Source organism: Uloborus diversus, chromosome 9 (assembly GCF_026930045.1).
Source record: "Uloborus diversus isolate 005 chromosome 9, Udiv.v.3.1, whole genome shotgun sequence".
NCBI classification, from domain to species: Eukaryota; Metazoa; Arthropoda; class Arachnida; order Araneae; family Uloboridae; genus Uloborus; species Uloborus diversus.
Window position 1 is genome coordinate 133,808,369 of NC_072739.1, and position 144,179 is coordinate 133,952,547.

At 33.8% G+C, this 144,179-nt stretch overlaps 3 protein-coding genes across 5 annotated transcripts; 1 reads left to right on the forward strand and 2 right to left on the reverse strand.

The window, feature by feature from the left end:
* Positions 1 to 16,927: 16,927 nt before the first annotated feature.
* On the reverse strand, positions 16,928 to 42,878 carry LOC129229620 (transmembrane protein 18-like). The gene is made up of 5 exons (XM_054863966.1): positions 42,673 to 42,878; positions 35,783 to 35,900; positions 32,674 to 32,728; positions 28,992 to 29,085; positions 16,928 to 18,578 (listed from the first exon to the last, which is right to left on the reverse strand). The coding sequence occupies exons 1-5, from the start codon at positions 42,766 to 42,768 to the stop codon at positions 18,438 to 18,440; spliced, it is 504 nt and encodes a 167-aa protein (XP_054719941.1). The 5' UTR covers positions 42,769 to 42,878; the 3' UTR covers positions 16,928 to 18,437.
* A 299-nt stretch (positions 42,879 to 43,177) lies between these two features.
* Positions 43,178 to 72,696, forward strand: LOC129229568 (endonuclease III-like protein 1). 3 transcript variants are annotated; one of them, XM_054863897.1, is made up of 7 exons: positions 43,178 to 43,219; positions 45,940 to 46,043; positions 58,991 to 59,915; positions 61,482 to 61,652; positions 67,560 to 67,825; positions 71,035 to 71,195; positions 72,486 to 72,622. In XM_054863897.1, coding segments are annotated over exons 3-7 (1,473 nt in total). In that variant the 5' UTR covers positions 43,178 to 43,219; positions 45,940 to 46,043; positions 58,991 to 59,042; the 3' UTR covers positions 72,488 to 72,622. The 3 variants fall into 3 exon arrangements, with proteins under 3 accessions (XP_054719872.1, XP_054719874.1, XP_054719873.1); XM_054863898.1 differs by having other exon boundaries at positions 43,181 to 43,219; positions 58,967 to 59,915; XM_054863899.1 differs by lacking the exon at positions 71,035 to 71,195 and having other exon boundaries at positions 72,486 to 72,696.
* Positions 72,697 to 74,411: 1,715 nt separating this feature from the next.
* On the reverse strand, positions 74,412 to 93,226 carry LOC129230508 (platelet-activating factor acetylhydrolase-like). The gene is made up of 9 exons (XM_054864910.1): positions 93,095 to 93,226; positions 92,821 to 92,838; positions 90,125 to 90,233; positions 87,757 to 87,925; positions 86,710 to 86,860; positions 79,978 to 80,186; positions 78,658 to 78,834; positions 77,570 to 77,718; positions 74,412 to 74,488 (listed from the first exon to the last, which is right to left on the reverse strand). Exons 1-9 carry the CDS (start codon positions 93,224 to 93,226, stop codon positions 74,412 to 74,414), a joined length of 1,191 nt encoding a protein of 396 aa, XP_054720885.1.
* Between the last annotated feature and the right edge of the window lie 50,953 nt (positions 93,227 to 144,179).

Consider the following 144,179-nt stretch of genomic DNA (forward strand, 5'->3'; position numbering starts at 1 on the left):
AGAAGCAAAGCGATACAAGTGTATATTTTGAAATTTTGAGTAAAACGCGTTTAAAGTTCAAACTCTAAAAGTAGGCTTTCATTGATTTTTTTTTTTTTGAAATCATGCAGTATATCTGACTCCAGAATTCCCCGAGCGAGCCAATATTTGTGGTTTAACCGGTTGGATGAGGCCCTGAAGACAGCTCTGTTTTTTGTTCCAGACCAGACGTCGAGCAATCCCTGGTCCGCTGCGAATTCATATAATATAGGGTATGTTTGAACAGAATAGAATAGAACTGCGGTTCCCAACCAATGGGCCGCGGTCCACAACAGCGTGTGACTGGGCCATGGGCCGTGGTCGAGGATCAGAACCAAAATAAATCTTGGGGTCTCAACTTCCGTCCTTTGCGAAAATTCACTTTTTAAATGTATCGTTACTCAAAAGCTCTCCCTAGTAGCCAATAAGGAACTTGAAGATTAAGATTTTTCATATTTCTTAGGAACTTTCCCCTACAAGTGAAGATGAAATCTAATGAATCAGAAACTCCTTCAAAGAAAATTGCCAAAGAAACTAGTATTAGCTTCAAGCTTTCAAGTTCAAAATGCTCTTCCTTTGTTGAACTGGCACGACCATAACCAGTGAATTGACACACTTAAGAGGCTTTTCGACAACATACCTATTTGAATTAGACTTTTGATTGCAGTTTTTTAAAAAAGAAAATCATATAGAAATGCATTGAATGTTACGAGTTATTTGAAATTAAAACTATCTAGTTTCAATCCAGATATCAACTTTCTCGTGGAGGCAAAGCAGTGTCAAAAATTCCATGGAGCTTTAACTGTGATGACTTGTTTTTTGAGTTTTCTTACAGCTATGCCAGCTAAGTGAATGCAATAAAGTTATTTTCTTTCTTAAAAATATTTTGAAAAATTGTTCTTTACAGTATATCTATATCAGTGGTGCAGCATGAGGCGAGAAGAGAATTAATAGCTTCAGAACTCTTCTTTTAAACTCACTTTCAATCCTAATACGGTATATTATTTGAACACTTAAGCACAGTTATGAGCAGGTGTTCCCCCCTCATAAGGTAAATTATGGCTGTGTAAGTAAGTACTTAGTGGGCCTCAATGATGTTTTCTACGAAATTGGTGGGCCGCACAACTAAAAAGGTTGGGAACCGCTGGAATAGAGCAGCCGATTAAACCGGTCGATTGATTTGATCGTCATTGATTAGTGCGGCGAGTGTCCATAGAATGTTTTCTTATGCGATCGGCAAAACCGGTAACTCTATGGTTGCGTTCGACGAACCTCACCGGTCGACGGATAAGTTACCGGTTACAAACCGCAGCGTTCTATCATCTATCGGTTATCTCACCAGTTACCATTTTCAGCTGTTGATTGGTTGATTAGAGCACGTGATCATTAGCTGTCACGTGATGAACTAACCGGTCGCTCCCGGTCGAGCTCGTCGAACGCAACCTATGGTTGTGTTCGATGACCGACCGGTAGGTCACCGGTGGGTTGATCATATGTCAAGTGAGGTAGTGAGAAGCAAAGGGATGAAAGTGGCAAAATTTAAAATTTGGAGATAACCAGTACAAATGGTAGGTGAACCTCTCCTCTGTCTTGGGGCAAGAGATTGTACTAGCAGCCCTGGAAGGTGCTGCTGTACAACATGATTTAGAAACATATTTCAATGATAGCTTACCTAGGATCTGATTTTTAAACGCGTTTTACTCAAAACTTAAAATAGTCCACTTGCATCCCTTTGCTTCTCGATGCCTCAAATAATGTCGTCATCTCCAATGCTTTAGCATTGGCTGATGTCATTAGCACTCACGTGATCAATCTACCTGTCCCTACCGGTTGAGCTCGTCGAACGCAAGCTATGGTCGTCGCAACCGACTTAACGGGTTGCTCGATTCGAACATACCCATAATTTTGAAAGATTAAATTTTACTTTTTCATACAATCGCCTGACGTTTTTGTTTTAATATTGTTCATGATACTATAAAAACATATAAATGAAAAATGTATCATGAATGAATTGTCCAATCGCTTTCTGGAAAATTTTATTTGAAAGAGCTAAGTAATAGCACGTCTTTACATTCCCCTCTCCCCCCCCCAGTGAATAAGAAAAATAGCTCCATTAACATTTCACTGCTTTCAATCCACTAGAGAGAATGGAGAAATGAAATGATTTTGCGGCCCCGTATTCCAACGACTTCGCAAAATTCCCAAAGCGATGTATTTGTGATTTACTGTACACCATTTCTACGCAAATAAAGAGCACATAAAAGGAAAGAAAAAAAGTTACCTTTCGAAGTCAAGATATTCGAAAGTAAACAACCTTCCATCAAAATCCTTCCCGAGAGAGAATTCTATCGTTGCCATGACAACTATCTCCTGTTTGCATTTTGAAGTTTCAATCTGCATGTTGCCAGATTCAGTACTCGTAAACAGAAGACGTAAGTGTTTGCTTTTGAATTAGGAATATGCTTCCGGAAGCCGCCCTAGAATTTTTGGACCATGTTTATCTATCGTTGTATACATTCGAAGAGTATGTAAATAAATATGCTTGGAAGCTGTTACGACAACGAGCTCTGTAATGCAAATATTTTTTGACATTTTATTTTCGAACATATTAATAGGAATCAATACTTTTTCTATCGATGTAACCGCAGAATTATTCTGCACTGGTTCAAAAACACATGTCCCGCATCTCAAAACTCTACTTTCTAATTTTTAATTTTGCGATATTTATTTATTTTATTTTTTATTGAGCGATCATGAAGCGCTTATTGTTTTCACTTGACCGTTGTGTGACGTCCGCGTGTGCTGTCTACTTACATTTTTGCACGGACAAAAAATGGAAGAAATTCAAAACAACTTATAAGAAGCCCCCCACGCTTTTATAAGTGTACTTATCATTTAAAGATAATTTTTTTACCTTTTTTGTCATTTTGCTACAAAAGCATGTTTTTTTTTTAGTTTTTTAAACTATTGTTTTCTTTTTCTTACTTTTCTTCTTCTTTTGTTTAGTTTAACTTTTGTTTTACGAAAAACTCTTCATTTCAACACAATTCAAAATATTTTATATTTATGAAACTTGCACAGAAAAAAGAGACTAAATATGTCTCGGGCGGCATTCGAAACGCGGTCTCTCGGAGTCCAAAAAGAATAATTATATTCCTTAAAGTGTAATAGCCGAGCTCCAAAAACATTCAACTGCGCCGATAAATTGCCTGTCGAGTAATTGTCTAATCCAGCGTTTCCCAACCGGTGGTTCGCGAACCCCTGGGGGTTCGCGAGATGTTTTCAGGGGGTTCGCGAATAGAATATTGTAATGGCGGAGTTTTAACATGCCTGTTTCTGATAAAGTCTCGTGTTCAAGAGGTTTCAAGCAAGTTTTGCTCCTTTTTTATTCATTTGTCTCTCGCACATCCAATACCCTAATAATATTAAAATATTTGTGTACTTCTTGACATATTTTACCTTTAAATAATCTAGTCTGTCATTGCGAAGCGCCGGTTTTAGCGCTTCCACTGAGAATGATAGATCTGAAGCCATGTTGAAAAAACTCTACTAATGAATACAATGTCTTCAGATGTAATAATTAGAAAACGTTCGTTTCCTCAGAAGCTTTTGATCGAAGAGATTGATTAAACTTGATGAAAACATTACATAGAGCATATTCGAATTAAGTTGATTGAAGCTCAACGCAGAACAATCACTGTGTTTACTTTTTGGTGAATTTGTTTTGCATTCATTTTTTAGCGATCATTTTAGTTCGTAGCAATATTTGTAAGTCTATATTTTGCACTTATGTTTTCGCTCTTGTTATAAACTATGGAGCACCATCAAGCTAAAAAAAAAAAAAAAAAATCTCCCAATTTTTATTGTGTGTGTGTGTGTGTGTGTGTGTGTGCGCGCGCGCGCGCGCGCGTTTTTTTTTTTTTTTTTGCATGTTACTTACTACCTGAGTAGTGAGTACCCAAGGGGTTCGCCAACTTCTTTCGGAGTTTGGAAGGGGTTCGCAAAGTGGAAAAGGTTGGGAACCGCTGGTCTAATCCAACTAATCCATCTCAATCACCGATGAATGTGTGCAAAATCATTAGATTACTTTGAAAATTTGAGCTAAATTTTAATAAAAGTATTGTTCAACAATGGCCTGATCAACAATGAATTGCCAATTGAAGACTCATCTAAATTTTGGCATAAAATTAGTTAAAACCAATTATAACTCATCTTCTAATTACCTTGGAATATTGGAACAAATTTTGTCTGATGCAGAAAAATCAAAGGTTTTTATAGTTTTTTAAATAATTTTTGCGAGCATTTTTAAATATACATACTTTTTTAATTTCTTCTTCCCATTATTGGATTTATGCCAAAACATTTATTAAAACGGAAACAAACTAAAACTAATAAATAACATTTCATTATAGAATATTGCACTGTCATCGGGTTTGAGGTCACGTGCCAAATTGCAAAAGAATCCGATCGCAGGAAGTGGGCGAAATTTGAGTAGCAAAATTCCGTTAGAAGATACATACATACTTACTTACATACTACATACAAGTGAATCTAATAAAAGCGTGTTTAAAATTGAGTAATGGGGTTGTTTCCTTCAGTCAAAAGTAGTACTTTAATTAGTCACTGAAGTTGATAGAATAAACAAAAAAAAAAAAAAAAAAAAAAAAAACACTAACCCAGAAAATTCTTTTATTTTCCCAACAGTTATTTTTTAATTAATTTTTTAAAATGTTCGATTTTTTAAACAAAGCGTGGTCTAAATGACGTCACAAATGATGCTTTTTGGCGCATCTTTGTACCGCGTTTCCACGTTATGATAGTCAAGAAGTGAATTAAAATTGCGCTTTACGCTTGCTATCAACCATGTCGTTGCCAATACACGTGAGTAAAGATGCGAATTAAATATTTTGCTCCGATAAAATGGCAACACAGAATGGCATTTCATCATTTGTGATGTCATCGGCAAGAACTGTAAACAATGAAAGATCACCGATTTAAGTCATTTTTTTCAAATATTAAAACTTAAACAAATTATTCAAAAAATGGTTAGATCCTATGTTTTTAAGCATGTTCTTTCAGAAAAAAATACTTTTAAAATACTGGAAACGACCCGATTGTCACCAAATGGTTGGGCAAAAAAAAGTTATTTTTTTAATTAATTTATTTTTTTAAATATTTTGGTGCAATTTCCTTTTCTTGTTTTTTGTGCTTACAAACCTGTGCGACTTTCCTTCGCTTTTTTTTTATACTTGTAAACCTGTGTACCATCATTTTTTTTCTTTTCTTTTCTTCATTTTATTTATTATTTTTTTATTGCATTTTTAAATTTTCTTTTGGCACTTTTTTTTTGCACCTTTTTTCTTTTCCTTTCCCTTTCTTTCCTTCTTTTTTTTTTTTTTTTGCGCCCTTTGGAGGCCATGGTTGACGCCCTCTTGCGGGACCCAGGTCCGCCCCTGCAGACGTTTTAAGGAGATAGCCACCATGAGATTCTTTTCTAAAGGGTATTCATATATTTGGAATTTTTTTTTAACAGCAGCAACAAATCTGAAACGAAACTAAGAAAATTTTAAATAAATTTCTTTTAAATGTGATTAAAAAAGCAAAAAAATGTTACATGCAGCCATGTTTTAAGGACGTAATATTTTCCTGGGTGAATATTTTATTGGCGATTTATTATCAATGCGTCTAGTACTTTTCTTATTTATTGAACGTTATTTATCTGTGAGAATTTCCATCGAATGTGCAACCCATGAGGCATTAGAAACATTTCAGAAAAGAAAATTTTGTGTCGAATCCAGCAGCATGTTCAAAGTTTTGAGACGTACACTTCAATCTCTCAGTAAACATTGGAAACACATTTGGAGCACTTTAAATCCGAAAAAGTGTTCCAGTTAGCTGAATGTGCACTGAAATGTGTCACGAGTGTGCTCCGATAAAAAGAAAGTATGCATACTGCAATGTGCCTTGAATCAGTTCCGAATGTGCCCCGCTCAGAATATTTGTTAAATTTAAACTTCGGAACTTTTTCTGAACAGATTCTGAACATATCTGAGCGCACTCGTGAAATCATTGCTTTCATACAAATATGATTTCAACAGCTTTTGTGCAGTATGAGATGGATAACGAATTTAATTTGAAGTTTTTTCTGCATTTCTCTGTCCAGATCTGAAGGAGGTTGAGCATGCATGGAAAGGCTGACGCAATATTATTTCTGATTATTGTTACAGGTACGATAGTGATTATGAAACCACATGTCGTCACCCCCCCCCCCTGGGTGGTCGACTCGACAACTCCGGGGGAAGGGGAAAAGCATTGGGGGGGGGGAGCTGTTTGCTAAAACACTCATAACTCACAAACTATTTAAGATAAAACACTGAAAAAAGTGGCAATCGACGCAACAAAGCAAGGGCTTTATAAAAGCTGAGTATGATTATGGTCCTATCTTTGTTGGTTGATGAATAACTCTCCTTTTTTCACAAACTAGCAAAAATTTTGAATAAAATACGCAACCATTTTTTTTTTCAAAGATAAGTACTACTTCATTCTTCATCAAATGTTGTTATTTTTTTAGAGAATGAATAAATCTGAAACATTATTGTATCCAGTTTGTGTGTTTAAAATTACTCAATTATTATCAACGTGCTAAAAAGAAATAACAAGCTCAAATAGAATTGGGTTGTTTCCGCGAGATTTTAAAAGTATTTTTTTCTAAAAGAGTAGGGGAGAGTGGGGTAAAACCGGGAAGTCGGGAGCAAACCGGGTACCCCCTTCTAGCCTCTGTAATCTCTGTAATCGCGTGGACAAGAGAGGAACTACCTTCCACTTTGATGAAAAAGCAGCGCCCATTAAATTAGAACGGAATAGACTCGCTTCTTTCGTTCTTGTGAAGAAAATTCTGTTTGAGGGGTTTTTGCTTAAAATTTTTGAGCCAAACCAGACCGATTATTCTACGTTCCTGTTTCTGCGACAGTAAAGGTATGTAGCTCTCTTTGCACAACATTTAATTACCTTCATTATCATTCTGAGTAATTGTCTGTAGCGTTCTGTATAGTGATATGACGGCATTTTCTATGAAAGCTGTACGCGTGAAGAAAAACCGGATACTACCCCATACACTGACAGAAAGACGCAGCCGAAGGAGGACAAGAGAAAAGAAAAAACTGTCATTTTGACTGGCATCCCATACAAGCTTCATCTTCAGGCAGCATTAGAAGAAAAGAAAAAGCAAAATGATGGAAAGAAGACCAAAGATGGATGGGGGGGAAAAAAACCTGAAAGAAAGATAAACGAATCAAAGAAAAAGTAATATTATAAAGATGCCAAAAAGCAACAGACAGAAAATAAAAAGCGTCAAAAAAAAAAAAAAAAAAAAAAAACCACGAAGGAGCAAATGGCGGGTGAGTCCAGTGAAGAGGATGACAATACTGCTTGTATTTACTTATTATGTGAACTCCAAGGGTATTAAGGGATGGATCCAATGCTTTTATACTTAATCTAGTATGTTATGACAATAGTTAACATATGTCACTATAAATAAAACTAGAATTTTGTGGAAACTTTAAAAAAAAAAATTATTTTCCCATAGCAATAACATGTCTACCCGGTTTTACCCTACTAGTGAGGCAAAACCGAGTAAAATGACTTTTTTTTTACAAAAAGTTAATAAAAATTAAAAAACAAAAATACTTATGGTTTTGAAACTGTGGTTACATTAATAGATAAGTAGTGTGTACTTTTGCAAAATTTTGTTCCTTTATGCTAAAACCTGTGATTTCTGGAAGCCTGCAAACCTTAGGGTACCGGTTTTACTCCACTTTCCCCTATGTTTAAAAACATAGGATTTTACTATGTTTTAAATTCTATGTTTTAAATAGGATTATACTATGTTTTAATTTTAGTATGTTTAATTTAAAAATAAACACTTGACAAAGTTTAATATTTTTAAACTATTATTTTAATCGGTGCGCAGATTCAGTTTCATTTTTTTACGCTTCTGCACATGGCATCACAAGCGATGAAATGCCGTTCACTGATGCCATTAGCGCAGAGCGCATTATTTAATTCGCATCTTTACATAGTTGTACTAGCAACACATCCCTTCTGGAGAAAAGTTCTGAACCCCATGTCTTCTGCTACGACATCAAAGGTGGCCTTAAATTGCGTTTTCGGACTTCAATTCCGAAAATTTTTCAGGGGAAAAGCCTCCGAACTCCCTTGTCAAAAAATTTCGCATCAATTCTCTAAAAACTCTCATCATTAAAAATCTCTAAAGTAGCGCTTTTGGAGCTCTAATATCAAAAAACGACTGAGGAGAGTTCCTGAATCTCATCCTTTCCATTCAAGTCACCAAAGATGGCAAACAACTGTATTTTCAAAAATTATACCCTTAAACTTCAAAACATTTCTAGAGAGGGGCCTCCGAACCACTCTTCCTCCTATTATATACCATAGAGCGTTTAAAAATGCGTTCCTAACAAAAAATTTGGGGGGAGAGAGCCCGCAAACACTCCTACTTTTGTGCGAATAATTAAATAGCTCAATCAACAAACAAATCCAACTATCTTAAAATTTAGTTCCAAATGCAATTTTTGTATTTCAATATGTTCGGTACAAAAACTGGTAAAAAGGGATGCCATCTTGGTACTGTAACCTTTATTTTATAAGGAAAAAAGTACAATTTATTGAGAAAAATGGCTATGGAAAATACTTCACGAGTACTCAAACGAATGAAAAGTTGAAGGATTATGTTTGGAAATTGGATTGGCAATATGTACTAATGGGAATTCTTACTTATTTATTCTTTTTTTTTTTTTATCAATTTTTTATTCTCGGTACTCGAAACACTTTTAACTTTCATTCAAACTCTTTGAATCATGTAAATTCAACGGAAAAAATAATAATTCTTCAGTTCTTAAACTTAATCAATAGTCACCCCAACTCCCCGTAATTTATTAGTCATTCGCCCCTCCCTACAGGATCGTCTGGGTTCGCCACTGGGAACAAGTACCCTATTTGAAGAACGAAGTTCAAACTTTCGATGGAATGACTCTGGCTCATTCCCAGAAACTGTGTAATGTAACAAACACTCGCAAATGTAACAAAGATTTTGCAAATCTTCAAATAAAAAATAATATTTTCTCTCCAATAGTCAAACTACACGGTGGACCTTATACACGATCGGTACAGCAATATTCTTTAATAACTTTTTTTTTGTCTAATGGAGGCTGCGATTTAGGCTATTTAGCCTTTAGCAGACCTAGTGCGATCCCCGATACTTCATCCAATTTTTCATGTGCCACCATTAAGGCGCGGATGTCAATGGCACGGACAATTTGGACGCCCAGTTTCCACCAGATGAAGGAACTTGGGCTCTCTTTGATGCGAAATTTGTACTAGGATTTTCAATTTTGCCGAGGGAATTCTAAGCCAAACGAATACCCAAGGGATCTTTTACATGCCGCATAATCATACGACATGGGCGCTGGTGATTTTCTGGATCTCGAAAATCTACTGACTGGCCAACTCAGGTCAGAATCTGGGTCCACAGGCATAGAAGGCCAGCGCCTAACTATCACGTCACCAGCCGGTTCTTTTCATAACTTAAAAACGTAGAAAAGGATTCCAGAAGTTCAGGAAAGTCTCCTTTGCTCTAAAAATTCACAAGTATTATTGTTTTTCGTTGTGTATATTATGTAAAACAATACTCGCAATGTAAAACTATATTCTTTTGTGCAAGTTAAAAATATAAATTAATAGAAATAAATTAAAATCATATTTGAATGGAAACTACTGTGGGCCTGATTTACTAGTTCCTCTCAAAATTAAAGCAGTGTATGAAAAAAATATTAGAAAATAAAAGATATAAATGCATACTAGGGTGGCCCTTATTTTTCAACCTTGTAAAAAGTTAGCTCCCACCCCCCAATTTTGTTTGAATAGACAAAAAAATGATATTCACAAAATATTAGCTCAATCGGAAAAGTTTAAGGTTTTCTTAAAGTTTAAAATAGCATGAAATTATCGAATTTTTGTGCCGAAAAATAGATTTTTGTTATCACTTTTCAAATAAAAAAAAATATCAGATTTGCATTTTTGATGACCTGATTTCCTGCTACAAGTGATATTTTACTCAAACTGCCTTCTCCTGTGACCTCTTCTACCATTCCGATTCCTGACCAGGCTTCATTTTAGGTTTAGGCAACGAAGTTTTTTCGCCAACACGACGTTTCATGCTGCTGCAATCATTTTTGAAACAATGTCACAAAATTTTCTTGAACTGGTTGAACTTCAAGGCATTTGAGGCACCCCTAGAAACTGTTCGAATGAAGGAAAATTTTGTGCAGTCTGGTTTTTTATTCATTGAAACAATATAAGAGGGTGGGAGCAATAAAATTATAACTTTCGAAAAATGCCCTATAGCTAAGGGCCACCCTAATGCATAGTTTACAATTCGAATAAGTTCGTAAACTAAAGAATGGATGGTTCGTCATAAGGATAAGGCTATTTTTTTTCCCTCAGCATGCTACCGCTTTATTAACTCACTAACTTAGGTGGTGTTTGCTATTTCTATTATGCTTTCTCACACTTTGGTAGAAATTAAGTTGTTTTAAGCAAACTGAATAATGATGTTTCCGACTTTATTGATCCACTAAACGATTAAATAATTTTGATAAAGAACTTATCTTAGGGGGGAAAAACACTTTTTGGTATTTTATTAAAAATTTTTGCTTGCTTCCGAAAAAGGGAATTTTATTCATTAATCAAGGACTATAAACACATTTAGCTTTTATCAAGCGCTTATTCTGTTGCACCAATTGCCACTTTTTTCACGGCGTCCCCCAGTTTCCCCCTCCCCCGGAGATTTCGACTACCCAGGGGGGAGACAACATGTTTTCATAATCAATATAGTGCCTAAAAAATAATCAGAACTGATATTGCGTCGGGTTTTCCATGGGACACTTCCAAAAATTCCTTTTTACGGTTTTCTCGAGAAGTAAAAGACCAAATTGCTTTGTAATTTTTTTTTGCATAAAAAGTATATTCCAGCTGCCATTTTCCAACAGCAATTATGTCTACTATTCATTTAGGGACGAGCAACAAGTTGAGGAAACAAAAAAAGCTTTTTAATCAACTTTCATTGTAAATAGCTGGGAATAAGCTACGAATTTCAGAAATAAGTTAAAAACCTATCTAGAATTTATTTTATATTTTCGTGAAAGAATCTCTTATACGCACGGAGATATAATCATTTCTTTCAAAAATGCAAATTTGTTTGGAACGTTTTCGGCTCATATCACGAAGAGGTTTTCGTCAAACGGAACTAAACTTTCAGAACGTTTAACAGCATATTAGAGAAACATAATAATAAAATTTGAAGTTAAAATATTGAAAATTTAATGAAATATGAACGTTTAAAGCAATTAATGTTTCACTGCGTATGTGCGAAAGATAGCAGTTTATAACTTTCATAATCGGACGCCCAGATATATCCTACATCTTATAAAAATATTCCACCTTGATATCTTTTAAATCTAAAAAGTTATCAGCGATCTAATGAGCCGAATTTTAGTAATTCTTAGCTAGACGACGAATCGTGAGGGATCGTTCGCAAATAATCCGTTCTTATCATGAATCACTCTGCAACGATAGCAGGGAAAGTGTTGCCAGTTTGCGACCCCTTACCATTCGTCGCATATCCAAGAATTATAGAAATTCGGCTCATTAGATCGCGGATAACTTTTTAAATTATATAGATATTGAGATGAATTTTTTTTAAATGAGTTGTAGGATATATCTGAGCTTTGGATTATGAAAGTTATAAATTGCTATCTTTCGCGCATGCGCAGTGAAAAATTATTTGCTTTAAACGTTCATATTTCATTAAATTTTCAATCTTTTAACTTCAAATTTTGTTATTATGTTTCTCTAATATGATGTCAAATACTCTGAAAGTTTAGTAACGTTTGATGGAAAACTCTGCGTGATATGAGAGGAAATCCTTCAAAAGAAATTTGCATTTTTGAAAGAAATAGTTATACCTCCGTGAATATAAGAGATACTTTCACGAAAATATAAAATAAAATTCTTGATAGTATTTCTGAAATTTATAGTTTATTCTCAGCTAGTTACAATGAAAAATGATCAAAAACCTTTTTCGTTTCCTCAGTTTGTTGCTGGTCTCCTAAATGGATAATAGACTCAATTTTTATTGGAAAATGACAGCTGGAGTATACTTTTTATGTGCAAAAAATTACAGAGCAATTGGTTTTTTACTTCTCGAGAAATCCGTAAAAATGTGAATTTTTGAAAACATCCCAATACTTTTGGTCATATAGTGTACTTATCGAACTTTTTCCCAGACTCCAAACACTTCCAGAGCTGAAAGAAATAAACTGAAAATTTCAGCGAATTTGGTTGCTACTGGTAGTTCTCCAGTTATGTGCGCTCAAACCCGTAGACGCTTTTTGGAGGCTTGATTTTATACCTCGCAAATATAAACACTGATTAAATAATAAACAAAACTAGGTAGTCCACAAAAGGAATTTTTATTTTACCTTGTTTAAAAACAATACATACTTCACATACACTCATCTTTGGATTAAGCATAACTTTCTCTGATATCACTGAACAGTTTATTTAAAACACATAATCAACAATAAACGATACAGACAGATCCTAAACAAAACTAATTCGTGAAATGTCATTTAAAAAAGTATAACTATAATGTAAACTAGATAGGTTTGCTCAAAAAATTTGTTCATATTTTTAATTTTCAAGATCTCTTAACATGCTCTGTCAATTCACCAGTGTAAGAATCTTGCTTTGTGCGACTGCCAGATAAGGCTAGTTCATTCATTCAGGGCAGCAATTCCGTAATGTGAGAACTAATTTTAGTGAAATCGCATTGCAGCCAATGCCATACAATGAAATGTCCGTTTCAGCGAAATAAATTTTCAGTCCTGATTGAGTTTCCATTACATTGCTTGGAATTCTATTACAACAAAATTCCTGTTACAACAAACGAAATTTTCAGTCCCTTGAAGTTTGTTGAAACAAGATTTCACTGTAGTATACCAGGAATTAAAACATTAATTTTTCCATGTTGATTCACCCCCCCCCCCCTTTTTTTCTTGCCAATTACAATTTTAAAAAATGCAATTAATTTTGCAATCTTACTCGCCAACAAAATAACTGATCTATTAAAAAAAAACCTCTTAATAAAAGAACAGACATATGAATAAACAAAGTTGGAAATGAAGAGAAAATATTAGTTCAGAGAGTATACACACAGCCAACTACACGATTAACCTATTTAAGTCTAATATTCGAAGTGTGAAACTATTCACCATACAATTAAACGCAATGACAGAAATTGTGCCATTAATGCATTCTTTGGACCAGTGGTTCTCAACCTTTTCACTACTTGTACCTTTCAGAATCTTTGGCGAACCACATAGAATATATTTGAGTTAAAAAAAATTAGGCAGACGCATTAATTTACGTCTAAAGAGCCAAGATTTAAATTGATTGTTTTATGACTGTTCACTTCGCAAACCACATGAAAACAGTCCGCGGACCACAGGTTGAGAATCACTGCTTTAGACAAATGCTCTTACTAATGCACTTCACCTAACTCTACTTTAGCACATCATTTGTCGAAATTTTACGGGAAAGTATCCAAACTTACTTCAAGGTACTGTCTGTTCTCGAATTCCGTGACTAGCAGCTACGAACGGTTCCAATTGAAAAAGGGGTGATGGTTTAAGGAAGCTCATGTCGCCGATTATATTTTAATGGACTGTAATATTTGGTTGATGAACTTAATAAAATTATGCTGATGAGCTTTTAATAAACTTCACAACACAAAATTATATAAACTAATTTACATTTAAATGGTAATGGAATGTGGGCTTCAAAGGAAAACATATCAATGCCCACGTCAGAAATAAATGCCTTCTCTCTGAGGCGTCCGTTCATCAACTGACTGACTACGGCCAAGTGCCGAGCTCACCCACAAGCGCACTTCCCGATGCAGATGCATACAATTTTTGTCCGCTCGTTACTTCCTTCTTGCTATCACCCCTGTTCTGATTAAATCAGCAGAGACCTGACGCATGCACAAATTCGAGCAAAGTTCCACATTAAAATATCGGACAGTAAGATATTTTCCTTATAACAATATATGCTGATGTGTTTGCTGATGACTGTTCGGAATACTAAGAGTGACGTAGTGTAAAAATGTCAAATAATAAAATTTTAAATGTCTTTTGTATTGTGTGTGTTTTTATTATTAAAGATTTATAGCAATTTGTAATAGCTTTCCGAGAGACGATACTTTTCAAATATTAACATCATTTTCTCTTGAGCAGGAGAGGTTTATGTTTGATTTTTATTATTAACCCTTTGGTTTGAAATTTACCATATCTTTACTAAATTTGATCTCGTTAGTTTCTCTTTTTCGTTTTTGCTTTCTTTTCAAAATTCTTTACAATTATAATTAGTAAATATCTGGAAATATGTTTCAAATGATTATGCAAATTTTCAAGGCACTATATAATTTCTCAATATTATCTTGCCAAGTACAAGGCGAGACGCGACAACAAACCAATACTGGTGTCAGCAAATTATAATTTTTTTACTAATAAAAAAAGTTTTGAGTCGAAATTCAGTACAGTTGAGACAAATAATTATAGAAAATATCATAAAGTATTACTGCAATCGATGGTTAGAATAAATTATTCAGAGAACAAATACATTCGAAATAACTCAAACTTAACTTTCACAAAAAGGAAAGTGAGAGATCAGGGAAATAGAAAAAATAAAAATATGGTGCATAAAAATGCGATTTATCCCAGCATCTAGTAGTAAAAATATCATTTTGCAATCTTTCCACTGCTTTTGTTTAATGATATTCTACTAGTTCCTGCTTCTGAACCCAAATTTTTACATTAATATATTGATCATGCTTCTGTATCATGGAAAAAGAAATGTACAGTTAGAATTTAAGTAGATATTTAATAAGTTAAATTGAAACTTTTTATTATTTTCAGCTAATACCGAAAATACCGGTATTTTACCTCAGCAAATACTGGTATTACAAAATTGCTCGAAATACCAGTATTCGGTATACCAGTATTGTAATCACTAGTGTGTGTGCTTACACCATTGAGAGATAGATAAGCTATTCCTTTCAGTTTCTATCGTATGTGCTGAAGCAGGAGTAAAGGTGACAAATTTTATGGTTCTGGGGAAAGATCAAATAATTTCGCTGCCATGTACCACGGGGTTGGGTCACCCCGTGGGGAGGGATCCAAAGGGCTGGGTCACCAGCCGTTTGGATTTTGGCACTTTTTCTCTCTGTTGCTATTCTATGAGAGCGCAACTTTTAGTGTGGGTGACAGAAAAAAAATGTGCCAAAACATTTCAGGCAGAAGGTAAAAAATTAAAATTGATGACCATTCAAATCCCTATGAGATTTAGGGCAGCTCTGGTGAAACATCTTCTATGGAAGAACACAATCACGTGGTCTCCCTTCACTTCCCCCCGAAGATTCCTGCTTGAACAAGCACGTCAACAACATAACCAACAGTGTGTTAATGATCCAAGTGTGTGTGTGTGTTGGGAAGGGGGGGGGGATATGTCTAGCTTATGTATACGTTACTATGAAAGACGATGTCACCATTCATTGGCCATTAACCCAAAATATTTGGCCCTTTGCCATGTCTTGACTAAGCGAAAGTTGACATTCACCAGCAAAGTTTTGTATACACGATAAAGTTTTTAAATGACTACGTATATATATATATGTAACAATTACATGCAAACAGGAATGTGATTTCACCTTTCTCTAACAGAAAATGATTTTTTAGTCATATCATCAACATTCAAGCTTAAGAATAAAAAAGGCACAACTGTAATTTTGAGCCATAGTCCAAAAAAACCTCATTTTACAGAACATACAATTCCTGCAGTAAAGTTATTGACAGCGTTATAAATATGGTCATATCACAAAATAATTCATTAAAAAATGTTAATCACCTCGCGTCTTTTCTCACCACATATTGGAAAACACAGACCATTTATAACATCAACTATCTTTCAATCTTCAGGGGTACCCACCTAGGGAAGGGGTGTTTTGAGGGGTATTTTTCTTTTTCAGGGGGCTCTTGCTTTTTTTGGGGGGGGGGAGTCTTCTCGATATTGGGGGGGGGATACCCCTGCAATCTTCAAGTTCATTACTCTTTGCTGATAATCAGGCTGCCTGATTGTTTTTAGCTAATTGATGGTTTGAGGGTGAAACTTGTTAAATGAGTATAAAGTACACATTAATGACTATGCTGCTCATACATTAAAAATGTAACTAGTTTTCAATTCAAAAAAAAAAAAAAAAATCAGAAAATATTTTTTAAAAAAAGTTAATATTTAAGTTTATCTAAATAGTGTTCAACTACTCCTAAACCTACATGGACCAATATGGGACATTGTCGCCTATAAGTTTAAGTTAATTTCACAACTTATTATGAATTTTTTTCACGTGAGACATCAGAATCTTTATATTAGCAAGAGAAGTTTTGTTCAAAAAATATACTGTACTAAAAAACACTACAACTTAGAATATTTTACTTTATATTTTACGGTGAAAGTGTTGAAAATATCCGAAGAATCAAAAGAAAGGAGGAAAAAGAAAAGAACTATTAACTGACAATGAACTTCATAATGTAGCAAACAATCTAAGGTATTGGCAAATTAAAAACATTGCCTACAACAATAGCATTGTGTACAAAACATACCAAACATGTTCATTCTTCGTCTTCTTGCATTAAAAAAAAAGTCATATTTTGGCATGCGATCCAGTTTTCAAAAAAAAAAAAAAAAAAAAAATCAATTTAAAACATTTCGAGTTGAAGAATCAAACAATATACTTAATAACAAAAATTGACTTTTAAACATTGGTTGTTTAACATAAAACACATATATGATTAAAACTACAAAAAATAATAAGTAAAATAAGGTACGGTTTAAGAAAATTAAAATAAGAAGTTTAAACATATCTGAAATAGATCATATTAGTTGTTTCATATTTCTTTGTTACAAATGCAAATAATTTTAAATTCTGTTGCATTTGGCCATGTCTTGAGAAATGAATGACTTTATTTTGAACATTAGTAAATATAGTAATCTAATTCATCGAAATCATGAACTAAAAATAGCTTAGACATGTTCTTGATTACACATGATTCTCAGTACATTACATTTACAAGACTTAACAGAAATACAGAATGTCCTTATTGGCCAGGATTTTTAGAAAGCAAGAAATTTCTCAGGGAACTGTCCCGGTTAAAAATGTCAAACTCTGATGCTTTGGGATGCAAAAACAGAAGCAATTAAAATTTGATTTTAATTTATATAGTACATAAATACAACTGCTCAGATGAGAAAAAGCATTTTTTGAACATGATAACTTAATTTGAGTTTCAAGAGAGGGTCCAAACATAGGACTATCTCCTCAGCAGTGTTCGAAATAGGTGGTCGTAAGCCACATTATACAACCAGAAGTTTTGATTGGATGCCTAGATTTGTAAACTAGGTGTTGACAAACTAAAGTTTTGGATCACATCAAAGCTTTTCTTTCAAGACTCATTCTGCTTCAGTCCCTATGTTCATCCAAAAGATGAATTTCTAAAAGTATTTTATAATGTAATCAAGTTTGTCTTTAAAAAATACTTAAACATATTTTTTAATATGCTAATTCTATTTAACTTTTTAAAAAATATTCAGATACATATATATTTAGAACCAACCCTAGAAATTTATACCAGGCATCACTATGTTGTCTAAATTTAAATTCTTATTTCTAACGTTTCTCCTTGGTCTTGAGTTCTCAGTAAGTTGCATTTAAGTCGGTGTAGAACTTTAAGATAACTGGAAAGTAGAGAAAAGCAACATGAAGATATTAAGAATCTACTGTATATCACAAAAAGATAATTTAAATAGATACATGAAATGATCCATAGTCAAATTTTTACCACTATTTTAAAAATTTCGTCGCCTCAGAGCAACAGTAAGATATCTTAGTGTTATTTCTGGGATTAGATATCTTACTGTTGCTTTGAGGCGATGATTTATGAAGGACATCAGTCTATTGATAATTTTGAGTAACTCAGTTGAACACTTATTCATAGTATTGATATAAGAAGTTCCTTTCTTGCCAGCAATACTCATACAAAACATCATTCTTATAAAAATATATGCACTTCATTAAAATCGACTCATTCCAGATTTACACAAAAATGGCATGGGTATATGCACAAGTAGGGACAAACACACAAAACAATTGCTACAATCACAGCTCTTTATAATGACAAGACATATAATATTTGTACACAACAAAACTTTTTGCCGTCCATCTTAGGAAAGTGCTAATCGTCTTTTTTGTGACTTTGGGAAGAGGATGATTCTTTTCTTTGTTTCTTCAGGCGACTCTCTGCGCGCATTCTCTCTTTGAACTGTGCCTGCTTCACTTTAACCATCAGGCTGCCTGACATCCATAGCCAGTGACCCTGAAAAATATTTAAAAATTAGTTAAACACATCCTCCTACAAAGTATGAAAAATATTCTAAAGATGAAGCTGTGTCTTTTGTATGGGTGATTTTCTCAATAAATTAACTTTTGGCAATGATCAAGGACTGATACAGTGACCTTGCAATGGCAATTTTTCTGAATTGAGGTCCTAAAATGAATTTCTTATATGACGTTACGGATAAAAATCGGGTTTGAATCTTCCTCTTAAAAACTTTTTGGAATTAAAGTTTCAAAACAGCAATTTAGAACCCCCCTCTCCTTGAGCATTTCTCAAAATGTAAGTCTTAAAGACGTGATTGTAGACAAGACAGGTAGTGTCGGGAATGGGTTCACTGATTCCTCCAGTAATTTTTCGGAACTGAAGTACCAAAATGATAGATTTCCTTTGATAATGTTAGGGGGAAGGGGTTACAAAACATTTGCCCGGAATTATTGCAAACTCTAATTTCTAAAATGCAAATTTAGAATTAATCTATCAACCGAAAAGAAAAGGAATTGGTTTGGGTACTTGTTTGGCTAAATCTCTAAATTTTATCTTCGCTTTAAATAAAAATGTGTTACCCCCCCCCAAGCGGGTGTAAATCAGCCATAGTAAGAGATGGGGGGGGGGGATAATGACTACTAATGACAAGCATGAAAAATTCATCTCATTGTTAATAGACAGTTGTAGAAGACATTTTAGTACGCAAATCAATGATCAGCAATAAAAAAATTCAAAATTTAAATTTAATGAGTTTTAAATTTAAGTTGCATGGGAAAATGTCAATACTGTCCCCTAACTTAAATACTTCACTAACTCATGAAGATGTTTTACAATTGATGAATAAGAAATGAAGCACAGAATTCACAAAAATTCTATTTAATAGTGGACTGTAATGAATGAATTCAGGAGACTTTGCACAAAGAAACTCAAAACACAACTCAAGAATAGTTTCACACTCGGACAAGTACAAAGCACCACTGAACTGGCATAAAGAATACAATCCAATTAATTAGAATGTTGATCAAGGTCAAAGTATTTTTAAGCTGTTACATAAAGAAAAAAAATCAGGAAATTTACGGTTTTTATATTTAGATAAAACGATAAATCAGGCGTGGGGGGGGGGGGGGAGTAGAACAGCATAATTTTCTTTATTCTTCCTTTTTTTTGTTCTCTGTATCAAACAAAAATGTTTATTTAATTAACTAATAGTGAAAAAGAAAAGAAAATACATCATTTAAAATATTTCATAAACATTTTAACATAAAAAAGTTGTGCTTTTGGAGCCATATTTTTACATCAACACATTGATTTTGATACTGTCTCAAAGAAAAAGAAATGCACATTTAAAATAACATATAGATATTTAATTAGTTAAATTGAAAACTCTTTAACTACATTATAAACTTCTTATTAGTTTCAGCTAACACCAAAAATGCTGTCTAATTTACTTCAGGAAATATTGGTGTTAGTAAAGTGCAAAATACCATGAAGTATTGGTTATTCGATATACGGATATTGCACACTAATTGGAAGTTATACACCTATACTTTTTGAGTGACTCCAAGTCAAAACATGCATTTTCAAATTTGCACCAAGAAATAAAGTTCTAAGAAACCTTTTTTCAAATACAGTTGACTCTCTTTTCATCAAATAACTGCGATTACGAAACAGACAATATTTTATTAAGATCTAGTGGCACCCGCATGGCTTTGCCCGTAGTAGAAAATTAAAATGTCTTTTGGTTCCCCTGTATATTTACAAATAATGTATGATGAATTTCTCGCCAATTGGCTTACCCATGTTATGATAACTTGGTAATTTACTCATCCATCTTATTGGTAATTTTGCTCGGGAAAATGTTCTTAAAATAGGAATAGAAAAAGAACAAAATCGAATTTTCGAAAAATCGCTTCGAAGGTCACACTCCCATGCTACAAACTAATTTGGTGCCAAATTTAATGAAAATCGGCTGCACGGTCTAGGCGCTATGCGCGTCACAGAGATCCGGACAGAAAGACTTTCAGCTTTATTATTAGTAAAGAAGATAACCTTCACTCTTTTTATCTCTTTGAGAATCTTATTTTATAATTTCAAAGCAGACGATATTTTGAACTGTTGGTGATGTCAGGAGCATTACTCGATGGCTTTTGGCTATTATGTATGTTACATCTCAACTCTAGAGGTAATGCGCATGTGGCGCCATCGCAGTTGTTAAAAGGCTCGCACACTTTGCTTCGGCAGTCGTTACCTGAAGACTCTCGGTGCAGGTACACCGAGATTTGTTTATACAGTATGTTTTAGTTACTTAATAAAAAATGTTCTACCTACCTTTTATCAATTTACCTTTTTAAAAATACAGTCCACTATATTCAACCAGTGAACCTTACCAAAGTGGTCCGCCTAGCCGCATAGAAATACCGAAAATATGGTAACTGTCATAGAAAGAGTTCCAACTGTGATAAGCCGTCAAAGAGGAATTCTCAAAGGAAGAGTTACAAGAATTGAAAATTTCCTAAATACCGTTGAGTTGGAAGAAGAAACGGAAGTTCAACTGACAGTTAAATTAGAAGCCCTAAAAGAAATTCTAAGAGATTTGAAGACCCTTCAAACAGAGGTACTTGGGCTACCGGACAACGTTGACATAACGGAAAACCTTCAGGCATTTGAAGAAATTGAAATTTCGATTGAGAATGCAGAGGTAAGAATCCGAGCTCTCCTCTCTCAAATTCATAAAAACGCTAATTCTCAGATTAGTACTAGTGTATCGGCTACGCAAAATGTACCTATCGCTAAAACTAAATATAAACTGCCAGAAATTCCTTTACCCATTTTTACCGGCAAATATGAGGAATTTCAAAATTTCGCTACGCAATTCGAAGCCTTAATCCATGAAAACGAGCAATTAAATGACACGCAAAAGCTATTTTACCTTAAATCTGCGTTAAAAGGTCAAGCTCAATCTTTGCAAACCTCGGAAGACACTTACGATTCTTTAATGAATGCCTTAACTTCCCGTTTTGAAAATAAAAGACTGGTTGTTAATGCCCATATTCAAAATTTATTCAACCTAGAAAAAATAAACAATGAATCTCCAAAAGAATTGAGAAATTTAATAGATAATTTCAAAAAAAATCTACGTGCTTTAAAGGTGCTAGAATTCGATCAAAATAACCTATCAGAAATACTTTTGTCTCATTTATTTTTACAAAAGGTTGATAAAGAATCTTCTAAACAGTATCAAATGTCTCTTAAAGGTAAAGATGTTGAAAGCTTCGATCAATTGCTAGACTTTTTTGAAACTAGGGTGTCAATATTAGAAACCGTGAGTAAAAATGCTCAAACTAAACAACCTCTTAAAAACCTTGGCCCTTCGTCCCAAAAAAGCAAGGTGTTTGTAGTTCAAAATAAAAATAATAAACCGAGGGTATGTGTTTTGTGTAAAAACAACCACACATTGTTTTGGTGCGTTGGATTTCATGACATGAGTGCATCTGAAAAATTGAAATTTGTAGAGCAAAAAGGACTTTGTAAAAATTGCCTTAATGCTCATGTGGGGATCTGTAAATCAAAATATGTGTGCTCTGTTTGCAAAGGCAAACATAATACCTTGTTGCATGATTCTTTAGGTGAAGTTTCTCACATCAAATTTGTTTCTGACTCAGAAGGTAGCAATTTACGTAACTTTTCGGACTCCTCGCAAGGAAGTTCTACTGTTTCTGTAGGTCAGCAAAGTAAATTTGACAGCAAAACAAGTGCGACTTTAGTATCTCGCACACAACAAATAGGTAATTTAATGACAAAATTAAATGTGTTTGTTTTAGGAAAGGGCAACAATCGCGTGGAAGTGACTTCGTTAAGTGATTCATGCTCTGATATAAATCTCATGACGGAAAAGTTAGCAGATTTCTTGGGACTTAAGAAATTGCTAGTCAAGAATTTGTCTTTAAGTGGAATTGGTGACCATTCTGTACCAATAAAGTACAAGGTCATTTGCTGCATTAGCAATGCAGATAGAACTTTTGAAAAACAGATTGAGTGTTTTCTTGTTCCGCAAATCGCGGCAAAAATTCCGTCTAAGTCCTTTTCTATAAACGAATGTCAAATTCCTAGTCACATTGTGTTGGCTTGTCCAAATTTCTATAAGAGTACGGACATAAAATTGTTGTTAAATAGTAGCTTGTTTTTTGAAATTCTGCGACCGGAAAAACTGTATTCTGAGGATAAGAAATTAATATTTCAGGACAGTGTTTTCGGGTACCTGTGTACTAACAGCACATTACAGGAAACAGATTTAATTAACTGTTATCTTACGGAAAATTCTAAGTTAGATACTACTTTGGAGAATTTCTTTAAAATGGAGTCTTTTCCCGGAGATAATATTGAACCGACTAAAACGGAAGACGAAAAATTTTGTGAGGAACATTTTGTTAGAACTCACTCTAGAGATAGTACAGGTAGATATATCGTAAAATATCCAATGAGAGAGAACGCGGAATCGTTATTAGGTTTTTCAAAACTTACTGCAGAAAAACGATTGAATAGTATTTGGGCCAAATTGAATAAAAACAATACTATGGAAAACTTGTACCGTGATTTTTTGGCTGAATATTTATCGTTGGGTCATATGGAAGAAGTGGAGGATGTCGAAGCTGATGAAAAACCGGGTAGGGTATATTATATCCCACATCACCCAATATTTAAACCGGAAAATAAATCTACACCTCTGCGGGTAGTCTTTAATGCTTCCGAAAAAACCTCATCAGGATATTCTTTGAATTCCATTCTTCTATTCGGGGGAACTATTCAGCAAGATTTGTTTTTGATTGTGCTAAGATTTCGTAAGCATAAAATTGCCTTGTGTGGGGATATTCGTAAAATGTACCGTCAGATACTAGTGCATGAGTCGCAAAGAGATTTGCAAAGAATTCTCTGGAAGGATAGCTGTCAGGCCCCTGTAAAAACATACAGGCTTACTACTGTATCCTACGGTATTTGCTCGGCCCCTTTTCTCGCGACCCGTGTGTTGCAGGCTTTAGCGGATGATGAAAAATCGGATTTTCCTATCACTTCAGATATTTTGCGTAATGACACATACGTTGACGACATCTTAACAGGTGCAGCGTCTGTAGATGCCGCAAAACAGTCATTACTATCATTGCGTAATCTTTTAAAGAGAGGAGGGTTCGAATTACATAAAATTATATCCAACTCCACAAGAATTATGGATGATGAAGAAAATGCTAAATTATCGTTTGACTTTTCTCAACCTGTGAAAACTTTGGGAATGTTATGGAGACGTGATACCGATAATTTCACTTTTGACATCACGTATGAAATTAAGGACATGTTCACCAAACGAGAAGTTTTATCTACTATCTCTAAACTCTTTGATCCCCTTGGGCTAGTAGGTCCAGTTCTCACCAAGGCGAAGCTTATAATGCAAAGTCTATGGACACTGAAGTTGAACTGGGATGAGTCGTTGCCGAAGGATGTGATGCAAGAATGGACTTCGTTTCTCGCTCACCTACGGCAAGTTGATCAAATTAGTGTAAAACGACCAGTGATTGCCGATAACACCGATGCGTTTGAAATTCATGCATTTTCGGATGCATCTCAACGTGCATATGGAGCAGTAATTTACTTGCGTTGTGTTGATACATCTGGAAATTTCACAACCAGACTTTTGTGCAGCAAATCTAGAATATGCCCTTTAAAGATGTTAACCATTCCCAGACTTGAACTTTGTGGAGCTCTGCTGCTGGCGCGATTGGTGAATAAGATTTCTCTTATTCTGGAGCTGCCAATATCAAAAACTTTTTGCTGGACGGATTCTAGTATTGTGTTATGGTGGATCAACACTCCCGTGACAAATCTCAAGACTTACGTCGCCAATCGGGTGGCGGAGATTGTGAACTTAACCGGTAATTGCAGTTGGCGGTGGGCGAGTTCGGAAAATAACCCGGCTGATTTGATCTCGAGAGGTACCACAGTCAAGGACCTCGTTTCGAATGAACTTTGGTGGAATGGTCCGGAGTTTTTACAAGGTGAACTGCCATCAACTGAGAATTGTGATTTTTCTGGTGATCCTGCTTATGAACTAGAACTCAAGAACTTTAACATTAATACATTTCTTATTTCAGAAAATGATGAATTTTTTGAATATTTGTTAAATGTAACTAATGATTATTTTAAATTATTAAGAATTTTAAGATTTATTCTCGTATTTTCTCGGAAGTGTAGAAAGGAAGAAAGAAGTCAATCCTCCCTCTCTTTGGATGACTTGCAAAGAGCTAGAGCCATTCTTGTTAATAAGGTGCAAGTAAGGCATTTTGGGTCTGAACTTGCGGCCTTAAAGAATGGAAAAGGTATTTCGAGCTCAAGTAAAATTTCGTCCCTAAATCCCTTTGTGGATTCAAATGATAATTTAAGAGTAGGAGGACGCCTTACTAAAGCTCAAATAGAGTTTGATGCCAAGCATCAGTTAATCCTTCCTCAACATAGCAAATTAACTTATTTAATATTTGAAAGTTTTCATAAAAGATACTTTCATATTGGTGCCCAGGGATTGCTTCATTTTGTGAGGCTGCAATTTTGGCCTATTAATGGCAAAAGCATTGCAAGAAAGGTTGTGCATAACTGTAATGTTTGTTTCAAAAATAACCCAAGTTCGCCATTGCAGTTAATGGGAGAATTGCCTTCTGAACGAGTAAACCCAGTTGCCCCCTTTGTCAATAGTGGTGTCGATTTTTGTGGACCATTTCAAATTCGCGTAAGTAACCTTCGAAAGGCAAAAATTGTTAATGTATACGTTTCTATTTTCATATGTCTTTCTACAAAAGCCATTCACTTGGAGATTGTTTCCGATTTAACCTCGGAGGCATTTATTGCTTCCCTGAAGAGGTTCATCTCTAGGCGGGGAAAAATCTCAAGCATTATCAGTGATAACGCAACCAATTTTAAAGGCGCGAATTCTGAAATTAAGAAATTACTGGCACAAGCAGACACGCCTACCTCAACGTTAAATAACTATTTATTGTCTGAAGAACTTGTTTGGAAAAACATTCCCCCTCGTTCTCCTCACTTTGGAGGGCTATGGGAATCAGGTGTGAAATCCTTTAAGCATCATTTAAAACGGACCGTAGGTAATAATAAATTAAGTTTCGAGGAATTTACCACTGTAATGGTTCAGATAGAAGCAATTCTGAATTCCCGTCCACTTACTCCTTTATCAACCGATGTGAACGAGTATGAAGTTTTGACCCCTGGTCATTTTTTAATTGGCCGCCCACTACTTGCACTTCCAGAGCCAAATTTAAAGGACATTCCAGAAAGTAAATTGTCTAAGTGGCAAAAATTAACAAATTATGTGCAAGTAATTTGGAAACGATGGCAGACTGATTATTTGAATCACTTACAGCAGCGTAACAAGTGGCAATTTGCTAAGGATAATGTTGAAGTTGGTACTATGGTACTTTTGAAGGAACCCAACTTACCCCCGTTACAGTGGCCACTTGGTCGTATTGTGGAAACTATAAAGGGTTCAGATAACAAAATAAGAGTCGTAAAAATTAGAACTTCTAATGGTATTTTCACTCGATCTATTTCTAAAATTTGTATTTACCAACTCAGTAAAAGTTATTTTTGGGTATTGAAATTTGCCATTTACAATTTTTTAAACTTCTTTACATGTTTACCTCTTATATATAATTTTGAAGTAGCTTGTTATGTCACTATGTTCATATCCTGTGATAAATTTTGATTGTTTTTGAAATGTATGTTATGTATGATTGGTTTTTGAAAGTTGAACCTTTCAACGCGGGCGGCATGTTACATCTCAACTCTAGAGGTAATGCGCATGTGGCGCCATCGCAGTTGTTAAAAGGCTCGCACACTTTGCTTCGGCAGTCGTTACCTGAAGACTCTCGGTGCAGGTACACCGAGATTTGTTTATACAGTATGTTTTAGTTACTTAATAAAAAATGTTCTACCTACCTTTTATCAATTTACCTTTTTAAAAATACAGTCCACTATATTCAACCAGTGAACCTTACCAATGTATATGAAGATTTTTTTACTTTTGAAGGGTGTGCCCATGTTTCTAATGTGAGTTCACCTTCTCCTGCAAACTTGTGCTTATTTTCACAATTAAATAAGTCAATTCAAAAATGGTCAGTAGGCCTTAACCTCATGATTTGAATTTTTGGATGAATGGATTCAAACTTTTTTATTAGGTTCAAAAGAGGGTTGGGTTTTGGACGTCCAAAACTGTTCGAAACTGTCTTAAACTGATCAAAAATGTCCTACACTGTCCAAATGTCTGATCCAAAAAATTCTTATTTACTGTAATATTAGTAATGCATAAATATAAATAATGATTCAGTGACGTAATTTTTAAAAAAAATCTTTAAACAAAATATGTATTTGATCTTTTGATTTCTAAAATTGTGTAATGTACAGCAGATTTGTGATTCATTTGTAGATCCTGCAAAATACTGTCTATGCTTAAGAATATAAGATATAAATTTTAATTATTTATCGTAGAAAGTTATAATTATGAGAAAATTAATTTACAAAATTTTATTCTTAGTTATTTACAATTAATCATGTATTAATGCTTGCAGTAAATTACTTCTTCAATTTTTTAATTACATCAAGGTCCATTTATGTTAAGATTCTTTTTTAGTAGTAAAAGATTTTCAAAGAATATTTCCCAATAGAAAGCTCTATGTATGAGGAAATGAAATTACAAGATTTCTCTTAATTATTTAAAGAATCTTCAAGAAATTGGGTACATCTATAGTCTGAGTAAAAACTTTAAGGCCAGTATAATTTTCTTTGAAAAAAGGAAAAGGAAGTTAAAGGGATTTTAATAATGTTGTATTATTTATTATTAATGTTCATTGGTAAGAAATAACGCAACAGACGGGATTTGTAAAGCATGCAATAACAAGAAAAGCAGTGGTTTATTCAAAGTTAGCATTTCAGTTTGAGTAAAAACTATAAGGCCACTAGTATTTTTACAAAAACTGCAAGTACTCATACTGTAATAAATGTCACCTCAGTTAACAAGATTGTGGAATTCCTTCAACTTGCAGTTTTGCGATTAATTTCTTCAAAGTTTTTGTCTTACTTGTGACGATATCGTAAGGTAAAAAGTTAACTGTTCAAGAAAGAGGGCAGATTGAAGCTTTTTCTTCAACAAGGATAAGTAGGCGTACTATTGCGAAAAAATAGGAAGATCGAAGACTGATGTTAACATTTTTGTTTGATTTTAACACAATTAGGGAAAAAAGAAAACCAAGAAAACTCAAAGCTTTGCGCGTCATGGAAGATGAGTTTGGAAATTATTACATTACCTAAAAAGTACTCAACCAGGAAACTTATTCAGACGATTGGTTATTAAGTTTCTCCAAAATTTTGAGTTGCGTCACTTTCATTGCAGGAGTGTGATATATAGGGTGTTCTGTTTTAACCTGCAAAACCTCTATTTTCGCAATCGTTAGTCCTAGATGCATACTTTCAATTGCAAAAATGTTCAAAATCAGATGCAGAATTAAAATATTGAAAGTTTGAAGTAAAAATAAAAATGAATCAAAAATTACAATACTTAACTTTTTATAAGGGCCCTAGGTCCCCTAACTTATATTTAGGGACACAATCTCCATTGCAAAATAATTCCAGCACAAAAAGTTTCAAATTAGTGTGACCAATATTCCCCGAGATATGAAACACAGCGTTTTGTGACTTACAACACTTCACATTCGCCTTCAATAATACCTTTTGGGGGAAAATATAGCAGTATGTGTGCATAGAGGATGGTTTTCAAATTGTTCGAGGTTTTGCAGTGTGTTTTTGCGTATCATGGCATAACATTTGCATGAAATTTTGAATAGCAATGCAAAATATAAATACCTTTTTTTTTTTTTACTTCGACGACCTGTCATTTGTCAAAAAGGGCGATAAGTTCCAACCTCATCTTCTGTATGGTCCCTTGAAACTTTGAACTAGAATATCTCCTTGAGTTTTGGTCGCACAAATGTCAAGTCTTTTGCATCAGTAATAGTTTTCAATGGAGATTATTTCTCTGAATATAAGTTAGGGGACCTAAGGCCTGTATAAAAAGTTAAATTTTGTATTTTTTGACTCATTTTTATTTTTGCTTCAAACTTTCGATATCTTAACTCCATATCTGATTTTGAATATTTTTGCAATTGGAAGTATGCATTTAGGACTAACCGTTGCGAAAATAGAGTTCTTGTAGGTTTAAATGTAATGGTATACAGTAGCTAGTTATGATGCTTTTTGATTATATGAACTCGGATTCTCATGAATCTTCCCCATGCAAAAAAGGGTCAACTGTGTAATGGAGAATATTTTAACTGTAGCAAAAATTTGTGGAAAACTCACCACCATAACAAGGCAATTCAAAAGAATAGGGGACGAAAACACAATAGATATAAACATTCCTCCACTGTCAAAATACTGCTGACGAGAGAAGTACCTGCGGAAATACAAGGACATTTAAAGTTTTGAAAAGTTCCCAACATAGTATCAAAAAGAAAACTACATCAAAAGAAATAACATCAAGATGAAAATTTTTCATAACACATTCAAATTGATTAACAAATAAATTAGACAATGGGAATTTTGCATCAACTTTAATATATATAAAGCATGACAAATAAAGCAGGGCCAAAACCTGAATTTTACTTCGGGGAGGGTTTTACCAAGCACATTTCTCTGCTATGACTATGTTTTACCGACATTTAAATGTGAAAATACATAATTTATTAAAACCATGGGATAATTTAATCTAAATAAATAAAACATAGAATATAAATGTGTGTATGTTTATATGTTCCTTATACAAATCCAGTTTACATAGGATCTCGACAAAATGTAGCAGGGTGGTACTTGGATACCCGAGAAGGAACTTGTGTGTGTGTGAGAGATGGGGAGGTGTTCAAAAGCCAAAAAGTACCGAGCGGTTCAAATTTTAATTTTAGGGCCTAAAAATCTCTTTCTACAGGAAATAGGTATTCAACCAGTTTAATTTTACCACTACTCAATAGCCCGCGAAACATACCCGGGAGTACATTGACTTCCTTCAAATTTCAAAAAGAAAAAAAAAGAACTGCAAAATCACCAGAAGAACAGTTATAAGCACTTTTAGCCAATGGAACAGCGTTTCCATATCGGAAAATTATCATTTGCGCGATCTCATTTAAAAATTAGTGTGACCATTGAGAACTTTGCCATTTTTTTTATCGATTGTGACTAAATAAAACTTCGTGTTTGTTTTGAAGTAAAAATTTCCCTTTTTGATTATTATTAGGAGATTTATTTTCATTCTTTTTTTTTGTACTGCCAGCAGAAGATAATCAAGGATTTTAGTTGTATTTATGGAGGGTTGCGTTTAATTTATTCGAGAATTTTTGATTTGCCCTTTTCTTTCTTTAAGAATGACTAGTCGACCCGTGCGGAACTCCGCACTGAACTTTGAATCGTTTCATAAGACATTTCGCTCTTTAAAAATTTCAAAGAAAGAACATTATGAAGAAGAACGGAAAAAAGTAAGCGCAGAAGAGAAGGCATGTAATATGAAGACATCACTAACAAAACTTCGTTAAATACAACGTTGTGATAATTCTGTCATCGCTCACCTTTTGGTGGTATGTGTATTTTCAATGCAAACATAAATATCATTAAAAGTGTGGCTGAGTGACTCGTGAAAAAGCAGTAATTGTGCATGTGAAAAAACGGGTTGTGGCAAATACAGTCCTGCCCATGTGTGATTACAGAATGAGGAAGATCTCACGTTGCGATTGAAACAAACATCATAGAGAAGTAATAAATTAGATTGAAAATAAGTGTTTTTATTTTTGAATATTGGAGAATTTAAAACCAGTTGAACTGAGTCCATTTTTTAAGTGTAATTTTTCGAACGTAGACAAAATGTTTCTTTTTTTTTCAGCCGAAATCAGAGGTGTAGAAAATGATTTCGTACTAATGAAGTTGATAATAATTTTAATGTTTTATATCGTATTCGAATAAATAATTAAAGGTTCACTGGATGAAACTCGTAATTTCAATTTGACGTAGTATTTTTTCATTTGTACAAAAGGTCGAAAACTGATATTGGAAACATATACATTTCAGCATACAATGAAAATGTTTTTCTGCACAAAAAGGATTCCCTTGAGGTAAATCTAATACTTTTTTCATGCTTACATTATGCTTAGTGGTCTGGACGGAGTCAAAGCTGTTTTTTTTTTTAAAGGAAGAACACCTTTCGATTAACAGTCATCTTATCTGAATGATAACTGTAGCCTGCATAAAGGAGTCGAAACACCAGGTAGCCTTCCCATTGCATTTATTTTATTACGTGTGTTATCTGCTGTATGTTATGAATACATGTAATGCGTAATACTAATCTAAAATTGCTATTATGTCGGACAGACCGGGCTTGCCCGAAGTTCAGATAGTTTACAGCCGAACGCTCTACAGAAAAAACTTATCTATTTAAATGCACAACTCAGTCCAGTGCTTTTAAGCTTTATTAAAACACACACTCACACACACAAGTTTATTTTATTTTTTTTTCCTTTTTGAAAGCAACGCAAAAAATTGGAAAATTATATTAGAACTTTGCTTTAAAAAAATCTGCATAAGAACTACAGATTGCATCAAGGTTGTGCAACAGCAAGGGGGTTTCCGAAAATTTGATTTTTAGACCGTAAGTCTATTTTTGTCATTAGCCAGCCTGATAAGTTTTAAAATGGGGAGGGGGGGATTTCTTCAAGAGAGAAGAAAGACCTCGCATACTGGCAGAAAAATAATCCACAGAGATAATATATAAGATAAGATATTGAAGAGAAGTGTTTTTATTTTTGAAAATTTTTACAATTTGTTATCGCAGGCTGCTTGAAACGTTATGGCTTAGATGGCAGCACGTGTTCATCATTAAACAGAGCGGTTAAAATACAAAATAATTTGAATTAAGTGCTTTTTTAAGCGTAACTTTTCGAATGTAGTAAAAATGAGATAGGTTTTTTTTTGTTTTTTTTTTGCAAAAAGAAGAAATATATATATTACCCTTCAAATTGATGTAGTAGTTTTTTAATTGTACAAAGAGTCAAAAACTCATTGGAAGAATCAATATTTCAATATACGATTTATAATATTTTTCTGAACAAAAAACAATTCCATTGTAGTCTGAAATCTTAAAATTGATACTTATATTTTCGCTAACATTATGCTTTAATTTTCTTACCGAAGCCAAAGCTTTTTAAAAGAACAAAAAAAAAACCTTACCATTGAGAATCAATTTAGCTTCATGTTGAATCATGTTTTCATAACAGCAAGGAGCCTTCCCATCTCATTTATTCTAGTCCCTCAAATTTGTTATTCAAGTTTATTAAGTGTTCTTGTAATGTCCGATATTCTTCTAATTTTTTGATGCAGATTGTCCGGACGTGGGCCCGAACACGCATTCTTCTGGTTACCAGTCAAACGCTCTGCCGATCAAGCTATTCAGCTCTGTCGGGCACAGTGCAAGTTAAAGTTATAAATTTAACCGAAAACCTCATTTTGGTTCTTTAAAAGAGGTTTTTTTGCTCGAAAAAACAATTTTTAGACCGTGGGTCTATTTTTCGTCAGTAGCCTGTAGGATTAGCTTTAAAATAAGGTGTATACCAAAGAAATCGATCAAGAATTGAGGAAAATCTCGCGTAGAAACCAAAAACCGGCTACAGAAATAATATATAAGGATTATTTTGATGGGAAATTTGTTTTTTTTTTTTTCAATCGAAGCTTGATTGTTGAACATGCGTCACTTGATACAACTTTTATTTTCGAGGCAGACCGTGCAAAGCCATACAATGCAGCTAGTGCATTTATTCAGTCTGTAATTTAGCTAAAAATATACATATTCATGTTTTCTACAACTGGGACTATTTTTAGCTGTAGAAAAACCTATTTCTGTATTAATAATATAAATATAATCTGAAAACATAGAAAATTATATAAATTTTCTGTCGGAAAAATCAAAACTAAATATTTATGTATTTAAACAGAATGACATACGTACTTCCAATTGCTAGCAGCTAGTTCATTGATGGTGGAGGAGCAAAACACAAGCATCACTGAAAAAACAAAAAATTCAATTTTAAAATTAGTGCACAATGAACTAAATTGCATTACTTAAAATTGGTGATTAAAAAAATCATGATTTTGTGTGTGTGTGTGTGTTTATTAAATTTTAAAATCTTTAAAAAAAAAATCAAATTAGCTGTAGATTTTGGATTAATTCTATTAATTTGGGTTGGAACAAACCAATTTTTTGAAGAAAATAAATTTTAGGCCTCCTGTTGCACAGGACCCCTAAATATTTTTTAATTTGGATAAATATTTTTATGGTACATGTGCAGATATAGGGGCATACCTGCCAACCTCCGAGAAAAAAAAATCAGGAAGATATTTTTATCCAGAAGATTTCAACACAAAATAAAATCAGACGGGACACCTACTCCTTTTACATTTAACAATATATTAGTTATGAATTTCATATCAATTGAACTTACTTTCATTTAGTAAATATTACTTGTATTGCTTTCTTTAAAAGTTTGGAAATAACGCTTTTTACTTGTACTCGTCTTCAAAAAAGAACGAAGCAAAAACATCGTGAACGAGAAGATGAAAATCAGCGCCGAAATTTTGCCCCTAGTTGCTCGCGGCGGCGCTCCCTTCGATTGAATCCTGATGAAGTCATGCGCTCTCAGTGACGTCATAATCTTGCCTCACGTCTTCTCGTGCGATTCTCCTACGGCAACCTCTCCTTGGCCTAAAATGCGGTGCTGTGTTCCACAAAAGTATCATTAGTGCCAAAACAAGTGAGATACAATTTTTTCCTACAAAACATGAAAAATCCGGAAGATTTTGCTCATAACTGGAAAAACGGAAAAGGACATGAAAATCCGTAAAACTTCCGGGAAATCTGGAAGAGTTGGCAGGTATGTAGGGGCAACGTTTTTACTAACACAAAATTTTGAACTGCTAAAAAAAGTCTTATTGATTCAGCCTGGTACACAGTGCTGGTTAACACTTTCAGATGCAAGTTGTCACAAGTTTCCATTGTTCAAATTGTATGAAACTTTTTTTACACTTGTTTTGACACAAAAGGAAAAATATAGGAGGGTGTGCGACTTGAAACATCAACTTTTTTTGGGGACACTCTAATAGGCATATACTGATATACCAAAGAAAAAAGTTTATTCAGGAATGCATTCAGTGGAAATTTACATCGAAATTTCAATGAACATTTTCTTTGTGTTCAGAACACTTCCTTTACTCCCATATAAAAAAGTACCCAGGCAGATTTTGTGATATTTATGTTTTTCAAGAGACTTTCTAAGATTTAATGATTTAAATTGACACATAAAATGCAAGGAAAAAAAAGCCAGACTTATGCAGTAATTCTTTTATATTTTTGAGAGTTAAGTTCTGGGAAAAACTTGCAAATTTCCAATTTTCTTTCAGTAAAAAAAAGAAGGTACTTTTTAATAACTAAACTTCATTTTAAAATGAAAATTAAAATGCTAAAACTATGTTTAAAATGCAGAGCTAGCAATAAAAGTTGTAGTCCCATGTTTTGGTACAATAACGAACCTCTTTTACAATGCAGAGAAATGAGCTTATGGATGAAAACCAGGGTTGGCTTTCTGCCGGCAGAAACTGGTTTCTGCCCTGCCGGTGGCAGAAACTGGTTATAACCGGTTATAACCGGTAAAAACCGGCAAAAACTAAAAAGCATCTTTATTAATTCAAGTAATTACAAAATGATATTTGTTTAAATAAACTAAAAAATGTAATTCTATTTCATCATTATAAAAAATAAAACTCATTGCCCTTGATTTAGTTTGACAGAAAGAGAACTGTTTAACTGCAGATGCTCGTAACATTTGTATTAATCTAAAGGACGAAAATCTTAAGGGCACTTAAGAAAAAGAAGTGACATACAGATTTAAACAGGCAATTACTGGTTGTTATTTGCTAGCTTATACGTGTCATCTAAAATGCTTGGGATTAAAATTATCATTTGCTCAAGAAGAAAATGCCAGAATTTTACTTCCCGATAGTAGCCTCGATTTTATACCTAATATCACAGATTTACAAAACAAATTGACCCTATTTCCCAAAACTTATTTTTCCAGTCAAATTTTAAAACCACCCCAGTTACTACATAGTAGATCATTTTATTTAAAAAATATATACAATTGATGAAAGTTTCATGAATCTTTGCTGTATCCTTGATGGCATTGATATTTAGTTCTTTTGTGAGAGTATTCTGTTATTTCTCCTCTATTCATATTAAATTAAGAAATCATTTATATTTTCAATTCACCTTTTCTTACAGACAGCAGCAGAGGGCAAAAAACATAATTTTTGATTTTTAAGGATATTGTAATTAAATTGTGGTTTGGCTAACATTTCATTATTTTCCTGTGCTAAATTCCTATTGGGTATCAAAGATTTCTTTTATGTCATTTTTTGAGTTTTTGCCACAAATGTGGCAGAAAGGGGTTTTTGCCATGCCGGTTTTAACCGGTTTCTACCAGTGGTTTTAACCACCTTGGCAGAAACTTGCCAACCCTGATTGAAAACCCAACAAAAACAAGGTGGAAAATACATATATATATATATATGCAAACCACTTTACGCTTTCAATTAAAAAACTTTTTTTGTTGGAAGCGTTGACTCTTCACTTGGCTTGTATTTTTATCGTTTTCTAATTTTCTCATTGGTTTCATTAACCCTTTATTTTTAATGTTTAACCTTCATTACTCTGATTTATTGCACTTGATAGATGTTTTTCCCATCCATAAGCTTCTTTCTTTGCATTGAAAAAATGATTCATTATAATATCCAAATAGTTTTAGACAATTTTTATGCTATTTGTGTATTTTAAATGTTATTTTGAACTTTTTAAACTTTTGCAGACAAGCAAAATGTTTAATTGGAAAAAACTCATGCAAAAAGTTAGCTAAATAAAATCTAATACTGAAATGTAAATACAGATCACAATCACTTCTTATTACACTCACTTTAATTCACAATCATGTCTTATATGTTTAATTAATGATTTGCATCATAGTAAGTTTCAATAAATGCTAAATGATCTGATTTAAACTTATACTTACACAATGTGAAGAAAAATGCTCCTTGAAAATTTCCATGATGACGAGTTGCAACAGTTACCACAGTGACTAAAGTGTGAAAGACTAGAAGGCCAATGAGCCACGGTTCTGTCCAATCAATCTATAAAAATAATGTAATTTTTAAACTAAATTTCAGTCATTTTATATGAAAATTGAACAACAATTAATAAATTTGAAAATGAGATAAAAATCAAAAGATAGTGGACAAACATGATTAAAAATATATGGATGAACCAATAAGCAAATAGGCTAAGTGTACCGCTCAATCAGCAACAAACAATTGGCCGATTAATGACTAATTTTTAAAACTATAATTCCCCCCCCATCAACTTTTTTTTTTTTTTACAATTTTCGACTTTCTAGAATCAGTAAGAAGTTAATTTTTGGAAGTAATGATATATTTTTCTATATTTTCATATAAATATATGTATATATATATATATATATATATATATATGTAAGAACCGCCGCTCGGTTCTTATTACGAATCTTGGTTTTCGCAAGTTGCAGTGTTGTGCCGTGATAATCCACCACGTAGGAAGAGGATAAAGCTACATTCACAAATCACATCTTTATTTTTACATGGAATATAACAGCAGGAACTTCTCTTAACTAACTAACTTGTTTAGTTGTGCCACGATTTTTATATAGGAAATATCATTAAAAGATTACAGATAATTATCCCTTGATCATGTGATCTCACGTGATCTGAATAGGAGGAGCAAATTGCAATAACGAAATATTATTGGGCTTTGCACCGCAGACAGAGGCTGGCTTAAGTCTGGAGGTAAAAAAGTGTCTGGTAGGTACTTTAAGGGGAATCTCATCTGAGCCCAGAACATAGCCATATATGGTATGAGAAGCATTTAAGTGTGTAATAAATAATGTCTGTGACTCATACCCGCTGACATATAAGTGAACAGAACTTAATATGGAAAAGGCCTAGCAAAGGATTTTTCATATTACATCCCCCCTCCCCCAAAGAATACGACAGGATTGAAGAAGAAAAAAAAATGAAGACGGGAAATTATCTGCAACCTCTTTTTTTTTTTTTTTTTCAATCTTCTGAAATGTTATAACATTATACACATTACCTATACAATAACACTACAGTTACTAATAAAAACACAGTACAATTAAAATGACATTGTAGTTTGAGGTCAAATTATGTAACACTCAATACTTTTTGTAAGTTCTCTACATAATTCAACATATGTACTCAACATCCTTTCTTCTTTTAGCTCAACGATGAACAATAATATTATTTCACTCGTGAGATAGCTTGAAGTTGCTCGGTACATTATATTTCCTCAGTTTAGATATATGAACTGTTTGTGTTTTTTCTTTGGTATGCGCATTCGGTTTGTTAATTTCATAATTAACATCTGAAATTTTTTGAAGAATTTTATATGGTCCACTGAATGGTTGAGACAGTTTTCGAGAATTAGGGTATTTGAATTCTTCATATATGACAGTGTCATTTGTATTAAAAGTTTTGTCCACAAATCTTGCATCGTAGTATATCTTATTTCTTTCGTGGTATTCTTTAGTTCTTTCAACTGCCAATTTCCTTGCTTGTTCGACCGGAGGATATATGTCTTCTTTTACTGGATTTTCAAAAGGTAAATACCATACATTAAATATGAAGGAGGAAACTTTGTTACTGAGTGTGGAGTCAAGTTGTATTCTTGAGTCACATGCTCCAGTAATTTAGGCCAAGGAACTTTTTTAGAAGTTTCATTTAATTTACTTACGCCTGTTTACTATTGGCAAAATATAACAATAGACATAACTAATTTTAATGTAAGAACCACCGCTCGGTTCTTATTACGAATCTTGATTTTCGCAAGTTGCAGTGTTGTGGCGTGATAATCTACCACGTAGGAAGAGGACAGAGCTACATTCACAAATCACATCTTTATTTTTACATGGAATATAACAGCAGGAACTTCTCTTAACTAACTTGTTTAGTTGTGCCACGATTTTTATATAGGGAATATCATTAAAAGATTACAGATAATTATCCCTTGATCATGTGATCTCACGTGATCTGTATAGGAGGAGCAAATTGCAATAACGAAATATTATTGGGCTTTGCACCGCAGACAGAGGCTGGCTTAGGGAAAAAAAGTGTCTGGTAGGTACTTTAAGGGGAATCTCATCTGAGCCCAGAACATAGCCATATATGGTATGAGAAGCATTTAAGTATGTAATAAATAATGTCTGTGACTCATACGCGCTGACATATAAGTGAACAGAACTTAATATGGAAAAGGCCTAGCAAAGGATTTTTCATATTACATATATATATATATGTGTGTGTGTGTGTGGATATGAGCTCCCCAATCTTAACGATAACTGTACCGCAATACCACGGTGAGCAGAGTGCATTGAAAACAAGACAGGAGGAAGTAAGATGTGAGTGGAGAAAGATGATTGTTGTTTTAAGAACGAAGGCCCTAGACACTGGACGTTTACTTTGACATTTGTTTTCGTGTTTCAGATATGTTCTGTTTGTTTTCATTAAATATTTTTGTCTAATATTTTTGTTTTGAAATTGATTGTGAAAAATTTCCTAATATATATTAATATATTTAATTAGCATGTTTTCAAATTTTATACGAATTCTGTGGCCTGTTACATTCATTTCACAAGACATTAAGATTCAAATTAAAGTTGCACCGAATATTCAGCACTCGGCAAAATATGGTATTCGGTGCAGCTCTAATTCAAATATTTAGTTTGTAATCTACATCCAAGAGACATCCCTAATTTAGAATTGATTTTTAAAAAAAATCTAGTAGCTCTTTAATCCCAGACTTATTTTTTTATGAAAATCTTAAAGCAATCGTAACACACGAATGTAAAAAGCCGGTTGTAGACAAAAGTACCACCGTAGAATAGAGATGAGTTTGAGCCCGAGCCTGTCCGAGCCCAAAAACTTGTAACCGAGCCTGGGTGGTATTGTCTCGGTCCAAAATCCCCCCTCCCCCCCGATTCCGAGAGAAACTTTCTTGTATCAGAAAACTGAGCCTTCTACAGCTTGACATGATTTAATGAAATGTTATTTCTCAGTCGTTGTTTTACAACAACTAAATGTGGGCACATATATTGCAACAGCGATTGGTTGAAAATGTTTTTATTTTTTTAAATCTCTCTGTTAATGAAAAATGTTATGTTAAATATTCTTCATTAAGATAAGTGTTTTAATTTTCTCAAAATGTCTACTTCAAATGCATTATTGTATGTTATATCGTAATAGTAATTGCCAAAAAAAAAAAAAAAAACAACATATTATAAATAAAAGTTTATTTTCTGTTTTTTTTTTCAAAATTTCATTGATTAAACTGATTTAAAGGTTCATTTTTTTCTCACAGCATGATAATGTTTATTTGCTTTGAATTTGTTTGGAGATTGATGATTGAATATCATGAGTCCGAGCTCATCTCATCTCCTCATCTCTACCGTAGAGAGGGGTGCATCAGACTGAAACTTCCCAATCACACAGAAAAGTTTCGAACTTTTACGTTGGGCTGTTTTTTGGCAGCAAAATTTTTTGAAGAAAGATGATAAAGAGCTGAAAAATTAAGTTTTGTCATTCTGAGCACAAAACCCCTATCTTGCACCTTTTAAGACAGGATTTTATGAAAGTGAAAAATATGCGTGTCTGCAACATGAATAACCTGATACAATTTTTGAAAAATTACCTAAGAACATTTTGCATTGAACTGTCATCTACAAATGTTTTTATGATTTTAAACACTTTATAATATATCTAAGAAAACATTTCTATTGCTTTCTAAGCCAAATCTATAAATGAAAAATACTTTTCTTAAATATGCTACAGTTGTGCTAAGCACAGATGTGGTACCTGCACGTTTAATCAAAAAGAATTTGTCACTTGGTGGTCATTAGTAATTCAGTTTACCTAAATCTCAAGTTATATTCTCAAGTTTTTTGGCAATTCATGAACAAACATGAAATATTAAAAAAGCTTTGGGGGAAAAAGTGTTTTTTTGCATATTTTGCTAAGGATATTTGACCGCAAGTGACAAATACTAAGCCTCTAAAGTGGTAGCTGAGACAATTACCCTTTTTTGCCTTACTAGTTACGTCGATACAACTTTTATATTTCAGTGATGCAGCATTAAGTAATACAACCTTGCATAAATGTTCATGTGAAAATTCAACTTTTTCTCTTTAATGTGTATTTAAAATGCATATTGTAAATAACGAAATGTTTAAACTATTCATATTAATGTCGTACTGAGTATTTGGTACTCGGCCAAATTTCGATCAGATACTCGGCCAATACCAAGTAGTTGTAAAAAATTAAATATTGTTTAAGAAAGATTTCACAATTAATAAAAAAGTTCAAGCATATGATATACTGCAATCATTTACAAGTCAAATTTAAATTTTGAGAATAATGAAGCTTGCTATGCTTCAATGGAATGAATCTTTATTTTTTTGTCTCCAAAGTTAATAAAGCCTATTTATTAAAAATGGAAAAAAAAAAGGCAAGTGTAGAAAATATGAAATTTTTAGGCTCTCTGATATGCCCCCCTCTTGGCGAGATTTTAATTTTTCGCTCGATACGAAAATCGCCAATAAGGCGATAACTTGGCAACCCTGGTTTTGCAACTTGAACGCTGGAAAGTAGTTTCTCGAAGTCTGTCTTTTTGCACGTGTCTGTGTGGTAGGAGGTAGGTGCTCATATGTTCCGCTTTTAGAGTATTCTTTTTCTTGTTGTTTTTTAATGTTAATTTAGTTGAATTTTCTATTTTAATTATGAGTTCGGTTTGTGATGTTGTCCAAAAGTATCAATTGAAATTTTTGAATGAATCTTCTTTTTCTTTTTCGTCAGGTCGTCCAACGTTTGGACGTACCGGAGTCCTAAATAGATTTTTTATATTTAAACTAATTGAAAATAAAGAGGTTTTTTTAGAATTTTTAAGGGAAATTAGTTTACTTAAGAATGAAATGTTATGTTCTAGATGTAATTCTGTTATGAAAATTAAAAAAACTAAAAAATGTTCAGATGGGTTAATTTTTTTTTGTAGAAAGGTTATTGGGGGTGTTGTTTGTGGAAAAGAAGCAACGATCAGGAGTGGGTCATGGTTTAGTTCTAGCAAGTTGAAAATAGAGGAGATTTTTTTGATAACATATGAGATTTTAATTGGGACCAAAACTGCTGATATTGAAAGTCAATATTTTTTTTCATCACAAACTTTAGCCGATTGGCGAAATTATATTAATGAAGAAATATTAAATTACATTGAATTAAAATGGTGTTAATTTCACATAAAATCTGTGACTTTATTGTATACTGAACGGAGGAGATCTGTGACTTATATCCGACTGTGATGTATATTAAAAGTCGGAGGGATAACGGACCGAGCGGCAGCGAGGTCTCATAGTACTTCCGTAATGAGACCGAGGCAGGGCCGGCGAGCCGAGGTCTCATTACGAAAGTACTATGAGACCGAGGGCTTGTATCCCGGAGAAACAACGGAAAAAAATTAATGCATTAATTTCATTAAATAATTAATGACATAATTTGAATTTTTCCTGTTGGCGCTAAAAAAGCATCGCTAAGAACGATGTATGACATATGACGTCATACATAGTTTTCTTGGCGACGCTTTTTTGGCGCCAACAGGAAAAAGTCGCCAAGAGGGGGGTATATCAGATTTGTTCCAATTTTTATATTATTAAATGGATTTTTGCTACAAACAAAAATTATTCATAAGAAAAAAAAAACCTTTACTTAAAAAATAAAAGCAAATAAAACAACGTTAGAAGCACCAAATGTGCAGGAACCACTGCAGACATGTGTTTTTGGTGTTACAAGGAATGCCTTTTTCAATGCACAAAATGTGAGCTTATTGATTTAAAGACATCCAACAAAAGTCGGATTTTTTTTTGTTGTTGGATGTCTTTGAGTGGCGGATACAGAAAACTTTTTTTTTTTTTTGTGGGGGGGGGGGGGGGGGGGAGGGTTGTCATGCTGAAAAATGTTTCAGAAACTATTATATGGACATGGAGGTCTATACTTCTATTCCAATGAGTTCAAAAATTTATCACGTGTGTGTCGGTGGTACTTCTTAAAACATAATTGGTACTCGGCCAAAGTGCTACTCGGTACGTCTCTAATTTATATACTTCTTTTTTACACAAAAAGAAAAAAAAAAATCTACAGTCAATTATATTTTTTTAAATATCGCCTGCTGCCAAAATTATCTTCCCAAGGGACTCCCCATTTGGCGAGTCACCCTCTGAGGTGATGTCGAAATTTTCAACATATTCTATTTGTCCATGTTTGTTTCAAAATTATTAAGTATAGTCTGCTGTCAAAATTAATTGACACGCTCAGTTAACAAACATGGAGAACAGAAAATTACAATGTTTTACAGTTCTAGATGTCAGAAATTTTGAAAATTTTGAGATGGCATTTTCCAGAAGGCAGATTAGTATTAACAAAATAAAGCGTGAGTACAGGCTCTTAGTCCAAATTAAGAAGATGCTTGCAGTACTACTTAGTAATAATACACTAAACGCGTTTTACTAAGCTATTTTTGTAGTATATGTACAGACAGCCGTCAACATGATTAGTAATAGCAATTTACGGTGAAAGAGAAAATTTGTAGAACTACATTTATTAATTTTTAGCGAAGGCTTTTACAAAAGCAAGCACTTGCTTACAAAGCGACTGCATGAATTGAACAATATATTAAATCACAAATCAAAGAAACGAGTTGTGAAAATTTGATCACGAATTTCTCATTTTGAACTCCACTGAAACATACCACATTTGTACAAAAGCACGACAGTACAGATAAGCATAATATATAATAACAAAAAAACAAAACCTCTTTCAAAAAGGAGATCAGATTAAGAACTTCATTTCTCATATGAGGCACCAATTTATTGCCTTCAGTCAAAATAGCAGAAAATTCGGCCTCCATTCTGAATTTTTGAAGAGGTATCAAACGTCCAAGGTACGTAATTTCATGTCATTATTATCAAAACAATTAAATTCAAAAAAAAAAACCCAAGGCGAATTTATTTTGCATGAATTTGCTTACGCCTCTGAACGAACGAACGCACACGCAAGAGAAATGAAAAGTAAAGTGCAGCGAGCGAATAACACCGTTAAAAAACAGTCAAATTGCTTGTAACCGTAAACATAAAATATAAATTTTCACAAAATATACATTTAAAAGTGTTTTCTAAGCATCAAAGTGTCTCACTCTAACCAGTTTCTCATCGCAAATTTTGTTGCAAACAAAGACTTTATTCATTAAGTTTGTCGATATTTTGCTGCCCTTCATTTGAATTTAGATTATTTGGCATCAGTTACCAACATTACGTAAGAATGGTTTTGGTTCTAAATCTGAACTCATGTTTCGTTGTAGTGTCAGTTTAATATTTAATTTTATTTGATGTATTAGATATAAATTTATAAATGTACTAAGGGACACACACACACAGAGTGAATCTAGAAAAGAGCATGATATAGCTCCTACCTGAAACTAACTTTAAAACTAAAAAAATTGATTGATACTTAATTTGTTGAATTTTATATATTATTTCATTTCTTATTTCCACTTTTCTTTATATCAAGATGAATATATTCTTAGTGCGAGAGACGGTGATATTAACTATTTCATAAAATAAAAACAAGGAACCCTAAAATATTTCTGATATTGTTTTTAATTATGTTGGAAAGTGAAGTAATCACAAAACTAATCAGTGTTTACTAATGACAAAAGTACTTTAGTCATTTATTTATTTATTTATTTTTTTGAGTTTTGGATGTGGTTAAAGTAGAAACTGATAAAAATGATTACTAGACTATAGATTAAGAAGTATTTAATTTATGTATTCATATTATATAAAATGAATTCTTTACTGTAATATTTCAAAACTCGGGTGCCCACACCCCTAAGGCAAAGGCGCACCTCCCCCCGCCCTAAGTATCTCGAAAAGAGTAACTTCCCCACCCCCAAAAGAGAACCCCCCCCCCCCCCCCGAAAATTTCAATGCTGCATTCTGACATATTGTGGGATGGTTTTATTGGTAACCATGTAGTGATAATTGTAGTTGAGATTAGTCCTATTGGTAAATTTATAATCATAGTTGAAACAAAGTTCAGAGTGGGGTGAAAAACATTTATGTTGTTTGAAAATTTTGTTGATTTGTGTTTAACCTCTCAAGGTGGCTAATAACTCGGCAGTAATAGTGCACATAGGCGGATTTAGGACGGAGTTCCTGGGGGGGGGGGGGGCAGGATTTTTTTAGCAACATTTTAATTCCCCCCCCCCCCCCCATGTTTTGGTCTGTTTTCCCGTGATGCATATGTCTATGCTTTGCTTTTTTGTGTGTCGTTTTCATTACTGTGTGTTTTCATGCTGTCCTTTTTGAATTGACCTTAAGAGAGGTGACTGGTATCAAGAGAGTGACACAAGGCTCCCTTTTAAGTGGGATATAGAATATCTCCAAATTTAGCGGGTCCGGAGGTTTCTCCCCCGAAGGAAATTTTGTAAAATGGATATGAAATTCTGCATTCTGAAGCCTTATAAGGATTAATTGGATAGACAAAAATCTCGGGGAAAACATAGACAAATATTTTTTTTAAAAATAGTTTTATGATTTAAATGTGCTTTATGATGTAAGTTAATACTTTAAAAGAAATGCTGAAATTAGTTTTTTCAAGCACTTTCCATTTTTTATGGAACTAATCATGCAATTTTTTACGAGTTAGGGGCCCACTTCAAAGCAGTGGCCCAAAGCTATAGCTTGTTTACCTTATAAGCAAATCCGGCCCTATATGTAATTCACTCTTACCTGCAGATCTTTGTAATTTTTAAGCAAAATTCGTCAGTTTTTACGGTTAAAGGAATTTTACGATTCAACCAATCTGAACTTGTGAATTCAGAAGGCTCTTCAAAATCTTTCGTCTGTAACAACACAAAATATCTAGTTTTTGAAATCACGCAAATTGAAAATAAACATTCTAAAAAGAAAGAAAACAAATCATAACAAGTAGATCGTTCTGTTAGCGCAAATGGGGGTGGGGGGTTCCCTTTTTTTAGGTTCTAATTTAAAAATAATTGTCAATTATTATAAGTGTTGCAGCTGAATGCATAGCTCGTTTAGCCTATATTTTTATTTTTATACTTGCCCAAATGGTTTTCAGTCCAAAATAGTAAATTTAGGCATATTTTCAGCACCCCAGTGACAGCTGACTATTTGTATTTAATGTTCTTTTTTTTTCTTTTCTCCCATCATAAAAGGACATTCGCTATTCTCTTCATTTTCATTGAACTATTCAAAAAAGAAAAAAATAATTATTTTGTTTTAAGATTTTGGACGATGTGTTGTTACTATTTAAAGTCTTCTCAAAACTGAGGGGCATTGCTCCCTATGTAACCCCTCCTATAAATCCACCCATGCCCTTCTGAACTAGTCAAAAGAAAAAATAATGATTTTTTAAAAATTTTTTGGAAGATATGTTGTTGCTACATAAAGTCCTCCCAAAACTGGGGAGGCATCGCCCACCTCTGCCCCCCCCCTTAAATCCGCCCATGAAGTGCAACATGCTTTTCAATGTTTACCGACTTACAAAACAACACAAGGTATATAAATGGCATAAAGAAAGAAAATCACACTCGGGGAATCGATGGGAGTAGAACCCACAACCTTCAGCATAGAAAATGATTCTTCTGCCGCAGAAACCCATGAGAAATGAAATATTTTTGTTTTCATAAACATTTTTAATGTTATATTCTCCACCTATCATATTTTCAGGCCAGTCATTTAGGTGAGCAGAGGAGGGGGTAAATACCCATACAGTGTAGTTTTGTACAGTAACGTATTTCGTTGGTTTTTTTCCAATGAAATGTATTGAATGTAATCTCCTGGTCCATTCTAAATGATGGGGCCTCATACTTTAAAAACATGTGAAAGGCTTTGTTTAAGAGTTTAATGTAAAAAAGAAAAATAATGAGTTAATGTCATCAAAACTCGATATTTCATTGCAATTTTGCATTTAGGTGCTTTAGAGTTGTTTCTTTTTGAAAATATGTACATATTTATTATTATTTTTCAACATGTTTTTTTGTTTTCCTTTTTAGTTTATGACTCTACCCAAAGAATTTCTGAATTTTGCCTTCATCTTTTAATGGAAATATTTTTGAAGTAAACTGTTCACCATTTACAAGGATTTTCTGACTTGAAAGTAAGATTTTTGATACTTTTTAAAATCTAGTGTTAAAATATTATTTAGTATTAAAAGATCTGTAATTGAGCCAGTAGCATAATTAATGTGGCACAGTAGCAGGAATGGTCTGAAGGGTGGAACTTTGAAATATCGTATTCAACACAAAATAATGACCCTAAATGTATTCGATACTTGGGCAGTTCTCAAAAGGTGGGAACAAAAAAGTTAACTTTGAGCAATTTCAAAAATTTTCGAATTTGACATCAATTTTGATTTTATTCTATAGTATGCATACCTAGAACACAATATATGAACATGAAAAGACAGCAGGTATTTGTAAAAATTGTTAATTAGCAAATTAAATCAGCAATCTGTAGGTAACAGATTTTGGACATTGTTTTCCTGTAGGTAACGGATTTTGGACATCATCATAACGTAAGTTTAACCATTTTTGACAATTGTTAATCTGATTTTTAACTTTTCCAATGAATTTTTATTTACTACTTTTTAAATTTTGCAATTTAATAATAAAGAGGATATTAATGAAATACTTGAATGGCTATACATGCTGCTCCTTACATTTAATAAAGTTTTGGAATGATTTTGAAGAAATTGATGCAAGGTTAAAAAAAAGCTTCAAATTAAAAATAATACAATTGTAAAAAGTGACATCAGTTTTAATAATGAATATTTTTTCTAATGTCATTAGAATTAAAATGTCTAAAAAAATTATTGAAGAAAGAAATTCGTATTTCTATTTGGAGATCGTTAAATAATGTTTCCAAAAGAAAGAAAAGAAAAAAAAATTCTAAAATAATAAAAGCGGCGGGGAAAAAAAAATAGCTAGTGCAGGTGATAAAGTCGCCAAAACTGGTGCAGCTGACGATTAACTACATTTGTCAAACTGGAATCCCCCTCTGGTAACCTTTAGCTTATCGTATACTGTGTTGTCGCTAACGGAGGTTTGCTTGGCGATTTTCGCGCAAAATGGCTTTCGTTCGATCATAACCAGCTATGTTTCTACTGTAATTTATGTATTGTTCAATGTGTAACGTATTAATTATGCAAAATACCAATGGATTAAAGAAGAGAACATCATAATAATCTTTTTTATTGATGTTAGAAGACAGTGGATTATAAAAAAATTATAAATAAACGGACAGAATTATCGGCGTCAAGATCGTAACGCCATTTGGACATCTCACATGTACGTTTAAAAAAAACTATTTTTCTTCTAAGATACTGCATAAAAGCTTATGAAAACACTTTTAAACAATTAAAAATTGATTCCGAGGCTCGATAAACACCTTTAAAATGAAAACATCATATACTTAGTTCTCAAAAAATAGCATTGTAAAGATCGTAAATTTTGGACATGCATCAAATTTCAAACTTACTATTTTCTAAAATCGTTTACAAAGTGAATAATCTGTCTTTACTTTTGTTATTTGTGTAAAGTATTAACAAAAAATTATTCAGTGTAAGATTCATACCTTTAAATTTTTTTTGAAACGTATGGAAATAATTTTAAAAAAATTTTCTTTAATGGTACATTTGCTCAGTTAACGTTTTGGTATGTCCAAAATTGCGCCTTTTAGCAAAGAAAATATTTTTTTAAGGGCATTTAAAGAGCATTTTTTCCATAATTTATGTCAATTCTTGTCTCTATACAGTATTATAATTTAACTCAAAAATTTTTGAGTTAATTAAAATGAAAGTTATTTGGTGTTGAAGCTTCAAAGTTGAGGTCTGTGTTTGCTCCCACCTTTTGAGAACTGCCCACTTATGAAACTAGAAATGTATTTTGCAGGGCCATATCCAGAGGGAGGCGCCCTCCCCCCGAAACCCGAAATGTTTTGCAATGTAAAACAGAAGAAAGTTTCCCCCCCCCTTCTTATTCCAGAAAGGAAAATAACAAAGCTTTTAATTCTTTATTGTGTAACTATTAAAGGAGTGAAATTTTGAAGAAATGCAGACTGCGCAGTTCTAATTCTCATTAGCTGCAAAGCATACTTGAAATTTAGGCACTTATTAGGACTTCCTGATCTCTTTCCAGTTCAATTCAGGACCGTCCTGAACCAAGTCAGGCCCCTGGTCAGTTTGGCAGACTTCTCCTCCTCCCCCAAAACTCTTATAAAACTTACAGTATGCCAATTTTGGGACTCCCCAAAGGTTGGCTCCTAGTTTCCAATTAGGCTAGTGTGATTACCTAAATCAGTTCCTTGATATCCTGTGAAAAAATACAAAGATCACGGTTCTCGGGTTTTTGCTGCATATTTTTCAAGATAAATTTTGTGAACTCAACTATTATACAAATACAAATACAAAAGTGACAACCAGCAACAGGCTCTGGGCCCAGCTAGACTGGTCCTAGTCAATTTACAAAACAGCTGAATCATGTCCCCTCGGTCTCTTCTTTGCTCAAGACTGTACATTTTTAGCCTTCTAAGCCTGGAATCATAGTCTAAGTGGGAAAGTCCATTTATTAGCCTTGTAGCCCGCCTTTGAACTCTTTCCAATACATTAATGTCTTTCTTAAGATAAGGAGACCAAAACTGAACAGCATATTCCAAATGGGGTCTTACCAAACTTCTATATAAGGGCAGAACTTCTTTAGATTTATTTGAAATAGATCTATTGATAAACCCAGGCACCTTATTGGTTTTGTTGCTAGCAATGCTGCACTGTTGGCTAAACTTTAAATCCTGACTTATTAAGACCCCCAGATCAGTAACTTTGTCTGCCTGACTAATGACTGAACCTTGCAAATAATAACTTGTACACTTGTTTCCATGCCCTAAATGTAGCACTTGACATTTCCCAACATTAACAGCCATACCCCATTTATCAGCCCACTCCGTAATATGATCTAGATCCTCTTGCAGCTGATTTGCTTGTTCATCATTTTCTACAGTCGCCATAACTTTGACATCATCAGCAAAACAATTCATGTTCCCAGAAATATTTTTGTGAATATCGTTCATAAAGACAATGAACAAAACAGGCCCTAACACTGATCCTTGAGGAACCCCGCTTAAGACTTCACTCCAATTAGAATAATTTCCCCTTACAACTACTCTTTGTTTCCTTCCGGTCAGCCAGTTTTTTACCCAAATGAAAGTTTTCCCTCCTATTCCTATATCAGCTAATTTGCTAAGTAGAGCAACATGCGGTACCTTATCGAAAGCTTTTTGAAAATCAATGTAAACAACATCTACAGGCTTCTTATTGTCCAAAGCCATGGTAACTTTGTCATAGAAATGTAATAAATTAGTTGCACAAGATTTACCTTTCCTGAGACCGTACTGAAAACTAGTCAATAGATTATTAGTCTCTAGAAAATTTACTATCTTAATTTTCATCAATGTTTCAAAAATTTTGCAAACCACCGAAGTTAGACTCACAGGTCTATAATTTCCCGCACTCCCTTTAGACCCTTTCTTGAAGAGCGGTGTAATGCTAGCCAGCTTCCAGTCCTCTGGCACTGTAACCGAATTATAAGAAGCATTGAAAATGTTTGCGATTACATCTGCTAATTCCTCTGCACATTCAACTAAAATTTTCGGATAAATATTATCTGGCCCCGGAGCCTTAGTCTCTTTAATTTTTTTCAAATGAAGTAAAACGTCATCCCTGGAAAATACAAAGTCCTCAAGCTGTACTATAGTTTGTGTCTTGTTGGTGTCAACTGTTAAGATACAGTTATCGTTAAAAGCACTCGAAAAAAAGTTATTAAGAACATTAGCAATATCACTATCGTCCTGAATTAAAATTCCGTGCTCATCAACCAGTGGCCCAATATGACTATTTCGAACTTTCCCCGAATTAGCGTATGCGAAAAACCTCTTGGGATTCCTGTTTATGTTATCTGCCAGTCTTTGCTCCAACTCTCTTTTCTGAATCCGTACCAAATACTTAAATTTATGCCTTGCCTTACAATATTGGAGCCTATCTGCACTGTGACCTGTTTCTTTAAACCTATGAAAAACAGCTTGCTTGTAATTTAGAGCGTCTTTAGTTTCCCTGGAGAACCACATTGGCCAAATTTTAGTGTTGACACCCTTTCTCCTAAAAGGAACATAATCCCTAACCGTATTCGCTAGATTTTCCTTAAACTCTGCCCATTGAAGATTCACATAGCTATTTTTTGTTTGCCTATTTTAATTCATATTTTTGTAATCTCAATTACCCCCATAAAAGGCCTCAAAATAGATTTTTATATCTATTTTTCAAAAATTTTCCCGGGAGAGAAACCCCTGTACCCCCTAAAATTATGGATATTCAACATCACCTTTAAAGGGCCACTCTCCTGTTAACTTTCTCACTATAATTTTAATTAATAATAATAAGAAATAAAAATAAAAACAGCGGAGATCGTTAAAAAATGAGACAAAAACGTGTGTGTGTGTGTGCTAATACAATGTGCGAAAAGAGAAACCGGACCCCTCCCGAAAAGAAATTCTGGATATGGCCTTGGTATTTTGTTATTTCATATATTTCTTAATGTTTTATGTGTTCAGTTTTTGTTCTGACACTGCTTTGATCATTAAAAAAAAAAAAAAAATCATTGTTGTGTAATATTTTTTTTTCTGAAAAGGAAATTTGTATTAGGAATTGGGCAAATTAAAAAAAAAAACAAGATGCTAATTATTATAGACCACCATATTTTTTCATATCAGTTGGAAAATTGGTACATTTCTCTTATTATTCTTTGCTCTGGTCTTTATATCTTAAAATTGTACTCCAATCGTTACATTCTACCAATTTTGGATTTAATGATACCTATACAATCACACAATTAGGTTTTATAACACTAGTAGGTTGTATGTGGGGAAATTTATTTGTGAGTTATCAGTGTGTGTCTTCCTTTTAACAGAAATGGACTAGAAATTTCAGAATTCCTTATGAGTAGTTGTTTATTTTTCATACCTGTAAACACTTGCGGTTCAAAAAATTATATCTTTCATACAAAATGTAATTCTGGAAACTAAGAGTGGTTGAGAATTGCAATGAGGAAATTAATAAATGCAGAAAATTTTCATTTCTGTTATGATGGATTTCCAGGTCTGCTATGTCAAATACTTTCAGTGAAGGAAAATAATATGCAATTAATCAATTGCAATCGTCAAAAAAAAAAAAAAAAATGCTCATACTGTTGTACCCGTTTATAGCAAAGCATTCTGGAGGCTTATTTGCAATCTTTATCTCTTAGGGGGAGAAGGGTAATGATTAACTGAATGTAAATAAATACTTAGCACATACAAAATAGATATTTAGGTATTCCTGTTTCTTTTCCTCCCCCCCCCCTCTCCATTATGAAGACATCAAACTTTCCTAGATCCCTGAAACCTGTCTTTTAGATCTACAGTACTTACTGCTCAAAATACATTTTTTTATAAGCCTTTTCAAAATACAACTCTATTGTGACTTTAAAATGTGTCTTCGGAGCAAAAATCTGAATTTTTTCCCTAATCAGTTTTCTATACTTTGAACTTCTTGTTTGTAAGCTAGGGAAATTAGCAAGAAAACAATTTTACGTATCATTTCAATTTTAAAAAGTTAATATTTTTTTTAGGATCGTATAACTGCATAAAAATCATCTCAAAATTACGTCTGCATCTAAATTGTCTTTATTAAGTTCATCAAAAATTATTCCCTCAATATCTGCTTCAGTAAAAATCCTCAGAACCTTCTCTTCATGTAGTATGGGCCAACTTAATTATTTTGTTTTTGGGTAAGAAAAATGCTTTAACAACATGTTTAATTGCATTTTTGTTCCTGTAAATTTTAAGTCAAAATTAGATATTTCTAACTGGATGCGTTACTAAGGAAGATATTTCAACCGATAGAATGAGATTAAAATAACTACTATTAGGGTGTCCAAAAAAAATCGGTTTTTTCAAGTTCTGCACCCTCTTATATTTTTTCTTTTAGGTTTCCTTTTAGCCTCCCCTTGAAATTTTCTCAGGGGTGGTTATGCCCAAATAGGGGGTTTATACCAAAGATAATTAGAAAGAATCCCCGCACCTCCCTCTTCTTAACATTATTGGATATAATGTTTGCGTTTTTAGGGTTTCAATTTTGAAAAATGGGGGGGGGGGGGGAGATTGCACCTGAGCCCTTAATATTACAAAAGACAGTTAAAATGCTTTTCTAAGATTACAAATCAGAAAATTTTCCTTTAATGGGCCCTCAAATCTCTCCTCCCTCTAACATCATCAAAAATCGTCTAAAACTGCTACCTTAGAGCTACAATTTCGAAAAATATGCAGGGGAGTGCCACCGAACCTCTTCTCCCCTAACATTACCAGAGATCGTCTAAAATGTTTTTAAGACTACAAATTCAAAAACTTTTTCGGAGCTGAAACCCCCGGGCCCCTTTACTTTGGAGTTAATATTATACTTACGGTTGGTTCATATCGGCTTCTTCTTAAAACAGAAGTCCTATACAGTCGTCTCAGAAACTAACAATACTGATTACAGGAATACCACTTTGAGGCGATGATATATGCACACGTTTGTTAAGAAAAGAGGAAAATTATTGGGAAAGTTACAGCTTTTGTGTTCAACTTGTGTCGCCTAGTGAAAATTCCTAAAAAATGCTCTGGTTAAAAGGTAGGCTACATTGATATTAAAAAAATTCTAAAATTTCCAAAGCATCATATTTTTCCAAATGGCCCACTCCGAAAATTCTGTTTGGATCTACCCCTGGAGAAGTTATACTGTTTTCTTCAGATAATTGTTAAGCGCTGTACCTGGAGGGGATAATAAGCACATTTTTACATTCAAGCTAATGCAGAAAATGTATTTATTTTAGGAATTCAAAATATTTTAATGCAAACTGATGAAAGGATTAACAAATTACTGGAATTTGACATCATGTGAACATGACTTTTGACTTTATAATTAATTTTAAATTTGAAAATAATGAATGTTGAGAAGTTCTGATATTCAGCTGCTAAATTTTCAGGATTTAAATTTCAGGATTTAAAGTTTAGCCAACAGTGCAGCATTGCTAGCAACAAAGCCAATAAGATGCTTGGGTTTATCAATAGATCTACTTCAAATAAATCTAAAAAAGTTCTTCTGCCCTTATATAGAAGTTTGGTAAGACCCTATTTGGAGTATGCTGTTCAGTTTTGGTCTCCTTATCTTAAGAAAGACATTAATGTATTGGAAAGGGTTCAAAGGCGAGCTACAAGGCTAATAAATGGACTTTCTCACTTAGACTATGATTCCAGGCTTAGAAGGCTAAAAATGTAGTCTTGAGCAAAGAAGAGACCGAGGGGACATGATTCAGTTGTTTAAATTTATTAAAATGAAAGATGTTATGGGGCTGAAGTTTAGCACTGAAAACAGGACAAGGGGTCATTGTTTTAAGCTATTTAAATCTCAGGCTAACATGGATATTAGGAAAAATTATTATTTTAGCAGGGTAGTGGAACCTTGGAACAGTTTACCGGAAGAGGTGGTGATGAGCAAGGGAGTAGATAGTTTTAAGAGGGCCATTGATCTTCACTGGGGATTGTAAATTGACTAGGACCAGTCTAGCTGGGCCCAGAGCCTGTTGCTGGTCGTCACTTTTGTATTTGTATTAATATTTGGTATCAGGTTTCAGACACATGCTGAATAGTAGTCTTTGGCTGGGAAGAAATGGCAGTCTTTTTTTCTTTGAATACTATATATTTTCTTGCAAAAGCTTTGAATAAGTACCAAGTTCTTTGTTGCTCATCATGTACTCTAACCTATATTTTCATAACAATATTATTTTCTCGATTCTTTTCAGTTTCTCTTAACTTTTTATTGCTTAGTTTCTTCATTTTCTTCCTTTCCTTAATCTTTTGTTTCTTCATTTTCTTTCCAGAATATGTATTGAAAATTTTAAATTAAAAAAATAATGAATTCAAATTATGAAACTCGAAGTAAAAGGCAAAAAGATGGAGGCAAAAAGACTTATACCAAGAAAAAATCATGTTCAAAATTTAATAAACAACGTAAACAAAAACCTGCCCAGAAACAGCAACGTTTGTGTTTGAAACGTGTAGAATCTGCTTCTGGATATCTTACTTCGCAGAGACTTACCAATAAAGTAGGTTTGTACACTAAAGGAAAAATATCGAACTCTATTTCACGTATAGAAAAAACTCTTCCAAATGAAATTAAAGCTCGTGCTGACCAAGATCTACACAGAATCCTTAAAATTCAAAATGGTCGCAAAAACTTCTGTAAATCTGATTATCCCTCTGTTAAATCTAATGAAATTGTTTCAATTGCTGATTCAAACACCAGCTGTCCTTCTGTGAGATCATTGTCACCTGTAAATAGCTTTCATAGTAAAGCTTGGAAACAGAAACTTGAAAAATCTGTGGGTCCTGTAAACCAATGTTCTGTCTTATCATCTGTTCTCATTCCCTCTAAAGATGCTTCACCATTAAGTGACGATTATTTACAGGTACAAGAAACGATAACCAGTAAGTTGTATCCTTCGATTTCAAGTGCGAATTTCAAAATATTTCCAAACCTTTCAATCGCTGATAAACTTAAACAAGATTTAAATCAGATTATAAAAGCACAAGATGTTGTTGAAATAAACTATCCTCAGATGCCCGCACCTTCAATTGCCTGCGTGTCTTCTCCGGCTGATGCAAATGCTGAACCAAAAGTCGATGATGATTTCAAACTGAATCCAATTCTGACTCAGGTCAGTTCTTCTGTTCAAGATATGTCAAAACTGTTCCCGACATTCACTCCGAGCTCGAGTTCTGAAGAATCTTCAGGTTTCGAACCTGCGGCATCGTTTCTGAAGGAATCTGCGGATGAATTATCACAAGATGGAACTCACTCCAACCTTTCATCGTTCGAAAAAACTCGGATTTTAGTCACTAATGTTCAACGTAAAACAAACTCGCAACATAGTTCTTACGAAAAAAGTCGGATTTTAGTTCCCAGTACTCCAGCATGCGATGAGGATTCTCCTGCATGGAGATATATAGTATCACCTGTTAGATTTAGTGCAAATTTGCCTGTCTCGCCAAAATTTTTTAGACAGAAAATGTATTAGTGTTCTGGGTGAAAATTTTGCTAAGAAATATGCATGTCCAATAAAGAAAAGCAATAGGTTCATTTCCTAAATTTTGAAAGTATGTTTTTCTGAAAGAGCATGCTTAAAAACATGGGATTTGACCGTTTTTTTAAATAATTTGACTAAGTTTACTATTTTGAAAAAATTATTTAAGTCAGTGCACAGACTCAATTTCATTTTTTATGCTTTTGCACATGACATCACAAATGATGAACTGCCATTCGCTGTTGCATTCCGCGCAAAGAGTAATATTTAATTCGCTTCTTTACTCACATGTATGGCAACGATATGGTTGATAACAAGCGTAGAGCGCAATATTAAATTTGCTTCTTGATTATCATAACGTGGAATCGTGGTAGAGAACAAGAGTAAGCGTTCAGTGCACCAATGGAATACGCACCTAAGTTCATCATTTGTGACGTAATAAAGACCACGCCTTGTTTGAAAAATCAGACATTTTAAAAAATTAATTAAAAAATAACTGTTGGGAAAATGAAAGTATTTTCTGGGTCCATGTTATTTTTTTTGCTCATTCTATCAACTTCAGTGACTAAAAGTAGTACTTTTGACTGAAGGAAACCACCCCATTGGCCAACGTAATTGTTAGCAATTGTTCAACGTACGTTAGAATACTAAATTAATTTGATTAATCACCTAATGTTTTTTTTAACTAACTCATTATACTTGAAAACAATGCAAAGATGCTGTGTATAAATTGCAATGAAAACTACCTGCACATGTTTTGTATTACAAGTCACCCTTTCTTCAACGCAAGGAAAAGAACATGTATACTATGCATTTATGATGCAAAAGCAGCTAACATAGCTCTTTCCTTTACATATATTTATTTGGTCAAAAAGTTTCCCATCTAATCATTATGCTACAGTATAGCAGTTAAAAATAAAAATATTGATTTAAAAAAAAAAACTTTGAAACTATGATGGAAACATAAGTGAAGGAACAAATAAAAAAGTTAAGGGCGTAAAACTTTTAAAATCCTTTTGTCTTTTTTAATACTGCAGTGCAGAGAATGTAATTCAGAATATAAGCATGCAAGGAACTTTTCTGTTAAAGGTACGCCAATTGGCACATTTTTTTTATTTTTGGCAATTTTACTTTATCACTGTTGCAAACTAAAAATTTCGTAGTTGGTGACATTGAACAATTTCAGTTTCTTAATTCTAGGGCTACATATGCTTGTAGATATGTGCAATTGCTTCAAGCAATTTTTCTATTGTTGCCAAGTTAGCAAGTAAGCATCTCGCCAAATCAAGTGACATGCATACCTTTAAAGGAAAAGCGCCTTATGCGGTCAACTCTCTCAAATTCACACAAGATTTGAGAAGTATTTTTTTTTTTTTTTTTTTGGCTGGCATTATTAAGAGCTGCTTCATACTTACACATTAAGTTATAAATTGATTAACTAACATTTTGTTTGTAAGAAGTCCTGAAGTTGGTATAAAAATGTCTTTTATTTATTTATTTTTTAACACTTGTCCTTTAACTGTGATATCTGTCACTAAGTGAAGAATTGACTTTAAAAAATAGTTGCTGTGATTACTGATCATGACTTATTCAACATGTTCATGTTTTATTTTTCTACTTTCTGTAAATTAGTCGTAAAAAAAGGTAACAAAACACCATGTGTAAACCAACTGCCAATAGTTGCGAGATAAGTATACAGTCAAATCCCGCTGTAACAAAGTCTAAGGGAACAACAAAATCATTATACTGTGATGAAATTTCTTAAAACCAATATTACAAATGTTGAGATTGTTCTTTGGTAATTTGAACTTGGAATTACCAAATTACCAGTCGTTGTTTAAGCAAGATTTTCATTGTAACAGGGTTCGCTAAAACAGAATTTGACTGTATATTTACAAATGCATTTTAAATTGTATTGTGTGTCACACTGTCATACTAAAATATAACGAATCAACTTGTCAGATATTTTCCATCCTTAAAATTTCTTATCAATTTCTTCTTTTGTTTTATAATTCTTTCTTTTCTTTCATATCCTTTTGTCGTTACAACTTATATTGTATTGAATAATTCATTTTGACTTATCAAATGCAGTAAGTAAATTATTTCAAACCTTAGTAAATAAATTAGCTCTTAAAACTACCGGCTGCAGAACGAATGATTCTATGAGTTTTTTTTTTTTTTGGATTGATGTGTGATAATAATTTGAAATAAAAGATTTATTTATAAAGTGCTGTTATTTTAATACATTCATGAGTTACATATTTAAGCATAACTTTAAAAATTAACTAATTTTAAATAATTATTCCTTAACTTTGTATGTTGAGGTCATAATTATGGACATTGTGTGAATAAGTATTGTAACTTTTCAGTTCTCATAATCTAAGGATGGGCTAATAAGCTAATTGGCAGATTACCAATTAATTGTCAAAAGATAACCAGCTGCTGATTAATTTAAACTATAATGATTTTTTATATTACAATTTTTCCATCAACTTCTTTTAAACTACAATTTTGGCTCTTCAGAATTAGTTAATTGTTTTTTTGTTGTTATGTTGTTTGCGCTATTCAATGCAGGCCTTTTGTCTTTACAAAAATTATAACGTTATCTTATACAATGCTAAAGTACATTTTTAGAATGTCTTGTTGTTATTATACCTGTATCCAGTGCTGTAGTAGGAAAAAAAATAAAAAAATGAGGGAACGCAGGTCTTTTTATACTGTAGGTGAAAATTTTTGTTTGGCCACAGTAGCTCAGTTCATATTACTTACGACACCTTTAATTAAAAAAGCATTTTTTTTTCCAAAAAAAGGTGGAAAGCTAATTTGCATGAAAATTACATTATTCTTACAATAATAAACAAATATTTCAGGGAATATATATTCCCTCCCACACCCCAACTACTGCCTGTATCTACTTTTGAGTCTCTTCAGTATCTTCATTAAACTTATGTGTAATGTTGTAGTTTTAAAACAGCATTGAATAAATTTGACTTGTATGTTTTCCTTTCAGCATGTAGGTGGCTATTTATGAGAAATTTATAAACTCGATTTCTTGTTTCCAGTTTAAGAAAACATTTTCTGGCAGATGAGAAAAATATTTCAAATGCTTGGAATCTTTTCCACTAACTTAAATGCAAAAGGGACAGCTGTACTGGAAATTCATGCCCTTCTACTAGCTATAAAATACTGTTAACTGGATCCAAAGTTGATTTATTAAACCCTTGAACTAAAATGAGAGTCCAGCTTGTCATGGATTGCCAATGAAGTGCTGCCTTTGCCAGAAATTATTGGGAGTTGATACTTTTAATGAAATAAGTACATTTATATCATATCTGTACAACAATAAATATTCATATAAATGAGGATCCACCATATAGCTAGAAAATAGATGTGCACGCCATGCGCACATACATTTGCTGCAAATATGTACTTCGCTCAAAATTTTAAAATTAATATCAAAATTAAACAATGGTTATTTTACATGAAATACACCGCCAGCTCAGTCTAAATCTGTTGATAAATTAATTAAATTAATCTTTTGTTTTCATGAATACGTGATTGAAAGCACAATCTAGCATTGCATTACTGAAAATTTTACCTACCCACTGAAATTTTTTTAAATTACTTGCAGATAGTTTTGAGTTGTGTGTGCAGATACTTTGTTTTTTTTTTTTTTTTACAATGGGATCCACTAGGAAAAGGGCTAATGCCACTTTTTGATGAAATCTTAGTTCTATGTTTTATTGATTCATTTTGTAGCATTGTTTGTAGTTAAGCACGATTTTATCAGACATTATTTACTGCTAAAAACTTGTTTCTTTTTTCCATTGTCATTTTATTAATTATTAAATTTACATTTTCTTTTTATTCGAAGATTAGACTTTGACTCTTTTTCTAGTGACCCCTTCAAATGCAAGAACCAAATATTATTCTTATTAGCAACAAATTAAATGCTGATTGCATCTAAAGTACTTCTCACCTTGAAATCTAGAAGTATTATCTCTCGAGAAACATTTTTGCATTGCATAAATATGTTGACCAATGTACGAACCCTCAGAGCAAGATCCCAGGTTAAACCTGAAGCTCAGAATTTTCAAAATGGAAGTTTTAAAAAAACTGAAATTAATGCACAAGTTTTTAATTCATCTGCAATTCAAGTGAGGAAGAAGTCAACAAATAAAAAGGATTTGAAGACCAATATTGACGACGTCAATAACGCAGAATCAGTAAATGTGAGTGATAAAATTCAAAGCTCTGAAATCGAAGGTACTAGCATAGTGGCTAAAGGAGATATTGCTTCAAAACTCGAAAAAAAATCATCAAGGAAAAGAAGTGGAAATAGAAAGATAAAAACTGAATTGAATGAGAATGCAACAGAATCAGTACCAACAAGCTGTGAGATAAGTATTAAAAGTGAACCACTTGATGATACTGTTTCAAACAAAGAACAACCCGTTGTTGAAATTTTAAAAAGTTCAAGGAAAAGAAGTATCAAAACTGAAAGCGAACCGTTTGATATTAAGATAAATATTTGTGATACAGAAGGCACAGACAATGTTTATATGGATTCTTCAGGCGCTCCTATTTCCGCCACTAAATCTCCGAGGAAAAGGCGACAAGTCAAAAGTGAGACAAATGTCGTTAAGAGTGAGAAGGAAGCCAAGACAATAAAACGAGAAGTTGCAGACATTGAAGATGCTGCTTGGGAGCCTGATAACTGGAAGGAAGTCTGGGAGAACATTTTGAAGATGAGAAAAATGTATGTTGCACCAGTGGATAGTTTAGGCTGTGAGGAGTGCCCCGATAAAGGAGTGACACCAGAAGTAAGTGAATTTATTTTAATGTATGGAAATTTTAGTTAATAATTTCCAGGACTTATGCCTGTCAACTCTACTGGTTTTTCTGGGAATTTCCCAGATTTTGAGCCTTTCTCTTGATTTTTATTCCAAATCTCCCAATCTCAATAAAAATACTTTTATTTTGAGAATTTTGAAGAAAGAAAAACCCTGTAAAATTATTTTATCAAAGATTGATCCTCAATTATCTACCATCCTTATGTGTATACAGTGAAACCTGTGTATAACGATACTGTCGATAACAATAACCTGTCTATTACGTGGTCCCAACTGTATCGTTGTAGACAGGTTTTACTGTATAGTGTAAGGAACTTGCATATAATTTTCTTTTAAGAAAGAGTAAAAAATCCTCCTAAATAATAAAATAATGCAATATTGTAGCGTCTATCAATCATCTACTGGATATTTTCTTGGAATATTGTCATTATGCATACTCAAAAATGTGTATGTAGTAATTATGCTTTAATGTTAAATTACCATATAATATTGATGACCACCACTGAAACTTCTTGGCAGAAACTTAATTGCTGTGTTTGAGATTTCAATCCTTTTGCAACAAGCTAATATTACATTTATTTTGAAATACGAAGGTTATTTTATTGTATGCCAGCATAGAATGACTTTTTTAATTTATTTTATTCCACTTGTTAATTGATATTTTTATAGTTATATATTTTTTGTTCAGCTCCCCAATTTTTAAGGTAAGAATAAGCACTTAAATGTTTGATTTTTCATTATTTATTCTAAAATTAATACAAAATAAAATCAAAAATATAAAATATTTAAATATGCTAATGCTGAACATTTGCTTCACAGAAAACTGCTTTCTATGTTTGATATTTCAATCCTTTTCTATTTTCCAAGTTTTTCAGATATTTTGAAATACATAAAGTATTTTATCATATCCAGCTTTAAATGGCTTTTTTCTTTTTAAATTTATGCATTTTAATAGTTTTTCTTTTGTTGTTGATAAATTACTAGTCGTTATGTATATCTTGAGGGAAGTATTGATTTGGAAAGGAATAAGTAATTAATTGTTTTACTTGTTGTTTGTTTTCAAATTAAAATAACACATGTATTAAAGAAATTCTTAGAAGTAAAAACTTTAAAAAAGTAAAACTATAATTATTCCAAAAAAAAAAAAGATTAGTTTTAGGAGTAATAGGAGGGTGGGTGGAATGAGACAGCTGTATTTATGCGAAATAAAATGAAAAATAGTTCTAGCTTTTCCCTCAGATGTACCAGCTTTAGTAATTTTACTTGTGTCTAATCTGTTAGACAAGCTAGAAATAATGTTTCACATTTTGGTTTGAATGCAACTGTCCCATTCCACCCTCATCCCATTCCTCTTAACTCTCCCCTGTAGGCAAAGTATAAAACTTGGGTTGGAACTGTTACGCATTAATAAATATGAAACCTGATGTGTATAAAAATGTATCATTTTTTTTATAATTTTTTCATACATCTTAGATATGTTGTATTTACAAGTTAAAACAATTCCCACTCTTGACTTGTTTCTTCTAAATGTTGTAGGTTCATCGTTATCAGACGCTGATTTCTGTGATGTTGTCTAGCCAGACAAGAGATGAAGTGACTTTTGCGGCAACTCAGCGTCTGATAGAACATGGTTTGACTGTGGATAATATTCTGAAGACTCCTGATGAAAAAATTGGAAAATTGATCTACCCGGCAGGTTTTTGGAAAGTATGATTAACTTGCTGTTTTGAATTTTATTAGAATTGAAATTGTGCGTAATCTTCTTTCCTTTTTGAAATTAGCTGAGAGCTATTTCTCAACTCATTGCCAAGTATGAGATATTTTGTTGTAGATGATAAGAGCACTAACCGACTAAGAGCTTAATTGCGGTTGCTAGGACTGCTGTTTTCAGACAGAAATATTGTTAGCTCCCCCCCTTCCCATTCCTTTTTTTTTTTTTTTTTGATTTCCAAAGAGTAGTGAATTCACTTTTTTTTTAAGATATAAAACCAGTTACAAGCATTGGTTAAATTATTGCCCCGTTTGGACTAAAATGATGTTTTTTTCATTTAACAGTATTTTGATTAAATTTACTTGTGCAAGGGTTGCTATTTTTTTTTTATTAAATAAAACTAAATGACTTCATACATATTATTGCACGATCCATTTTTTCAGCAGCAAAGGTTCAACTCTTTTTTTTTTTTTTAGTTTCTTTTATTAGATTTCTATCAGTTGGTTTTTTACAGTGTTAACGCTTCTTGCGGCGGACCACGCCCACTCAATATTCAACTCCATAGATCAGCTCAGGTATACTCGGGTTTACTGCTAGGAGAGTTAACAATATCCCTATAGCTATTTTTAAACATTTTTTTTTCAAAGTGAATTTATGTGTCATATTTGGAACTAAAAAATATGTGGTTTTTATTTGGAAATTAAAAGAAAGTTACTGGAAATGAGTTCAAAAAGACACTTCTGGTGTAAAATGGATCATGTTTTATTACAAAATTCTGTTGTAGTTCAAGCTGAAAATCCTAAAAAAATCCCTGTTTCCTTGAAAACTATCAAGAATTAAGGGGCTGTCTATAAATGACATAACTTTTTTTTCAATATCCTCCCCTCAGCCTTTAGTCACAAAGTAACTATTCACCTTTCTTCCTCCGCTCTCCTTGTCACAATGTTAGTATTTCAACCAAAATGTCTGATGTCATTCTTATTCCCCCTCATTCACTTTTATCACTAACTAACAACCCTTTTGTCCCTTGAAAGGTGACAGACATCATTTGTGAACAACCCCTTAAAAATTACACAAAATTGAATCAAGGTAATACACTGAATACTAAAGAGAGTCAAACGTTGTGAAAAAACATGTTTGCTTTCAATGAGTCTGGGGCAGTTCTCAAAAGGTGGGAGCAAACACAGACCTCAACTTTGAAGCTTTAACACCAAATAACTTTCATTTTAATTAACTCAAAATTTTTTGAGTTAAATTATAATACTGTATAGAGACAAGAATTGACATAAATTATGGAAAAATTGCTCTTCAAATGCCCTTAAAAAAATATTTTCTTTGCTAAAAGGCACAATTTTGGACATACCAAAACGTTAACTGAGCAAATGTACCATTAAAAAAAATTTTTTTTTAATTATTTCCATACGTTTCAAAAAAGAAATTAAAGGTATGAATCTTACACTGAATAATTTTTTGTTAATATTTTACACAAATAACAAAAGTAAAGACAGATTATTTACTTTGTAAACGATTTTAGAAAAAAGTAAGTTTGAAATTTAATGTATGTCCAAAAGTTACAATCTTTACAATGCTATTATTTGAAAACTAAGTATATGATGTTTTCGTTTTAAAGGTATTTATCGATCCTGAGAATCAATTTTTAATTGCTTAAAAGTGTTTTCATAAGCTTTTATGCAGTATCTTAGAAGATAAATAATTTTTCTTAAACATACATGTGAGATGTCCAAATGGCGTTACGATCTTGACGCCGATAATTCTGTCCGTTTATTCATAATTTTTGATCATCCACTGTCTTCTAACCTCAATAAAAAAGGTTATTATAATGTTATCTTCTTTAATCCATTGGTATTTTGCATAATTAATACGTTACACATTGAACAATACATAAATTTCAGTAGAAACATGGCTGGTTATGATCGAACGAAAGCCATTTTGCGCTAAAATCGCCAAGCAAACTCCGTTGGCGACAACACAGTGTACGATAAGCTAAAGGTTACCAGAGGGGAATTCCAACTGCACCAGTTTTGGCGACTTTATCACCTGTGCTAGCAATTTTTTTCCCCCTCTTTTATTATTTTAGAATTTTTTTTTTCCTTTCTGTTCGAAACGTAATTTAACGATCTCCAAATAGAAATACGAATTTCTTTTTTCAATAATTATTTTTAGACATTGTTTTAATTTTTATGACATTAAAAAAATATTCATTTATAAAACTGATGTCACTTTTTACATTTGTATTATTTTTAATTTGAAGCTTTTTTTTTACCTTTCATCAACTTTTTCAAAATCATTCCAAAACTTATATTTAACTTTATTTATCATTATTCGGAACTCCAGCGCTCGAATACGCTACCTTGCGGTGATTTACAAAACTGCAAATGAAACTAAAACTTTGCCACGTTGCGTTCCATGTGTGTCTGTTGACGTAAACACAGGCAGTTTGTTCTGAGTATTTATTAACGCAATCGATGTGTCTTAGTTTGTTTTCAGCTACAGAAATTAATTCGTCCCTTAGTAGTATTCTCGAGCTCCTCAAAATAATGTTAGTTTTCATTATTTCCTTAATAATAGGTGAAAGCGAAAATTCTGGATTAACAAACTTGGATAACGTTATACAAGGTAAAAAATTCTATTGTTTTGTATGAATTTGTAAGAATATGGGAGTTTTTTTAATCTTAAATTAATTAAACTTACCATATTTTACAGCAGCATTTAGTTGGAATGGACAGTATGCAAAATATTTTCTTGAATATATTATCGTAGAAAAAAATGAATAACCGAGAAAGAATTTACTTTATTCCTTTTATTCTCAGCTGAAAGGTTTCGCCAAATTTGTTTAGGGTTATAGTTTTGGTATTGTGCGAGCAAAGTAGCCTTGGCGAGATTTCGCGTTTTTAGTTAAACCATTTTTAATTTTTATCATGAGTGGATAAAATGGTAGTAAGATTACAGAATTCGATAAGTGAAAGGAAATAATGGTCAATCAACTGAAAAGAAAACTACCACCATATATCCGTGAGAATTTTGTTGATGATTTGCATAACATGACACAATTAAATCGTAGTTCAGAAATTAGAAAAATCGAAACAGAAAATTTTTAAATGAACCGATTCGGGAATTCGAGAGAAATAACTCGGCTACAAATGGAAAACAATAAGCGCTAGCCAAGCAAGGCAAAAAAGTATCATCTTCTTTCGATAACAATTTGTAATGTCATATTGAATTTTCTAGCATTAATTGTTATTCTTGTCAGGCCACAATTATTATTTAGTTTTATCAAGAATTGATAAATATCGAATTCAACATCGTGGAAATAGCTGCTTAGAACTACGGACTACGTAGTTTGCATTAATCTTTGACGTTTAGTAATGCTTCTTGAATTCTCATTTCTTTCGACGTGGGCCAGAATATCCACAAGACTTTGAAAATTAATTTAAAAAGAATAAAGCGAAAAAATGATACGTACGAACAAAAATCACAACACTTTTAGCATTTTCTTCGTTACCATGTGCGTTTGTTTTAGTTTTCAAGTCCGCCATTAGACAGTGAGTTCAGTGCCCCCTATAGTTTGTTGGAGTTGCGAATATGTAAAGAGCAGTATGTATAGCCATTCAAGAACTTGATTAATATCCTCTTTATTATTAAATTGCAAAATTCAAAAAGTAGTAAATAAAATTTTCATTGGAAAAGTTAAAAATCAGATTAACAATTGTCAAAAATGGTGAAACTTACATTAAGATGATGTCCAAAATCCGTTACCTACAGGACAACAATGTCCAAAATATGTTACCTACATACTGCTGATTTAATTTGCTAATTAACATTTTTTACAAATACCTGCTGTCTTTTCATGTTCATATATTGTGTTCTAGGTATGCATACTATAGAATAAAAGCAAAATTGACGTCAAATTTGAAAATTTTTGAAATTGCTCAAAGTTAACTTTTTTGTTCCCACCTTTTGAGAACTGCCCTCTGATAACTTAACCAACACTTTAGATGTGATCCAATGTCACAAAGAAGTGTGGCTTTTAAACAGGAGAAAAATATACTATTTCTTCTTGCTCCATTCACACTTAATTTCAAGAATTTTTTTAAAAAAGTATTTGTTCTTGTTTACAAATTAAGCATTAGAGCTTAATTATTATAATGTTACAAATTAAGCATCCCAGAGGTCCCCGAACCTTCCTTCTTTGTTGTATTTATCGGCTTGGGATGGATCTTCCGAATATTTATTTATTTTGAACAAAATACAATCTTTTTTTTACAATAAACAATTTTGAAGTTACAGATTACACATTAGACCAAATGAAGCATGACATGGATTCGTACAAAACATATTCTCTCATTTGGAAAATGAGTGCCACAATACGATGAAATGAAATTTTACAGGAGAAGCGTTTGAAGTTTAGCTCTTCTAGAAATTTGCTGTAAGAGAAGTAAATTTACTGTGCTCTCCAGTGGTTAATATTAGAACAAAAAATCTCATTATTTTCCAAGGAAGATAACATCATTTGAAACCCTTTAAAGCAAAAAAATCAAAAATTTCGTATTGTAGCAATTTTTTTCCAAACGAGCGATATAAATTACACATAATGAGAAAAGAGAGGCATAATAGAAGCACCACAATTATTAACAAGAAGAGATATTTAAATGAAATTCAATCTGTTTAATTCTTGCTTATTGATAAATAAATGTATATAAAATCTTTTTCTATGTGCCTTTAAAAAGGAAACTTTCTTTTGAGAGATTAGAAAACACATTATTGATCCGAGAACGAGTGAAATTTTGAGATAGGACTTTTAAAATGTTATGACTGAAAGTCTAGGAAGGATCAGTACCATCTAGGCAGAGATCCTTACAAATAAAGCAGTAGCTTTACTCATCATAACTCTTAATAATAATAATAACTCTTTTATCTATATTTCTATTTTTTTACTATTTAACTTCATATCTTCCACTGCTTAAAACACTGGGGGAATTGGTTTGATGAAGTGAGCAAGAATTATTCTTAAATTTGTTAGAACCCTGTAATTTATCAAAAAGATATTAACTTCAAATGTTTTTGCTACACCCAGGTTAGTGTTTTTAAAATATGTTGCTTTACAGGAAAAATTGAATGCATAAAAATGTACTTAGTAGAAGAGATCAGAAAAATAGAAAAAAAAAGTATGGGAAAATTGCAAACACTTGTATTTATGATTCCTTTCTTCTCAGCCCCCTCATAAGATTAAATGAAGAAATTCTTTGGTGTTGTAAAGCCGTCGAAAGCTTAACGATTGATGACCAATTAATAAGTTAATTCATATTATTATTATTTGCAACTATCCACTATAATATGTGAGAACTAGAAGTTTTGTCCTGTATAGCTGAAGTGGCTAATTTGTCTGTTTTTATACTCTTTATAGTTTAGCAATGTGTCATATTAATATCGTCAAAATATTTTATCTTTTAGTGGAGGGGATTTCAGTTTTTCCCCCTCAAAAACATTGGTTTATTGTCAATTTAATATATAACACGTATAAGAAAACTAGTACAAAAATCATTATATAGATATGTACAAAGGGATCAGTAAGTATGAAGTTTGACCGTTTTCAATAAGTAATTCATAATTTAGAGTTTATGTTGAAAAACATAATTTTAAAGATCCTGGAATGGGATATTTGTCTAGCAAGTAGTTATTCTTCTCGATTTTTCAATAAATACAAAAAGGCTGCTATGCAGTAAGATGGTTCTCTATAACTTCGGCTGATAAATATCAAATTATTTTGTTATCAATCAGTTGGCCTCCCCACCATCTTGATTCTGCACATAGTTTAAGGAATAACCTTTTTCTTTTCTCACTTGTATTATTACCATCTTGACTTTCATATTTTTCTTTTTTAGTCGAAAATCCAATACATCAAACGAACAACGCAGATTCTCAAAGACCAGTATGGCAGCGACATTCCTCGAACTTTTAAGGAGTTGTGTAAGCTGCCCGGCGTGGGGCCAAAAATGGCCAACATAGTGATGAGTGTGGGCTGGAATGATACGGTTGGCATCGCGGTCGATACGCACGTACACCAGATTTCCAACAGGTTGGGTTGGGTGAAGAAGCCAACCAAAGAGCCTGAACAAACAAGGAAAGCTTTAGAAAGCTGGCTTCCAAAGTTAGTACTTTTTAGCATTTTTTCAGTCTTGTGCATATAACAAATAATAATAATAATAAAAAGAACTGCACCTGTGAAAAGGCAACTTTGTATTTATGTGCAGTATGTTTTTTATTTATAACAAATAATTAATGTATTGGGTTGTTCGGAAAGTAATTTCGTTTTTTCCCGTCAGAGGACTTAAATACGTTATTTCGAAACCAACTTCACACTTAAGCCGCATAACCATTATATGTCTTGAGAGCTGATATTGCAAGGCTTGTGTGTGAAAAAGTTCTATTAGTTCTATGCAGTAGTTTTTGGTTGGTGCCCTTTTAAATATGGAGAGCAATAAGCAGCATTTTCGTCATATTTTACTTTTTTATTTCAGAAAAGGTAAAAATGCTGTCCAAGCGAGAAAAAATTGACGGATGTGTATGGAGAAGGCGTGTTAACAGTACGCCAGTGCCAGAACTGGTTTGCAAAATTTCGATCCGGCAATTTTGATGTCGAAGATGCACCACGGTCTGGAAGGCCGGTCGAAGCTGACAAAGATGCGATAAAGGCATTAGTTGATGCAAATCGGCGAATAACCACACGAGAGATCGGTGAGAGATTAAATTTGTCGAATTCGACTGTTTATGGCCATTTGAAAGGCATGGGCTTAACCTCGAAGCTCGATGTGTGGGTGCCCCATGTCCTTACGGAGCCTCACACAAGTTTGGTCACTCGCCAAAAACTTTTACAGCTTGAATGGGACGTACTGCAACATCCACCATATTCTCCAGATCTGGCGCCTTCCGACTACTATTTGTTCCGGTCCCTGCAAAATTTTTTGGATGGCAAAACCTTTACCTCAAATGAAGATGTCAAAAACCACCTGAACCAGTTTTTTGCCAGCAAGGACCAAAATTTTTATGAGAGGGGAATTATGTTACTGCCAGAAAGATGGCAAAAGGTGTTGGACCAGAATGACCAATATATAATTTAATAAAATATTTATTCATTATACGAAAACTGTCTTTCATGTACCCCAAAAAAAACGAAATGACTTTCCGAACAACCCAATATATCATGAACAAAGTTGCGAACAATAGCACATTTGTACATTGGCAAACAATTTTTGCTGTTGTTTGTATATTTGGGCCTCTTATGTGTTTAATTTGATTTCACATTTCAACTCTAAGGTACTTATTTATTTTTTATGCTTTGTAAAAATATCCAAGTTACTTATTATTTTTGTTAAGAAAGTAATATGTAACTTGGAGAACCAATAGATGATGGGTTTTTGTTTGATAAATTGCTTACTTGTGTCAATGTCTCAAAATTACATGAAGTGTATTTCCACATGCAATCGACACTATGTATTCTTTACTCTGCATCCTTTTTTGGAATCGAATCTTTAATTAAAATTATTTATTGTTACAAATATGAAAATATGAACCAGCAACAAGCTTTGGACCCAGTTTGGCTGCTATTAGTAATCCCAATAAAGTTCAAGGGCCCTCTTAAAACCATTCACCGCATTACAAATAACAGTTGCTTCCATAAACTATTCCAATTGTTTACAAACTTATTAATCATCTTTTATTTTCTTAATTTCAAGAGTAGCCTGGTATTTGAAAAGCTGAAAATGACTCTCGGATTTGCCGCTTGACAACAAATTTTGCCCATCAACTTTTTGCTGTAGTAACAAATTCAAATAACTGGATCATATCCCATCTAAATATTCTTTGGTGGGTGCCATATATATTAAACTTTTTAAACTTGAAATTGAAAAGCTTAGTTTAAGCTTAATGTGTATAATTTTAAGTTTAGATTATGGTCTTGTCATATCTAAATCTGAAAGCTGATTTTCTAACCTTATGTTCCTCGCTCTGAACCCTTTCTTATAAATGAATATCTTTCTGAAACTAAATACACCAAAACTAAACGGCGTACTTCACATGACATATTTAAGTTGTGTGTTATGTTAGTAAGCAAATAAATAAAACTTTGTTTTATTTTCACTAAAATTCTAGTTTGAAAAAATGAACTTTGGCTGAAAACGTATGTAGCATCAAGTTTAAATCATTTCAACGACCATTACCATAAGTAAAGTTACTGGAAGCAGCTCTTAAAAATTAGTTTCGTTGTAAAAAAAATATTTTCTTAACTTTTTTAGCACATTTTTTAAAGGTACTTTAAAAATAAAATAAAAAACAGTGTACACAAACATTAGTTATTTAATTTAACTATTCATGTTGATGCTCAACTAATTAGTGTACACTTCAAAAAAGTATGTTGTTGACTTTTTGCAAAATAAATAAAACTGTTAATTATTTATGATTTGGGAACAAAGATTGTCTTATATGTTTATTTTTTTCTAAATTTCAGTGGAGGCAAATTAAAAATCGACAGTTATTTTTAAGTTTAAAATCTAGTAATGTGTAGCAAAATTAGGTTATGTTTCCTTCATTAAAAAATGATTAATTTTTGTTAGCATGAATCTAATTTTTCATCGGCTTATCTATTTCTGTTAAGGGCAGTTAAAATTGTTTACTTCTTACCAAGATAAATATGTACAGTAGAACCTCAATTAATGGAAGTGATTGGGACCAGACGCTTCTTTGATAAATTGAAAATTGCAGATAAAAGGGAGGTTTTTAAAATGCATGTCAATGGACTGCAGAAACTAGTCTCATTTACTGAGTGACTACATGTGATATTTTTAACTAGATTTTCAAAATTGTAAAACTAGGGGTGAAATGTAATGTTAAACAATATGGAGGGGGTCCCAGAAAAGTCATTTGTGACGCCCCTGGACCTAATACTATTATCATATTCAATTGCTTTCGAGTATAATACTATTTAAAAAACTATAGTTATTTCAAGGTTCCAAAAATTAACTCTTGGCTTAGGTGAGAAAAAACCAAAAATGATATAAACAGATAGATAATGCTGAACCAGCCTCCAGTTTTCTTAAAGAGATGTTTACTTGTTAAGAAATAAAATTTTAGGTTAACCGAAACTGATTCTCAAAATCAGTTGAATATTCTTCCGGTGTAGAGTTCTAGATGATTTAGGTTCTGCTGTCCTATAAAATTTGTTTGAAGTGAAAAAATCATTTAATTTTACTCCACTGGCCAAATAGACCTGCTTGAAAAGTTAAAATAAAATTTGAATGTTAACTCGATAAACCTAGATGCCTAATTTATTCCTGTTTGACCAAAAAATACCGTTTGTAATAGAGATCTATGGAGACCAATTAATGTGACCCTTGTTGGCTTGGGACAAACCATTTGCAGACCCATTGGTCCATCATGTAGCAATTGTCTAAACAACAATATCTGCCCCTTTGGAAGAAGTGAACTTGCTGCTAAAAGCACAAAGAAGCCCAAGAAGTTCTCATGTGAGCATGATTTTGTCTGGAGATATGCATGTTTTTGGTTTTGCTAAATTTGTTATGCAAAACTTAATTTCTTTGCCTTGTGAAAATATGTTATGAACAATCAGGTCTTAGCGCTATTTGAGTTTTTGAATGCTACGTCAAGAATCACTTTTTGATTGAATAAATTATTTGCATACATCAAATGTTTTATTTTTTATGAATGAGAATTTCTAACCTGTACTGTCGAGTCTCAAAACGTTGAAGTTCCGTTTAATTTGAGGTGCTTTATTTCATTAAAATATATTTTTAATAGTTAAAAAATGATTTGCATTTAAATCTAAAAATCAAATCTTTTGCTTGTGTTAAAATTACGTACATACAATAAAGTAATTGAGAGATAACCAAAAGGGGCTTAAAATTATCATAGTTCCACAACTAAGGCACTTGATTTTCGAGACTCTACTGTAATTAGTAAATTTTCAAAGCTAAATTTCAATTTGTAACACTACATTAAAAACTAGCTTTCAAATGAATATACATTTAGTTGCAAGAAGTAAAAGATCAGAAAAATAAATTAACTTTCTAATTTTGAGAAGCTTTGAAGCTATGCAGTTATTTTTATTGACTAGGAGAAAAATTAAAGAAAAAATTTGGATTGTTTTTGAGAATCAAGAAAACTAAAAAAAAAATCCAACTTTTAATAAAATAGTAGTAATAGTTAAGAAAATATTTAAATATTTCAGTCTGTACATCATTTTCCAAGAGGTGGAAACAGTTTGGTTTTATTGCATTCAGTGTATTTTTTCTAAATGTGCTCATTTTTATTCACTTAAATTTTAAGAAGTCAAAATGTTTCTTATATTCAAATTAGTGTTTCAAATAACGAACGAAACAAAAATCTCCATAAATAAGTTGTTGTAAAATAATCTGAACATACTGGCCAATGATTTTTTATTAATAATATCTACCTCAGGGCCAGACTGACGAAGTCCAAAAATTGCGATTTTCGGTTTATTAGTGCATTGTATAAAAAATCTTATTGCGCGTCGAGCCATGTGAGCGCAGTTCCAAAAAAAAAAAAAAAAAAAAATTGTAATTACTTACCAGTTTTAATAGAGCATCCGTCCAAATCTTTTGCATGCACCAGACAAAAGTGTTTCCTCTCTCCTCTCAAGTTGCGATTATGTGACTTACGTTGTTGTGGCTCTGAGGTACAAACATTACAATTTGATTAGAACTGAAGCAGCAAATAAAATGTATTTTAAATTTAATTTTTTTTAAAAACTAATTTATGTGTTTTTCTTTTTTCAGAGATCTTTGGAAAGATGGTAGTTTTCATTTGGTGGGCTTTGGACAGACAATATGCAAACCCGTGAATCCAAAATGCCATCAGTGCTTCAACGTTCAACTTTGTCCATTTGGAAAAAGCCAGTCAAAATTATGCAAAACAAAAAAATAATGATTCTTTTTGATTTTTAAGCTAGTTATTTTTTAAATGTTGTTTTATAAATAAATGTTCTACAAATTTTGTTTTTATTTATTTTTATTTCATGAAAATACACATAATTGACAAATGAACTTGAAAAAATATGTAGAAATACAATCACTTTTTGTACAATATATACACGAAATGCATCCAAGGGTTTCACTTCTCCATTGACAGCTTTTTTATTTATTTTCATTAAATTAATTTATTTTCAAAATCTCTTTATCTGATCGAGTAAATTTGCAAAAAAAAAATTCTTGGGGTTATAAAATTGCCTAAAGATTTTTACATAAAACTTGAAAAAAGTGCACTAGTAACCTGGAAAACTACTTTTCTTTTCTATCTACTTGAAAACAGATCCTCTTATTGATGTGTTGGTTTCTGTGCATGTCACACAAGAATTTTAGCATATTATACATCAAAGTATTACAATCCTGCATTTGACGATTTGTTGGCTCAGCAGTCTATGACATTCAAACTGGAATTTCAAGTTCAAGAATTTTCTAATGGAAATTCAACCAACCAAAATTTTCCAAATTTGTCAGTTAAAAATATATGCTCTACAGCAGTTATGTAATATTGAGATCATACCTGAAAAACTCTACAAATTTCTTTTCATAATTTGAGTACAACCCTTGTCTTCTTAATTATAACTGATATTCTAACTGTGATTTGTTTGACCTACATAATTTTACTTTATCATTGAATTGACATGCTAATCAAAATTACATTGTAAACAGTCGACAAAGCATAGAAAATATTATCATCATGATAAATTAATGTATTTTGATAATGTAACTGCAGTATGATATTGCCTGATTTGCCCAATTTGTAATTTTTATCACAGCATTTTTTTCTATAATTGATAAAGTGTTATTGTAAACTTTCTTTCCTGAATCAACAACCTAAAAACATGCATTATTTATTTACAAAGTTTCAATTTACAGGCGTCAGTTATATTTGTAAATGCAAAATTTCCTGAAGACGGTTTATGTACTTTCTGAAGCATTATCGTAACTACTTCAATCAGCTTTCTTCTTTTTTTTCATGCAGGGCCTTTAAATTAACTTTGTGGGACAATCTTGAAAGTTTGATTTTTTCTCCTAGATTTTTTATTTTCTTCCTTTGAAAGTATTTGAGGGGGGGGGGGGAGGGGACTAGTTAATCATTCCTAAAATAAGGAGCCAAATTTTGGTGCTTGTGAATTGAAGTGAAATTTTAGCAATTTTTTTTTACATTAGTCCTCACAAGAGATTATCTGATAAGAGAGCAACTTTTTTTTCCTCTGAATATTTGACTTCAGTGTTTGTTTTAATGTGTGCAAAGTCAGGTATCTTATGTTCTTGAAATGTTCTTAATCTTCATTAATTTATTTAATGTTAAACCAAAACATATTATCAAATTATCATGTGGCGCTAGTTTCATTATTGAAACACGCGGGTTACTTCCTCAACGGCTATTATTTATATGAGGGTGGTGATATAAGGTAATCCATGAATATTTAGGCCATTACGTTCAGTGTCCATTGTTTTAGAGTTATTTTTTATGCGATTTAATCATTGACAGTTTCAAAATATAACGATGGAACTGTTTTTTTTTTAAACCTAAGAAGTAATTTTTTTATTCTAAAAGCCATCAATATGAGTTCTCGACCCTTTTAAAACTGAAGATTGCAGTTAGTACCTTATCCACTTGCAATATCTGTTAATTTCTCTGCTTCCCTTTTCCTTCTTTCGTCGCTGGAAACATTTTTAAACCCAGATACCCTTTCTTAATACATTCTGATGTTGATGTATGTAAACTTCATGTTTTCCATCTATTTGAGTGCCTGAAAATTAAAAATGAAACATCAAAGATTAACAGAGCAAAAAATTTCAAATGTGGTGAATATTGTTTTCTTTTTTTTTTTGACTTGGTTATGAGTCATTGAAGTATGTGGTTTGACACTCCTTCAAATTTTTTAATGCACAGGATGTGTGACAATCCCCTCCAGGGTTCGGGAAACTTACATAAGCAAACATACTATTACGAATATAGAAACAACATTGAGTTTACTGGAGAAAGAAACTTTAAGTTTTGTCGATATGCGAACCTTTCATATTGTGGCAGATATCGAGTCCAAGATCTAGTTTTTATTTCACTCGCTGTAATGTCATGGTCGATGGCCGAATTGACACGTGTCTACAGTTATCTATATTTGGGCTCTAAAACGTTTGTTATTGCCTGTTACACTTGTATCATTACCCAATGGTATAGTTGAAGGTGGGCGTAAGGGGGGAAGATGTTCCCTCAGGTTTTCAACTTGAGTATTCCCGCTTTTTATCTGAAATATAATTTTAATGCCTCTCAAGTTAGAACCTTCTTAGCGCCCCAAACCTTTACTTCCACCACTGGGACACACAACACATATTTCCCACTGACCCGTCCATGTATTCATTCACTAACAGCTTTCCCTCAAAACATATCATTAGACTACCAAAGCATCTGAAAGAATCATTTGATAATCAAGCATTCGACAGCATACATTCAATTATAATACCATCGGAATGAAACATTCGAGAGGTAATTATTTGATCATAACACCATTTAGATTGCAAGGGTATCTATTCCTCAAGTGTGCTGGCACACCTTTTAAAATTAGGGAACCCCTCCCCCCCCCTCAAGAAGGATACTCCCTAAAAAAGACTAACGTCTATTAAGTATTTCGATGGCGCAGTCTGCGCTATGACCCACCCACCTCCCCTGTAGGCACCGCAGCTCAGCCGGTCACTCCAAATTTTTCTGTGGGAAGCGTTACAGGGTTTCAACGCAATTTTTTTCGAAAGGCAGAAAGAAACCATGCCCATTTATAAGTAAAATCATTAGCTTTTCAAAGCCAGCCCTCTGACCCCCTAAATGACAGATCCGCCCCACCAACTGAAACACTTCAGAAGCAGGGGTGCTCACCACCCTAAGGTCGAGGGCTCCCCCCTCACCCTAAGGTCAAGGGCTTCCCCCTCAATGTCGCAGAGACCCCCCCCCCCAAAATGAGAAAAATACCCCTTTCAACACCCCCTAAAAATGTCAATAGTGCAGTCTGTGCCATGACCTCCCCTCCCCCTCTCTCGGTGTGCACCCCTGTCAGAAGTCAACTATATTGAGAGGTTCATTCGATTATCAAATTGATCGAAGAAGACACTGCTCAAGTAATTGACATTTTGAGAACTCAACGTCTCGAGAAGTTCAAAGCGAGAACTCGAGGAGTAGATTGCTCGAGCTTTCGGAAAGTGACAATAGAGAACTTGAGCAGTTGATTGCTTGAGTACTTGGAAAGTAATAATCGAGAACTTGAGCAGTCCATCGCTCGAGAACTCAGAAAGTGATAATCGAGGACTCGAGATACCATAATCAAGAACTCGTGGTAATTGAGTTCTCAAATTATCTTGAATAATCGAGTAATTCACGTTCGGTTATGAGAACTGGATTATGCCCAATGGCAGAAATCATATACAGTCGTCCCTCGCTACTTCGCGCTTCGACTTTCGCAGCTTCACTACATAGCGGTTTTTTCTGTTTTTTTTTTTTCAAATATAGTAATTAGCTTTTGTTATGCGCTCGTGTAAACTGTTTCCTACATAAGAATAACAAAGTATGTCTTTTAAGTAAGGTAAGCTATTCTGAGGGCTGTAGCTATGCTAGTTGAGGGAGTGGAGCTATAAAATCGTCGAAGAAAGAGTTGGGAATCGCTATCTCATTTTACTCGTTCAACACTAACTAAAAAGTATAAATCACTGTATTATTACATCTGTAATTGTAAATGGTGTTGAAGAATGTACTAGATTTTTAAGTTGTATACGTAATATCTTAAATGAGGAAAATTGTAGAGGAAGAACGGGGATACATACGGTCACTAACTGGCAATTAATTCATCATCAAACAAGTTGAGCTATTTTCATAAATTAGTAGTAGTGTGTACGTACTACATGTGTGTGTGAAATTTATTTCCCAATAATTAACAATGATACCTATTACGTCTAACATATCTCACTTTCTCATATTTTGTGCAATTTTTTAAATAATTCAAATATAATGGTGGCTACGTTTCATGTCTAGGGGGCTCTACCTATGTTAAAAACTTATTTAAATTGTCTTGAGTAAGTTTTATGCGCTCCAATTAGGAAAATATACGGTTTATAAATACAGAATCCTACTTCGCGGAAATTCAGTTATCGCGGTAAAGTCTGGAACGAATTAACCGCAATAAACAAGGGTTGACTGTATATATTAAATTTTTCCATCATCACTAATACCAAGGGTGCCCCCCTAAAAATCACAGACCCCAAAAGCAAGAACCCCCCCTAAAAAAAGAAAGCTGACCCTCAAAACACCCCCCTAAAAATTTCAATGGCGCAGTCTGCGCCATGACCCCCTCCCCCTGGTGGGCACCCCTGCTGATATACTTTTTGAATTCTTCAAGAAATGTTGTCAAAGTAATCAAAATATATTTTTGTAGCAAGTGTTATTCTTAAGAGTCGTTTTCTTTCCTTTTTTTGTCTTTAAATAACAACTCTCGGGAATTGTTTAACCATTTAATTAATTGTTGTTATCATTCATAAATTACTGAGGAGAGTTATCTTTTCCTGAAATTTAATAATGAATCTTCCATAAATAAGTAATATTTTACAAATATATATATATATATATATATATATATAACATCGTTTGGAAATGAGCTCTTTCTTTGCTTCAACTTTGCCCCCGAGCCTTGATATCTTTTATAGCTCAGCGGTAAAGTACTGTGTTCGCAAACCAAAAGTCAGTGGATAAAAACCCGTCACAGACTCAGCCGCACAACTCTCACTCACTTTACATTACATCCCACTAAGTTTTAAAAAGTTGGTTTGAAACGGATTTGTCAGACACTACTCACCTAAATGCTTTCCTAGAAAAACTTGAGATAGAGCTGTTGTAAGGCCCATGGCAGTAAATCGATCTAGACTGGAATGGGCTCCAAAAAGCCTCCTCATGGTCCTGTCGCACAGGAATGGCACATCACACTGGTTCAGGTGGACTGTCCCTCTGTTATGACATTTTCCAATGAATTAATTAGTAAAAGGACAATATGGACAAAAAAAAAAAAAAAAAGAGTATTTTACATACTTAAACAAGTACCTCACAGGTGGACCCTAATATTTTGCCGATCAAACCTACTATATTAAAATCTGAGCGTATCTATTGATGTATGTATGTTCGCTCGAACTTCTCGAGAATGCCGGAGAAGTGATTGAACTAGGTATCCATAGATTCGTAATTTTTCGAGCATCATGTTTAGGTTGAAATAGGGGTGAAGAAAGCCTGTTAGCGTTGCGATAGCGATACTAATCAAAAAGTTTCTCTTCCTTCAACTCAAACATAAATAAACTCGTCTAAGGTCGAGCATCAAGTTACCAGAATAGTCACATGTCACACTATAACGCTGCCCCCTTTCGCTGAATTTCCCCATGAAATAGTAATTCTCTAGGTCAGGCTTCTTCCCTGTCCCATGGGTTCTACTCATTAGAATCACTTTTTTTACCCAGAACACCTGGGCTGCCTTCCCAACTCTTTCATGCTGCATGGCAATCACCAGAGCTTCCAACTTGTACTATTCTTCCAGACAATGAACGAATTTGCATTAGATCGTTCGAAAAATTACTTAAACATAATTTAACTTTAATAGTAAAGCGTTAACTAATATAGCGCATTTTAATTGGAGGTTTTATTAAAGTTTTTATTATGAGTACACATTAGTACACAAAAAAGGGTGAGAACCCACCCCTGTTTTGGAGTATTTTCAAAATTATTAAGTTCATAAATTAATGTTAACGATTTTTTAATTCCTTCTACTTTGATGGAACTAAAATAATTTGGTTGGACACAACTACTGCTGTCAATTTATAATGCAGAAAGTAATTTGGTAACTGCAACTATTTTCCTGTGTCAGGTCAGGTAAACTTTTATGGAACATTTCTCACTCACTTTAGGGTGACGACGAGCCTTTTCGTCGAACTCGTCTGCAGTTGCTTCATGAGCCTCAAGTTGCTTCGTGTTTGGAACTTTTCCATGTTGATGAATAGCATCGGTTGCTCGACTTTTTTGAGCAAGACACTTTCCTCCCGCAAGGGTAGCATCCAGGTGTCCAAGCCGAGGCCAACCCTGTAAGAATAAAATGTTACTGTATTTTTTGCCTGTTAAACTGAGCCGCAGAAATGTTCTAAGATGATTAAAAGCATGCTCGATACCAATAACGTAGAAGAATCTTCAAAAGTTCTTCAAAAATAACCACGAAAATAGCGCTTAGAAAAATGTATGCTAGTTAATAAAACTAATTGGTTATACAATATGTATGTACATAAGATACAATAGAGTACATAAGGCTACAATATGTAATTGCATTTTGAACAAATTTATAATTTACGAATTAAAAAAAGGGGAGGGAGGGAATTGTAAAAAATATATATAGCGTGTAAAATCACCATTGTTGTGGTGCAATTTTAAACTAGAGCGATTCTCCTTTCCCAACTTCTCACATCTTCTGTGAAAACTCTTACATAAAGAGATCTTTTTTTTTTTTTTGTCATTTGCAATTTTTAGTTATAGAACCATCTCTTGGCAATTTAAAAAGTTAACTGCAAAATATCCTTGTGTTACATTTTCAATTGCATTATGTCCCAGTCAAGCACGTCATTCCGCATTTTGCAAGGGGGAAGACAAACAAAATTTGATCTAGGGCGATTAGGGATATGCTAATTTACTCACTTATTTATTTATTTAGAAGCTAAACAGCTGCACATACATAGAGGACTGCGTGCGAAGCGTCTTGCCTCCGAACACATACACGAAAGATTTACAACACAAGAGAAGGAAATAACACCCAGGGCACCGACGGGAATCGAACCCACGACCTCCGGCTTCCGATTCCGAGTCACAACGGACTACAACTGTATTTATGTCGAGGACTGCATACTAAGTGCCTTGCCTCCATTATTTTATATACCGATGGATGGCAGCACCATCACCGGATCGAACAGTTAATGAGAATTTAGAACTTTGTCCAGGACCTAATAGCTACCAGTCCAGGAGCTAATAGCTACCTGATGCTAGCACCCCCAGAGGTATCGTTTCACTTGGAGGACATTGAGACCACGAGCATATTTAACGTCGCCCAGTCCCCTTTAATGACGACGACGGATCTTCGACCATCGAGGTTCGAACTCAGGACCCTCCGGCCCCGAATCCGACACTCTACCGATCGGGCTACCACGGCCCTACCTCCGGCTTAGAAGACAATTTACTCACTTAAACCGCTTATCTTTTGCCATAGCCATGACGACTGTAGCGCCACCGAACGAATGACCTGCAATTGAAGCTCTGTCGAGATCGAGTAATCCCTGGAAGTATTCGAGAGGAAGGTGAGAGGTTTCCATAACGTTGTCGACAGGTTCGGATGAGTCCAGTGAGTTCAGAAGATTCAGCACCGAACTGCATTCTTCTGCCCTTTGATGTACCTGAATCAAACATATAAACATTTATTATTGAGCAACCAAGAAGCTTTACATGCAAAATACCCACAGCCCGGCCCAGCTTCGTCCTAGGTTACGGACTCATCAGTCTGGAACAGTCAATAACCGAGCTGGAGGGAGATGTTATGTCATTGCAACTGATAATGGCAAACAAACCTGTAGCTGAAATAAATTTCGCACGCCAGTGAGTGTGAGAATCTGCAGCAGTGATGCGGTGCAGCTCGGGGATTTCATTATTTAAAATTGGGATTTCCATTATTGCGTACTGGGACTTTCTGCAATTGCTACTGCGCAGATGCCTGAGACCACGGATGTCATAAGGCTACATGACATCGTAAGGCTGTTAGACAGTTGTCTAAATATGACGATAGAATCCTGACCGAATAGCGGGATAACCATTTTATGGAAAATGTCTTGACCGCTATTCAGGAGAAAGGGCAAATTGACTGCCCATCTTGTAAAAATGTGTCATTATATAGAACAATAAAATTGTTTGTTGTGAATATGATTCCTTTCTCCCCAATATTTGATTGATGACAAGTGTAAACAAAAGAAGTGGGAATTCCGCTTCAATACCCAAGCTTTTCATCATTTTTTCATTGACGAATTGAATCGCACCTTTAACTGCGAACTCTCGCTGGCGTGCTAATTTATTTAAGCTACCAGTTTGTTGGCACTCTCAGCTTTAATGAGATAACATATGCCTCCAACTCGGTTATTGACTATTCCAAGCTAATAAGTCCATAACAAGGACGAAACTGCAGTCCCTGGATGGCAGAACCGGGCCGTCGGTATATTGAATGTAAATTGAGTAAATATCTTTCTGCGTTAAAGGTAAAATAAAATGTCTTTTCATCCATAAGCTCATTTCTTTTGCATTGAAAAAGGCGTTAATTGTAAAGCCGAAACACGTGTCTGCAACAGCAGCCTGCAATTTGTGCTATTTGACGTTGTTATTATTTATTTTAATATTGAATGTAGTTCTGCCTTAGCCCTGGCTTAAAGGCGGTAACTTACTGCTTAATCAAGAGGATTGTTTGTTGATCTCACTTTGACCGTCGTCTGGCGTAAACGATTTCAGTTGTCTTTGTAATAGGTCAGAACAGTCACATGATCATTTTTTACTGAATATCTACTGCAGCGTTTCTTAATTTCTTTGGTTAGTGGAACCCTTTTTAATGCTCACTTTTTTCGTGGAACCCCTGGTGTTTCAACAGTTTGCAGTGGCGTAGCCAGTATTCTGTTTCAGAGAATGCCCAGGTTCTTACCTCAAAGAGACTATCACATTAACTATTTGTCATTAAATCGATAGTAAAATATACATAATTATAGATCATTTTAATTATTGATGATTTCTAATTATTATTTTTTATTGTAAAATACTAGTACACTTCTCTATTTGTGATTCTGAGAAATACTCAGAAGTTTTGAAAGGGATAATAACCTCAGAATTTATGCATGAGTTATATGATTAAAATATCTTTTTAATTAGAAAAAGAAATACTGATGTGCTTTTCCTACAAAAGTGTTAACAATTCTCTCAAATTTACGTAGAACAAGTTTTTAAACCTTAAAATTAAAAATTCTAAAATATCTCTTATTTTTTAACATTTTTTTTAGTTACAAATCAGAGTTTTTGCCATCACTGTGTGTCACCCCTCTGACAGAACGAGAGTCGCTGTATACATAGGGGCTTTAAATAGAACTAAACCATTTAGACCCTCGTGACCGGTACTGTCCTCCTTAAATTGGTCATCACTCGTTAAATGTTTGAATTGTCTTTTCAACTGCTGTCATTGATACTTTTCACTCCAGAATCCCCCGTACCTGCCACTATTTGTGACTTAACCAGTTGGATGGGACTCTGAAGACAGCTCTGATTTTTTGAACCAGACCAGTAACCGAGCAATCCCTGGTTCAGCACCCCCAGAAGTATCGTTTCTCTTGGAGGACTTTGTGACCTCGAGCATATTGAAGCCACTGCATGAAATACACCGCCAGCTTAATCATTCCAGCCGAGGACTGTAGTTTCGTGCTTATTAGAACGCATCAGCCCGACATAGGAAGTGACCGAGCTGCAGTACTCGGCTGGAATGACTGAGCTGGTGGTGTATTTTATGTATTTCTGCCTTAGCCCTGGCTATAGGGCGGTAACTTAATGAAAATACCATGTCTTGCTTTCAATCTTCGAGTTGAACCGAACCATTGCGTCGGTCACTCGCCTGGTCTGTGCTAATTCTGTGATAGCAGCCAGTTAGTTTGGCACTCTTGGCTTCCTTATGAGGTTTTTCACCTCCATCTCAGTCATTTCCTATGTTGGGCTGATGAGTGCTAATAAGCACGAAACTGCAGTCCACTGCTGGACATAGGCGGATTTAGGCCGAAAATTTTGGGGGTGCAACAATAAAAAGGATCTGGGGGGGAGGGTATTCTCGGAACAACAAAGCAGTGGCGAAATCAGAAAATATTTTTGGGCGGGGCGCACTTTTGTGTCTAAAAAACGCGATGTAAACCATACTTAGTAACATTAATGGATCGGCAATTCTTAATATTTCAAACTGCAGAAAAAATCTTAAACGAAAGTCGATGTTGTTAGAAGCAAAGGGTGAATAAAGCTTCTGGTTTGGAATGGGATTCACGCCCCAGAAAAAATTTGCAATAGTAGTTTTAAAAACGCAGTTTTACAGTTTTTGGTGATATTTTAGGGGAAAGAAAGGTACGTGGGGGCTCCAAGGCTATCTTTAGAAATTTAAGGGGGTCGAAAGCCCTTGTTCGAATATTTTCCAAAATTAAATTCTTAAACATATGAGTGTAAGACCACATTTGGTAACGTTAGAGATACTGCAGTTTTTCAAAACTGAATCTCCAAAAACGCAATTTTAAACGATTTTCGATATTTTTAGGCGATTAGAGGATTTTGGAAATTTGGTGAAAGTGAAGCCGAAAAAACGAAATTTGAGATACTCTGTAATAACTTTGGCTGGAGAGAGGGCTTCGGAGAAGAAAAATTTTGGGGACTAATAGAAAAATGAAAAGAAAAAGGGGGATAGAGGATATGAAAGAAAGAGGATTGTGCAAGGAGGGGGGGGGAGGCACACAATTCGCCGCCGAAAATCTGAAGCTGTTGAAAAATTTAATTGTCAATATTTCTTTTTGAAAAAAAACTAAGGTTTTTTTTTTTCAACAATATTTATTTTTCTTACTTCTTAAAATAATTGCGTTTTCCCAAAATGAGATCTTTTCTTCTCTTTAATAATAAAGAACTTTAAAAAAAAAACATCAGCTCGGCATTTTGTAGGGAGAGTCACCAGTATTGTGCCCCCTCCCCCCTGAATATACCACTGCAGCAAGAAGTCCGGGAGTCCTCCTTCAAAAACTTTTGAAAATTTACTTTAAAAATGTTGGTTTTTAGTTGATTTCGGAGTAGATTTTATTGATAAAGTTTGTTGCAACAGTCATGTTCTTTTTTTTTTGGACTTGATTAGCCATAGTTGGTTCAAAATAAAAGAAATTGTATTAATATATACGAATAAATACCGAATTACAGAACATACAATAATAACTATACAATAACACAGCACTGAACAATAAATTGTTTGAGAAATATTTTTATTTGCATGACATTTTTTTCTTATCAAATGTATAAAATTACTTCAATTCTTAATATGAGCACAGCTATATTTTTCTCGCACTAGCGATGTGTGGTGATACACTGGATTTGTTTTAAGTAAATTTACTAGTATAGCAGCTATGAAATTTTTTTTTACCTCTGCGTTTCTGGGTGATATATAACTAAATTATTTTTTTTTTTTTCAAAACGCATCCAAAAATTTTGGGAGTGCGGCGCACCCCCTGGCACCCCCGTAAATCCGCCTATGCTGCTGGAATGACTGAGCTGGCGATGTATTTCTGCCTTACCCCTGGCTATAGGGCGGTAACTTACTGAAAATTAAAGCCACTTTTTAACTATTTTCGGCGATATTAGGGAGTCAATAGCTTTTTCCAAAACTTTTTTTTAAATTGAAGATTTTAAACTTAATTTTATGTTATTTTTGGAGACATTAGGTGAAAAACGGGAGTTTTGTGATTGATCTCGAAAAAATTTCGAAGTTAAAACCTTAAAGGCACCATTTCATGCTATTTTTGACAGTCAAAAATTTGCATTATTTTAGGCGAGAAATAAAATTGTTCCCATAGTGGCTAATCCAGATGGGTAATAATGCTTAGATTAGATGCGAAAGTGACCGTAAATGTATTTTTGAAAAGGCGTTATTTTTGTCGATTTTTTAAGTGACAAATTTGAAAGGTGTAAAAAGAAAATATACAAATCTCATGGAATCCATGAGAGGGCTCCGTGGAACTCTGGCTGGGATTCCGCGGAACACAATTTAAGAAACGCTGATCTGCTGCAAAAATAACCACACGAATGTGATCTTTACGTCAAAACTCATCGGAAATTCAGCCCTATTTTTTAACATAAAAAAGTTAAGATTCTGTCAAGAATTTCAATGATTTTGAAAAAATGAACAATCGATTATGGCACAAGAAATGTGGTATATTTTCTACGCCATTTAATCAAAAAGACAAACTTTCGACTTTGGTTTCTGTTTACCATAAAACCATCCAAGAATTTATTATGCCTCAAAAAATGTACAAATTTCGATTCATTAATGCATTCAAGTTTCAATAAAATTCCTCAATTTGTTATACATTAAAAAAAAAATGAAATCACAAAATTCATGATCAAAATCGAATTTATGAACAGGGGCACTCTGAATCCCCTAAGAGGGCGCCAACCTTGACTACCAAAGAACGTATCTAGGGCGCTGTTTTGAGGGTGAAAAAAAAGAAAGAAAAAAGCACACACACAAACTCATACAGGTTAGAGGACGCAAAAAAAAAAAAAAAAAAGAGGCAGTGAGAAGCAAACGGATGTAAGTGGACAGTTGAAAGTTTCGAGTAAATCACGTTTAAAGTTCAGATTCTTGGTAGGTTTTCATTAATTTTTTTTTCTTCCAAATCATGTTGTATAGCAGCATTTACTCGGGCTTCTAGTACTATCTCTTGCTCCTAGACAGAGGAGAGGTCCACCTACCATTTGTACTGGTTATCTCCAAATTTTAATTTTGTCACAAACATCCCTTTGCTTCTCACTGCCTCAAATGTCACCAAAGATAATTTTAAATTGCAATTTTAGGACTTCAATTTCGAAACATTTCTGCGGAAGATGGGAGCCACATAACCGCTTTATCTGCTCTCATTTGACAAAAATAGCATATAATGTATTTTTAGGGAGAGAGGAGGACTATAATTTCAAGCAATCCAAGGTCGGGGCGTATGGGCTGCAAAAAACCACTATTTTGTTGCGCTTATGCTTGCCCCTCCGTAACGAGATTCCTGGCTATATCGATAGAGAGATTGATAGATTAGATATACACAGAGACAAGAGTGCCCATATAAGGGGGCAAGAGGGGGATTAAGCCCCCCCTCCTAGAAATTAGAATTTCCTTGCTTTTAGTACTTTTTTATTTGCAAAAATGTAAAAACATTTCTTCTCCAGCCATTAAGGAATAGTTAATCAAAAATACCAAAGTTTAATAGCTCTAATATGTACTGAAATCAGTTTCTATGGGGAAAATATCCTGCTAAACCATGAGGAAAATATCTGAGCTCTCCTTAAAATTTTGCATATGGGCGCCTATGCACAGAGACATATAAAAAAAAGAGATTGAGAGATTAGGTCTAGATAGATATATCCAGAGATAGATTAGATAAATACATAGATTAGATTAGATACCTAGATAGATTAGATACAGAGATAGATAGATGCATGTTAAGAGAGAGATTAGATAGATGTATCGCGATCACAAATTGCGATCAACTCGTTGAATTTCTTGTTTCTAAAAATGATTTCTACCGCTTACGAAAAGATCTATCATACTACTATCGATTCCATCATACTTACGAAAGACACAATTTGAGTTCAAAACGTCAAAATTCAAATGAATGTCAGGGGCTGAATGTTTGATGTTGTGTGCTGGATGCTGTTTCTGTCTTTAGTCAGAAAAGTCTGAGAATTGAGAAAAGTCTAGAGGGCAGTGTGTAAATGAAGTCGACTCCAGGTGACATGGACGAGGAGGATCATTGGCCGGATCTCAAAAAGGATACGTCATCAACTACGGTTTAGTGAATACAAATTGCTCAAAAAATAATGGACAGCTTTTGATGCTTTTGGTTTATCCCGTTTTGCTAAAATTTGCCAAATAAAAAAATAATAATAAAAACAGCTTAAAATTACTAAAAGGGCTATACAGAATTATAATTTTAAAGAAGTTTTAGATAAATACATAAAACATGAATGAAATAATAAACTTTAATATTTTAATGTTATTAAGAATACGCTTTCCTTTCGAATTCGTATACAGCCAGTTTCCCGGTAGTATATTCCTTTAAAGCAACACGCGGATTGAGTGCTTTAAAAGTAAATCAATATAAATATTAAACCTACCTGTTGATTCCTAATAGTGTACTCTCCTTTGCCTTGCTTCACTTTCTTGAACAACATCCAACGTTTTACGAGATCTTTGGAATTTTGTTCGTTAGTGGGTTTGGAAGTGTCTTGATGCTCGTAATAGAACGACATGCAAGCAGAATAATCCCTAAGAGAAACAAACATGATATTGGTCAACTTATTGGGCAGCTTTGGCTTAATTAACTTTTTTTCTAAGGTTGCTCCGTCTTGTTTAGACTCACCCTGTATGCAGAAAAAAATAACACCTCAAAAGCGGAAAAAAATGGAAAATTTAATTGAAGACCTCAAAGCAAGAAGGGGATAACTCAACCAGATAAACTTTCAAGAATCGCAAAACAGAAATGTTTTAAAAATTCATTTTTTATGATTTTGTCTTTATATTCAACATTTTGTTAGAATTTATCTCTCTGAAACAAATTGCAATAACATCTTAATAAATGTAATCTTTGCTTATGCATTGAATTAAAATTGAATTTTATTAACTGCTACGTAACAGAATTCTACAGTCGGAAAAAGTGCAGTTGTCACTTTTTCCACAGAGGTCGTCAACTTGTGATTAAGTTTTCGCAATCATGGATTACAGCCAGGTTTTGAAACATAGCATTTTATGTATTCATTTGAAAAGTTCTTTTTTTCAACGTTTCGAATTTTTATTCTCTATAGTTTACCCTATAGTTAATTACTTTATGTTTCTAAATGCTATCATTCTGAGAAAATGTCAGTCTATCTTTTCAGATGTTTTAGTCATGCTACAAATCGAACAAAAAGAAGACTGATAAGTCATAATACTTGTAAAACTATGCGCATTTGACTCAGAAAATCTCGACTAAATTAAACTCCTAGTTCAGTTTCGCACCGAGAGAACCCAAGTGCCTCCCTCTGGTGGGAAACTGGGAGTAAAAATTCTCGTGTGGTAAGGGCTATCTCAAGAATGGCCAATGGAGATTAAATCTGAAAATGGCGAGGAACCAATCAGCCAGAACCCAGCCCCAATAAAAAAAAAAAAAATCTTTCCTTGCTTACCTGTGTTCTACAGCCGCCACTACATATCCTTGCGAGGCCATTTCGAGGCAGATGGTTGTGTACGACGTCCGGCAGCCCCCTAATCCGTGCGAGAAAACTAGAACTGGGAACCTCTGTCCTGGTATACGAAGAGGGGGAGCGTCCCACATGGCTGGGATCGAGATGTCACCTGCGATATGCAAAATAGGAATATTTGAATAGCAGAACTATCTTCGTAGCTTTTTTTTTTCTTTTTACATATGGCAGTTCATTACAACCAGCTATAATGTACTAGTGATGATTTGGGTGTTTTTAGTCAAAAAACAGCAAAATTATAGTGCTTAATAAAAGCACTGTAAAAAGAAGAAGTGTTCCTGGAAAATAATGGGGGATAGTGTGCCTAATTTCTGCCAGTAACATACCTGTCAAAAACCAAGAAAAATTCCCACTGAAAATAAGTAACTTTCCTGAAAACAATCTGGAACCTTTCTGAAGAATTCAGAAACTTTCCAATAAAATCCAATCACGTTTCTAGAACAAATCAAAAACCTTTCAAGAAAACTTATATGTGTTTATAATAATAGCTTGTCACCTTCCTGATTTACCGGGAAAGTTTTAGCAAATGTGGCCAAAACTAAGGAAGAATTGCCAACAAATACCGAACAGCTGATGTGCCTACGATTCCTGCTAAGTTACAGTATCCAGAGACTGCATTTCGCTCTCGTTTAGGGCTCAGCCAATCAGGGAGGGCCCTAACAGAGTTGAAGGCAAAACACTTCGTGAAGAAGCTGAAGCTTTTCGCAAAGAATATTTGTTTTTCACAGGAAATTGATAGAAGTTCGTGAAATCCCGGAATGTTGCCGGAAATAACCTGTCACGTGTCGAAATTTTCTTTTGTGTGTAAATAGTATTCTACAATACGTTCATCTCAACTACATACGACTTACAGATCAATCAGTCGGTATGTTAAGCGCGGACAGTGCTGTGACAGGAATCATTATTTCTCAATTAAGCTAAAGCGTTCCGTAAAGATGGTTTCTCTGCTAGCGTAGTATTGAGGCAAGGAAAGCATCATATACTATAGTTTATAAATTCGAGTAGGCGTTCATTTTACGTGGATTTGATTTACACTCGGTTTAAGATTTGACAAAAATATTTTCAGTGCTAAGTCTTCAAATTAAATTGGATACAGCATCACAGAACTGAAACATTGCTTCCGTTCGAAATTTGCAGTTCTTGAACAAGACCCTAACATGACTCCTATAAGAAAAGAAAAATCTATTTTAGAAAGTGATGAAGTTTAAGGGTGTCTTTTGCTAAATATCCACAATTATTTCACCTCAGTAAAACAGCTGCAGTGGACCCTCAGAACGCGTTTTCCTCAAACGTATTATTTTTTTGCGCAAAAATCCGTTTCCGTACCCTACGAGCGAAGCTTTGTTAAGACAAATTGGGCTCTTTTAAGGCACTTTTGCGTACCAAACGATAGTCTTTAACTGGCATGTGATTTGCAGTATATATTACAATTGGTGTAGGGAATTCGAAAAAACTGTCAATTCAAGTACTAAAAGCGGTCCTTTAGAAGAATGAAGTAAGTCACGCGGGATCGACTAGTATTTTCAATCCCGCGGAATTGAAAATACTAATCCAGTCATCTACCAAGAGCTTTTACCGTCCATGGCAATGCTAAGTTGCTGCTGTTTTGAAGGCGAGAAGTGACGCAACACGCTATTCAGTAGGTGTTCATCATATGTCAATCATAATGTTTTGGATCTTCAGTGCACATTTGTAAAAGAGAGATTTTTGAGAATTGAACGAAAAAATACGAAAGTTGTGCTGCCGAAAGTGGGAACTTCGATATTTCTGACTTTCCCTGGAAATATTTTTAGCAATTTTCTTTGAATATCCAACAAAATTGCTAATCAGCCGGCGATCAAATGTAATTAAAATAAAAAATTCGTCTAACTAATCTGGTTTGTTTCCAATAGTGTAAAAACTAAAGGGGTGCTTATTCTCAATCAAAAGCCAAAAATTTCAAGCATGAGAACCTCTCATTTAAAAACTCTGTATATTTATGATTTTATATATGCACAAAAGTGCACCTGCACACACATAGGATTAACTCATATTTTCATTAGAAAAAATTCCAGTTTCATTTGTGTAATTTTTTTTAGAGGTATTATTGGTTTTTTTAATGCAATGCTATTTATGTCACATTTAGTTTATACATTTGGATTTCAAAATAAATTTCAACTTGGTTTTCATGATTTTAAATGCTTTTTTGTATGTGTGTGTTTGTGTAATTAGTTTTCACTACTTGAACTGCCTGTTTATGATTCACCAATAAATTACTTGCATAATTAGTAACTGATGAATTTTGATGACTCACCTACAAATTTTGGAAAGTATTTGCAGAATAGAGGTGGCCACATCTTGAAAAACATGGCACAACCTTCTAAGTAACTTTCGTGAGGTAGCCAGTCAGGTGACCTAGAATTCTGTAAATCAAAAATAAAAAAACACATTATGTAACATGTTTCATTTGCGAATAATTACATATAATGTGTATCGCAAACAAACGAAATTAGTAAATCTTAGAACAGCGCATGACGTTTCATTTATTCGGGATAACATCAAATTCCACATATGCACGAATTGATTGGCGTTGGGGCTGTGCATAAGTGGTGTCATTTGTTTTCAACATTTTTGTCCCCCCCCCCTTTGTCTCAAAGTGTGACACTTCACTTTACCCCTCTCCTCCCCTTGTCACATGTCTCACTAGTTTTCATAAACATGATTTTGTACAAAAATGTGTAATGTCACATTTCTTGCTAACCCCTCTCTCCTCCTTGTCACACACCGTGACAAATTCACGAACCTTCCTTTCCCCTAAAGCATGACATTATTTGTGAACGGTCCCTTATTTGTGTTTTGCCTATTCAACTCGTAAATTCAACTTTAATTATGCTTTTGTTAAAGCTTTTAATTTTTAATTAACTCTTTAAAATCATGTACTAAAAGCAGTGCAAAGCAGTTGGAACGGAACACGGCAGCAATATTTATTTTTAATGTATAAGTAAAGCAAATGCAATGTAAATTGGTTTCAAATTACCTTTTCCATTAGCGAGTCCCCCCAAACCCAGTGGCGGATTTACCATATCGCTAATGTTGCCATTGATTGAAACTCGCATTACAATAAGAACAAAGTGAAAATCCCCCTTCACTCTCCCGAACAAAAAAAAATAATAATAATGTAATTAAAATGCACATTAAAAAGGCATTTAATGAAAATATAGAACGCAATTCGAACAAAATAAAAATCTTTCTCCGTCCTACGTGAAGAAAAATAATTTAGTTAAATTCTGCATTGCAATTTGAACAACATGAAAAAGATAATTCAAAATTAAAAAACAGCTTCGGATGCGAACATCTCTGGGATTGGGCGTGGCAAAAAAGCCATACGTAACGCTTGAAAACTCGTTTTCAAACAGTGTTGCCAGATGGTCAAATCCAGATTTCCCCAACTCCCTGCCAACTTTCCCCAAAAAGCGATGTTTTCAATCAAAATTCCCCAAATTCAAAAATTATTTTTCCATTAATATTTACATAAAATGAATCGACTTCCTCTAATATTTTTGTCTCTTGAAAAAACTTTTTTTTCCCCTAAATAGCCAAATTTTCTTACAAAATTCCCCCATTTTTCTTTCTTCCCATTTTTGCTTTTTTTGGTGTATGTGTTCTTTATCTTTATCTTTCTTTGCTAATAATAAAGCTGAAAGCCTCTCTGTCCGGATATCTCTCTGTCCGGATCTTTCTCTGTCTGTCAGGATCTCTGTGACATCTTGAATTCAAACTATGTTTTTCGCAATCACGAGTGTGTGTATGTAGGCGTGTGTGTTTGTGTGTGGGGGGTATGTGTGTTTGTGTGTAGGGGTATGTGTATGGGTGTGTAGGTATGCGTGTTTGTGTCTGTGTGCTGGCATAAGTGTGGGTAGTTGTGTGTATGAATGTGTGTGTGGGGGGGGGGGTATGTGTATGTGTGTATTGGCATATGTGTTTGTGTCTGTGTGCAGGCATGAATGTGTGGGTAGTTGTGTGTATGTGTGTGTGTATGTTAGTGTGGGTGTGTATGTATAGGTGTCTGTATGTATGCGTGTGTGTATGTGTTTGTATGTGTATATGTGTGTAGGTGTATGTGTGTGTATATGTTTGTGTGTATATGTGTATGTGTGCGTGTGTGTGTGTAGTTGTGTATGTATGCGCGTGTGTGTAGGACATGGATGCAACCTGGAGACGGCTTTCGCTATGGGAGCAGCATGGTGAGGAGCCGGTCGACAGTGATGATGCGGAGGGTGGCGCTGGGAAAATAAAATGATAGGACGCCAAAAACAGTCAAGTGAGAACAATAAGCAATCCTGATTGCTCAAAAAACAAGGCACACAATTTTGAGGGTGGGGGAAAAAAACACACACACGCACACACACACAAATAAGGAGCTTAAGTTTGCGGGCGAAAAAAAAAAAGGTACAGAGAGGGCGATCTAGGGCGCATCAGCCCGCGGCCGACGGGCAAGTCCGCCGCTGCAGAAGGAAAATATGCGATTTTAATTTACCGTTTTTTTTCCTCCCTGGAAAACTCGGAAGTCTGTCACCCTTGGGTTATACCTCGAGAATTTTTCTGGACATATTATGTATATGATCGCATATATATATTGTGCATAATGGATTACTGGGAGTATACCCTCAGAAAAAATGATGGGAACATCTCTGGCTACAAAGAACCACCTCGCCGTAATAACTCAATTTTAATAAAATGTGCAGATACGACATTTTGTGATTAGCACGGCAGTATGGGACTTTTTGCTCCGCACTTCTTTCGTTAGAAATTACCATCCTGATCAGAAATATTGTTGGATTTTTTTTTTTTTTCAAGACTTGAAAATACTATTTGACACTTTTTAGAGAAGTGAAATTAATTTTGAAGAAGTGAAATAATAGGAAAAAATAAAGACTAGAGACCTTAATGGTCAGTTCCACAAAAATCTAACTTTCTAAAGGTGACATGTAAAGGGAAAAAGTGACGTACTATTTTAATTTTTTTAACCTTCAGAATATTTGACATTTTAGATTTAAAAAACTAAAAAGCATTCAAATACAATATTTTTAAAAATTAAAATTGTTCCCTCCCCCTCGCTCTTTCATTTTCCACAATGCTTAATATTTATTTGAATTATGAACCAAGAAAATACAGTTGAATTAATTTCTGAGACGTATTTTCGATTTCTAATAGGATCGTTAGAAAAGTCTCTGGTCCTGATAATGGTGATTTAAAAAATAATACTTACCGGCGTATGCACTGCTGGGTAAAACAACCTAATAAAAACTCCATTTGGTGAATAGTTCGTCATTACATCAGTACATCCAACGCTGTAAGGGCCGGTAGGAGTAGGTATTTTTCTCGGTCCTTTGTTTCTTTTTTTCAGCATACCCATAGCGAGAATTCCACTTGTGTTTTGAGTGGATGTTATTCGCTAATTTTCTCGACGAAATAGCCGCTAAACAACTCAGCACCACCATTTATAAATTTTGGCGAACAGCACTCTCTCTGTTCGAATGACCCTTGCGAGTTTGACCGAATAACTCGGCCTTGAACGAGAGGTCGTTTACAATTAACTCCTCATCAAATGAAGTGAATAACGGCAGGTTAACCTACTAAGAGAGTGAAAGTTGCAGTTCTTTATCTTTCTTTGGTTTATTATTATGCAACTTGTTACGTTATCTTGAAGGACTCTCTTTTGTTGATGGGTTGCTAATGGCTGCTTTTTACGTCATATGGGCTTGCACTGGATAAAAAATAGTCCTTATAATCGTTTTTCTACAGTGAAAGCTGTTTAAAAATAATGCAAACGATATTTTTGAAAGGAGCTCGTTTGCTGAGAAACATTGCGTAAAGAACAAGTGGAATTTAAAAGAAACTTAAAAACATATTTCATAAATCCGTACTGTTTCAAGAGATTAAATTTGATGAAAATCTGGAAATGTCCTTCGAAAATGCATATTATTTCAAACAGTTGAATTAGACAGAAATATTTAAATATGTTTCATTGACGCTTATTATTCCGAACGAAACTGTTCCATGTCATCTTAAGAGTTTCACAATTGTATCTTTCTATGAGAATCCTTTTAAAACTTTCATCTTTGTATTTTTACTCAGAAATTCGAAAAATATAGCAGCACTAAAATGTACTGTTGTAAACACAACAGTAGTAGATTAATAATAGCAAAGCAGTAATTGATTATTTTGCAGTAAACACAACAGCTGTTAATTCTTGCTGAAAATTTCAGTAATTCCTGTTACTAAGCACATAAAATATTCTTAGTTAAGATAATAATTTATGTTAAAGGAGTTTGAATGAAGTTAAAAAATATATTTCGCTCATAACTGTCAAATTTCTTCGGGTGAAAAAAATATTATTTTCAAAAACTGTGTGGATCCTCTATTGAAATCTTGTAACCTCACTTGATTGTTATCACGCTATCATAAATATGTCTTATAAAATTCTTCTTTTTTTTTTAAAAATTATCTTTTGTTGATCAAAAATTTAAATTCGACACAATGCTTCAATGTCTAAAAATTTTTTTTTTTCTAACTTTCTCTTCAGTTTCGGTGATGATAGAAATAAAATCATTTCAACTAATTTTCAATTGATATTTTTCTTTGTATCACTTTTGCAGTCATTTTCCTTTCTTGAACAAATTCTGATACAAATTATCGTTCACTTGTTGCATTTGAATCGAACTTTAATAGATCCAATTAAACTGCCGATGTACCTAAAATAAATAAATATTGCATTAGATTGTCATGTTTACATGATGTACACAGTCGAAAACACTAACTTATACATCGAGTGCTGACACTAGCGTTTTTTTTTTGGTAGGGTACAGCGCCCTAATGCTTTTTTTTTTCTGAAGCGGTTTCAAATAAAAGGCAAAGTAATAGCCTTCTCAAGCACTACTTTCGCCCCGCTGGTGATTGTGCTATCAATGACACTTACTTTGGAAAACCATTTTCCAACTTCAATACGAAATCCGAAGACACAACTGTACTATTTAAAACAGGACATTTAGAGGAAGCCGTTTCACCCTATATTATCTCTTTAAACGTTTATGTATCGGAGATATAAATTGAAAACTATGCCATTAAAATCACCAACTGTCTTCCGGGTTGGCGCCAAATTTGAAAGCATATCATCAAGTCAGGGGCGAAGCTCTCGAACTACTACGTCTTCAGCGGTGCACATCAATCAGCCGTAGGCGGTGACGCATGTTCTTGGCTCATCATGCCCATTTAAGCTACACTAAAAATCACCTATATAAGTATTTTTCGTTTAAGATTTCATTCATCAGTAGTAGTATTAAAAATAAGAGTCAAACTAAATTTATTTCGAGAGAACTGATTACCGAAGTAAGCAAAAAGGTTTGTCTGCAACATTTGCCACATTTAAGATTTCCTCACCAAATGGGCTATTCTGTTCAAAGTGATGGTTAATTAGCTGTTTTTTTTTTCATTTAATTCTACTCATACGAAATATACACAAATAGAAAACTCGTTTTTTCTTCTTTCATGGAATATTAGTTTATTTTAAAAGCCATTGATATTTCTTATGAGTTTAGAAAGAAATTGCAAAGTCAAATACTTTTAATGCCACCAAAAATTTCATTTTAAATGGCGCTCTTTCCAGTCCTCCCAGGTTCAAACGCCAAGTGTCTCGCTATTTTGTTAATCTCCCCTAACTATTCTGCAAGAAATACGGTACAGAACAACGGTTCTCAACCTTTTAAAAGGTTGACCCCCATAAGTAGGTAAACCCATAAAGTAGGCAATGTCTCATCAAATACCCCCAGAAAATTTTTAGACAAAGAACAAATTAGCTACTGTATTCTTTTCTTAAAATTAAGTTAAATAAATATTTTTAGTTTTAATCATTCAAAGAAAACATCCTGTTCTTCAGCCATTTGTTATTAAATCAAGTAGTTGTCAATAAGACGGTTTGTAGCGATTATTTCTTAAAAAATGTTTAATATTTGGTGCATTTTCGGTCAATGCAAGGTCGTAAATCGTGTTCTAAGTTTATGCCCAAAAACGAAATTTTCTATTGCACTATGTTTTCTTTCTACAAATCACTAATGGCAAGATTAGGAAGTTAGTTAAATTTTATACCCATGATTTTGATAATGCTTTTCTTTCATGACCAAACGATGATCCAATCCTTATGCTTATTTTTACGCCTCAGAAAATCCCACTTTACCCTTTTGGGGGCAATTAAATCAAGGTGGGGAGCCATTGGTACAGAGAAAAATTTAAAATCCATAAAGTGTATCCTTTACTGAGACTATTTGCAATTCTAGAACTTAAATACGTTACCTTGCGATAATTTCAGAAATTAACCAAAAAAGTGAAAAAAAAAAAAAATCAAATTTGTGCGGACAAGGCAGGTGTCTCCTTGGACACGTCACATCCTACTTAAGTGAATCTGTCTGAACCACTGATTTAAATGTCTTTATCACAAAACTTCTGGTATATGCCATTATCAAAACATGTTCTTATAATTTACAATCACTGAAATTTCAGCTCTATTAACGATGAAATAACTTATTAAATTGTATCTACCAACTTGTGCTGCGTATATAATTTATGTCTTTGACGAAATTTTCCCTGGATTTTTTCACATCAGTGCATTAATTACATTTAACTTTAAAACTCCATATGGAAGTTCAGTATAAGTTTTAGAAAGTGTTAAATTACTTTGAAAGTAAAATGCGCATGAGATTTTTAAATAGAAAATACATTTATCATCACTATCTTTTAGTATCTTACTATATTAGGAAAATCTAACGATGGTCTCAGAGCAGCCAATCAAATCAATGGAACGTCATGACGTAGAATAAAAGTATTGTATAACAATGACCGCTGTTTCTTATTGATGGCTCACCTACACTTTTGTATGAAATTAGTTGAAAACAGAAATAATTCCCGTTCAAACTATTTTGGAAAATTCCAAAAAAAAAAAAAAATCATCACATTCAGAAAAATTAGGGTTTTCTATTGATGTATGATATAAATGTAAGAGTATTTTTCCACCCAAGCATTAGAGGATATACCTGAAAATTTTGCTTGAAATTGAATAAACAAATTAGATAACTAATCTGATTATAGAATATTAAGAAGTCACCAGGTATGAGGTCACATACAAAATTTTTGAAGAGCACAGAAAGTGGGTGAAAATTAAATTTAACGGCTACATTACCAAATAGGTTAATAAATAGATATAGGTGAAGAATTTGTTAGTAATAAATCTTGACTTAATATTTTAGTCTCTGATGGGCGAGCGAAGTGAGCTCGTATCACAAATCTATCCTTTGAAAATTGTGTAAGCAGTTCCGGGGGTTATTTGTTATTTGCAGTTTTTATAACCCCGTTAGTTTTTTTTATAAAAATTGATTAAAAACTTAAGTATTATAGTATTATTAGTATCTATATATTAGTATCTGTATAATATTATTAGTATCTTATTAGTATCTATATAGACTAACTCACCCTTAGTTTTACATCCATGTCCTTCGAAGAAATCTTTGGCATCAAACATTAATTTAGACATAACTGAGACAATTTGACGTTTATCATAATCCAAAGTTGACACTAAATCGCTCCGCAGTAAATACTGATGAAGTCCTGTTACAAGAGCGGTTGTGCCCGTTGGGGAAGTATATGCAAATTGACAGTCGCTTCAATGAAGTAGGACAGGACATATTCAATCATGTGAGAATGACATCTTCTTTCCTCCTCTTAATGCACTTATGATATCGCTCGGTCACTTTTAGAAGTTTCCTCATCGTTTTATAATTTTTTACAGATCCGTTTAGAGCCAGCACGCGACTTGCCTTCAATACAAGCAGCGCTATTCGCGGGTTAGTTCCTAGTGAATATTTTCCTTGTAAAATTACAATTTAATTTTAATTATCTGTTGTCTTTTGTTGCATATTTCAGTTGTTTTTTATTTCTTTTGCTCCAATTAATATTGCGTTGTTCCGTTTGTTATTATCTCTATACTGTTGAAATTTGTGCGCGTATTTTTGTCCATACATTCACTGCTCAGAATCGAAATCGGATTCAGAATATTTATGAGGAGTCATTTCACCCTAGATCAGAGCTCTCCAACCTACGGACAGCGGGCCGGATCCGGCCCGCGAACAGATTTCGTCCGGCCCGCGGGACGCTTACGAATTTTTTTTTCTTTTTTCGGAACAGAGACAGTCTCGTTGGAAATATAATTGAGACATTATTTTTAATTACAATCCATTATTTAAAATCTAATCAGTTAACTTTTAACCTAATCAGTTAATTTTAATCGTTTTTTATTTTTTTTTTAATTTTTTTTTTGAGCAATCACGATTGCTTATTGCTTTCATTTGACTGTTTTTGGCGTGCTATCATTTTTCCCACCGGCGCGGCACCACCCTCTGCCAGCACCACCCGTCGCGTCGGCCGGCCTCACGATGCTGCTCCTCTAGCGAAAACCGTCCCCAGGTTGCGTCCATATCCTACACACACACACGCCTACACACACATACACACACGCACACACAAACACATACACACACGCACACACAAACACATGCACACACGCACACACAAACACATACACAAACACCACCATACACACACCTACCCATACACACATACACAAACACATACACACACGCATGCATACAGACACCTACACATACACACAAATACACACAACTGCCCACACATTCATGACTGCACACAGACACAAACACACATGCCTACACACATACACATACCCCCCCCACACACACACATACAAACACACACTCGTGATTGCGAAAAACATAATTTGAATTCAAGATGACAAAATTCAAATTATTATTATTATTTTTTTTTTTTTTTTTTTTTTTTTTTGTTGTTGTTAGCTACGAGTGCAGCACCCATCTCTCTTTTTACTCTTTCCGAGATCAAATCTCTTCTCTCCGCGCCACATTCTCCCGTTAGTCCCCTAACATTGGGCATTTATTGGCCCCAGGGAAAACATGTGCTCACTCCTGTCTTCATCTGTGTTTAATTAGTGGTCAGCTCAGCCTGAGAGGGAGGCTGACACCAGATTTAAATGTTCATTGCCAAACTTTAATGCTACATTCCGAATTTTGCGACAAAAAAAACTTCATAACTGAAATCGAACGTTTCCCACAATTAACTTTGAAGACTTTGACCGTGCATCAGACGAAATTCAACTCTTTCGTAACCCTTTTAAGTGTGATATTGACAAGATGCCTTCTGAAATGCAACTGGAAGTCATTGAGTTAATAACTAATGACTTACTCAAAACAGCTTTCCAGGAATGCCACAAGGAAGGTAACCTACTTCCATTTTACAGTTCTCTACCAGAAAAAGACTTTAAGAACATAAAAAATCATGCTAGAGCTATGCTTTCTCTTTTTGCATCCACTTACAAATGTGAAGAGACGTTTTCAAAATTCAAGTACATTAAATCAGACGAACATTTAAAATCCCTCTTAATGATCGGAACTACGAAGTTTGTCCCTGAAGGGACTGAAATTTTATCAAACAAATGCAATCCTCTCATTATTTTTTAACTTTTTAAAATGCTTTAAAAGCTTTACACACACACACGTGTTGTGTTCTCATTTATTTCCAAGATATTAATCATCATTAATTCAATAATTTGTAGTACATTGCAATAATTTTGTCTTGTGTCACTCACTCATTAGCCTTTAAAAAAAAAAAAAAAAAAAAAAAAAAAAAAAAAAAACTTCACTTGATTTTGTTACAAAGGATACTTTTTTTTTTCAGTTTTATGCACTATTCTAAATTTTACAAGCCCCTCTATCGTTATGTTGTTAGAGATTTACGGGCACTTAAAATATAATTTAATTTAGCTAACAGCAAATATGTACAGTGGACGCCGGTTAATTAAATCAGCGGTTATCTGAATCAGCCGCTTTAATTATCACTCTATTGATTAAGGTTCAATCCGAAATTATTAATTGAATTATCCCCTAATCAGCCGCTTTATGGAATCAGTAGTGGTACCCGCACGGCTTTGCCCGTAATAGACAAATTAAAAGGTATTTTGGTTCGCCTGTATATTTACAAATAATGTATGGTGAATTTTCTCGCCAATTGGCTTGTACCCATATTACGGTTCCACGTTATGATAATTTCGTATCTCGCTAATTGGCCTGTGCCCATGTTACGGTTCCACGATATGGTAATTTCGTAATTTACTCGTCCATCTTATGATAATTTTGTTCTTAAAATTGGAACAGAAAAAGAACCACATCGAATTTTTGAAAAATCGCTTCGAGGTGCATATCCCCATGCTACAAACTAACTTTGTGCCAAATTTCATGAAAATTGGCCGAACGTTCTAGGCGCTATGCGCGTCACAGAGATCCTGACAGACAGAGATCCGGACAGAGAGAGATCCTGACAGATATAGAGAGATCCGGACAGAGAGACTTTCAGCTTTATTATTAGTAAAGAAAACTGTTAAGAACAAACGTGATTCATATAAGCGGCGGCCACTGTATAAGGAAATGTAACAACTTAGAAGCAAGTCTAGAAATTTTCAAAACCACCACTGCGTGCTTCATTAAAATACATATAGAAAAATCTACTCGCGATGTGTGGGGTGGACGGGGGAGGGGGGTCTAGCGCTAAATATACCATCTGAGCTAAAATAATGTTGGACCGGCCCGCCTCGTCTCCAAAAATTTACAATGTGACCCGCGAGTGAAAAAGGTTGGAGACTTCTGCCATAGCTCATCCTTTTAGAGCTTTAAGTGCCGGAGTTTTTAATTATACAAGCCATTCAAATCTGCCCGTGTGTCGACCAGAAATTTTGTGTCGTAACATCCGGGTTGGCGACAAACTTGGCAAGATATTGCTAAGTTGTTTTCACAGTTGTTTGAAACAGTACCAAGTCCGTCTCCCAAATACGCCGGACAGCACCAGTTACCGTTGTTACTACTGCAATAGAACCTCTCAATAAGAGACCCTAAGTGATCTAGATATTTTGTACATCAGATAGAGATGTCTTTTCTTCAGCCGTATACGAGTTGATACATGTAATGTAATAACTCATTGTAACTTCATAGAACAAGTAAAGTATTAACATCGTATATAATTAAAAACTGAGCGTATGTACCTATGTATGCAACTACAGTGGCTCCTAAAAGTGTTCGTACACCTACGACTTTCAGCGAAATTGGCCCCTATCCATTGGTTAGAATTAATATTTCGGAATAGGTGTTTAATTATAAGATCTATGATCATTTTTCAACAAAACTACATGAAAAGTTTTTTAAAAATATTAAAACTTATTTTTTTAAAAATAAAAAAACAAAAAGTGACGGAAATTTTATTCCACAAAAGTCTTCGTACACTTTAAAAAATATCTATATATTATTGAATAATCTAACTTTTTACTAAGTTATTATTTAGTAGAATGTCATGCAGTATCAACAACACCTTTTAAACGCCTGGGAATAAAGTTCATTCTTTTTTTTTTCTTTTTTTTTGCGTAATTTCTAAGTAAGTGTTCAACCACACTTTTAGTCTTACTGTTTCTAGCTCTATTTTCGTTTCAAATCCGTATTTTCGTAATCTAGCCACCAGATATCTCTAAATATGTTGCATTGAGTTCAAGTCTGGAGATTGAGGAGGTATTTTCTAAACTTTAGGACAATTTTCGAGGCACTAGACGCAAACGTTGAAAACCTATCGTTATCTTGATAAAAAACAAAGTTGTTTCCAATAACCAAATTTTTGGCTAAGAGTTCAAAATTGGGTTTTAAAATATTTAAAAGAACGGCATGATTCATTATTTCATCGAAAAATTCCAAACTACCAAGTCCTGATGCTGATATGCACCCTCACACTATAACACCTCCACCGTCCTGATTAACTGATCCAACTAAGTTCTTAAGATTAAGTTCCAAATTTTTTTTTCAACTTACAGTTACACAACAATTTAACCAAAAATGTTGAATTCATTTTTATCTGTAAGTAAGACGTAATTGTAAAACGTTTTGAGCTTATTTTTCATTTATTTTGCGACGAAAAGCGTAAGCTTTCTGTTTTTCGCACGACCAAGAAAATTTCTGCGGGAAGAGGTCCCATTTAATCCAGCTAACCAGAGAACTTGGTGAACTATTTTAGGTGAAAATTAAATGTAAAATGTTTCATTTAACTCTGAAGAAACATTTACAGCACTCAAATGTGTATTGTTCATAATTTTATTAACTTTAAATCTCCGATCACGCTTTGTTAACTTTGCAAGTTGACCTTTTCTTACCTTGTTTTCGGTCCGATTCTTTTCTTTAAAGCATTTTATCTAGCACTTTATTATGGAATGGTATAAATTATCTAATTTTGAAACATTTTAAACCAATTTAAAGCTACCGTGAGGAAAAAAATCAAATTTCGAATGGTGTTTGTTATTTTTTACGAATACCAGCCATTTTATAGTAATAAGCACAATATTAAGGAATAAATAAACAAAAAAATAAAGCCAAATGACTTTTAAGGGTCAACACAGTGCAAAAATATTAAATAAACGGCGTATGATAATTTTAATCATGAATTTATTCGAAAATATTTGAGTGTACGATGACTTTTGTGGCATGTTTTTTCTCTGTCTCTTCGTTTTTTGACCCATTTCAAAAAGAAGATCCGTCAATATTTTGAAAAAACTACTGGCTTGTATTTAGAATGACATAGAAATGATGTGAAAAAATATTGGACTTCATACTCGAATTCAGTTTCGCGTTATTTTGATTTTACTAAACAGTTTCAAAGTGTACGAACACTTTTGGGAGCCACTGTATGTATGTATGTCCAAGTTACTTCCCCCAACCACAGTGAACTGACCATCGAACCAGGTATCGATAGATTCCTAATTTTCCTATCTTTATGTTTGGCTATTCAACATAATGCTCTGATAATAATTACCGGAGACATCAATTAAAAACTATTAAGTATGACACATAGATTTGGACATAAAATCCTTATTTTTGGAAGGCTTTCCTCCATTCAAATTATTATTCAGTGCTTCATCTCAACTTTCCGTAACAATGCTTTTATTGAATCTGTTATATCTATTGCCATTTTTTTTTCTCGAATATGAACAAAGAAAATTCCCGGTTTTGTTTTGAGGCTTTTCCTGTAATCGGAAGATTTAAAATGTTTTCTTTTTGGTTATTTTTTTCGGAATCTGTTGAGATCTAAAGATGATACTGAGAGATTTTTTTCTTCCAAGCTTGATTGTTGAACACGCGTCACTTGATAACTTTTATTTTCGAGGTAGACCGTGCAAGACCGGGAGATGCAGCTAGTTTAAGATTATATACGGAAAGTATTTCATACAAAATAAAATTCAGAATTAATTCATATCACTACACAACAAAAAAGAGTTTTTTTGCTTTCATCCTGATTTAAATAGTCAATTCCTACTAATTTTGGGTCGAGAAAAAAGAATAAGTTGGGGGATTCGTTTTTATTAGCTCTTGTTTTCAAGATATACAAAAGCCCACCGGAGAAAGATGCACAATAACCACATATTAATTTGAAGATAAATTAAAAAAAAAAAAAAAACGAAATTTTGTGTGATAAATGTTATTAAATAGGTCCTGTTTCATTTGATAATGCTTATTTTTCCGATAGCAGCGGTTGTTTTCGACTTATTGCTGTAAACGTTTCATTTTCGATTACTTCGTGTGCGTCAAAGAATCATCTCTTGTAATAGTTCAGCGGCATTTGTCGAGCATCAACTCAGCTCATGACCCTGATATCTGCGTTCTATTGTAAAGTTACCTTGGTGAAACCATTTCCCATGCTCATCGCTCATAGCTTCGCAATTTTTAAGAAAAATATCCTGGAGAAAGTGAACGAAGTAGAGCTTCAGAGACATATATTTCATCAATGGTCACAGAACCTCTATAGGGATTTTTTGACCAACTGTTTTCAGTTCTCATCTCCTCAGTTACCTAGAAATACTTGTAATGCACCCATAAAGTCTTCCTATGCGTCCTTTCTCTTCCACTTCAAATTTTTATCCAAAACAGTGATCTTCATAACTGCGCGTATTTGAAGGGCCGTCAAAAATTCTCCCCTTAACCATAGCTTCAACACATCTTGGAAATTTCCACCTAAGGTATTAGTAAACTATTTTTGTTCACAACTTTCATGAAGTTCTTCATTATTCCCAACAGAATGCGCATGAGTGGAAGTAGAAATGAGTGGATCTACCAGACACTCATTTTCAGAATTTCTCTTCCAAAATTGAAATTTCTTCAAGTCCATTTGGGTTTTATGCAGTAAGATTTTCTATCCTAACCAGACGTTGAAGTTTAGAAGATAGTCAGTCCCATGAGGGGTGATTCTATCTTCCAGGAAAAAAGAGCACTAGTGAGATATCACTAACCTAGTTGACCCTGTATCTTAAAAGCTAGAGCTAATCTCAACTTTCTTATGGTGATTTTCGTGTTTAGCGAAGCAAAATACTTCGGAAATAGCTTTTTAAAAGCAAATCGTTATTAAAAAATGTGTCACGTGTCTAGAGATGAAAACAGTCGAAAAAAAACCGGAAAATTTCCGAAAAAAACGAAAAAAAAACGTTTTTTTTTTTCCGAAGGAGTAAATTTTCACTTCGGAAAAATTGAAAAAAAAAATGAATTTTTTCAACTTTTCAGGGTTTTAATTGAAATTTTCAGCAAAAAGTGATTAGAAATTTCTCACGCTTAAATTCTGATGTAATTTTCTCCCCCGCCCAAGTTTTATGTTAAAATACTGTCTAACATTATTGCAAGTTGTTGTATGACAATATAATTTGCATATAGATCAAAAAATGTTTAATAAAACTTTTTGCAAAAAAGCTTAAACCAATAACCTTAGTGAAGAATTTATTTTCCTTCTTCATAAAACAAACAAGCATAACCTTAATCACAAAACTATGTTTCTGCTGACTGCGAACCAAATGTACAGGATGCGGCAAAAAAAAAAAAAAAAAAAAAAACCGGGCAAGCAATTTTCCATGAAATTTTATTAAAAATTAATAAATTAAACAAAACACGAAAAATAATAATATGAGAAGACCTTTAGCAATCAATAAATTTAATTGGTTTCAAACTGGCAGCCTTTTGCAGTAATATAGAGATGCAACTGCTTGTGTTGAAATTTTCATTCAAGGGCTCTCTGCAAGTTCTTTAATCAATCCTATTCCCTATAAAGCAATTGGTTTAGAGTTCAATTTTATGTGTGTTTAGGGTAGACCTTTGACTCCAAAATAGGCCATACAGTGTAATAAATGGGATTGAGGTCGAGCGAATAGAGCGTCCATCATTCTAAAGATATCATGTCAAAAACAATGCGCCTTGCACCACTCTTGTCTTTTTGGCCATATGAATCGGTGTGGAATTAAAGGAAAATGTCCAGTCTACAATACTGAAATGCTCTTAGGCCCACAGAAGTACAATAACTTCTAAAACGTCCTTCTGGTTCACTTTTTGATTCATTTTACGGCACTCATTCACAAAAAAAATAGAGATTTTTTGTCGCTTGTGCTGATTCCATCTCAAACCAAGCCTGACTTCGGAGTTTGGCGATATCTAACACTTTCTAATGTGCTTGAAGTGTCTACAGACCAAATCCTATGGTTCTGGGGGATGAGAGCCGGTTGAACGGTAAATCAGTGAAAGGTATCTCTTCCAGCGTGAACTTGCGGCCCGTCTCAAACGTTTCTGGCATCTTTGGAGTCATACAAATGCCTGAACTTTTTAGAACTTATAAACCTTCTGTTTGAGCTGTTTTTTCCCTTAGTCCCACTTATCGGTTACAGATTTCCATCTTACAAACGACTTCTCTAGTGGAAACTCAAGATTTCATTGAACTCACTTTTGAATGACCTGACGATTTGTACACATTCCCGACTATCATTTCCAAGCCACTTGAAACTGCATGCCGTTTCAAATACTGTTTTTTTGAGGGACAACAAGTAAACGAACCGTTGTTCTACTTGGTTAAAACAACTTAAAATAGCAGGTATTTTGCTTAAAATTGTAAGAAAAACCGAAAAACAATCATAAACTAGGTAACATATTGTAAATTATTTTCTAATAAAGTGAAAGGCAAAAATAAATTAGGCACTCATTAAAATAAAATTACCTTTCTTCCATTCGATGATACAATTTTTGTCCGATATTTTTTTGCCGCACTCTGTATAGTGCCTTGCTAAGCAAAAAAGGAGAATTTGCAGTTGTGCTCAAGCTGAGGTATTGTATTTTAAAGTGACTCCTCACTATATTTGATTCAGATGTCCTTTTTTTTAGAAGAATTTTTCAAAGCAACAGTTCTTAATCAAATGACCCTAAAACATCTTATTTATTAAGTAAAATACGAAAAAGAGGGGAACAACTTGGTTATAATAACTCAAATTTGTTCAAAAGTGCTGGTATGACTACTTTTACTACTGTGCTTAGCACGATCGCATGAATAAACTGAAACTACTTTTAGTTCAGCTTAAGAAACACCAATTTAGTTTTGATTTGGTCTGAGACTGGATTGGAAAAAAAAAATGAAAACTCAATAGCTTTCATTTTCAGACAGTAAAGTTACATTGTATTATTTTTCGTTCAAAAAAAAAAAAAAAAACAATCATGTTCGAAAGTCGAAAATATCAATTAGTACTTCAAGTTTCAAAGGCAATCTAAAACGGAAAATGTAATTGTTACGATTAGACACACATTACCCAATATTATTGGTTGAATGACGACTTGACTTATTTTTGGTGTTTGATCATGAAAGCTCTCAGTTATAAAACAAAAAGTTTTTTTTTCTAATTAATCTTACCTTTATGTGTATTTCTGTCAAGCAGATGTGTGGATAGTATATATTTCTTAATGCTTAACCCTGTATATGTTCCAAGAAACACAGAGCTATTAAGAAACCTTAATTTTATTCATAAAAAAATCAAATTTTCCATTTTTTCCAATTTTTCCCGAAAAAACCCGGTAAAAACCGGTTTTTTTCCACCATTTCAAAATTTCCGGAAATTTTACATCTCTACACGTGTCATACTTATTGTTACCCCTCCCCCCCCCCTCTCCAAAAAAAAAAAAAAAAAAACAGCATGACATTATTAGTGGGACTGGCTGAATCATTATGCCTACAATAATTCTTCGCCACTCTCAAACATAACTGGCTGATATCTCGCCAAACTAGTTCAAAGTCAGGCCCGTCATTTAGGGGATCAGGGGGGACAATTGTCCCCTAACTTTAAGACATTAATATACTTGCATGCAAGTGAGCCTGGTTTTTGTTGTCTTTTCAGGAAAAGTTCGAAATGACGGACTTATGCAAAGTCTTCTATTTTTTTCTTTCTTTTTTTTTTTTTGTTTTCACTTCAGAAATAGATAATTGCTTCAAGCGAGTTGTTTTGAATGACCTTCTGATGTGAATGGATATTTATTTCAACAACCAAAAAATATTGCAAAAAAAAAAAAAAAAAGAAACTGACATTACTATCACGCGTATGCAAAGCAACACAGGAAACGCAAGATAAAAATAAACCCTTTCGGACAGAATTCTGACAAATAAGGATACTTCACTAGAGGGAAAAACGTGTTCGCGTGTAAGGCAAAACACCTTTTTTTATTGGTGTCATTATTTAAAGATAGATGGCAACGCGCGGAATTATTGGCGCGAATCGCGCTGTGGAAGAAAAATCAAAATGGCATGCACAACAGGAAGGATGCTCCAGTGTTTCCAAACCAAAACTATGCTAAGTAGCGTCCAGCCAAGCGTGTGTGTGTGTGTGTGTTTTATGGGAAATGATGGAATAAATACTTCTACTTGATTAACTGCAGTGTGTATTCGAGTTCGTTTTGTCAGAACAAAATACGCTCTACAATGCAGGGGTATAATCAGAGGTGGGAACACCCTCTAAGCAGGCCCGCGCCAAGCCTGATCGGCGCCGTCGTGCAACTGTCTTTTCACCGCCTTTATGCAGTGGCGTACGGGGAAAATACAGTTAACGAGTGAGGTTTTGTAGACAAATATAATGTGGACAAAAAATACGTTTGGCACTTAATTTATTTGAAAAATCAATGTGTAAACATTTTGTGCTTTGCCAAATGTACACTTAAATACATTTATTGGAACAAAGGTTTTTAATTTTTAAAAAGAGCATTGAAAGCAAATAAAAACCTTTGGTTTAGCATAGAGTCAGTGATTACTTGAATACAAGCAGGTTGAAATATGGGGGTCCGAAATTTTAGTTTTAAAAACTCTGCTTTAGATTGTCTTTGTAGATGAAAGGGGAAGAAAAAGTTACCAGAACCCCTTCAACATTTTTCGAAATTGATGTCAAAAACACGATTATAGACCATATTTGCTACCGTTTGGAAAAATAATAGGGCTAAGTGGCTGATTCTGATCAATAAGCAGCCCCCCCCCCCCCTTGTTTCGGAATTAAAGTCCTAAAAAGATTTCAGACGTTCATAATGGTATTAGAAAGAAAGGATCAGACGTTCTCCCTCTTACTTATTATTATTATTATTTTGAAATTTTTGTTTTTTAAAACTCAATTTTAGTCGCTCTTTGGTGAGGTTAGAGGAAGGCACCTCCTCGAAAGGGGGCATCCTTTCCTCGAGAGCCCCCTCCTCGAAACATTTTCAAAATTGAAAACTTAAAAATGCTTTTTTGGTAACGTTAGAGGCTTGGCAATTTTTCGAAATTGAAGCTCCAAAAAAAGCATTTTAGACTATCTTCAATGTTATTAATGCACAAGGTGATTGAGGGCTCTCCTCAAATTGGGGACAGTCAGAAAACAAATTTTTTGGAGGGGGGAGGCATCCAAGGCTTGTCTTTTTCAAGATTTTCTAATTTAAACACGAACTAAAAAGGGTGAAAAAAAATGGAATGAAAGAAAGACAAATACATTGTCCAAAGCTACTATTTTGTGCTCAAATAGTTAAAGAAGGAGGGGGGGGGGGATCGAGTAACTGTAGTCAAGTCGCAAAACTAAAAAGTTAAACTAATTTATTTATTTATTTCACACACAAGTAAACAATATGCAAATGCGCTTAACGTATTTTTTACGTATAACATGAAGCAATCGATTTATCCAGAACAATCGTTAAAATCACAAAAAGACAAATTGCATAAATTATAATACAACATATTCATTGCAAGAACCAAAATGGGGAATGGCAAATTTGCTGCGCCTCGTATGCTCAGTCTTATGTGCTATAGACATACCACAATAGCATTCACGGTTCCTTATTATCAGGAAGAAAAATGCTTATTGCTCGACTTGGCGGGGGCACTGCCGTGCCCCCAGGGGTATGCATTATTTAGCATTACATGTTTTTAGTGTAAAATATTGTACTTTTGAACAGTATGTTTAGACAAGGGAATAATTTTTCTTAGACATCGAGACGGATTGCTTGTTTCTATGAGCAGTTGAGCAGTATAATTTTACCGCCATCATTAGATATAATGAAAAGTTATTTTATTTTTCCGGTTGAAGATTTTTTTCCTTTATTTTGAGCATATTTTGTCGGTGGAGCTCGGCGCCTTTTTGACTCTGGCGCCGTCGTACGCCGCACGACCTTGCACATAGGGACGGCGCGGCCCTGCCTCTAAGGACTCCTTTAAACCAAGGACGAATACAAGGGAAAGGCGATGGGGATTGGGGACGATCGCCCCCTCTTTAAGCCGAGATCCAGGAACTCTCCCTTGGTATTATTTTGATACTGAAATTCCAAAAACATAATTTTAGAAGATCTATAATGTTACAAAAATGAGGGGCTCTTCCTCGGAATTTTTTCAGAATAACTCTAGTCTTAGTCTTGAAAATGCAACTGTAGCACATTAAGCACATCGCTTAAACACTTTGGTGATAGCGATCGGAAATTTGTACAAGAAGTTTTTTAAAGTTCTGAAAACTAAATTTCAGACAATCGTAGATGATATTAGATGGGGATCGGACGATCTCCCCTGAAAATCTTTTAAAACTGAAGCGAAAAAAAAAGTAATTTTCGACACCTTTGATGACGTTAAGGTAAGGGATGGGGTTCAGTGCAGTTCTACAGATTTTTTTTTAAATAGAAGCCCCCCCCCCCTAAAAAAACTCAAATTGAGACAATCTTCCATGATATTAGGGAACGGGAGGTTTGGAAATCTATATAAAAGAGAATGAGAACTCAAAAATCTGAAATCAATCGCCCCCTCCTTGAATACTCTCTGTATCCGTCCTTGCTTTACACTCAAATCTAATTTCTTAGTAACAACTATTTATTACTAGTAATAATTACATTTCTCAATCTATGGACACGGGCTCCCAGAACTTGCATTTTTGGAGGGCGGAAAACTCAATTGGCCGAATGGAACTTCAGATTTTGCAGAAGGATAAAAAAAGTGCAAGTATGCATATATAAATATATCTAATAAAAAGGGACATTCAGGTATTTAAAAATTGCAATTTTGCAGCTATAGATCCAAATTTTTCGAATCGTCAGACTAAATATGGTAAATAATTAATTTTAATGGAGGTCAAAGTGATCTCCCATCTAGGGGTCCCTCTCCATGAATGCCATATTCCTTTGTGAGATTACGTCTTTCTAACATATTACTTCTGAAAAAGCCCTAAGTCTTAATGTTATGCAAAAATATACAATACCCCCTTCTCCCCCCCCAAAAAAAAACAATGTTTGTGAATAGAGTGCAATCCAAACTTATTCTCAAAATAGCGCAAATAATCCCTCCCTACTTTCCTTCAAAATGAATTCCTTCAAATTGGTTCTTCAAAAAGAGATTTTATATTTATGTTTAAAAAATTCTCCAAAGTATTTTTACTAAAAACTTTCTCACACACAAACAAAAAAAAAGGGGGGGGGGACATAATAAAGATAAAATCTCTAAAATTTACTCTAAAATTTCACAAAAATAAATAAACAAATAAGTAAAAGTCACAAAATAAGTAAGTAAGTAAAAATAATAAGTAAAATAAACTATAAGAAGTTTGATATAAATTCTTCTCAGATCGATCATATTCACCAAATCTTCCTAGTGATTTTTCCATAAAAATTAAAACAGTTCAACGAATTCATGTCTCAAAGAATTCACTCTAAATTTAACTCTAAAACAATCCTAATTTTCTTCCTAAAAAAGTATCGTTCAAAAATTCAAATAGTACTTAATTTCAAAATTAACCTTAACATATTGAGGTGAGTCTATTGTTTTTCTCTAAAACGTAAGTTTATTCGAAAGAAAAAACTGTAAAGGGACTCTCATTATTAATTTAACCTTAAACTAGAATTTGAGTTCCGCGCTCCCCTACCCCCCCCCAAAAAAAAAAGAGTTTTGAAAAAAGAGAATTTAAAATATTGTAATTCCCTCTAAAGAATCCATTTAAAAATTAACTCAAAAATAGTCTGAATGTTTTCTCAAAACGTTCGGGTTTAGTTTCACAAGTCTAAAACAAATTCCTTTTGGAGTTACTTCTGAAGTAATTCTTATGATTTCTGTCCATGTCTCTGAAAATAATTAAGCTCAAAACCTTTTTCTTATTAACAACTTTTTTAAAAAAAGAAAAAAAAGAGAGATTTCGACCTCAATTTAACAAATCAGTCATATATTCAAAGCTTCTTCTTCTTCTTTTTCTTTTCTTTTTTCTTTTTCTTTTTTTTTTTTTTTTTTGTCATTAGTAATTTAACGGAACACAGTTGAATCACCTAGTATTTAGGAAAAGCTGTTTCAACATTTTCTCGAAATGTCATTTGTGCAACAAATACGTTAATGAAAATTTCGGAAATTTTGGTGTCAAATATCCGTTAGCAGACTCATTAACTAACTGATTAGTCAGTAATTAATGCTTACTAAAGGAAAATATAGAAATGAATTATACGGCTATTCGGACAGCGCGTGCGCTATTCAAATTAAATTTGGAACAATAGCAGGGATACTATAAGCAAACCATGTCTTAAAGAGATTAAGGATTTTATTACACTAACTAGAGGGCAGAGGCACTCAGAAATTGCACTATCATTATTGTGATATTATGTATATTTCTAATATTTTTGTTCCACTAATAATGAGTTTATAATTTTCTACTGATATCAGGGGATAGGGTTAGGTGGGAAAGACTTCAAGAGACTTTCTTGGCCCGCAACTGGCTGTAGCAACAGCGAAGAAGAAGACTGACATCAAAACTATTTCAAGAAAACGAGTAATTTTTTGTCTTTTTCTGCTACCGCACAGATGTGTCCATTAAGCATGGGGTTATTCTATATCAAATCAACAAATTTTCAGAAATTTTCGTACCTTATCATTTTTGAATTTGATAAAATTTGGTAAGTAATATTTATCAATATCCTTCATTTTCAAACCGCTTTATTTTGTTTCTTCAGAAAAATGTTATTCCTGAGATATAGGGGAGGGTGGCCCAAAGCGGGTAGGTTTTCCAAGAACGATCGAAAATTGTAGTTTTTCTATTTTTATCGCAACAACTTTGATTTTATTTCCTAGCAGATTTCTTGAACTTCAAAAAAAAAAAAGTGATTTTTGTATTATTTCAAAACCAATATTTATTTATTATCAAACTTTACGAACATATGAAAAATCCGCTTTGCCCTACCAGGAAGCCCAAAGCGAGTAACCTTAACTAATTGTGATTTGGTACATTTGCCAATCAAATATGAAGTTATAAATGATTAAAATAATTGACTAGCTACCTGCTATTGTAAAAATATATGTAAAAAAGTTGTATTTATCCAATTTAAAGTCAGAACATTTGTTATAAAACATAAAGAAATAACTGATTAAATTAATAGACAAATTAATTGCCATCCTAAAAAATAACTTTTTGAAGTTACACTTATCCTATTGAAGTAGAAAATCTAAGTCACACGAGTCAAGAAATTATAAATAAATATATAATTAAATCCTATACCTGCTTTGCCCAAAGGCACGTTTTTTATTTCAATAATTAAAACCTTAAACTTAAAACAAGTAATAAACGAAATGACTATCGTAATTTGTAGGTGGATGGTGTTAGAATAACGTAATATTATTGACAATAATAAAAAAAAAGCTGGTCTTCGACTACTCAGAAGTTACAAAACTTCTTCTTTTTTTTTTTTTTTTTTTTTTTTTTTTTTTTTTTTTAGGAATGTATCATTTTTAAAAATTTTAACCCTCGTTGCGCCATGCCGCTTCACTGCTGCTTTTCTGGGACTGATTAAAACTCGGGGGTGTTCAAGTAAACACGATATACATATGCATCGTCGCTTACACACCATGGGGGGGGGGGATACGAAGACTTACCCGTTTTGGGCCACCCTCCCCTAGTTACGTTTTTGCTTCGCGGATGAGTAAAATTTGATATTTTTTGATCATTTTTCTAAGATGTCCTGTAAATTCATTTAAATTAGTAGGAAGATCAAACACTGCTTATTGTAAAGTTTAAAAAATGCAATTTTATTTGTTTATAAAAAAAAAGCGATTTAGTTTAAGCGAGAGTAGATATTTTCCCGGTACAAATCGTGGCTCAAAAAGTGCCGTTTTCGTCATTTCGCACACAAAAAAGTGGAAGGACTCACAGCTTCAAGCTCAGTTTTACTCATTTGCGCGGCAAAAAAAAAAGAAAAAAAAAAAAAAACTATATGTAAAGGATAAAAATTTTTAGGAAAAAAAAGATAAAAAAAATTAAAAAGTTTTGGAGTACAAAATACTGGTGCATATAACCTACCGAATTTCATCAAAAGCAAAAATGGTGCGGCACGGCCCATTTGCTGATTTGATATAGAATTGATCCATGTTTTAAAAGTGATATCATTTCGCCAATTTCATTGAAAAAATAAATAAATAAACTCGAAAGTTATTGCATTGGTTTAATTTTGTTTGAATCTTCTAGATCAGCATAAATTTAAAAGCAAATAATCACACGAAGACATACTAAATTACGCTTTGCTGATCAGTTTTCTTTTTTCTGTGCAAGACGTTTTTCTTTTCTTTCTTTATTCTTTTTTTTTTTACCAGTTCAATGTTTCTCAAAATGGCATCATAAATTGAACAACATTTTGGAATTATCGCCTGCTTTATATTTATAGCCGTATTTCCATCACATTTGAGCGAGGGAAACCGAGAATTCGCTGGAATATAAAAACGCAAATTTGGAACAGCATATCGTGCTGGTTCACTGAGTATTTAACCTTCAGTTTTTCCTTTCTAAGAAGTTAACTAAAGGGTTCAGAAACCCTTCATTCAAATTTCATAGATTTATGATATTTCAAGGGGTGCGAGACGGAGGGGTCCATGGCGCAGGCTGCTTCATTTGTGGGATTGATTTGTGAGGGTTTTGTTATCGTTTTAGGGTGCTCTCGTTCTGGCGAGAGGGGGGGGGGGGGAGGGAGGAGATGCTCCATAGCATTTGAGAGGGTGCCCTATTGTCCTTGGGAGCCCTCCTCTGATATTTCAAATAATGTTTCTTTGGAACATTAATTCTTCAGTTTTTCCTTTTATGGATTGAAAATCTAGTTTCAAAGATCGTTTTTCAATTTTGTCGAGTCTATTTCTTTAAGTTTACTGAAATGTTTTCTTTCGCTTTCGAAATGATCTACTGCAGAAAGCGAAAATAAAGCATAAAATTTCTTGGTTTTCAATTGTATAAGAAATTACGAATATAAATTCAACAATATTCCACAATATATAAGATAATATATTAACTTTCTGTTACAATATATCAATAATAATAATAATACAGCAACAAAAATATCAAGGATGATTTCATAGCCATATATCTATACTAAATTCAAATATCAGCGTAAGTACAAAATAGTTGAAATTAAATGATGTTCTTATCAACTGTTTAGCTATAATGGGGTTGTTTCCTTCAGTCAAAAGTACTACTTTTAGTCACTGCAATTGATAGAATAAGCAAAAATAATAATAATGATAATAATAATAATAATAATAATAACATGGACCCAGAAAATAGTTTCATTTTCTCAACAATTATTTTTTAATTAATTTTTTAAAATGTCCGATTTTTCGAACAAGGCGTGGTCTTTATGACGTCACAAATGATGTACTTTGCGCATCTGTGTACCGTGTTTCCACGTTATGATATTAAGAAGCGAATTAAATATTGCGCTCTACGCTTGCTATGAACCATATCGTTCAGGGTTGGCCGAATTGGACCCAACTGGGTTGGACCCAATGGGTTTTTTTGAAAAAACCCATTTAAAAAAACCCATTATTTTGCCCACTTTTGGGTTTTTTTAATTTTCTGAGAATTTTTTTTTTAAAAATAATTAATTTAAATACTTTCACAATTTAAACTTCTTTCTTATTTGTTCTTCACCGCAGACAATGAACATAAAAAATGAATTTTGAACTTGAATAGTATTTCTTAACTCTTAACGGCATTAAAAAAATACTTCAAAGATTTTAAATAAATGTATTTAACTTTTTTCATTAACTGGTCAATAAATAACTCAAATTATCTCGACCAAGTCCTGTCACGTCTGATTTTTTCAATATGTGTACAGAGGAAACGAATCTAGTTAAAAGGCTTTCATGTGAATTATTTTCTGCTAACCAACACATCACAAATCTCGAATAAACACAAGGTATATTTTTTTAGAAATAAACAGATTTTTCAAACGGTCGACAGAAAACAGAACAGGTAAAGTATTTTCATTATCTTACGAAAAAGTTGAATATTTCTAACTCTGTACACAGAAATAGAAAAACAGGCAGCATAAAATTCAAAGAAATGTCTTGAGATTAAGCTGGAATTCAGTAAAAAGGGATTTAAACTACTTGAGGCTCTACAGTAGTTTTGCTTAACAAAATGACATACAATGAAGTAAAATGCAAAAAAAACAAAAAAAAAAAACGTAGTAATTAAAAACGAACAATAGATTTTATCACTCGAGAAGTAACTTTGCCTTAACTGTTGGTAATAATGACAATTCAAAAACCTGAAACTTCACCATACTTAAGTTTTTTCGTCTTTCATACTTTTCTTCAGAAAATGCTGAATTTTAACTAGTTTTCCAGCTTTTTTCCCCTGAAGACAATTTTTGCACTTTGTCCATATACTTACGCTACAATATGCTACAAGTACCCCACATTTTCCCTAAAAAAAAGACAAAAAAAAACCCACATTTCTTTTAAAAAACCCAACTTTAGTTGGGTTTTTTTGGGTTTTATTTAAAAAACCCAAAAAAAACCCTGGGTCCATGGGCTTTTTTTAAAAAAACCCGGGTTTTTGCCAACCCTGATATCGTTGCGAACACATGTGAGTAAAGGAGCGAATTAAATATTGTGCTCTGCAAATGACATTTGAGGTAGTGAGAAGCAAAGGGATGCAAGTGGCAAAATTAAAAATTTGGAGATAACCAGTACAAATGGTAGGTGAACCTCTCCTCTGTCTTGGGGCAAGAGATTGTACTAGTAGCCCTGGTAGGTGCTGCTGTACAGCATGATTTAGAAAAAAAAAATTCAATGAAAGCCTACCTAGGATCTGATCTTTAAACACGTTTTGCTCGAAACTTAAAATAGTCCACTTGCATCCTTTGCTTCTCACTTCCTCATTTCATTATTTGTGATGTCATCGGCATCGGCAGAAGCGTAAACAATGAAAGCGCACCGATTAAAGTAATTTTTTTTAAATATTAAACTTAGTCAAATTACTTAAAAAATGGTCAGTTTTTAAGCATGCTCTTTCAGAACAAAATACTTCAAAAAGTTTGGAAACGACCCCATTAACTTACAATAACTCACCCACATTAAAAGTAGATCATAAAAACTATAGACAACCAACTACCGTTCAAAATGAAGAATATAAAAAAATATGAAACAAGGCAAAAATTGACTAATGAATGTCCAAACCCCTTATTGCACGAGAACTTATTTTTTAACCAAATCAATCAACAAGGTTTTCGAAACCTATAAATTATAGCACTTTTGAATTTTAAGAAATAAACCTGATACTTTTTAAAAATAAAAAAGTAGTGCATGCTCTTGAACAGACTCAGAGCTCTGAAATATAAGATGAGAAGTCAATCAAAAATAATCAAAAGCTAATTGACACCCAAATATTTACCCTTGATGTAACCTTAACTACGCCCTTCTAAACATGAGACGCAATATGCAAAATTCATATCCTTTAAATCCTGACATAATATTAATATATTCATCTACCGCCGTCTCCATCCTATATATAAAATAAATTAGGCGTGTCTCATATTTCACTACTATTTTAAGACGCAAAAGAGCGACCATGAAATTTTGATCCATCGGAGCAAAAAACAGATTTTTCATACTTGGCTTATAAGCCATTGTCTTCCTTTGATTCGTCAACTGTGACAGTTGCCAGATTCTCTGAGTGAAGAGATTTATCAGAAAAGGAACACTCCGGCCGCATGGAAAGTCGTCTGCGCTTTATTTTGGAAGGATATAGTAATTCGAAGATCGGGAAATAATATATTTTGCATTAGCTATCAGATCACCTACAAACCTGAGGTAAGATTCTTATTGAAAATATTCGCATTTTGTTGGAACTTAAGAAATTCTGCTTGCTTAATTTCGTAACTCTATTTCTCAATTTTATCTGCAGTTTTTTAAGCATTACATTACGGGCTAATTTAAAAGTCTTTTTTTTTAAACCAAGCAATAAGTTTATTTATTGAAACCGTGTATTTTCAGTAAACTGAAAATATAATTTGTTATTTACAAATGAAATTATGTTTTATATTTTTGGTGATGACATATATTCAAAACGTGCATAGGGGAGAAGTGGGTATAGTGAGAAAACAGCAATATATTTTCTGTTTGAATATTTCCAGCCTGGTAGAACTTGTGAAAAGTCTTGTCTACATACTGTGAACAACATTATAGAAAAAAATTTGCTGTCAAGTATCATGTAAGAAAAATAACTATGTCATTATACATGAAATACACCGCCAGCTCAGTCAATTCCAGCCGAGGACTGCAGTTTCGTGCTTATTAGCACTCATTAGCCCGGCTTAGGAGTGACTGAGCTGGAGTATAGGCGGATTTAGGACTGAGTTCTTGGGGGGGGAGGGGGCAGGATTTTTTTTTTTTTGAGCAACATTTTTATAGCTCCCCCCCCCACGTTTTTGTCTATGCTTTACTTTTTTGTGTTGTTTTTATTAATGTGTGTTTTCATGTTGTCCTTTTTGAACTGACCTTAAGAGAGGGGGCTGATATATCAAGAGAGTGACACAGGGCTCCCTTTTAAGTGGGAAATAGGATATCTCTAATTTTAGGGGTCCCGGGGGTTTCTCCCCCGGAAGAAATTTTGTAAAATGGATATAAAATTCTGCATTTTGAAGCCTTATAAAGGTTAGTGGGACAGACAAAGAAAGTGATAACTAGATTATACAGTTATACAGTATTGTTCAAACTTTGTAAGAAACAGCCATTTTAAGTTTGAAAGAAAAAATAAACTATAGATTTCTCATTACAACAACCTTTTTTTAATTATAAGAAGTGCAGAAAACGAAAATTAATAGAGGTAGTGTATGATTTTTTTTTTCGGGCTAAACAGATTAACAATATGCAGTAGAAGTAAGATAAAAGCAATCAATGCTAAAGAATTTCCAAAATACTGCATTAGGGATTGAATATATAGCAAGATATGAAACATGTGAGTCACAAAAATTTTTTTCGAATAATATGTTACAAACGCAAGAACCATGATTTTTACATTTTTAATGCAGGATGTGGCAAGGAGCTGAATTTGACAAATTTTGGCATTCTTCTTCCTCTACCATTTGTTAGAAATTTTAAAATTTAAGATTTGTAGCCACATGTTTCCAAACATTCAAAGTATTCAAGCACTTGAAAATAAAATTAGTTTTTTCAGCCAATTTTCATTTTTTAAGGAACGAATCATGCAATTTTTTTTTTTTTTTTTGGAGTTAAGGACCCACTTCAAAGCATGGGTCCTAAGCAATAGCTTGTTTATCTTATAGGCAAAGTCAGCCCTGTTTGTAATTCACTCTTATCTGCAGATTTTTGCTTGATTTTCTTGTAATTTTTACAAAAATTCCTCAGTTTTCACAATTAAAGGATTTTTACGATTTTACCAATCTTTGTTAGGGGGTTTTTATAGATTTTTATAAAATTTTACACAAATTTTCCAAAACTTTTGATGACTCAATTATTAGATTTCAATAATGACAAGGACTGACTCACTTAGACTTAGATGATTATGACTTACCTTACTTTTTAAACAGTATTTATAAAGTAAGTAAAATAGTACTTTCCCACTAAGTAAAAAGATTCAATTAATCAGAATACTCAGATAACTGAAATTTATTCAGTTTGTGTTAGAATTAAATTTCTCTCTCTCTCAAAAAAAGGCGGGGGGGGGGGACTATTTTTAGAACCTCTCAAAAAGCCAATTAATCTACTAAGAACATAAATATTATGCACAAATCCGCTTTAAATGTGGACACAAATCATAACGAGTAGATCGTTCTGTTAACGCGAATGGGGGGGGGGGTCCTCCCCCATTTGCTTTAAGTTCTAATTTGTTAAAATAATCGTCAACTATTATTGAGTGTTGCAGCTTAATGTATAGATTGTTTAGCCTATATTTTCATACACTTGCCCAAATGTTTTTCAGTCCAAAATAGTGAATTTAGACACATTTTCAGCACCCCAGTGACAGCTGCACTATTTGTATTTAATGTTAGTTTTTTTTTTTTTTTTTGTCCTTTTCTTTTCTCCCATCAGAAAAGGACATTCGCTATTCTCTTCATTTTCACTGAACTATTCAAAAAAGAAAAAAGTCATGATTTTTTTGTTTTAAGATTTTGGAAGATTTGTTGTTACTATATAAAGTCCTCTCAAAACTGGGGGGTATTGCCCTTATGCCCCCCCCCCCTATAAATCCACCCATACTCTTCTAAACTATTCAAAAAAAAAAAAAAAAAAAATAATGATTTTTTTTATTTTTGGAAAATGTGTTATTACTACATAAAGTTCTCCCAAAACTGGGGGGCATTGCCCTTCTCTGCCCCCCCCCCCATAAATCCGCCTATGAGCTGGAGGTGGAAAACCTCTTAAGGAAGCCAAGAGTGCCAAACAAACTGGTAGCTAATACAATAATTATCACTGACTAGACGAGTGACTGAAGCAATGGCTCGGTTCAACTCGAATATTGAAGGCAAGGCAGATATATTCCTGGTCAGTGCTAATTCTGTATTAGCTACCAGTTTGTTTGGCTCTCTTGGCTTCCTTAAGAGGTTTTCCACCTCCAGCTCAGTCACTCCTAAGCCGGGCTGATGAGTGCTAATAAGCACGAAACTGCAGTCCTCGGCTGGAATTGACTGAGCCGGCGGTGTATTTCATGTGTTTCTGCTTTAGCTCCGACTATAGGGTATAACTTACTGAATATGTCATTATAGTTTGAACCCATCGAAGTAAAATTATCTCCATTGTTTGTTGCACTGTTTTTAAACTGTTAGATAAACTTTACTGACTGGTGTTATCATTATGACATTAGCTTATTAATAATCGTTCATTTTAGCAGCAGAATGATGCTGTTAATTTTCTTTGTCTGAGAATGGCAGCCATTGAGTTTATATTTACAATGATGGACCATTGAGACAGGAACAGTGAGACACCATTAATTTGTACTTCACTGCTCCCATGACAGTTTTAATATTAAAAGTAGAGATATTATGCATTGAATTACACTTGATTACAACAAGCCTGATGATGTAAATAATAATAAAATAAGTTTGAAAGCCCTGCATCAACAATATAAGGATGCTTGAATGAAATTATGACTTTTGTTGCTATTCAATATCACATACATATTTCCATTTTGTACTTATTCTATTTATATTATACATTTTTTAAATGTTTCATTACAATATGCTCTAAATGTAATAATATTTTCCCACACTTCAAAATTTCAACTTGACCGGAAAAAAGGAAATCAAATAAGCTATTTTGTAGATTTCCTGAAACAGATAGAAAAGAAGCTGTTGTACTAGTAATAGATGAAGGCTATAGTTAAAGCATTCCATCCTTATCTAATGTTACATCACAAGATGACACTTAAGGTCATTTTACGAATCCAGAATCATCTAAATCATTCTATCTCAGTCCCAAACAAATATACGTGGTAGATATCACTACCGTGTGTCAAGACGACATGAAATTTACCCTACCAAAGGCAAAAGCTTATGCCAAAACCAAGCGACGACAATCATTCATATTTTTCCAGGAAAACTAAGATTTTTTCAAAGTTCGCTAATTCAAAAAATATGCGACTCACTGTTTCCCCTTACCAGGAGAACAGTGATACAAAATTGCATTTCGTTTTTTTTCCCTCTCGTTTTTTGCGAATTCGTAGTTTTCTCTAGATCCATTTTTATAATACCCATTGCAGTGACAAATATAAAAAAATATGCGGCTCACTGTTCCCCCTTACCAGGAGAACAGTAATACAAAATTGCATTTCTTTTTTTTCTTCTTTTCCCTCTCGTTTTTTGAGAATTCGTAGTTTTTTCTAGATCCACTTTTAAAATGCCCATTGCAGTGACAAATATCAAAAAATATGCGACTCACTGTTCCCCCTTACCAGGAGAACAGTGATACAAAATCGCATTTCGTTTTTTTTTCCCAAACTCGTTTTTTGCGAATTCGTAGTTTTTTCTTACTGCAGTGACAAATATTGTACCATTAGAACGAATTTAATTTCTGTGTTCTTTAATGATAAAAAATGTAATTGAAAATTTTCGTATCTCACTGTACCCACTCTTCCTCCAAGTACATTTTATTTCAGAAATTAATCCCGTTTTTGAAATGACGAATCGCAAAAAATATAAAACAATAAAGATTACTCCGCAGATATATTTGCAATGCTCGATGATATTCAAACACATTTTGTACATAAATTCAAGCACTGACTTATTTTTAGCTCCCAACTTAAATTAACTGTTTTTTTTTTTTTTTTTTTTCATTTCTTCTTTTGAGGGCTCGTACACCTGCAGGGGTCGATCCAGGTTTTTTCTGAGCAATCACATTGCTTATTGTTTTCATTTGGCCTTTGAATGGAGTTCCTTTGATTTTATTTTTCCCCAGCCGTCCTCTGCATCACGACCGTCGACCGGCCCTCCCGATGCTGCTCCTATGGCGAAAACCGTCTACACGTTGCGTCCATATCCTATACACACACATTCATGCCTGCACACAGACACAAACACACACATACATGCCTGCACACAGACACAAACACACACATACATACACACACACCTACACACACATATGCACCCTAGGGTGGTCACAAGGTACATGTGGAAAAACTTTTTTCAACTAATCTTTTGCGGCACCCTTCTAAAATGTGCCAATAGACTAGAAAATTTGATTTGGAAAGTTTCAAGTCATTTCGATGATATTAACACGTGCCGCAAAGAGGCTAAAGTTACGAAAAATGGCAATTTTTAGCAAAAAATCGTAGCTTTTCTTCTGTAAAACCAAAACTATTCATTCTAGAAACTTCGTTCTGGTCTCATATTATAGCGAATTTTATTCTCTTTAAGTCTAATTTCATCAAAATTCTTGTAAAAATAGATAATATCTTCAAAATTGCGTAAAAAGAACGAATCATTATAATATAAATTGTGTTGCTTCTTTTAGTTAATGGTTGTAACCCCCTTACAATATTGAGCTATCAGAGCAAAAACAGCAATATTATCAGAAATATATGCAGTGAAATCCCGTTACAACGAATACCAATACAACGAAATATCTGTTTCAACGAAAGAAATTTTCAGCTCCGATTTGATTTCCATTACGTTGCTTGAATTTCATCACTACTAAAACCTCGTTACAACGAAGGAAATTTCTGGTAATTTGAAGTTCGTTGTAATAGAATTTCACTTAACAATAGTTATGTATCTAAACCTCAAATCTAAAACAAACAGCTGCATGTAAAAGTTATGAAATTTGTAGAGGCCATAAATACAGAACGTTGCTTTCCTCCTCGGTGGACAAACCCGCGTTTTGTATGTACAGTTGTTACAGAAAAAGTTTTTGCATTTAGCATGTCGCTACCACATCTTAGAAGTTGGTATGAAAGCAGTTTTGATTTGCAAAATAGGTACGTCCACTAGTCCTCAACCAGATATTTTTCAAGAATTTCAGGATGAATGGTATAGGTAAGAGTCAATTCAAAGCAAGTTTTGAAGATTTAAAACAAAATAAGCAATCCAGGTGAACTTTCAAGCTTTCTTTTTGAGAAATAAAAACAGTAGCAGCTTAGGGATGCCTATAAGAAGTTCATTCCACTTTGCTTAACTTATTTAGGGGGTCTTTCTCCAACCAATGTTACTTTTCGAGTACCTGGCGCTATTCATCACAGAAGATGGATGGCAAAGGCCATATGACGTAGTGAGAAGCAAAGGGATGTAAGTGGACTTTTTTAAAGTTCCTTATAAAATGCGTTTAAAGTGCAGATCCTAGATAGGTTTTCAGTGAACTTTTTTCTAAATCATGCTATATAACAGCCCCTACCAGAGCTACTAGTACCATCTCTTGCCCCTAAGCAACGTTCCCCTAATATTTGTAATAATTATCTCGAAAAATTAAATTTTGTCAATTACATTCCTTTGCTTCTCACTGCGTCATATACTCTTTAAAAATATATCTTCTCAGGGATCAACTTTCCTTAATCGATTTAAAGATAAAAGGTATTGAAGATATTAGGTTGTTTGTCAACAATATTTACGGAAATGTATGGTTTATTGTCTACGATCCAGCTTTGGCCCCCAACCGAGATCTACAGTTAATGAAATCTTTGGTTCAATACAAAAGTATTTATGAAGATGATGTAGGCACAGAACTATCTAAAATAATTAATCATTTGTGGTCCCTGAACTCAGAGAAAGTTGCATTTCCTTTTTTGATGATACTTTAGGGAGAAAATAAAAGATCAAAACAAAGAAGGCTGCAAAATTAAAATCCGTAGTAGGAGATAATGAAAATGATTGTGATGATAGGGATACAAAAACACAGATCAATCTGAAAGACGCTTAGTTAATTGGACAAAGAAGTAGATTTTTTCATTTCTCCTCAAAGTTTTTAAGAGATACATTTTTTAAAAGACATTCGAAATCGACAGAAAGTTTTTAAATACTGATCTTGATGAATAGTGTGAAAACCAATATTATATTAAGGCTAAAAAGATAGTAAACAGTTGTCAATGGCACAGCTGAAACAGGTGTAAAACTAATTTCTAACTAATGACAGTTTCTATTACAAGATTTGTCCGAATGCAGGCACGTTTTTCCACATTCATCAAAACCTGCCATACCGAAAAGCCATTACCACTTTAACTTCTCAATGAAAAGTAATAACATAATGATGTACAATTTAACAGTGTAAGCAATAAAATGCATTAGATTTTTTCTTTTCTTTTTTGTAATTTTAACTCTGTTTTCTGTTCTGAACTGCTTAGTTGTTTTATTTTAAATCAGCAATTTGTTGCATTTAATTTTTAAAGTACCTCCAAATGAAGCCTTTTTAATGGATAAATTAAAATCGACAAAAAACAAATAAGTGTAATTGAATATTCTAATGCTTTTAGATTTTTGCATGAAAATTCCTTATTGATGGTATCTTCCATGACCTGACCTGAAAAATGCCCAGTACCATTCTATAAATTTTGTTTAAAAAATGGATTAGATAACTCATCACGAGAATAAAATTTCCTATAAAATGAGACCAGAACGAAGTTTCTAGGATGAAAAGTTTTGGTTTTAAAGAAGAAAAACTATGATTTTTTGCTAAAAATCACTGCTTTTCGTAACTTTAACCTCTTTGCGGCACGTGTTAAAATTATCGGATTGAGCTGCAACTTTGCATATCATGTTTTCTAGTCCAGTGGCACATTTTAGGGGGGTGCCGCGGAAGAAATTCGAAAATCGATTTTTTGTGACCACCTTAATGCACCCACACACATACGCACCCACACATGCCCACACAATAATGCCTGCACACAGACATGAACACACACATACATACACACACGCACAGACACACTCGTGATTGCGAAAAACATAATTTGAATTCAAGTTGTCAAAATTCAAATTAGTTTTTTTTTTTATTAGGTACGCATTTTGTGGAAAAAAATATTTTCGTGAACTTTTTTTCTTTTCATGCGAAAAAGAACTTTTTGCGCGTTTTTCTTTTATGTATTTTTTGTGAAAAAAAACCTGTCTTATCATGCATAGCATGTTTAGTTATTAAAAATCTAATCTGTAATCCCTTTGGTCTAAATTACTTCTTTAGGAAAAACTTGGAAACTGGAGGGTTTTTTTTTTTTAATTATTATTTTATTTTTTAGTTATGTTATGCTTTCAGATAAATTGATGAAGCTTAAAAGTAATGAAAAAACAGTTTTTACAAATAAAATTTTGTGAATAGTTTTCGTTTGAGATCTGAAATTTTGTGAAGTGATCGCTTTTACGATATAGAATTTTATGAAGGGGCTGAAAAGCAGACCCAATTTGCGTCTGTATGGTATAGACCCATGACCTGTCGATATACAGCTAGTAAGAAATAAATGGTGTTACAGGATAAATGAATGTTTATCTTTTGAGGTTGCTTCAACTTCACGAGTAAGTTTAATTACTTTGAAAATTTAGACAATATATGCAATTTTTAAATATGGAAATAACTTTGGTTACTTACGTTACCTGAGCAGCAATAGTTTGAATTTTTTTCACACTTCATCTCGGCTATCTACTTGTGCCTTATTTGTGCAGATTCATTTCCACTTAACTAATTCAGTTTAACTTACTTAGTAATAAATTTTAAAAATTGCTAAGACGCTCCTAACATGAAACACTGTTCTAAACTTGACTACTAAGTAAGAAAAAATGTTTATACAAGGAATATTGAGTATATAGATTGAATAATTGTATTGACACAAAATACACATCGAAATCTATCGATGAACAAAAGACGTTTTGCCAAAGTGTTGCAGATATTAACAGGGCTGTAGAGTCGGAGTCGGACTGATTTTAGGGTGAAGGAGTCGGAGTCGTTAGAAAACATGCTGACTCCGACTCCGGGCTTCTTTTTTTCTTTAATTTCCACTGACTCTCCTTGCATTTTTAAGAAAAACCGACTACTGAATTGGTTCGATTACATGTATAAAGGCCTACTAGTAAGAAAATAACTGTCATTGGCAACCTGCCGTCTTGATACAGTATTGTGGCAATTAATTGGGAAATTTTATTTTTTTCGCTTTGTTACACGTAAGCGAATGAATAAGCACTCAAATTCAGCTCAGAGTTCAAATGGCACTTATTTTCAAACTAATGGTTGTTTGTACGCATCAGGTAAGTTGTAGGCATATAAATTCTTCCGCCAAGTGACTGGAAGTTGGCAGTGTTAGTTGCTCGCTTGCTGTGGGAGTAATTAGAGTCATGGATATCAGCCCTGAAACACGTGCTAAAGTGATTGCACTTAGAGAACACACTTCTAAAACGTTAGAGGAAATAGGCAAAATATGTGGAGTGAGTAAATCAATTGTTGGGAGGATATGGCTACGGTTTAAGGCAACAGGAAATGTTTGAACCAACCTTATTGGAAAATAAGCCGAAAAAGATCAACTTAGGCTCGTGACGACAAAAGTTTACATCGAATGAGTGTTATGAATCCTCGATTAACTAGTTTTAATCTGTCCAAGTCCATGGTGACAGCTGATGTTGACATTGCACCTTTAACAGTGAGATACAGGGTTTTAGAACGTGGGTGGAGAGCATGTCGACCGTACAAGAAGCAACTTCTCTCGCCTCGTAAGAAGAAAAAAAAAAGGTTAGAATGGGCACGGAAATATAAAATATGAACTGAGGAGGACTAGGAAAAGGTTTTATTTTCTGTTGTTCAGGGATTTAGATTTAGGTTCGTGAGAAGGATCAAAGGAGAACCTTTTCGTCCGCACCACATTAATCAGGCACCCATGTATCCTCCCAAAAAGATGTTTTGGGGCTGTTTCTGCGTTTCAGGGACATTATCCCTTGTTCCCGTAGAAGGAATGATGAACAGTGCCAGCTACGAATCGATATGGACCCAAAATGTGCTTCCAACCATGTCTAAACTTTGGCCGAACGGAGATTACGTTTTTCAATAAGACGGCGCGATGTCACACATTGAAGCAAATTTTTAATTTCTGCTCTAAAAACAAACTTACTGTACTGGGTTAGCCTGGAAACTCCCCGGACTTAAATCCGATTGAAAATTTGTGGGCTATCGTTAAAAAACGTCTTCATAAATTTGACAGTACTACGATGGAAAAGCTAATTTCGTCTGTTTTTGACATACGGTATAATGACGTTGAAATTAAAACTATATGTGCCAGTCTAGTACATTCTATGCCAAAACGTGTCTGTGATGTTCTTAAGTCTCGAGGATGTCATATTAATTATTAGTTTCAAATGTATTCATGAAAAACTTGAACAAAACTGATTTTTTTGAAAAAAAAAAATGCATTTCCCAATTAATTGACACAATACTGTAGTTTATCGAACCTTCTGTAATAGCTACTTACACCATCCCCTAGTTTGCTTGTTTCTTAACTTTCTGTAACTGATAGCAACTGTCAGGAAACGGTTTTGCTGCCTAACATTTCTTAAATAATCACTTTCAAATAAAAACAATAATATATTTTTTACTTCGATCTCAGTTATAAAATAGTAAAAGGAGGCACTTCAGCAAGGCTTGGTTCTCACTAAAAAGTGTGAAATAAAACAAGTATATATGACGTAGTGAGAAGCAAAGGGATGCAAGTGGCAAAATTAAAAATTTGGAGATAACCAGTATAAATGGTAGGTGAACCTCTCCTCTGTCTTGGGGCAAGAGATTGTATTAGTAGCCCTGGTAGGTGCTGCTGTACAGTATGATTTAGAAAAAAAAACTTCAATGAAAGCCTACCTAGGATCTGATCTTTAAACGCGTTTTACTCGAAACTTAAAATAGTCCACTTGCATCCCTTTGCTTCTCCCTGCCTCATATGATTTCTTGGTTACAACAATCAATAATTGCATTAACTATCAAAATCTTAAGATTTTAACATTAAAGACTAAGTCTAAGGTAAAAGACTTAAGTTTTCATCTAAAGGTTAATTCTAAAGCAGCCAATAAAATTGAAATTAAAAATTGAGCAAAGAAGAAATATAGGTATGGTAAAAGCTCTTCGTACAAAGCTGTATGTCGCCTCATTTTGTGCAAAATTTGCTTCCGCCGTACATGTACCCGGCCTCTCACAGCAATAAAGTGTCCTATTTTCGTTGAAATTTTATAGATGAAATATAATTTAAGATTTATTGGGGTAATTTTTCAGAATTAAAGTATTTATATATTTCAGAATTAAAGTATTTATATTTTTCAGAATTAAAGTATTTATTTTTTATAAACTCTGGGTATCACACACCAAATGGGTGTCATTCGGGGCAGACCTCTCCCTCTTAAGAAAGGTTTTTTGACTTAGCAGAAAAGCTTTTTTTTTTCTCAAGTAGCTCTCTTTACCTTTCAAAAATTGAAAGCACACGATTTGATAAACAGGATTTGTTAAATATTTCAGGGAAGCAAATTAATCCGTTTCAATTTTTTGAAAAATGGGATTTTTGAGTAATTTCACTTTTAAAATCACAAATACTGGAAAATTTGATTTTCAAATTGAATATTTTAACGTTGTATGCTAACTAACTAAGATGCATACTATGCATCTTAGGTTTACAATAAAATACCACGCCAAAATTTTTAAGCATGAATCAATATTTCTATCTCTGTTTAGGGGTTTCACCCTCTTCGCTTGAGGGGGGGGAAATTGAAATGAGTAAATAAATAAGTAAACCGGAGCCGGAGTCGGAGTCGGACGTTTCAAAATCCTGGAGTTTGAGTCGGAGTTGGCCATTTTCCTCCCGACTCCGCAGCCCTGGATATTATAGTTCTACTAATGAAAATAAGTCTCGAAGTATCGCTGAGACCTATTTATTTGTTGTGAATTTCACGTATTATTAAGGAGTGAAAATGAATGCATAATGAGAAACATAAAGAGGTAAGAATCAGTTGCATGAGGAATAATTTGGGCTTAACAAATACTTAAATGCTTCCAAATGTTAAGGGGAACGCGGAAACATTACATGTAAAAGAATCAAGAAAGCTAGGGAGATCACCAATATTTTCAGGAGCAAATGTTCATCTGAAATCTGTGAAAGTTTAAAAGACTGGAATTATATTTCCAGTTAATACTATTTTTCCTTTATTTAGTTGCAAAATAAACTTCTTTAAAATGATAAATGCTGTCCCAAATGATAATCGATTGCTTCATAATGAAAGAAAAATCGAAATGTTAAGTGTCCAAGTTAAGGAGCAGGATCCATAACTTGAGACAATTAATGTTTTTTGTTTTATTTTTTAGGGAACATATCTAGACGTATATACCTTGTTCTGAGGCAAAGTACTAAGGTTGTTCATAAAAATAGAATACGTTGTTGAAATTGAAAACATATGATTAATATACTACTTAAGGTAAAACAAAAATATCTCAATTGTAGGCACTTAACTGTAAGCTCAAAATTGTTTGTTTATTTAATTTCATCTCCGCAAATTGGGTTCCAATTTCTGATAACCTACACAATTTTTCAAGCTATTTTTTATAACATTAAATAATATTTTTTATTCAATACTTTAATCATATTTTGTCTTAAAATTAATTCAGCTTATAGACAGCAAAACGTGTCAATTGAAGTGAGAAAAAAGGAGGCGAGAACTTATTTTTGCAAAGAATTTTTATTAAATTTCTCACACTTGCACTACTTTGTTTCAACTTTTTTTCGTACATGTATTGCGTAAGTACTCTTTACCTCTCTTTCTCGAAAACTTACAAATGAAGGGCTAAAATGATTCCTTCGAAATTAAGGTTATTTTAAGGTTAAAATTAAAAGAACTCTCAGACCAAAAATTTCCGATTTTCCCAACGAAACTTCTCTCCATAACTTTCACTGCATACTTCCACTAGCTGTTACATCACCCTGACTTAATACCAGTTCTTCCTTCCGAAAATCGGTGAACTTTCACTTGACGACCGAAGCCTTGACCGAATGGCCTGCTCCAACGCGGTCACTATTCTCGAAAACGGTAACCGCGATGTTTCATTGTAAAATGACTTACTTCTATTACGTGGTTTATGTAACTTCAATATCGAATTGAGTGTAGATAATTCGCTACAAGAAAACTGGAAAGAGAAAAAAAAGAGAAACATTAATGTTGTGTCAAAGTGACATAACCTGAAATGTGTTACGGTGGTTTATGATGATTATTTTTTTATACTTTCATATGTACAAGGACTTCGGTAGGTTGTTTTTGAGAGGGATAATGATGTTCACGAAAATATGTTTTGGTAAATTCATTTCTTGATTTATTCTGAACGCACGAACAGTGAATAACGAAAAATACTAACGCAAAGTATCGATCAAAAGAGTATGCATAAATATTCCCCCCCCCCGCCTCCCCCATTTGTTATAGAAGTACAAGGTCGAAACTCGGATGACATTATTAGAAAAGTCGTCGAATTTAGCGAAAAATGAAAGGCGGAAAAAAAAAATCCAAAATTTATCTGTTTAAAATGTAATTTACCTTGTTCGTTCAAAATTAATAAAGCCTAGGAGAGGTCATGGCGCAGGCTGCACCATTGAAATTTCTAGAGGGGTTGTTTTAAAGGGTATTTTTCACTTTTTTTTTTGGAGGGGAGGGGGCTCTTGCTTTTGGGGCGTCTTCACGAGATTTGGGGGAAGGGCACCCCTGGCTTTTAGAGGGGCACCCCTGGGCTATAAGTTAGTTAAAATCAAGTCACAACCAAACCGTAGTTCACCAGTGTTTTTAGATCCTTCCTCAGTTGAATCCAGTCTGACTCATCAAGTTTAATTTCCCATACAGTCACCAGTAGACGATTTACTTTATTGAAATGAGGACACAACACTCCGAACAACAATAAAAGTCGATCCCGAAACTTGACAAATCTTTAAAACATCCAATAAAAAGGAGTTGTTTTCAATTTCGATTGCGACACAGATTTCTTTGTTTAAACCCCTATTTTTACTGCCAAGAGAATATTTTGAGAGAACGTTTTAGTTCTGCATGGCTGGAACAAACGAATTTCGGCAATATATCATCTATGATTAAAGGTAAAGAAACTTATAAAATTTTTGTGATAAACAAAAAGAAATTGTCTCGTTCGATGCTTTTATGTGGGTCATTTGCTACTGTTTGTACATTTATGCTACTGAAGAATTTATGGCTGGATGCAGCTGAAGTGAAAGTAGTTTTTTTTATTTCACCTTTTGATGAAGAATTTCACGAAAATGAGTTTTTGGATTATCCTTCGAAACCAGATGAATCTATTCTCTGTTAAATGCTCTTAAAAGGACTGAAGGAAATAAAACTATTAGATGAACAATCGAACACTACTGATATGAAATTAAAATATTTTTATAAGCAAAAATAACAAAAAAGTAGTAAAACTTTTACAGTTACTTTCATTTTTCAAAATAAAATGGGAAAAAAAGTTGATGAAAGAGAAAATAATTTTCATACTATTCGGAATTCCAATAAACTATAAGGGGTGCTTCAGCAACTGTCTAATGGAGGATGAAAAAGGTAAAACAAACAAATGCCGTAACTTTTAACTTGCTTTGACGCTTAGTGAATGACAGTAATTTTTCCTCGTGTTTGTGGAAAGCTTTCTTTTCTATTCTTCTAAAATTATATTACACCACAAACTGTCTGAAACCTGTAATTTACCCCAAAGAAAGTGTTTTCTTTGGGGTAAATTACAGGTAATTGAAATGGAATGTTTTACCTTTTTCTTTAGCATTATTAATCACCACAAGGTAGCGTATTCGAGCTCTGGAGTTGCGAATTAAAAGGTGCACAATACTTTTGTTCAAAATAAAACTCAACTATACAAATAAAACATAAAGTAAGATAAAATAGTAAATAAATACGATTTTACAAATCAAACCATCAATAAATATAGACATAAAAAAAAGTAAAACAACGAATTAGATAATGCTGAAAAGAAATTTTGGTGCAGTATACATAACTTTTTCTTTTTTGTAAGTCTTACGAATGAAAAACACAATATATGTACTTACAGAGGTCGCGTGTTCAATACCTTATTCCAGTGGTTTCCGAAATTTTTCTATCCGCGCCTCCCTTTGTTCATAAGTAAATTGTTATGCGCCCCCTCTCCTTCGTAATAATCCAATCACATAAACTCTATCTTTAAGTTATAATTCATTTATTGGGTTAGAAACACAATACCATATTTAATATAAAATAGTTTTTATGCACTAAAACTTACTTTTCGTATAACATATGTCTTGAGTAATGATAATTTTACTACTTTAACAGCTCGTAAAAATAAACGAATTATAGATGATTGAAATACAGCATTAGTGAGCCATTTATACAATATTAATGTGACGTGTAGACTTGCTTTTGAGCGCAAGTTATCTGCAACAGTGGAGTCATTGAACAAAAAATCGATGCTCTAAGGGTAGGCACACGACTTATCATTTTTAATGTCCACACGCACATGCGCAATAAATAAATAAATTGGTGTTGGAAATTAGAAATATGCAAAACGTCATCGCTATGATATTGGAGTTTGAGCGCCTACCTCACCTCATCTCATTCCAATAGAATGGTGTGAGGTGAGGTAGGTGCTCAAACCCCAATGTCATGGCGATGACGTTTTGCAGATTTCTAATTTCCAACACCGATGCGCATGTGCGTGTGGACATTAAAAATGATGCGTTGGAAACAGCTGCTTGTCCCCCCTTACAGTTGCTCCACTAGTTAAGTACTTCACACAGATTGGTAACTACTAACTAATTTTTTTTTTCATGTTTTAGTCAATGTGACGTATGAACTTGACGAAGACAATGTATAACAGTACATTTATAAATTCCGATATTGTTCGCTGTCAGACTTCTTGCGAATTTTAAATTCTTATTTCTATAAACAGAATTTTTACTCAATTTCATAATCGTGTAAGACTAGTAAAATTGTGCCGGAGAAAAAAGTAATCAGAATTAAAGATTTCATCTTTTCTCTCATATATTATACTGTTAAGAACGAATGCAACAAAAATCTTTATTTTGTCCCAAATTCATCCGAATGAGAAAAAGATGGAAATTTCAGCTAGCAGTAAAAGAACCCACTGCAAATTTCCATCCGCCCCTGTTTTATTAAAACAGAACACACTTTTTATTAAATAATTACAATTAGAGTAATATGTTTCTGCCGAGTTGCCTATCGAAATGTGACCGGAAGTAGGGAGGTTTTTAAAGGGTTTTTCAGTTTTCGTTTCATGTCTCAAATCTATTTGCAGGTGAAATCATTCTTGGGTTAAACTTAAAAAAATATGAAATTACTTAGTTAATTTTACGGTAATTTTATGCTCTTTAATAATTAATTTTACTCGAAAGTAAATAGTTTTTGAAATATAAAACGAAAATTTAAAAAAAAAATAAAAATAAAAACACACACACACACACACACACACACACATCGAAAATCCAATCCCCCTTACTTCCGGTCCGACCATTATTTGATAGACAACTCGACAGAAATAGATTTTTCTTTTCATAATTATGCGCAAAAATGTTTCGTTTAGAAAACAGATGGGGGTAGAAATTTGAAGTAGGATCTTGTATTATATTGTTGGCTATTATACCTTAAAATGAAAAGAAAATCTGTTTTGTTCTGGTCGAGAATGAATTAAAATTTCAGAGTCTACTACAACCTTACTGATTTCATAAATAAATAGAATAATTCGGAATAATCTGATTAAAGACAGAAACTGTTTGAGCCCTAGCGTTAAACTGCTTGTTAACTGCTTCTGCGCTTTTCGTGCCTTTGCCGCTGCAGAGGGTTCTTTCTAGAAAATTCTGGAGTTCAACTTCTTATAGAAATGCTGAAATTCTTCGAATACACTTCATCATTAAGTACGAACATTTCTGGATGTTCTTTACATGGGGTCTGTAACAATATGGGCAACAACATAACAAATTCTACAATTTCAGTTCACTCATCTGACCCCAATTTTCAAATGACAAGATAACTTTTGAAAAACTGGGTCGTTTGAAAATTTTGCGATTTACCACTCGAACATCTCAACCCAGCTGCTGTGATACGACGGCATTTAAATCTCATGCTTCAGTTACGGTTATGACCACTTATAAACCTTCTCGTTCCAATTTCAACGCGTGTTTAGATGTGCAGAAACTTCTTCCAGGGAGCATAAATGCAATAGATCGTCCATTGTCTTGTCAGCAATTTACTAACCTTTATGGGCCCTCCAAATCAGGAGCGGTCAATTGTTTTCTTTAAGTAGAACAGTAAATGTTTCTCTTTTCGGTTCTTAAAATATATTTTCTTATTGTCGGTAGGTTTCATTTGGAGCAAGTTTCCATGAGAAGATAGGGGGTGAGAGTAAATTTCAAGCGTCAACTACTAAACACAATAGAGCAACCATAGTTTTTTACTTTCTTCTGTATCCAAAATAGTAATCCCTCGTTATATCGAGCTTGTCAGGGGGCAGCAAAACAGCTCGATATATCGAGCTTGTCAGGAGGCAGCAAAACAGCTCGATATGTCCAAAAACGCGGTATAACTGAGGTCATAAAACAATGATTTATTTGATGCACAAATAAATGATATATGAGCGTACAACTTTCAAACATTTATGGTTTTTTTTCTTTTTTTGAGCAATCACATTGCTTATCGTTCTCATTTGACTGTTTTGATGTCCTATGATTTTCTCCCTCCCCCCCGCCTCCGTCTGCAGCACCACCGTCGACCGGCCCCTCCCGTTGCTGCTTCTCTAGCGAAAACTGTCTCCAGGTTGCCTCCATATCCTACACACACACACACACACACGCATATATACACACACACACACGCATATACACACACACACACGCATATACACACACACACACACCTACACACACTCACTTACACACACACACACCTACACACATTCACCTACACACACTCACCTACACACACAGTCATGCTTGCACACAGACACAAACACACACGTCTACATACATACACACACTCGTGATTGCGATAAACATAATTTGAATTCAAGATGTCAGAATTCAAATTATTATTATTATTACTATTATTATTTCTTTTTTTTTCTTTTGTCGAAGTTGCAATCTAAAGTTACAGCATAAAATGCTATGAGTTCAATTGAATGTGAAAAACGCCTGTTTCTTTTTAAACTTTTCCTTGCGCGAGCAAGTATGGAAGCCTTTCTCAGCATAATTTTAACCTCCTGGTACAGTGGTTCCCACATTTCTAAAGCTTTGCGCACGCTTATGCTCTAATGAAAATATTTCATACTAGAATTGGCGAAATGGCTCGGAACGAAATATTCTTTTACTAGATGTTATTTCTAACAATTATAAATGAGTTTAAACGAAAAGCTCACGTAATTTTCTCCTCCTTACAACACCTTTTAGCATAATTCCCCAAGACTATCATGCGCTAACATCGCACGGCATGAGATAGCTTAAAAACTAATAACTTGTTTTATTCGATAAAGTGTAGGAGAAATTTTGTTTGGGGCCCAATGCCCCTAAAAACATTGGGGGGATGTCCAAGACCCGAAGCATCTCTGCTTCCGCCCATCCGCTCATGTACATGTATTAGACCAAAAAAAAAAAAAAAAAACATCTACGCAGTTAAAATTTGCATTGAACAGCAAAGTATGGCATGGGGGGGGGGGATTGATCAGAACCAAACAAAGAACCCTTTACAGCAGTGATGGTCAACCTACGGCCCATGAAATTGATCCACGTGGCCCGTTGGCCCGTAGTTTTTGTTTAATGTTACAAGGAGGTCGGAAAGCATGACTAATGACAATGTTACAAGTTTTGGGCCAAATGTTCAGAAATTGGTTTTTGAAAAACAGAAGCATTAAAAAAACATAGTTATGACAACAATAATCGGCTCTTAATTTTCTTTCCTTTCCCATATTTTCCCATTTTATTAAGGAAAATTGTGAACAATTTTAAGCGTGTTCTGGCCCTCGAGAATCATTTTAATATAAGATGAGGTCTTCGAGTAGAAAAAGGTTGGATACCATTGCTTTGCAGCAAGCATTTTTAACATTCTTTAACACAGGGGTGCCCACCCCTAAGAGCAAGGGCACCCGACCCCCAAATATCACGAGGACCCCCTCTAAAAAAGAGAAAAATAACCCTGAAAACACCCCCTTAAAAACTTTAATGGCGCAGTCTACGCCATGACCTCCCCCCAGGTGGGCACCCCTGTTTAACATGAAAGTGACCATATTAAATGTCCTTAATGTTCAAATATTGTAATATTTTCGTAATTTCGCTGCTGTTGTAATTGCAGCTGTGCCTACAAAAGGAGGGGGGGGGGTGGCTCATGGGCATGACACAAACTGTACCGTTGAAATGTTTAGGGGGAAGGTAATTTTAAAGGGTTTTTAATTTCATTTGGGGGAGGGGATTCTCGTCCTTGAGGGAGGGTGCTTGATAATCCTAGTGGGATGGGAACCCCTGGTATTTCTGTTTTATTTGGAAAAACGATACAACTGTATTATTTCTGTGAAAAAATGGAGAAAACTTTAATTTCAAAAAATCAATTTACAAATGACAAACTAATGTAAAAATAAAAACTAATTCAAAGTTTCATATTTATTTTACTCAAAAAAAACAGCATTTATAAAGTATTGAAAAAGAAATTAGATATCTATAGTAGTTAGTAGTTAGGACAAACCGAGCCTGGCATCGTCGTGATGAAGTTATTAGGATCTGCGTTTAGGATCAGGTTAAGTTTCCTCCAACTATAATTTTTAAATAGGAAATAATTTAAATATACATAACTCATTACTGCAAAAAAATTAATGAGAAAATCATTTTTTTCCTTTTGTGAACGGAATGCTTTTTGACCTTTTTTTTATTGTATTTTATTATTATTTTTTATACCCATATACAATAGCGGATTTTAGGGGAGGGCAGGTGACCTTTGCCCCCCTCCCTCTGGATCGTCACCATAGGGGGGTGAGGGGGGGGGTGTCTCATCCTCCCAGAAATTTCATATAGGCAGCAAAATCAGTGTAAGTCGGCATTTTCAGTGTTTCGGATTTTCAAAGCTTTAATTGATTGATTTAAAAAAAAAAAAAATAGCATTTTCATATTTCAAAGTTACAAGTCTAACCTTTTGGGTACTTTGCGCAAGAGAAAATAATGAATAGGATTTTACATTCATTTTCATTTTACTCACACTACATAAAGCAAACACGATCATTGGGCATTCTTTCGCCGAGCGCCTTTCGCTTTCGCCGAAGAAGCGCCCTTGAGCGTGCATCTTCAGGGCGCTTCTTTTATCGAATATGTGAATACCGCACTACCTAGTGCCCAGTCATTAAATTCACCAGAATTGGCATTTTTTGGCTCATTAGTTTCGGCATTCACGAAGTGTTTGATTTTTAAAAATGTGTATCATACTCAGGGTCGTCGCTAAATCAAAAAACTGGGGGGGGGGGACGCATTTGGCGGCCTCTTAATTGTTTCAAACGCATTTTCCAATATGCAGAGAAAGAGAGAAAGAGAAGATTTAGCTTCTGATTTAGCAGGGATAGTCATATTACTAGAATTTGAAAATGGTAGTTCGAAAAATGCAGTTTAAGACTATATATGGTGATATTAAGGAAAAGAGAGATGCGTGGGCGCTCCCTCCGAATTTGTTTGAAATTGCAGCCTTAAAAACGCGGTTGGAAGCCTTTTTTTAAAATTGAATGAACCGCCAGTTTCTTGAAATAAAAGCTCCGAAAACTTAATTTAAGCCAACCGTCACTGAAGGGGGGGGGGGGGAGAGAGGTTTTGAAGGGGCTCGCGTACAGAAATGTTTCGTAATTGATGCATTAAAGACGAGATTTAAGGACGTTTTTCGATGATGTTGGCGAGAGAGAGAGAGGGGGGGGGGGGGAGGAGCATCCTCTCGAAAAGTTTCTGATCTGTAGAAAACGCAGTTTTAGAAGAAGTCCTCCTCTGGAAAATTTTCAAAATTGAAATTCAATTAACGCAATCGTAGGAGAATTTCAATACTGTGAGAGGGGTAGGGGGTTTGGAAGATCTCCCGAAAAATTTTCTGAAGCTCTAACAAAGAAATTTTTGAGGATCTTCAGTAATATTAGGAGGAGGACAGGTTCGGAAAACCTCAGGGAGTTTTTTTAAATTAAAATCCAAAAGACGAAATTTATTCGACTCTGAATGATGATGAAAGATTAATGGAGAGATCGTTTCTCCGGGATTACATTGGGAGCACTCTCATGATTTTCGAAATTGCAGTCCTAAATACTCATGATTGGGCTATCTTTAATGACGTTAGGGCAAGAGATGGGGTTTGAGAACGTTTTCCCAGAATTTTTTCAGAATCTAAGTTTTAAAAACTCAATTTCAGACCAGCTTTGGGGACGTAAAAAGAAGGAATTGGAGTTCTCCCACTCTACTCTCAGTTTGGCTACGTCCCTATCTTCATTTTAAACTTTAATTATTGATAAAAAATATTGTTGTAATACTTTCTTCCAATTTTCCTTTGCCAAACACGATTATTTGCTTGGATTTTCCGTAGTAAAATTCTCAATTTCCTGCCAAATATTTTTGTTTTCTTAAAACAAGCGTCTGCGGCCACAGAAAAAAGAACTTTTAACATTTTGAACGGATGTGGTAATTTTCTGTGATACCTTAGGTCCTATATATTCCACTTCGTTTTATTTTAAATGTCCCTCCTGCGTCTCTTGATTAAGCTTTGATTTATTTACGATTTTTACGTTCAAACCATTTAGAACTTCTGGTGTGAGTATTCATCACTATACTTTAAATCTCTCTTAGCATTAAACTGCTTTCTTTTTTTCCTCTCTCTCTCTCTCTGTTTCATATACATTTCGGTGACCATGCATTTTTTCTCCACTTAGCAACGATTTTCAGGACAATTTTTTTTACCAAACAAATTACATATCGGAATGTTTCGGCTGCCCCTATGAAGTCATCTTATTTATTTATCAATTTTTTTTTAAACTGAAGAACCATGAAGCATGGTTTTGCATAAAAAGGGCAGCCGAGAGACAAGGCGTGCACGTTTTGTCGCCGGTCCTCCATCCATTATGCTAATTTTACTCTATGCACAATACTTTAATTTGAGCCGAGCCCATAGTTTCCGACTTGGCAGACATACCCACCCGGCGGCCTTGTGAATAGTGCACTGATTACTTTTTTCTGCATTAAAAAATGTTTGAAGCGGACATTTCCGCGGCCCTTACTGAGATAATCTTAATAAAAGAGAATGTTGGATGTTCCTATTTCCATCCAAATTTTACAGAAAAAATACTTTTTGTCACCATTTTTTCAATTCTTCATTTATATTTACTATATTAATAATTTAAAACATCAAAAGATTTAAAAGAGAATCATGGATGTTCCCAAATTGTATTTTAAGATTACATTTTCCATTCAAATTTTACAGAAAAAACTTTTTGTCACTATTTTTTCAATTGTTCATTTAAATTCACTATTTTAATTATTTAAAACAACAAAGAGTAAGCAGTATCCTCTCCCGCTTTACTGTTTTATACGGGGTATACATAACTAAAATCATTCATTCTTTTCAATGTACTTTAATATTTTTGTCAAGAGATGGCGCTGCATTACTGAAAAAAAAAAGAAACCTAAAATGCGCTTGTTTCATTTTTAAGTTTTCATTTTCCTTCACCTTAACTTAAGAGGATGCAACAGCTTAATTTAAAATTCTTTTCTAGTAGAGCAATTGAAGATGTAATCTTTGATAAAGAACAGGACAAATGCTTGGAATCGCTATGAGAATTTTTATTTTGTCTAATTGAAGCCTGAAAAACAGATAATTTACGAAAATTGTTTTAGAACTCTTAAATTAGGGGGCTACCATTTCTTTTCGACCAGATTTTTCTTACGGCAGATATGAAATTGGGTAATTACGACCGCAATTCTTTTGTGATGCAGATTTCTTTTCTTTTTCGAATACATAAAATAGCACAAGGAGTGGCAAACGATTGTTTTTTCTTTTCAATTTTTTTATTTAAATGAAGATATTTTGTTTGATATGTATCTACTCGCAGATCTTAGTTTCTGTAATAGGTTGACTAGGTGGCGCAGTGATAAGACGTTGACCTTCGTAGCCCCCGGACAGGGGCGGATACAGATATTATTTTTGGAGGGGGCCCGGAAATTGAGAAGCGCCTCCCCCCCCCCCCTCTCTCGCATACGATGTTCCATAACCAAGTTTTCAAGACTTTATTACTCTCTTCTATATGTAATGTATAGGAAAAAGTATTGGTTTCGTGCAAATTTTCGAATTTCGACGGATTTGAACGTTTTGAGGTGTGCTGACTCCACTTCGAAAATTTTTGGAAAATGCTGTGTGTGTGTCTGTGTGTGTGCACGTGTCCCGTGTGTGTGTGTGTCTGAATGTGTGTGACCGATTTTTTGTGATCGCTCTACAGCAAAAACTACCGCATGAAATCGAACGAAATTTGATACTTACATGTGCGCCTATGTGAACTTGTACCCATTAGCTTTGGCGCGATTTCCTTCAAGGGGGTTGGAACAATGGAACGTTTCTAAAGTTATGCGTGCCTGCTATTCCCCAGAAAGTAACAAGCGAAATCAAACATAATTTGCTCCATATGTTACCCTTAATAGGTACAGATGCTGATTCAATTTTGGTGTCAATAGCTCAATCGGGGGATGAGTTATCGAACGTTTTTTGTCATCACTTGTGACTGCTCTATCTTAAGAAATAATGAACGGAGTCAAAGAAAAATTCATCGAGACAAGTAGCCCTTAGAAGGTACAAGATTCTATTTTGGCGTCAATAGCTGAAAAGGAGGTGGTGCAATCGAACGTTCTTTCTTTTTTATTGTGAGCGCCATATCTCAAGAAGTAATTCTACGTTCTGGTTTTTAAATGTGTTTTTGGATCTCTTTTAGGACAATTAACCTACTGTTCAGTGGCTGATCCACAGGGGGGGCGATTGGGGCGATCGCCCCCCCCCAACAGACTTCGTGGTTTTTTTTTTTTTTACTATTAGGTTGCATACCAAAATAAATCGTTTTTGTTTGAACACTTTCTGAAGAATAATCTATTTTTTTTCAAATTCAAAATTTATACATAAAAATTTTTTTTATTTATGCTCAAAATTTAAATGATAAATGTTAAAAATTGAAAGCGTATTTCCTTCTCAGCGTTTGTTTTATATCGTTCGAAGGTGTAATCATTCCTGCATATTTATAACTGGTGCCATACATACGTTTTTTTTTGCTCCAGGGGGGGGGTATTACATATTCCCTTAATTTGCGGTTTTTTAGTTGATTGATATGAAAATACGGGTTTTTTTTCTCCTTTATCTATTTGATGAATTTAATTATTTTATATATAAATGTGAGTTGATGAAGTCAGTAGCATTGCTACGGTGGCGCGGATGGGTTTGCCCCAGGTGGCACCTGAAATTGATCTTCAACTTTTTTTGAAAAATTTAAATGCTTCAATTCTAAAAAAAATTCCCCAACATTTCAATTCATATTAAAAATTATTTTGCAGGGCGGGGCTAAGCCGGGTGACACCCCCTAGAGTGTGACACTAAAATGAATATGAGAAATTTCGATGTTTCAATTCTGAATTTTATTTCCAACATGAAAAAAAAATATTTTTTTTCTATCAAACATATTGGTCTCACTAGAAGGGCATTTGAGGCGGCTGGTACTCATATGGAGTGGGGCGGGGGGGGGGGGGGGGGGCGGAGACAACCAAAACGCATGTAAGAGTTCCGGAAAAATGTAAATACCAACAGAAATTCGCATATGTTTTATAATCTCTCAAATGCATTGGTATCAATACGAGGGAAACGTTTATTTCGGATGATATCCCTCTGGGGGGGGGGGGACACAATTTCGTTTTGTTTATGAATATTGTATGAACTTCGTTTCTTTCATCGAACATTGAATAAGGTTTTTTTTCGCCTTCGGTTGATGGGGAGGGGTGAGGGGTGATAGCCCAGATTACCACCCCAGTTGACATCCAAGTTTGCTACGCCACTGATTAAGTGTAATTTAACAATGCTGTAACAGAATATGGTTTTTTAACAGATCAATTTTTTTTTAATTGTTAAAAGATCTTTTCTGTCTCTTGTATTTCGCATTTCCTAGTAAAATCTTATTCAAACAAAAACTACACTTAAAACGTTTTATTTTGATCCTAAATTTATTTTAATACTGGTTAAATAGTGGAAAATTATGTTTTGTAAAACGAAAATTAACCGCTTTATTTGCTTCTGGTTCTATCATAAAAGCAATTTTTGTTACAAGATTTATTTCGATATATCTTTATTTAAACTTTTGTTTCGCGTTTTTTACTGCCGCTATTTGTAGTTATAGTGAACTTTGGTAGTTGCTTGTTTTCATTTTTTCTGCAATCATTAGACATTATTTTTATTCAAAAATGTATTACCGAGGAGATTCATAGAAATGCCTCATAAATCCATGTCATATCGATCTCTGAAAATCCCACGTTACATTAGAATGGTATTTTTTTTTCATTCCATAATAGGATGAGAGAAACTATATAAAAAATGGCGATATAAGGGAATGTATTTAATTTATTTGTAAGACTCAATTTAAAAGCTCATGAATAATCTTCGCAACGAAATAGCTTTTGTGCGTCCGATACTTTTGAGCGCATGTGAGAACGGATGGGATGGAATCATAGGCGGCTCGTGGGGGCAACTGCCCCTCCTTTTCAAAAACAAAGGGGCACTGCCCCTACGTTTTTCTAACTTCAAAGTTATAGATCGACTGGAAAATGCTGGTGCTGATCGATTCACGTGTTTAAAGAAAGAAGAATTGACTTAATAAGGGTACTTTAAATGTTTGTCACGTTTTTTGATGAAGATTAAATTGGAGCTTTGAATCGAAAGAAGGAAGTCTACTGTTGATATTTGTCTCGAGATTTCAAGTCGTGTTCCTAGGTTTTTTTTTTTTTTTTTGAGACGATCATTTAACCAACAACAAAAATACCATAGCCCAATTTTATAAAATTTAAAATAAAATAATAAATAAATAAATAAGGGCGCTGCCCACATCCCCCCTCCCGTGACTTCTCTGACCCCCCCCCAATTTTTTATGGACCAATCGCCCATGGATAAAATCGCCCCCCCAAAACAGGCCTCTGGATCCGCCACTGCTACTGTTAAAGTACATAAATATTATGCACTAATGTACTTTGTATGTGGATGAAATATCCTTTACGTTTCAAGCCAGTTAAATACTGAACTCCATAAAATTTGACAAAGACGCTATAAAGCGAGCTGTTTTAATTATAAACATTGTCATAATGATTAGAACAGGAGGGTAAGGCTATTAAATAAACCTATACCTCATTTGAGTTTTTATTAATTACTTTATCTTTTAACTATAAAATGTTATGTAATTAAGAAAATCATAACTTCATAATATATAAGTTTTATTGTATACAATAATAATAATAAGTGAATTAATACATATTAAAATAAAACTTTACTTAGGATTAAAGAACTGCTACAAAAAAAAGGGTTCAGAATAAGATTAATACTTATTGTGATAAGTATATATATGTAACAAACGTTGCTGAAAGATCATGAAAAAGTATGAAAAATTCACATGTCGTTTCAAGATAATATTATTATCATGGTGTTTTCTCTTTTATTTTTATAACGTGGCTGATCAAAAACTTCTAAGAACCGGTCAAATTTTTATGACCACCGGTTGAGAATCACTGGTCTAGAGCATTACATGACCCGCAGTAGTAGGGAATGTGGGGCAAAGTGAAAAAGTTAAGATGACAGAGCTTTTTCAAAATAAACAAATTGAGGAATTCTAATAAGACGAAACTGCAGTCTCAGGATGTGATAAACGGTGCTGTCTGGTATATTGCGTGTAGTTCTGCCTTAACCCTGGCTTATGGTTGGTAACTGCTAAATTGGAAATTTGTTTTGAAAATTACAGTACATAAAGAAAGAACATTGTATTTTATAATAACACGTTCATTGAAACGGTATTTTTTATTTTTGGCTGTAAATTTGGGCCTTCAAAAAAAAGTGGAAAATTTTCACTTCTTTTTTTTTTCATGGAGCAAAGTGAAAAAAAAATATTTTTCCATTGAAGTATTTTCT

Excerpts from the sequence above, each read along its gene's own strand:
- LOC129229620 (XM_054863966.1), bottom strand. The coding sequence starts at position 42,768 with ATGGAGGCCGAATTTTCTGCTATTTTGACTGAAGGCAATAAATTGGTG. Across the intron at positions 32,729-35,782 it reads AGCATTTTTCTTCACATTGT|TGATGCTTGTGTTTTGCTCC; the intron begins GTAAGTATAAGT and ends TTGTTTTTTCAG. Across the intron at positions 29,086-32,673 it reads CTAGCTGCTAGCAATTGGAA|GTACTTCTCTCGTCAGCAGT; the intron begins GTACGTATGTCA and ends GTATTTCCGCAG.
- LOC129229568 (XM_054863897.1), top strand. The coding sequence starts at position 59,043 with ATGCTGATTGCATCTAAAGTACTTCTCACCTTGAAATCTAGAAGTATT. Across the intron at positions 59,916-61,481 it reads ATAAAGGAGTGACACCAGAA|GTTCATCGTTATCAGACGCT; the intron begins GTAAGTGAATTT and ends TAAATGTTGTAG. Across the intron at positions 67,826-71,034 it reads TTAGAAAGCTGGCTTCCAAA|AGATCTATGGAGACCAATTA; the intron begins GTTAGTACTTTT and ends CGTTTGTAATAG.
- LOC129230508 (XM_054864910.1), bottom strand. The coding sequence starts at position 93,226 with ATGGGTATGCTGAAAAAAAGAAACAAAGGACCGAGAAAAATACCTACT. Across the intron at positions 86,861-87,756 it reads GTGGCGGCTGTAGAACACAG|GGATTATTCTGCTTGCATGT; the intron begins GTAAGCAAGGAA and ends TGTTTCTCTTAG. Across the intron at positions 77,719-78,657 it reads AGGCTCGTCGTCACCCTAAA|AGGGACAGTCCACCTGAACC; the intron begins GTGAGTGAGAAA and ends ATGTCATAACAG.